We start from the raw sequence: 122353 nt of genomic DNA, 5'->3' as shown, positions 1-122353 counted from the left end.
GCAGTGAACTGTCAGTAAGCAAAGACCAGTACAGTAATTTGGTTTTGATGTTTTTTTTCCCCACTATATTTTCTAATTTCTGCTTTTTCTAATTCAAAAATATCAGTTAAATTTGGTCCTCCCTTTCTTTTAGTATTCAAAATCATATATCATTGTTGTTTACTCTGAGTGCAATTTTGAAATTGAAGACAGGGTTCAGGGATCACACATTTGTCAAATCATCTGTAATGGAATAATGAACACACCCCTATAATGTTTTCTTGTTACCACAAGATACAGCATCACCAAACATGCACAGCCAGCAGTCTGTGTAAGGAATACGTGTCATGGTCCATCTCAAGTTGTGTAGTGAGATCATGACATTAGCGGGAGACATTTATCTATCTTAAAAATAATGGACCTGTTTATTAGTCACAATGCCCACCATGCACACGGTTAGAGGCATTTCTCTCTTCAAGCATTAACTAGTGTTTTAATAAATTATCACAATGTGTGTAGGTCAAGTATATTAGTATATTAGTTCATAGGTCCATAAATCTTATTCTGCATGTGCTGAATCTCATCAGAGTGGCTCCCTAAGTCCCTGAATTGGAATAAACAGGCAAATATGATGAATGAATGAATGAGTGGATGAGTAAATGAATTATCAGTCAATGAACCAGTCAATGAACAGTTTACATTTCTATCTAAATCTACCAGGTTATTGGTGAAATGAGCTAATCACAGTCTAGGTAAAGAGCACTTTAAGGATCTTTCAAAATAGCTGCTGTTATTTCTTTTGTAAATTCTGTTTTCACTCGCCCCCTCCTGGCAGGTCAGAGGTCAGCTATAGAGCAGCATCCCTGCAGCAGCAAGGCGTTTGTTTGCCAACAGTGAAACCAGATACAATTGTTGGATTGTCTCTCTACTTACAGGCCATCCTACTGCCCCATTTTCATTGTACAGTTTGAGCATAAATTTCACTGTAGTGGGTCAGATAACATCAGGAGGTTGAAAAACAGAAGGTATAAAATAGTGATGCTTCCAGTCTGCAACAGCACCTCACTGAAAGTTGGGTGTTGGCCACTGTGGATCTGAACTGGAGGATTCAGAAAATTCAAAAGATGGGAGTAACCAAGTGACTTAATATTTCTGGAACATTTTGGAAGGAACCTGATCACTGTCAATGTAAGATTTTGGTAAGAAACTGTCATTTTTGGAAACACAGTGGAAGAGGAACCTGGCAACCTTGGATAATGGATAAAGCAATGTGGGACATCTGAATTTATTGTTGGAGAAATCTGGCTTTTCCCAGTGGAAAGAGGATGGAAAGTGATAAAAACCTGCTGCTCTCAATAAGAAAGTCTCTTTGACCTCAACCCCACTGTTGTTTGACATTTCTGAGCCCTGGCCTTGAAAATCAAGACTGAAGTATTACAGTTAGTGAATTAATCACCTCGGTTGTTCTTTGAAAGTGTGTTCATGTACAAATCTGATCCTCTTACTATTTTATTGTCTCTTAAATTTGTTAAAAGGGCAGTAGACCACAACTCAGTAGTTTTGGCCTGCAGTAGTCAGGCTCAGATTTACTCCTGTTACCTGACTACAGGCCTGACACCAGTGTTACATTACCTCAGACCTTCAGAACTGACTTTAGTATTAACTGTCATATATTTAAAGAAAAGAAAAAAAAAAGCATTTAAGTGACAAGAACAAGCCAAAATAAACTGGCTTATTGGTGAGCTGAACTGATGAGATGAGTTTGTGCTTACGGGTGTTTATCTCATCCAGAAAATTTTCAATGGTCTCAGCATGGGCATTCTTAGTTTTTACATATAAAAAGTAAAAGCATCCCGGTTATTTATGCCCCGAGAACTGGAGGGGCTATTGTTTTGAAATAAAAGCTCAGCTCCTCAAATGCGAGCAAGGGAACAGATGGGCAGGGCTTATGAGTGGTAGGAGGAGGAGTAGGACAGACTTCATTTCAGTTGGAAAGCTGATTACTGGAGTAGCGCACCAAGTCTGAGTTTATTGGTCACATTTAACTGTATGTTTGTCTGGTGGCAGGGTGTAGTTCTTCCTTACAATAATCATAGTAATCAGAGACAGAAGTATACCAAGCTTTATTGGTCATTGCACTCATTCATTTCACGTAACGCAGATTTTTTTGTTTGTTTTTTGTTTTTTTTGTACAACTCGGTCAGTAGTGCAACTCGTGCAATGATAAAAGTCCTTCAAGTGTTTCAATTTAAACAGCCCGCCTCTTATGACATTTTACAGCACTCAAAAAAAGCCTGTTACAAAGTCTGCAGCCCGTGAACATATGTTGAATGTCAAAATAAAAACATCAGACACCGGCGTATAATGGACATTCCAGTTAAGAAATTTGCCTTCCTATGAGACTGCCTTTTGCTTCTGTGAGAGAAAAGATTTATTTTCCAGAAATATGCTTGGTCTCTCCCATTACTGTCCAACAACTGGGATTTGCTGCACTGCAGAATTTTAATGTGTTTGTCCTTTTACAAAGCATACAAAATGCACATTGTCTAGTATGATACAAAGATCCTGCTTCCTATCTCAATTATTGTTTTTAAATGAATATCAACCAACAAAAGGAGAGGATACACACACTTAAATAACAGTAATGAATCCACAGGTTAAGGATGTGTCTGAGCATATTTCTGTGATATAAAATACTTCGTATCTTTTATTATCAACTATTAGGATAGCTTGTATTACCAGACTTTGGTCTGTCCCTTCCAGTGCAGATCTATAATGCAATATAGAACTGTAGAGGTAATGGCTTTCAGTAATGGTTGCTCAACAGAAGAGGTACTGAATGCAGTAGAGGCTATCCACTCTGATTACGTCCATCTTAATTTAAACTCGGCTCAAGAAAGCAGAGGAATTACAGAGAGATGTGTTCATAACATTTACTGTGAACATACAAGCTGTGAATACAGCCAAACAAAGTACACTGAAAAAAGGTCAGAGTATAAGTGGAAAGGAAGCATCTGAGTTATGGTCATGCATTTGTGTAAATGCCTTTTGCTTTTCTTTGTTGTTTTTCCAAAGAGGGCCTTTGTATAGTTTAACCCCTGAGCACGATCCTATGTCCATTACAAAACAAAACAAAACAAAACAAAAAACAAAACAAAGATATTCCAGCCTTCAGTGGAAAAGGGAGTCTTGGAGGTCACTAGACAAAGCCCAGCACAGTGCTGCTGACTAATCCTGGTCTGAAGACCAGTTTTAAAACCAAGAAGCTACAGGCTTGGACATGCGTATTAAATTTCTCAAAATGTAATTTTTTTTATTTTTTATTTTTTGCTGTTGACTAGTCAAGACTAACCAGTTAAAACCAAGACCACACCAAAACATGTCCTGACTGAGATTTAAGTCAAGATAAAGACTAGAGGTGGTTGACACACCTCTACAACCAAACTAAGAACAAGTGAACCCTTGTTGAAAACTGAGGAACAGAACACAAATCAGTTAACCTGGGTATATTAATGTTCAAATACAACACGTAAAAACTTACTTTGTATTTGTACAGTGTTGTCCATTTACTCCTTACGCACAACACCCAGTGACAGAAATAATTTTGTCGATAATGACAGACTCAATTCATCATTCCTCAAACATTTTACACCAACATTAATCCAGTCAAAGAATGACTTCATTTAATGGACTAATTTATGTACTAACAGACTAATATAACAGCTCATACTTAAACTCTGACTGCAAGATTTATACCAATATAAACCTGACACCAGGTTAAGTGCCATGTAAAGGTGCATGTAACACCAAGGGATAGCTGAGCAACTCCTGCCAGTTTGTTTTTGAACATGGTCAACCAGGCTGAAAATGTAACAGAGGCATTACTTTCTACAAAAAAGGGAGATGTGAGGAAAAATAAGGGAAAAAATAAACCTAGGAACTTTGGTCTCAAGTTCAACTAATAGTGTAACATTCAGAACAGGTGAAAGTTCACTTGTACATAGACTTATAACATTAGTGTTCCTATGTACAAAGCAGAGTAACGCCCTGCATTACCTTTGCAGTACACATCAAGGAAATCGTTCTTTCACTATAGTACTGAATACAAAGTTTGAGGAATGATAAAATGACTTCATATGATTACAACATTATCCTTGTGCCTTGTGGGTACATCTTGTTGAGTGATGACAACATGTATAAGCACACGATTGTAGTTTAGCACTATATATCAATTTTTACAGAACTGCAAAGCATTTCTCAGTTTTGGAACAATCTTGCTAATACTAATTTTAGTCTCAACCACCTTTGATCTTGACTGAACACAACATGTCTTGGTCTCAGTTTGGGGTGATCTTGACTCAAACACTGGCATAGGGTGCACTTAACAGCTCACAGCAGGGGTAAGAAAGTGGGTAACAGAACAGCCACAGGCCATCATACCTTCTTTCAACTTTGTGTCCACTCCATTTCAATCAATGCATCTCAAATCTTTCACTCTGAATGTCAGAGGACTATAAGTCATCCATCAAACTTCTCTAGGTGAAAACAGAGTCTCTGGAGATTAAAAAAACAAACAAAAAAAAAAACCCTGAAATCTTTTCTCTGTACTACCACTGCTTTACATCTGAGACTACCACAGCTTGATGTGATACCTCTGACCCTCAGACTCAATGGGGGATGTGAGGGTGCAGAGTGAGGGATAGTGGTACTGGAGCTTGCAGTGCAGAGATGGAGATTAATGGAGCCTAATCCCTCCAGGTCAGGATGTGAACTCAGGATGTGGAAATGGGGCTGAACCCCATAGAGCTGAGTGGTCCACCCATACTATGTGTTGGGAGCGTGACTGAGACTTTGGGGGTGAAGTTGTTGCCACTTCTGCTGCTCCTGTACGGCCAGCTGCTGGCACTGGTCCGATGTTGAAAGGATGTTGATTAAGGGTGAGACACAATTAGCTGGAATGATCAGCCCTGTGAAATTAAAAATAATCATCATCATCATCATCAAAATGAACCTAACATTTGTCAATTAAAGCTCAATATCATGTACTGAAGCACTGAAATATTTGAAATCATCAGTCCTACCACTTACCAACTATCCTCTGTCCATCTTCTGTTCTAAGGCGGACAATCTGCATCTTTACATTGGTTCCACTGACAGAAGCGAGGACGTTCTCCACCTTTGTCCACACACTAAGCACTGAGCCACACAGAACAAAGTACGTCCTACACCGCAGACCAATCTCACACTGCAGACCCACTGACGCTTTCTTACAGTTACCACGCCTGTGGGCAGAGTGACACAAACACATGAAGACATCTTGATTTAGGTTGCCTCACTGATATGACAGTTGCTTGACCTTCTGTGAAAGTCAGAAGTAAAATTTATCAACCTGCACTGCACTTACCAGTACGCATGAGAGCAGATTTTTGCTGAAGATTTATACTGGTCAATCCAGTGTTGCTTGGCGTCTTCTGACAAGACCTGTTTGAGCAAAAGCATTATGATACACCCCATCAAGCAAGCCCAACAGTCTGTACTTCTCACTTACTGCAATACCAATCAAACACGTTCCCTTACCTTTTTACACCTCTTCTTGATGTCGGTGTATGCTTCCAATTTGAGCTGTTTGCCTGTGTTGGGCCTGTACACCAGAAACAGCCTCTTTTTGGTATTTACCTCTTTCACCAGTATGGCTGTTTTCTTGTTGTTACGCACCTGAGAATGAAATGCAGATTGTACTTCAGAAGTCAAAAATCATGATTTTACACACTACTAAACTCAAGCTACATAGACGTGAGGAGTCAGAAATGAGGCCAGTATTGGAAAAGCTCCTTTTTGGAGTCATGTAATAATGCTTGTGCAGCACTTCATTTCTAGAAAATGAGTGGGTGTGTGGAGAAATGTGATAGGATCTACTCTCAAAGTGCTAAAAGCTCCTCATTTCCACCTTGGGAAATAGTAGGATTTGTATCATCATGTAGTTCCACTCACTCAATGTGATAGTATAGTGCAAAAATGTCTCAGTAACATGCTAAATAAACCTATTTCTGGATACATACAGAAGCATAGGTAATATTGTAGGCATGTCCAAAATTCAAACTATTTTTCCAAGTGTAATGGCTACTTTCTCTAGCAATACAAATAACACAAGCTCTTATTCATTATCTCATTATTACACTTGAAGCTGGGGCATAATAAGTAAGTGGTTAACAGATAACTTAAATGGTGTTATTTTCTTTTATTAACAGACGTCAAAAGGGCATTCCAAATTTAGGCTATAAGCCAGCATAAAGCTTTCCCTCATACCTGTACATAGAAGCCATCATCTGGTCCACTCTGTTCTGCCCAAGCATGTGTGGCCTCTTCCCATGACATTCCCCTCTCCACACTCACCTGGAAAAAGAGGTACAAAGGTACAGAGCTGAGTAATGCCCCTATTGCGCAATACTTATCTCATTGACTTATTAATTTGAAATGGGCGTCCTCAGCAAAAATACAGTCAAAATGACAGATTAATAGCTTTGCCAAGTGTATGACATTTCAACATACTGTGTAGAGCTCAACATGTCCTGATGTGGTATATCCTGGTGTTAGGAATTTCCTGCAGTCTACTTTCTTCACCTTCTCATCACCGGAGCCCAAATCTAGTAGAAGAGAAGAGGAAGGTCAGTAAATACATCAGATACAGTGTCTCAGCTCAAATTTGAGACTGATCCAACCTTACATGTCAGGGGAGAGAGATATGGTTTTGACTTGCAGCTAATCTCACAAAACAGGAGTAAATTCCTTTGATAACATGTGTCCTTAAATAGCAACTCTACCATGGGTCAAATAAGACCTTTTGTCCAACTACATATGCACATGAGCATTTGTAAAAATTGTTTAATTTGATCACAAGCAACAACAATGTATTATTACCCAGAATGCCCATGTCGTATCTGCCATTCCTCTTGGCTTCCTGAATAACAGCACCCAGTGTATCAGAGAAGTACTGGAACAAGGCATTCTGCTGCTGGACCTCCATGCCCAGAATACGGTTCAGGAACTTCCCAATGTTGTTGTAGTCTATAATATTAAAAAGTATCAAGATTATTTTTTACATCTACAGCTGTGCTCATGTGCTGCATGAACAGGTTTTTTTTTTCTGTGAAACATACAAAAGCTGTAACACACACAATGTCGTTACTACTAATTTTTCCAGTTTTAAAAGAATCATTACCTTTGTCCAGTGACAGTGCTCCAGATCTGTCCTCCACATTTATGAGACCTACACCTACTAATCCACTTTGGATTTCTATAGAAGAAAAAGACAAGTTATTAATCAGGGGCATAGATAACTGTGAAATAGCCAAAATTAGTTTTATACAGAAAACGCTGTGGTAAGCAATAATTTCATTAGCATCTTCAAGGTGAGCCACTGGTGTACCAAACAAAATGGACTGCTACAATCTGAGACTGAAAGGAAATGAATTCCATGCCCTTTTTGGAAAAACATGACTCATACCTCTGAAGAAATCCCCTTGAAAGTCTGAGGGTGGAGACACTAACGGAGCATCAAGTTTTACGATGGACTTCATCACAATTTCCAGAGCATTTCTGCCATACTGTAATAAAGGTAAAGAGTTAGCAACGGTAAACAGAGTTTGTCAATGGCAATGAAAAAACACAAACTATCTACTGAAACATATTCTTAATTTGCTTACTTTGTTATCAAAATTAAACCTGCTGAGATCTCTTGTTTCTGTTGCTCTTCTGTCTCCATGAGTGAGAGCCCCCTGTTGCAAACAGTAACACAAATATAGATGGCAATTAATGATTCATTAAATGCAAAGTTCCAGATATTCACTTTCAGTCTTTTCATCAGGATAAAAAATGCTTCTCTTAAATCATAAAATTGATGGGCCATTACCAAGCTTTCAAGCCTTTTGGCAACAATGGATGCAAATCTCTGCTCTCCTGCAAGCTCTGATATGAGGAAGACATATTCTGGAGCTGTGACCTGGTTTGACCTATGTGTTCTCCCTGAGTCATCAGTAACAAAAAGAGAAGAACAAGTTACATATACAACCATATTGCTGGTCTGTTTGTGCTATCAAATAGCAGGGCCAAGGGTGAGTGTCTACTGACCAAACTGCTGAATAGCTCTGTCTGCACTCCAAGGCAGCTCCAGAGTCATGTGAACTCTCCGCCGCTGGTTCTTCACTCGCCGATCAGCCTGCAAGGATATACCTGAGCTGGCAGCTTCCGAAATGATGGCTATGTTCTGGTTGGTCAAAAAAAGAACAAAAAAAGGCAAAGTTTCCATATTATTATGAAAAAATTCACTGGCTGTAAAACATGTTCTGTGTCTGAAAGCCAACACTCTGCCCACCTTTTCTCCATCCATAAACCTCTGTTTTTCTGTGAGATTAAGGATTTCCACAGGAACGTCCAGCTCAGAGCGAGATTCATAGGAAATGCTGCCATCATCGTTACTGACCACACGACCTTTACGACCAGTCATCTGAAACAAAGTTGAAGAAGTGATTAGATCAATGACAATGGTTCAAGATACCCCCTAACATTGTTCAAGCTCAATCTAAAATATGAAGAGATTTAATGCCACAACAGAGGTGACTACAAACATGAATACCTCTGCTACATTGTCTGGACCTCCCAATTCGTCTATTAGCTCATCCAGAGTGTTGGGCGGTAGCTCCTCAGCTAGCTTCTCAAGCCTTTCCAACAGATCTTTCTTCATTTGCTGGGCATCTTCCACGGCATCCTGACTCGTCAGGCAGCTATCATGACTCTCTGCTTTGACTAACAAACCAGCAAAAACAATGCATCCATTATAAGTCAGTGGCCAATCAATGGGGTAATACTTATGCAATTAATTCTGGCAACTTGCTCACCTATGGCAGGCGTGCTGGGGGGGTTGACAGAGGCAGTGAAAGCAGGTCTGGTGGAGCCAAGTCCAGAGGCTAGCAAGGCACTTTGAATGGAGTCTGGGTCAATACTCTTCCTTCTTTTCTTCTTCACTTTCCCTTTCTTTGGTTCTTTTCTGATGAGCCATGGATCTAAGCAAAGGAGGGCACACGTTTGTTGAGAGCACTGAAAAGTCAAGGATATGACCTCACAGAAAGAAGGCTTTCATTCTCTATCTTAAGTTCCCTAAATTCTCACCATCTTCACCATCGTCATCAGACTCATCTCTGAATGGGTTGAAGTCATCATCATCATCATCCGCTGAGCTGACAGATTTGAAGCTGTCATCACTCTCGCAGTCTTTATCGGACTCTTTGTCCGATTCCTCTGATTGGCTCTCCTCTGAACTGGTGCCTGACAGTCCTCCATGCTTGCGAGGCTTCTTTTTTGGCTGTTTTTTTACTTGTGAACCTGGAGTAATGACATGATATAGAATGAGAAAATATAATATTTTTTGTGAGCCATGTAATCCTGTGCATGAGAATATCAACCACTGACATCATACTTTAAATTATGAGATCATTTTGCCACTCTTTCCCCCACCTCTTAGCTCTTGTTCAACAATCTTAAACATAAATAGGGCTAAAACCGTATATTAATGTGCTGTGTGTCTTCATTATTAGTCAACAAGGAGTTAACTGTTGAATCTTCTGAGAAAACAATTATGATGACAGTTTTAAATCAGCTATAGTTATTTGCTGGTGTTTGACATTTGCTGATATTTCCCCCACCTTTCCTCTTTTTGCCCTTCTGTCCAGAAGGTTCAACTGCAGTGTCACTGGGAGACGGAGTCTTCTTAGCTGAGAGGTCGATGCCTAGCAAGCTAAAGAGCTTCTGTCTGTCAGGAGCTGGGAAGTGCTTCTCAATCAGGGACTGCAGTACACCTCTAAATAAAACATTTTGGGTTGAAAGCATTCAATATTCTTTGTCAAAAAGGGTGTAAGGATTATTTAGTTTTCAGTTCAGATTGAACGGAGTCCTTACTTTGCAGTTGACACAAAGTCATTGAGTTCTCCTCCTCCTTCCTCCAGGGCCTCTAGTGTTCGTGCCTCTCCCGTTGACTGAAGACCAATCACCACACACTGTTAAAAGAAATTTTAAAAACTTGTTGGCATAAGATGGAATCACATGGGAACACCTACAAGAATGGTAGCCCGCAAATTTCCTTCTGACAAATATATCCTGACAAATTCCCGACTGAATATCTATTATAATAATAGATACATCCCTGATTTTGCAGTATAAAGTGAATTTATGATAGTTAAGCATACTTGTGAATTAGATGAAAAAATACAACGGGCAGATTGGCTGCATCGAGGTCAAAGCCCTGAACAGCTAACCAAGGAATCAACTACGGAGGCATGGCAAGTAGGACAATGCTAAAGTTGGAGCAGCAACAATGGATTCACCACAGGTACACAGGTTAAAAAAAAAAAAGCAACATTCTTTAGAACTGCAAGAAGGGGCATCCCGGTAGCTCACCTAGTAGAGTGTGTACAATGCGTCAAAGCAAAGTGCTAATCGCAGAATCAAGGGTTTGATTGAGAGCGAGCCCTTTGCTGAATGTCATCCCTGTCTCTCTCCCCTGCCCTATTGTCATCATTGAATAAAGCAGAAATACCCCCACAACACTGCAAGATGTTTCCACTGTTAGAATATAACAAGCTAAATTTAGCACTGATATTGCTGCCATCCACGAGAGGCTGGATCACGCAGACTGTAGAATAATGGAGCTAGATACAAAAAAAATGCCCAGTTAGCTGCAGACCAGCAGAAAAGAGCCGAGCAGTGCAACAAGATAAAGAGCCATGGAAAATGCAGTAAACAGGACAGGTGCCTCAACCTACATGTAGCCGGTATCAATGAGACCATGAGAGCATGTCAAGCAGCTGCTTGCAGATGTATTCAGAGTGGACCTAGCTATGACTGAACTTCAGCATGAGCGCCACTCACTGGCACCCATGCCAGAGGAAGAGAAGCCTCTAAGACACATAATTATGAGATTAAAAACGTATTTGGTGCATGAACGAGTGCTAGCTGAAGTCTGGAGGAAACTACATGCAGGGCGGATTGCATACAATGTGGGATCACCCCATCATTTTCCAACTTTGAAGCAAATTAGTAGAACCCTTGGAGAACGGCTGGATGAACCAATTACTAGAATGTCCCCAGTTTTGGCTTTTGGGAGATGGTTTCTTTTGCCGCCAGAGATAACTCAGCTGGAGTCTGGACTAGCAGCTGCAATGATTATCTTCCAGCAATGGAAGAATCAGACAAAACCTAGCCTTGCTGACTGACTGAAGCTGATGTATGAATGAATATAGAGGACCAATACCAGTGACTGGAGAACCTAGTTAAACCTACATCAGACCTGCCAACCTTTAAGAAATTTTATGAGTACCACACCAAGAAACTGAAACCGGGGAAATTCGAGATGCAACAACATGCGTACCTGTAGAGCATCGAACTGTACCAGCGTACTTTGAGGTCAAAATGCGTGTCCGCTATGCAAAATGCATACAGGTTGGCAGGTCTGCTACATGCCATTACAACCACAGTCTTTGTCCAACTCCTTTTTTTTTTAAATACACAAGTTTTCCAAGTGAAATCTCACCTTTCCATTTTGGACCTCTTCTCTGGCCAGCTGGACCACTCTGCGAACCTTTGAAGCAATGCAGAGGTATTTGAAGAACCTCTGGTGAGCAGACCAGAACTGGCCCCACATGGACTTTTTCATGCGTTGCTCTGCATCCATTAGGTTAGCTGCTTGTTGGAACTTCTCACGTGCACTAACCCACTGAAACAAGCAGGACAGCAGAATAAATCAATTCATTATCTACAAGCAAAAATATGGGGAAAATGAACACAGTATATTTACAGTGTAACTCTTCAAGCTTATTTTCAGGTCCTTACCAGACGCACAGATTTGTTGTACATGTTGATGTATTGCTGAGTCAGAGGGACCTCCTCAATCTTGAAAGTCACACCTGTAAAACTCAACTGCCTCGCAATGTACATCCCCCTCAGCTTCATATCCATAGCAACTATTTCCATGGCACCGACACCTCTAAAGGACAGGGATGGAAAAAGAAAATTAACAAAAATTAGGAAAGAAAGAAAAACAGAAAAGAACGAATGAAGGAAGAAAAATTAACAAATAAAATAAATTGAGATTTTGATTAAACAGCAATTCAAACCCAGATTCCATGGACAGCATTTTGCTCCTTTCACTGAAAGTTCTACCATCATATTACAAATACAGAACTCACCTGCGCTCAACAGCTTGGATGAAGTTTCCAAACTCTCTGAAGGGAGTTCCTTCACCCCAGATGCCCAGCCGGTTCATGTAGGCCATGTTCCGTGGTTCAGAGGCACCTAGACAGAAAAAAAAATAATAAAATAAAATAAAATAAAATAAAATAAACACTGGCACACTGGGCACAATTTACATTGTTACTTTAGTTTGCCAGCCCTTTCAAGAAGTGGCAAGATTTTTATCCTCAAGGTTTGTGTCCACTCACCTGTGGCACTAGCATATACAACCCGAGCTTTGGGAAGTTTGTTCTGCAGTTCCAACACTGCAAGCCCAGTCTTAGTAGGTTTGGATGATCCGATTGGACACACATTTTTGGCTTTGTGACACTCATCATAGACAATCTTAACATATCAGGTTAAAGAAAGCCTTTAATATTTTTGGGGAACAAACCATCAAAAATAATATTGTTTGGATCAGCTTTGTGTGGTTAAGAACATATATTAAAAGAATTATTTTCTGATTAGAGATAGCTGTTAGGCTCTTCCCATGACAGTTCCCATAAAAAGGATACAACACCATCAAAGTCCTCCCCACACCAGTGAAGAAGCTGTTCAAATCTGGTCTTATACTTCCCACCGGATTGGCTTTCTCCTATCAAGGAAGAGTAGGTGGCGAAGATCACACCTTTCTTCACACTCCCATTGTGTTTAGATGAGATTTTTCCATATTTGAACTGAAAATTAGAAACTGGAAATCAGTGACTAACATTTAACACTTTGACGTCAGTAAAGCAGTAACATCTCCTTTGCTGAGGAATGCCAATTATGAGCATCTTACCTTGTTTAGTGAATGAACTTGAATGTTCTTTGCACCTATATCCCTTAGATCCCTTTCAGCATCGTACTTCAAGTCATTTGAGACACTAAACCTAAAAAAAGAATGCATACAGTGAGGGCAACCACAGTGGCATGAAGTTTTCAGGAGTTCATCTCAAACAGTTAATTTAGTTTTCTCCAATCAGAACGGATTTAGGATAATTACCAAAGTGATCTCTTCCGGCCTAAAAGGTAATTCTCATAGATGATGCCAGCAATGGTCCTGCCTTTACCCACACCAGCTCCATCACCTATCAAATAGGCAGCTCGATCACCATTTGGGAGGAATGTTTCATGTTGCTGTGGTACAGATACAAAGGAGTAAAAATGTTAGTATTGTAATAACACGACAAAAGGAACAAAGATTCTTGAGAACCTTCAAATGCAGACTTTTTTGGGTTCAAAAATTAATTTGAGTTTGGCATCAAGTATTGTGACTGCATGCAAGACTGGACTTATTATTTTGTATTCTAAATACTTGAAAAATGCTCTCACTGTTTGATACCATGCAGCTAGATATAGAGAACTGACGGGTAAACACATTTTGTTACAGCATAATCGGAGTAAAAACAAAACACAGTAGGTGAAATCGTCAAAGCAAAGTGTAATTACTATCTAATTTTTCCTTTTGAACTCCCTCAAACCGCCTGACTACCTTACTTGCTTCCATAATTAAAATAAATAAATACATGAATAAAAGCCTATTTAAAATGTGCACACAGAGTTGCCCCAGTAGCTCACTTAGTATAGTGTGTACCACTTGTTGAGGCTGAGTCCTGGGTTCGAATCCAAACATGTCCTCCTCTCTCTCTCCGCTAACTTTGCTGTCTATCTCTACTGTAACTATCAAATAAAGCAGACTTGCCAAAAAAAAAAAAAAAAAAAATCTTAAAATCTGTACGACAACAGAGCATTTCCTAGAGACCTCAGATTCTCTGGAACCATGTCCATGTTGTCATTAAAAATGCATATACTATATAAACCTTCAAATACACACTCAAAACCCTAGTACCATCTAGCTCAGGAATGACATAGGCTCGTCAACTACATTAGCTTTGACAGCATTAACATAACAACCTGCTGTTCTGAACCCTATACACAGCTGGATCTTATTTCCTGCATCTCTTCACTCACCGTCTGTGTTTTAAGTGCATTTGTGGCTGAATGTGTCCACTAAATGTGTCGACTATGCTTAGCATGGCTGTGTTTGAGCACCTGTCTATTTTTGCCCACTGGGAAGCATAGACCTATAGGTCACTGTGTTGGTTGGCCCACTGGCAATTAGGTCCAGAGGGATGCATCTCCAAATCTATTTGGTGGATCACCATGAATTTAGTGGCATTCGTGTTGCCGAGGATGAAACCTGTTAATTCTAGTGATCCTATGACTTTCCCTCTAGCACCACCAACAGACCAAACTGTCAGTATTGCAGTGGAATATGTCCAAATCTATGTGGTCAATCACCATTAAATTTGGAGACAATATTCATGCTGATAAATTGAGTGACTCCATGACCTTCACTCTAACACCAAGAGGAGGCCCAATAGAGCATTTGCATTAGAAACACACTTGTTCCTCTTTCAGCCACCTGTCCACACATGCTTGTTCCTCTTTCAGCCACCTGTCCAACAATGTTTCTACTTAGCAGTGGAGGCGAGTGCTACCCTAGCTTCTATGAAGTTGTTGGTGGCAAAAGTCCCATCTCACAGCTTTGTCATGTTTTTCTTTGTCTGTTGTGCTTTCTAATGCCACTATGATTTTCCATGTTACTGTGAACTTTATAGTTCTGTCTCAGCATTAAGGTTTTAAATATTAGGCCTCTCGGTCCCTTTCAGCTGTTCTAAAAATCACTGTAAAAGTACAGCCTCTCAGTTGGTTTTGATTAAAAAAAAAAAAAGTAATAACAAGTGATGCAAATGTTTAAGAACCCTTAATTTATCATTCTTAATAACTGATATCATTCAACCAAGCAATACAGTTATTTATTGCTTGTGTTTTTCAATGTACTGCACACTGTCAAGCAACAGAGTTAATGGCCTAGGTGCAGGTACCAGAATGTGTTTTAGGAAGCACCATGTTAACAGACCATGGATGAATCAACCAAAAGAACAAAAGGAGAGCTGGGGCACCCATCAACACTAATGCCTTTACTGGACCACCTTGAGGGCCAGGTGAAGGCAGCAAAGGGCATATATTGGTTGGAAAGACAAATGTCAACATGACACTTAAGGCTGAATTATGCTTCAGCGTTGGAAGAGCGTACGGGGGTTGTGCGAAGCACGCATTTCCTACACAGCGCGTGTGTGTCCAACATACCTCTGCAAACACACAGAGCAATTCTCCTCCCACCAACGTAGACCCTGTGACGTATGGTCGCTGCTCTTCTGTGGCGAGTGGACGAGTCGTATAGGTGCGGGCACTCTCCAAAGTTTTCAAACACAACCGACGAGTCGAGACACAACAGTTTAAAAAAAAAAAAAAAAAAAAAAAAAAAAAAACGGCGCTGACGGCACAACAACAGGAATATGATGCCGGTTGCAACGAAATGCCGGAAATAGTGTACTTCGGCGGACCAATCACAGCTCTTGTGGGGCTGCGGAGGGTCCGCGTAGTTACAATTTTTGGGAGGCGCGCGGCAAGGCCCTGCGGCGGTCGCACAACCCCCGTAAGCTTCGCACAACCTCCGTACGCTCTTCCTACGCGGAAGCATAATTCAGCCTTTAGTGACTATACAGACTTGCAGCACGTGTGATGCTAGAGCCAGCAGGTGGCTAAGCTACCTCAAGGTTTACTGGAGCAGAAGAGCTGCCAGAAAACCCAGAAGCAGCAGCAGAGGGGTAATGATCTAGTTGGGGTTAGTTCAGTGCTTTTTCTAGATGTGACTGAATCGCTATAGGAATATCATAGAAATATTACAGATGGCAGTGTGCATGCATGTGTCTAATCACTGTCATTGAGATTATGCACATTTAGTTTCATCAATTATAATATTGTCAAACCATTAGAAAAGCATTAATCAATAACACCTAACAGTTAGTGAAGTCAAGATTCTCCCTGTCATTGTATATTGTTTGTGTTTATTGTGTCAATTTTAATGCACTCTTGTAATCCACATGAATACATGTAAAAGCCCTTCAGAAACTGAACTGATGATTTACATGGCCACGTACAATATGGTTTCTCCAACATAATTTTCTGTATTAAATGGATTTCTCTGAATCCCTTACCCTGATAATGGAAACCGACTTCTTGTTTACATGGCAGTTCTGAATAAGACTGAATGTGTGCTTAGTTGGCCAGTGCTTATTTATTTGTCTGGACCTGCAAATTTCACAGGATCTTAGCTATATCATTCTCAACCCCCTGTGTGTTGTCTTCCATCTGGATGTGGAGGGGTCAGTCCCATACACTGTGCAGATGCTCCTGTACACAATTCCTGCATTTAGATTGTGCAACTCAGTGCATACTGTTCCTGCTTGCATCATACACCCTGCCACTATGTGCTGACAGTGTCAGAGACCTCATGGCACAGTCAGATAAAACCATACTGAGTTGTAACTACTCATTACCAGGCTATCATGCTGTAAACAGTAAGAGTAATTGTGATGTAATCTGTACGCAACATGATCAGTGCAGTCATGCAGGCAGTCAAATTATGTACCAAGAGCAGTTACCCTTCCCAAGCAGGTAGAGGAATAGTGTTTACCTGAGCTGCATATGTGATAGCTTCCAGCTGCAGAGCAGACAGCCAGCCATGGTCTATGGTTTCCTCTGTGATGGAGAGTCTGTACCACACGTTTGGAGGGTTGACACTCGACAGGGAGCTCGTCTCCACCACAGGATCAGGATGCCGCATGCCGATCTTTACTAGATGAACAGAACAATGAGTTGATCTATCAATCCCCAAACTATCGAAAGGCTGCATTTTCTGAAGAAAATGAGTATGATTACCAAGTTCGCAAAATGCTTGACTAAACAAGTATAGAGTCTGTACAGTCCCCTGTTTGTGGCAATGACATAAACCTAATCAATTGGGGGTTCCACACATGACTACCATGGCGGTCTGCCAAGTTTCCAAAGTATCTGAGAGCCTGTCCATTGAATTTTTTTCCCCCCAAAATCAGGAATGGAAACTGAACCTGCCAGTGGCAAGTATTCTTTTTCAAGATGATCCATTTAGTCAAGGTGAGCTTTTCCAGATATGTAAAACCATTATTCTAAAGGCATCCATTTGAGAAGCTGGTTTATTCTGTCGTGCTGTGTGTGAGATGCTTTGCCTGCAAGACAGGTATGGGTTTATCCTCCATTAACCTCCAGTTAAGCCCAAGTTAGCTTTTTCCTTTGCTGTGCAGGTAAATAAAGACTGCAATGGCATCCTTCAAATTCAGCTTTTGGGTAAATACAGATTTTGATAATATTATGAAAAATAAAGGGCACACATGAAGAAAAGACTAGGGGGACGTTCACATCTTCTATGGAGACCACAGTAACATTAGGCTACTTATCTTTTTAGTTAATGCTACCAAACAAAGCTTATTATACATAGTAGGGGTGGAAAAGTCAGTTTTCTTTGCTAACGTTTATTATTGTTATTCCTTTGTGACGCTGTGCTGTCTGCCTGTACCAACACCTTTTGATTATTCTGCTCAGGGTTTGTGTTGGTTCCATCAAATTAAATTGAAGACATTTCAGACTTTTTAAATGCTGCATGAAATGTGATTTAAGACTAAATTTGTTTAACAAAACTATAGTGCAAAAAACACTCTTCACAACATTAAGACTACAGTTTCTGAAATCATGAATGAAAAGCACAAATGAAAAGTCAAGCTGATTTTTAGTGGAGCACATGCATGCAGGGGTTTGGAATAATCTGTTTATTGTGATGTTTGTATATATTCACATAATGTTTGATGTTTGTAAAGTTTCCTGCCATGACCAGGTTCCTCTCAGTAATCTGATTTCTTGTGTGCATGTAAACATACTGACTATGTTCAAACACCAAAGTGACTTGTTTTTTGTTTTGGACCTGCATGGCTCAGGAGGTCGAGTGGTCGTCTTGTAATTAGAGGGTTCCTAGTTTGATCCCTAACTGATCCAGAGAGTGCATTCAAGTGTTTTTGGGCAAGACACTGAACCCCTAACAGCCCCTGAGCGGCAGTTTGGCAACTTGTTTAGTAGCTCTGCTAACAGTATAGCAAAACACTGTAAAGCGCTTTGAGTGGTCAGTAGACTAGAGAAGTGCTATAGAGGGCAAAAGTTTCATTAAACTAATTAGAGTTAATAATTTTTTTCCTGCTGAGGATTGCTGCCAACAAACAATTCTTGGCTGCTGTAGCTCTTCAATATGCGACAGGTTTAGCAAATATTTCTACACACTCAATGTAGGCCCAGCAGACTAGCCCAGAAGTTTTGTCTCTCCAAACTGTTATAATAACTGCTTTTGCCACCACTGGTATATAGTTTAACAACTATCTTATCAACTAAATTAAATTAGTGTTTCTACTACAGCCCTGCATGTTCTTAAATTTTGGCCCAGACAAAGGCTACAGACCTCTACTTCAGCACAATAAGCTAAAGTATAACAAAAACACTAGCCAGCCAACTGCACCCAATTCAGAGCGTTCTGCTGCAAAAATCTAAGCGAACTTATGATTCTGCACTTTGTTTCAAACTTGCATGTGTTTTTTTTTTAATCCAAGTTATGAAAAAATACAGTTCTACAAGAAGTGATGTTGAGATGTGCCCATCCCATGTCCCCGACAATTAAACTCTGAAAAGACATGTTAAGCTCACCACTGATGCACCCATGAGGCACGCCCTATTTTTCCCCTCATAATGCTAACACAGTGCCTTGATTCTCTCCTTCACTGAACAGGATTGGATGATTTAGTGAAGGAGGCTGATTCAAAAGAGAGCTAACTCAGCAAGTGAAGCTGCGGCTCCCATGGAACTAAAGACCTCATTATCCCCACAGCACACCAGGCCATTCTGGAGTTAAACAACAAGCGCACCGAAACATCTAGTTAAGTTTTGTTTTCAACCCAGTATCCAGGAGGATGCACAACTTGAGCTGGAAAGTAAAATGTTTTTTTTTTTTCATGCAGATGAGAGTGTATAAGAAGTCCGACAATTCACAAAATAGATTATCTCTACGTAAGTTCCAAGTTTGTGTGATTGGGAGGCTGCAATTTTCCACGTCTTTTCAACACAACTGAGATTGAACTGAAAGGTAAGCTAGATGAGTTGCTCTGTTTTGAATCAGTCTCCTTCACTGAATCAGTCCTGTTCAGGCTGAATGGCAGAATGAAGGCCTAAAACGCAGACTCAGGTGTATTTATGAACAAATAATTTTGGGGAAAGGACCAAAATTAACTGAATCTTTGAAATGGATTATTATTACCACTCTGGCAAAGCAGCCAAACTGTCAGTAGGGGAGTGGAGCATGTTCTGGAGCGCTGATTCCTTGAATTGAAATATTAACTCAAACTTGTAGAATTTAGTTTCTGGTGAGAAACATTTGAAGGAGAAATTTGTGGGAGTAGGTAGCTGTCAGTAACAGGGCGGGGGGAGGGGGGGGATCCAGTATCAGTATCAGCTACCCACCAAATTGTTTTTTTTGAATATGGGTATCAGCCCAGTATTTCACAACTGGTACATCCCTAAGGACAACAGTATTTCCTGTAAACTGTGATGAAATCTGATAGCACCAAGGTAAAGCATTCATTTCCCTGTGCGTCTTATTAAAAAAAAAGCCACAGCTCTGTGGCAACAACACGTTAGTGAATAATAACAACCCACTATAATAATATACTTACATTTCATAGGCATGTACTCTGCATATGTCTCTGCATGACCCAACTCTTCTTCCTCTTCCTCCTCAGGCTCATCATCCTCCTTCATCCCTGGGGGTTTCTGAATGCACAAATAAGAAGATAAAGAGAAAGAAGTGAGTAACAACTGTTCTATTATGCTTTCATCCTTATAGGGATCTCCCTAACCCACCAGAAAATGTTTTGCACTTGTATGAGCAAGGTGATAAACTGAGTCAACATTGGTGACTTTCGCAGGTTATCTTGTATCATCACACTGCCAGGCAACATCACATATCTCATCTGTGTATTTCACTAGTAAATACTCACCAGAGAATGTGAAAAGTTCTGTACTTTGATGTCATCGTTTACCCAGATCCGGGCTGCATCTTTGCCCAACCCCTCTTTCTTGATTCCATTGTTCAATTCAACTAAAAGAGCAAGTGAGAGCACAAATGTTACTGATGGCAGGGTAAAAGTAGCACAAGAGCTGAAAAATAAATTGTATTACATAATTGCACTATTAGAACATTTTTGAGAGGGGTTACCCAACCTCAGGTTGAAAATTCCACCATCTCAATCTTCTAAGTGAGGAAATAAAATCCATCCCATGATTCTGCAGGCTAATTATATGCCTGCTTCAGTGAAGCACCACCCTATAGACTATATTTTACTCATACACAACTTATTTATTATTCACCTAAAATGCCCTATAATTACGTCTACATTGTTTTAATTTAAATTATCACATATGCTGAGCTATTAAGCCTCCACAATTCAAATAAAACAGTTTTCTACTCAGAAGAGGCTGTTTGACGCAGTAGACTGAAACAACGTGACAATGCGCTGGCACTGCACATCTGAATAAAATTTAACTGTTTTCTGTTTAGACACCCAAAATTTCAAATATACACATATTTATTAGTAAAATGAGGGCATTCTTCTTCTCATGATATTTTTTTATGTAAATGACTGATTCTTAAGCACTGAACCTCTATTTGGTTTGACTTTAACTTCTTCTGTGTAAGCAGTCAGTGTGCGCTACTCCAGCCTTTTCAGACTTACTACTGCTTCCATTACTACTTCTACTATGGGTAATACTACTTCCAGTGCTTCAGCCCCTGCTGGTAGTACTGCTACATTTAGTACTATTTCAGGTACCTAAACCACTTTAACCGCTGGTATTTAGTATTATTTAAAGTACTTACTACAATTTAACTACAACTCTTCCAGTACTACCTCAAGTACTACCACCTCTGGTATTACTACTACTGCTGATACTACTACTTCTAGTACTGCTTTAGGTACTTTAGCCCCCTTCTACTAGTACTACTTACAGTACAACATCAAGTACTTCAACCACTGCTTTAGCAACTTTAACTGCTGCCTCAACTAGTTTAGGTACTGCTTTAATTATTGCTTCCACCACATCAAATACTGCTTAAAACACTTTGACTATCTACTTTTTCAAGCTGAAGGAAGCACAAAAACCTTCTTCAGAAAATTAACAAAAATTATCTCTGCTATAACATTAGCGTTCATTTATTTATTTGCAGTTTGTTATGTACTGATTTTTAAATTTAAATCTTTCCTTTTTATTTAGTTTCAGGTCTAATTTTCTTATTTGTAAGTGTGTAAAGATAAAAATTCAGAGATAATTGATATTGTTTGTCACAGGCATTGTACAATCCCAACAACACATCATAATAACAATCAAAAAATTCAATACATCTTAAATGAGCTTAAACTTGGAGCATTTGGTATCGTGTCATGAATTAAATGCTATAAGATTCAACACAGCTAGCCTAACTGAACAAATTCTACAGGGACATTTGGACATGTAATATGACTAAATGCAGTCCCTTCCAACTGCCTCTAAAATCAGGCTTGTTGCTATAGCTTACTTGGGCCTGTAGCTGTTGCTGTAGCCACTGGTTGAGCGATGTCAGGTGGGGGCTTCAGCTTCATGAGCTCCATCAGACTGTTGCTCTTCACACCAGTGCCCTTCACACTGCTGGTCCTAAGCAGGTCCTTCAGCTGAATCTGACATAGGAAAAGCAAATGCTGCATGACCAAAGCCACTCCCTACTCTTTGTGTATGTGATGATGACAAGAGACCTCCACATGGTCCACACACTTACCTGCTCTCTGTTAGAAGGCACAACTGTGGACGCTGACGGAGGAATACTTGTGGGGGGGGCGGTTGATGATGAACTCCGCAGGGCTGAAGCATTGACATGGACCACCTTGGTGACAGTTATGGTGTGTTTAATGGGGTTCGTGGCTGATTGTTTGGTCACAACAGTTCCTAGCGATGGCAACTGATTCAGTTGATTTAAGACAAACGTGGTGGTTGATGGCTGAGGTTTGTGCTGTTGGAAATATTGAGATACCATAGGTCAGGGAGAAAGCATATTTTAAACACGGGACAGAGAAAACATCAGCTACAGGAAAATGCTGTTAATAAATCAAGGGTAATCAATGTTTTTTTTTCTCACCCTGATAGTAACTATGGGGAGAGGAACTGCAGCCTCAGTTCGGACAGCTCCCACTGCCTCAGTGCCCAAACCAACATCCAGGGCACTGATGGAGATAGACTGGAAGAGGTCCATAAATAAGATGACGTGCAGCAATGAAAATAAAACGTTTGAGATTCTTACAGGACAAAGTGTTAAACTGGAAGTTAACAATATTTAGGCAGTCTTGCAAGAAAGAATCACATTTCTGACGTCAAAGGGGAATCGAGTTAAGAACATCTTACTTGCTGGGTTGTAGAGGGCTGTGCAACATCCTGAGAATCAACATCAAACACATCATTTGGGCAAATGCCACTCTCACTTAGGGCTGTCAGAAGCAAATCCTGTCCAGGATCCATCTGCAAAACATACAGAAAAAATGCAAAATTTAAAGTATTAACATGCGTAAATAATCAACTACCAAAGTTAAATAATAAAATGAAAACACAATCTAGCAATTAGCAAAGACTGGAAAAAGTCTGAATTAGCTGCCGTCATCATACATCGAGGGAAGAGCATGCAATGTTGCACAGAGTGGGTTGGCATACCAAACAATCTCTACCTCTTTAAATGTTTTGTTATTACACAGAAGGTGTGAAATGCTTGCTTCATTTGCATTTTGGTTAAAATATATTCAACAGTGTCTACCCTTTTCACAAAGTAGCCTAAGGCTCAGAGCTAGAGGTTTCTCTGTCGCACAGTGCGTTCCAAACCCAAGGTTGAGTCAGTCTGTCTGCCAAAGCTGTCATTTTCTACTTTTGCTGTTTAATGAGTGGAGGAAAATAATAAGACATACAGTGTTATTACTTATCACAAACACCCTTGACACAAAATAACCAAAAGTTACAATATGTTTAAACGAGAAAAGCAAGACAGTAATGAAGTGCTCAAGTAGTACATCAACACAAAATCACAAAAGCAATCCTATGGACCTACCACATGTTTAACACATGTGTAGCACATGTATACACGAATCAAGTCCACTTTTCACAGAACACATCAACCCAAGATGTGGTGCAACTTACATATTTACCCAGTACAAAAGTGGAAACTGTAGTAAGAAAAATGATGAGGCAGTAACAAATGTAACGCTGCACTGTTTTTCTTCTCACAATGCATGCCGATTAAACAAATGTAGAAACGAAGCACAGTATTTAATGTAACAATGGCTCAGGTTACCTTAAATAACATCAAAGTAAAGCAGCTAGTTTGAGTGTCACTCCATTTGACCTAGTAACGTTTTATAAGCGACGTTGGTCACCGACAGTTGCTCCAAAGTGACCCAAACCAAGACACGTGTTTGCGCTGCACTGCTTTGGTGTGTTCAACTTCCTGGTCCCTCTGACTCACGTAGTTTCCCCCGGTCTAGCCTAGCCAGCTAATGATTATTTCGATTACACCGTAACATGTGAGAAACCCCACTGCCTGCTGTGACATTGCAGCTTACAATCTAGATAGATTAACCAAACACGCAATTAAATCGTTGTACTGATCTGCTACCTCTCTTGCCCTGACACGTAGCTTAGCTGCGTTAGCATGCTAAGTTTCATAAAACTGAACGAGCTCAAACACGCTCACAGTAATGACAGTGACATAGCACTAAAAGTCACAGGTATAGCCAATCTTAGCGAAGTTAAAGCCAGCTGGCCATGGAATATGTAAGTTAGCTACACGTGTGGTTGAGTGATCATATGAATAATGTGAACCATGCTGACTTGTTTGCGTTGACTTAAGGAACTAAGAATGTCAGTCATCTGTCTCCCATTTGTGTTAACGCTACACACTTCGCAATATTATGTGGGTTTGCCCGTTGTCACAACTTCTAACTAACCCTAGGCGTTTGCTCATTTAGTGTTAACGTTTTAATGGCTCTGTGATTACGTTATAACCTTACTAATGCTGCTAACGTTAACGAACCGTACGGGCATCGTGAGGGTAACTTACACTACGAGCTAAAACACTACCGTCACTATCACTATGATCCAACAAATCAACAACAAACTTTGCGCATTATATCCCGAAATGTCTTTCCAAACTAGTCGCGGTTGCTGGGCAGGCTAGGTGGCTAACTGCCTCGTCGTATTGTTTTGACGTTGTTGACAATGCTCAGTCACACTCGCGGTGTCACTGCGCGGCTAGCATGCTAATGTTAACGGAGCTGAGTTGCAGTCGCGAGCACAACCGAACAACGAACTTAAAATTTCCAACGGCTATCGCGGCACAACCGTAAACTGACGATTTGTAAGACTTCGGGCAGCGAGTGAGTCTCAAAAGAACAACGCCATCGTGTAAATCAACTTACTTGACGGTTAACGACCGCTGCGAGTCGCGGTCGGCGGTGCTCCGGGTAACGCAGCAGTTCGGGGTTTGTTGTCCTCTTCGCTCCGCTGCTCTCCAACCGCCTTACGCCATCTTTTATCAAACGCTCAGCCGCATGCTGGTCACGTGACGTTCAGCCCGACAACGGCGATTTTCACAGCCGAATTTCTCACCTCGCCTCGGTGAAAACAGCTCTCCGGGCGGCCGCCGCACACCGCTCGACCGATATAAACTGCCGACGGCGCCGAACTTGACATTTCTGGGACGTTAATGCAAAGTGCAAAGATAGCAGAGACAGCGAGCTAATTCGGCGTCACGTGACCTCGCGAGGAGTCAGTAGGAAGTGACGACATGAAAACTCTTCTTCTGCTGCTCTGACTGCTTCTTCTATTATTATTATTGTTGTTATTATTATTAGTAGTAGTGGCATTAGTAGTAGTACATCATCATCATCATCATCATCATCATTATTATTATTATTATTATTATTGTCAGCCATAGAAAATTATCTCGTATCAGTGTTTCATCGTTCAGACATGAGAAGTTTGATAGAAATGATGATGGAGTACCTTCTCCTGATCTTCCAGGACAGCAGTGCATCAACGAATGGGTCCACTTGTTGCAAAAGTCCCTGCAGCGGTGATCATTTGTCACAAAAATGTCCACACCCATGAATTAAATCTCTTGAGACAAGTGGAACCAAGTGGCTGGTAAAATATTATTGTCTGGTCAAGGATATCAGATGTTACTCATGGGCCACCAAAGGATAGGCCCATTCTTGCCATTCTGACTATGAGATATTGTTATTTATGGATTTCCACTAGGTTTCTTTCTTTTCTTTTCTTTTCTTTTCTTTTTTTTTTTAAAAAAAACTTTTCCATTTTTTTCTTACCTTGAATCAAGTATCTTTGTGACCTTGAGTGAACTGACTCTTTCATGGTCGTATAGTTATCAAAAAAAAAAAAAAAAAAAAAGAAAAAAAAAAGAATGGAAATTACATTTTAAGGAAGTCAAAAAGTAGCCCTTTTTACTCAATAATAATTCAAAGATGGGTACTGACTTTTCTCCTGGCAAAGACAGCTTATGTTATGACATGTTCAAGCATTTAAGTGATGTTGCACTGGAGAAGATGCTGGCTCCACTCAGTACAGTGTGGCAAGTGGATGTACTACAAGTGCAGTGGACATGTGGTGAACCCAAAATTCAGGCCTGGTAGAGGAGCATTTTGTTCAGGTTCATACCAGCCTACAGCTCTAACAGCAGTGCTGTGTAAAGTAAAGGCCGGAATTGCAGCTTATTGACTTGTATCTTTAGCGTAGAGACGTTTTTTAGATTTTAAAATGTATTGAGAAAAAGAAGAGCTTCAGTGGATACTATATTAATTTTAGATTTATCAAAAACAAGACGATTATACAGGTTACATGACACAGGAGTGATATTTAACTGGATAAAAAAGACTCTTAGAGGAATAAGTATAAATTATATTTGTTTTGGTGAAAATGGAAACTATTCCAATTACTGCATTGCAAGTAGAGAGGAGAAAAGCATAATTTGTAAGACATACAGGTCATACAGTGTCTGTTTGAAATTAGAGGCTGTGGCCACAGGTTTCCAGCTGGATCAATCTTGGGAACGTACTGACAAAACAAAGAAAAGGATTTTCCTGTATATCGGTGACAAAAGTGAACTGGGAAGTTAAGAAATGGGGAATGTCAAGTCTTCCTTTTTGGATCTTTACAGAACCTGATCTAATTTTGTTTCAAAGATCACAATAATTAAAAAAAAAAAAAAAAAAGTCAAATCTAGAAGTGGAGTAGTGTGTGCAACGGCAGTGTGGGTCTCATTTACAACATTTTTGCATTTGAAGTAAGCAATAATTTTGGCCTTACAGTGGGTGGAGGAGGTTAAACCAGGTCATAACGTTTCTTGTTTAATTCAGCTGCTTGAAGGATGGTCTATCAAAAGCTTACCATTATCTTAATGAGACTGTGTTGTTTACTTGGAATAGAAAAAAAATGGCCCATTCATTGGCACGACTATGGGCTCCAGGTCATTCTGGGACTGAAGGTAATGAATGAAAAAGAAGATGAGGTTGTTGCAAGTGTAGCATTTAAGGTTGTGAAAGGTGAAGGGGAGTACCATAACACACTGAGAACGAGGATCAGGAAGCGGCACAAGAAGAGTGAAGCAAAACAAAAAAAAGGGAGGTATTATTTTAAAATACAGAGCTCTGTTAAAAACCAAAATATATGACAGATAAATGACAGAGCCAGAAGGAGGTGTTAAACTAACAACACTGAGTTTTGGGCACTAAAAGCTGCTGTTAAACATCCAGATGGTCTCTGTAAGGATGGCAGGTCAGCACGACACGCTTAAATATAGACACAAAGTAGACATGTTTATATAAGCAAGCAGCTCTGACAGATTTACAGGTTTCTTCCTTTTATTCTAAATAAATAAGGACCACCAGCTCAAGCAGTGGTTTTCAGTTTTTGCACTAGACAGGCCTATATTAAAAAATTTAATCCAGTTGTGTGGTGTGTGTGTGTGTGTGTGTGTGTGTGTGTGTGTGTGTGTGTGTGTGTGTGTGTGTGTGTGTGATGTGAGAGAGAGAGAGAGAGAGTGACTGGAGGGCAGTAACACACCATCGATCAGTCTAAACCACCGTGAATTTAGAGGACGAAGAAGAGAAGCGCCGTTGTCGTTCTATCTGTGCTTTTACCTCTAGGGGGCGCCAGGAGTCGACGACTCTTCCTCCCAATGGTGAAATATGGCGGAGGAGAGCTGTGGTGGCTGCATCGGCTGAGGACTTTTAAACCACCACAGACCCTGAAGGGCACATCCATGTAGACAGAGGGTCGCCGGGGCCAGCGCGTCGGACAGGGGCTTTTGGATGAAACGACCAAAACAGGCTGTGGACCGACGGCACCGCCTGATGTTCTCCCCCCTCGGAGCGAGAGAGCAGACATCATTCAGGAACCACAAAAACAAGTCGGACATGAACGGGGTAAGTTTGCTTGTTCGTGGCATTAGCACGCCAAATATAGAGAAGCAGATTATCCAGTTGCGTTGAGAGTGAGGTCGGCGAGTGTAAGCGTGTTTGGCAGAATTAGTGCAGTATGCGAGTGCGGTGTTTTTGGACGAAGTGTGTGTATGTGTGTGTGTGTTGGTTGATGAATGGTGAGTGTGGCTCCGCGCTGTGAGGCTGCCTGCGTCAGCGGAGGGCCAGCGCGCACTCAGCCGTACGGAGCTCCTGTTAGACGGGGCCAGCATGCTGCTCTCTGTGAGCCTGTTGTAGCCTAAAGCATTCAGCAGCTGAATGTGTGTTGGAAGGAAGACTGGTGGAGGTGAAGTTAGTTGGATACTGAAGCACACAATGATGAGCCAGGAGGCCTGTGCTGTCATTGGATTCAGGTACTGGAGGCAGTGATTGAGAGTCAAAGTGGGTGTGTTGCAGCAGGGACCCCACCCATACTGAATCCTGGAGTGGAAAGTGAAAAGTTTGATCAACACTGAAATGAGCTTAGCCACCTACATCAATCAACCCATCCATCATTTATTTTGACTGAAAGGTCTTTATCATCTGTTCACAACAAGGTGGCTGCCTGACAATTGGTCCTAAACAATGGTTAGTAACGTGGATATGATGACTAAGCAAGCAGAGGCAAATAATAATAATAAAAAAAACATTTCAGAAAATTGCATTTCTTTAGTGTAATACAGTCTTTAAAATAAGGAAAACACATCATTCATACCGTATCACAGTATTACAATATATGAAATCACAGACGATATCTAGTTTCACATCATGATGTCTATAAGATATCGAGGTGTGTGCATAATAGTCTTTGTTGAGTGTTCTAACTGGTAACTGGTATGACTGTAAACACCTTGATACAACTGGAAACAGGACATGCCCCAGGATCCTCATGTGTCTCACATTCTTCATTTGATAATCTTGGAGCTGCAAACACACTCCAGCACACTGTCTGACTTGCAATGATACATTTATTTGCAGTGTTTTGCCTGATGAAGGTCAAGCACCAAAACGTTGCAAATAAATGTATCATTGCAAGTCAGACAGTGTGCGGGAGTTTGCAACTCCAATCCATTCCTCCCTCTCCCTTGCACCTGTCTCATGAAACAGGTGTGTGAAGTATACATCTGAGTCACAGATAATCTCGGAGTTACCTTTTCTTCTCACCTCGGAGTGCTTGGGGCTGTTGGCGGCACAGTAACAAACTGTGGGCGAGTGTTTTTGCCACCACCACTTGCCATGCTGCCGTTTCTGTGAACAAACACTCTCCTGCATCCAAGACAAATTATGACCTTTCTGACATCATCACCATCATTTTATTTATTCAAAACCTTGTAAAACACTGATGGAGAACCCACATTTTACAAGGTATATACAAACATAGAGACACAACTAAAATCAAATAGCAATAAAAGAAGAATACTTTGCTTTATCAGATAAAAACAAGATAAGAGTAGTAATGCTAACAAGTAAAAGTATAGGAATTGACAGTGAGATAAACAAAAAAAATAAAATAAAATAAAATAAAACTAAAAATAAAAATCAGAAAAAGAAAATGTAAAGCTATGACAGTAATAATCGATAATATTAGCAGTTAGACCTTGGAATTGTCTCAATGGTATTAATGAGGTCATCATAAAATTCTGTTGATGCATAATTCAAGTGTTTGGAGCACAGATAACAAAAATCGGATTTTCCTAGCTCAGTATGAATTTTTGTGACCTACAGGGTAAGTCAAGACATGCACATTAAAAACAAAATATTGAAGAAAAAAAGAGCAAATACCCTGGTGTATTTACATCATTCATACTAGATATGACCCGACTCTGATTAAGATGATTGGTCTAAAGCCTTTAAATGCTCTAATCTGAGTATTGTCATAATCAGGTTGAAAGTAGGTTGTTGGTGTGCTTGCAAATGTACACAGTGTCCCCGACTAGCAGACACAATGACTAAGTTTTGGCAGAATCGAGTGTGGACTAAATCAGTTCTCGCCTCTGTGTTGACAGGAAGTTGTATGCAACAGCCATTCCCTCACAGTATTAAGCTGCAACAAGTCCAAATCACCTGTTCATGATGAGATGACGATCAAACTGACCCAGGAGGGAAGGTGCTCTCCGAGATGCTCCCTGCAAAATGACGCTCAGAGGCAAGATGATGGTATGTATTCTTGCTGCAGCTCGATAGAGAGACAGTGCACTGTCATTGTGTGCTAATGATTTAACTTACAAGTGTTCAAAACAGGGAGTCTGCACTCATCTCATCATAGTCTGAATAAAAAGCACGTCCTTCTTAAATGTATTTATATTGTTATTTAAATTGTGGCTGTGTCATGTCACTGTTAGGACACTAAAAATAAAATTGATCTTGCAGTGTGCATGGCTGAGTGCGTTCAGTTGCCTATGTACCAGACAGAAAGAGATACCAGACAGTACCAGACAGAAAGAGATTGAATGGCTATTGTTACTTGTTGCTGTCTCCTGTCATGTCCTCCCTGTGTACAGTCTACATGAAAAGAGCGGGATATCCTGCCCTCCACTTCTGTTACAGTAGTTTCTCTGGTTATATTTATATTTAGAGATCACTTAGAAGAATCAGACAGGAGAGGAGGGCTCTTTGTGTTTTAAGGATATCCACAGACAAAGAACACTTTCTTGCAATGTAAAAAGTTATCCATCCAGAATATATAGTGCTGAAAGCAAAAGGCTTTATATGATTAAATCAAAGGTCTTCAACGGTTTTCAGCTTCCTTCAGTATTCTGAATACTTGCACTGATATCACTTAAAGGCACACAATGCAGGACTTCCTCTCAGCCTGTTTTGCCTCTGCATGTATACAAATAGTCGCTGCCACCCTTGGTGCCAAGGACACACCTCTGCAGGCATCAGTTGGGAGAAACAGCAACAGAGACTTTCTCATGCCATATTGGATTGCAGAGGCACTACCCCCACATGATAATAATAAATGTAATATCAGCAGTGGATATCTTTTAAGTAGTAGTTACCAGCCTCACAGAAAACTGTCCAACGCTGCATCGCCTTTCATCCCCAACCATTTTTTCTATTCTTGCCAGTGGAGAAAAATCTTAGTTGGCTCTTGTTTTTGAACAGGCTGTGTGTGCAGCTCTCTTTGCTTCACTGTATTTTTTTGTTTTCGCTGACTGCACCAGTAACCAGAGAAGTGAGCTGCACAGAGAACACACCACACTGTTTTGAAGAAATTTGGTGTTGGGTAGCTACAACTACATGAGTTATGCTGTGTTCAAGACAACTGGGAACACATTGACTTTATTCTTCCATATAGGAATATTCCATTTTGACAGCCCTCTAATTTCTGATTCCTCGTCGGAAATTTGGCTCTGCTCTCTGAGCCATCCCATATGATCCAGCTTCCCGATTTGAAATGTTGTTCTTACTTAACTAACTGACCTTTCGGCTCTGTGAGAACTTAGTGAGTTATCTCACTATGGGAAGCACCCTCCAACATGACCAATCATGGGTAATGAAACCACGTCTGTCAACAATTAACAAATGAAATGGTTGGCAGGGCGAGTTATCGCATACTTATATAACCCTTTGGGATAATCATGCCCTGTTCACGCCTGGCATTAAAATACATCTTGGGTGATCTGATCACAAGTGGACAGCTCTTAGTACAGGTGTGAATGTACCCAAAATGCATTGAGATCCAATTGCTCAGACCACAGAGGCGGTCTGGGTAACAGGACACACAAACACAATCACACCTAGGGATGATTTAGTATCTCTAATTCACCTGGCTTGCATGTCTTTGGACTGAGCTCCCAGCAGACACGGGAAGAACATACAAACTCCACACAGAAAGGACCCTGGCTTGCCGGCTGGGAATCAAACTCAGGACTTTCTTGCTGTTAGGCGACAGTGAAATTGAAACCACAGACACTAATACTCCTCACTAGAAATTTTAGCAAATAAATCTGAACACTAGAAAGCCCACGCTGGGTGACCTTGACAGTTTGTCAGTGAACTGTTAAATGGAAAATCTAAAATGTCCAGATTACTGGGGAGCTTTGATGTCATCTCCACTATGAAGAATGTGAGAATATCGCACCTGAGGAGTGCGGCGGGTTGTACAAGGTTAGGGTCAAACCAGAAAGAGCTTCCCAGAGTGAAACACTGAATGAGGTTGAAAAGATCTTTTAGATCTTGAACATACCACAGCTTTCATGCATATTAGCGGAAAAGATTCCCTCTTAGAAATGACCTGAACACAATAAACAGAAGCAGAGGAAGCAGAGGGGGGTTTCTCAGCTGTCGTAGGTATTTGTACACATGAGTAGCAAAACGGTTACACACTGTGGTCATTTAAAAATATTTAAAAGGTAAAATCCTGCATATTATGCCTTTTTAAATGCCATGTTCTGTTGGTGAATGAGAAGGGAACCACACGCTTTGGTAATGTGATACAAGGAACACTAACAAATAGGCTTTAGATTAACCCTTAGTTGTAGCTGTTCACTGATGTTTTTTTTTTTTTTTAATCGTTTTTAAAGATGTAACATTGCAGCTCTTACGACCGGCACAAATGTTGGTTGGATATCTGCCTGGCAGCAGATACCAAAGTGTGGAAAGCACGTTATGTTCTGGAAAATTGCTACAGACATAAAACTGGATTACACGGCTGTCACATTATCCGTATAAGAAATTCACAATAGTGTTTTGATTCCAAGGTATTTGAGTCATCACCCAAAGTAATATTTCAATGAAAATGAATATTTGCACATTATTGTCATGATAATAAATAGTATATATTTGGAATCAGTTAATTGGAATAAATTAGTCAGTTTATCCTCAGCTACATTTTGTAGAGGAGCAAATACATCACCATCGTAATGTATTTTTTAACAGATATTGCAATATTTTGCATTGCCAGCGTACCATAATGATAAGCCAGAATTCATACCAATAGTATCCTGAGTTAAGTGGTATTTCTGACTCAGTGCACTGTAGGTGACTGAACCACCAGGGCGGCCTCCCTTTTTTGTTGTTTTTAAATTCAGTGTTCACTTGCTCATTGTTTTTCTCATTTCATCCAGGCAGGAGAACAAACACCATCAGCACAAAAGCCCAAGACTCTGAGTTACCAGAGAGGGAGAGTAGCTACAGCCAGTGTTCGCCCTGTTGGTCCGACGAGCAGCCGTCACCGCCACAGCATCACTATGCCCAGACCTGCCTTCGCTCCCCTGCCGAACGCTCCCTCGCCCTCAGTAACAGCTTATCTCACACTCCCCTCCTTCCCAACAACAGTGCCACTCACCTCAGCCACCAGAGGAGAGACATCCGGCACAAGGTCAAAGGGAAGAAGCCTACACTAAGAATGTAAGGGTGTCCTGATTCTGGATGCAGTCTATAATCAGGACTATAGCGGTGTTGTTAAGATAGAAACTTTGTCAAACAATAGAACAATGTGATAACTGGTCAAAGTTTTTAGGTGCATGCTCTTTTTTCCCTCTTTTTACAGTGCAAAAAGTAAAACTTCCACAAATCGAAAAGTTACCGACTACTATCCCATAAGACGAAGCCTAAGAAAAAGTAAAACAGAGCTTAAGGTAGGATGAAGCGAAATTACTTCTGTAATATATTGTGCTAATTTTCTCAGCTGTGCCATGTAGGTGGGTATGACCATTAAAAAATATACATATATACAGCTGAGTCAGTTGTTACTTTGATCCAGCATTTGCTTCTGTGAAGTTGACATTGAATTAATGCTATTTTAATTTCTGTTTTGCATGTTTTTGTGTGTGTGGTGCACGCATGCTAGAAATTACATCTGCTCTCCTGCAGTAATGCCATCTCATTTTCCATTTTATTACCAGTGTGAACAAAAGAAGCTCATTGATAATCTCATCGCAAATGGGATAGAGGAAGGAATGGAGGTACATTGGATTTTCTGCTTACATTTCTACCATTGGCTGACACATGAAAAACTAGCTTTTTATAAATACAAAGGGCAGGGCTGTGTTCCAACAGTAAGCCACAAGAGGCCATTTATACTGGGTTTAATGTGCATTATATCACAGCAGAGGGACATTATTACCCATAGCTTACAGCCTGTGTAGTTTGTCCTCTTTCTAACTATCCCCTGTAATGTGTAATGGTGAAATATCTCTCATACTCTTTTAAAGGTGCAGCATATAGAAGGAAAGGGGAGAGCAGTGTTTGCCACTAGGTGTTTCCAGAAAGGCGAGTACGTGGTGGAATACCACGGGGATCTTCTACAGATCACCGATGCCAAAAAGAGGGAGGCCGAGTACGCTCAAAACCCTGCCACTGGCTGCTACATGTACTACTTTCAGTACCTCTGCAAAACATACTGGTACGACACACCACTACATTTTTAGTTATACCGCTCGGTGGGGCCAACCCCACAGTTTTGCCTGTCACTGACTGAGAGATCAAAGTTACTCGGTGACATCTCTGATAAACATGGAAATGGTCAGGTTGTAATGGCTGCGGATACCATTGGTCGGCCACATGCTTCACTTTTCCTATTGGCTGTTGCTCCTTCAGAATCAGCGTAAGAGAGTGGCATGAGTACATAGATAAGAGAGAAACGGGTGCTGAGAAATAATCCTCTAATGTGAACAGCCAAGCTCATGCACGTGTGTACATTTACGTTATAGTAAAACATCTGTAATCTATAATAAAACATCACAGGTACAATGCTGGATTCTGCGCTGATGGTGAAACTCTTATCAGTGCTGTTTAGATGTATAAATAATCAGGATTTGAAATCTGTACAGTACAGCTGCTGCACTGAGGTCAAAAGAGCAGCTTTTTTAAGTGTAGTCATGGTCCAGCCATATACTGGGTTTAGACCTAGTCTTGTTCACTTTTATTCTCACTGTTTCAAGTTAGTTGCAAAGTAACCAAAGATTTATTCTTCAAGCATTTGTACATTCTTGACTCAGATGACTGAGTGTTAATGTCAGAGATCTTTAGTATGTAAATAAATATAAATAAGAAACTTTTTTAGTGACATAAATATATAAAACCGAATTTTGTAGTTAATCATCAGACTGAAAAAAAAAAACAACTGGAACTACAGTCGAGCAGCTTTTCAGGGCTCATAGCACTGCCTCTGGCAAGGTGGCTGTGGTGTGTGTGGTGTTTCTTTGGCACGCCTCTTGTCTGGAAAACACTGCAAATAAAAATGGAATCTGTGCTTTCAGTTTTCCTGCTGAAGTTGACAAAAGTGAAGCCAGAAAGCCATCAAGCAAAAAAATGACCTGACTTACAAAAGTGCCTTGAACCTTGAAAGGCTGATCCTCGACCTTTTATCTTTTTAATTATTTAAAAATATAAAAAACGCACACAAATGTAAAATGCTCCCAAGAATTTAATAAATCTGATCAATGTTTTGATCCCATACGGATCTTCATCAGGATAGTTGAACAGGAGAAGACTCTTAAATAACCGCTGTAGGCAGAGACAACAAGACAAGCAACTACAGCAGGCAAGTTCAATCATCATCATCATCACCATCGTCGTCGTAAGATATCGCCATATACCAACAATGTGAAGTCACTATTAACAACTTACAGAATACACAGTGTTGTCATTAGGATGAGAAGAAAAAAGAGAATCTCAAGAAAAATACTGAAACGTGAAAGCATTTTTAGCAGTATCACAAAAACGCACAGTGAATAAAAGTTAAACATCATAAGTTCTGTAAAGAGGCAATTATATAAAGAAATCAACAACCTAAATTAAACATTGCAACAGGATGAAAAAGAGTGCAAGGTAAGCCCAAGCCAATGGCCAGAAGACATAAAACACCTCGAAATTACAGTAAAACAAATATAAATTTATTGAGGTGCCACTTGTTTCTTTATGTATTCATTGATATATATGCTGATCAGATTTATGAAGTTCTTGGGAGCATGTTACAGTGCACTACTATGTTGAGAGCTCAGGTTTACAGCTTCTCTATCCCTAAATGGTGTGTGTTTGTTTTCTCACAGTGTGGATGCCACAAAAGAGACTGGTCGAATGGGCAGGCTGATCAATCACAGCAAAACCGGCAACTGCCAAACCAAACTGCATGACATCAACGGCGTCCCTCACCTCATCCTGGTGGCGTCTCGAGACATCGACGAGGGCGAGGAGCTGCTCTACGACTACGGAGACCGCAGCAAGGCTTCCATCGCAGCTCACCCGTGGCTCAAGTACTGACCGACGGATCGTCTCAAAGAAAAGGGAAACTTAACACTTGTGTTTCTCATCAGCTAGTGTAAAAAAATGGCCTTAGCAACAGAATGTGTACCCTCTTTTTCCAATTTTCAGGATGGATGGGGCTCTAGTATGTGTACATGGGGGAGGAACTGACGGGGTACAAGGGACTTAGAGGTAGACTGAGGTACATATGCTTTGTCAGACGACATCTGTACTTTTATTTATACTGTACGTCTATATGAAACCTTTGTTTTTTTGCAGCACATTTATTTTGTAAATTTTGTATTCCTGATAGACAAATGCTTCCACAGCATGCAGGTGGTAGTTAATGTTCTGCATTTTTATACAGCTTTTTCTTAATTGGTAGTTAGTTACTTAGCAATAATGATATTTACGGCCCTCCAGGTTGATACAGTCTCAGTGTAGAACTGTAAGATGCAAATATGAAGCCCTTTTTTTAAAACGCTCTGTTAAACTGGAATGTGATTCCACGTGATTGATACTCACACAAAGAAATGTTACCGTTGTTTTGTATAGTTGTACACTTGTTTTTTGGAAATCTGAACAAATCTGCACCTCGTTCTCAGAAAGCTGTCAAACGTACACGACCAAATGTTCATGTGAAAGTATGTAACAATAGAACCGTCAACAGGTCATTTTTAAACTTTTTTTTTGTTGTTGTTGCTTTTAATATGTATTTTCTGTGCAAAAAAGCTATATATTATTTATCACTACTTTTTCTGAATTTTTTGGCGTTTCAAATAGCAAATTCTTCACAATCATTTGAAATACAGTTTCTTAGCTACTCACCCCCAATAAATCTCTGGGATTTCAGGTTGTAGTGTGGATTTTCCATCAAAATGCTCAATTATATATGAAACATGAATAGACTCAATTCTGTTTTTTGTTGTTCTAGAGCAATTCAATATATTGCTTCCGTTGAATTTGTTATATTTCCGCTGATTTCTTGTTGCTTGAATTTAAGATTTTACCTTATTTTCATCACTGTTCAAAGTCATTTTAAGTATAAGTACAATTTCCGCAGATTTGCAGGAAATTTACATTTTAACATTCTCTTTCCTCTACATCTCCAGTCATCACCACCACCACTCCACCTACTGGTTTATGTTCAGTGTGTTGGGATTATTGAGATTTGTGTGAAAAATAATTGCAATAATATTTGAGGGGCATAAGTGACCTGTTGGTAGTTGTAGGAGGTAATACATCTTGGGTGTTGTAGCGTTAAATAAATCTTTATGCTGGGGTTGTTAAATAATTATGTTAAATAAAGATGAATTATGCAAGCAACAGGAATGTGCATTTGTTTCTTAGTTTTGAATATAAATCAAACAACTGCAAAGGAATTCCGTCATGAAAAGATGATTTGATGTGCGTGAGTACAGGCCTGTTTTGAGCAAAATAGGCTCAGTCACAGGGCTTAACAATTTTAAAGATGATTTTGTGGGTGTTTTACCTTCAGTAGCTATTTGCTAGTGAAGAGAGGCAGTAAGGGTGTGTGAAGGAAGACGGATGTCATGTGACAAGGTGGTGGTCTGCATTTAAACCACAATAGTCTGACGAAAACTCCAGGAGAAAAGTAATATTTGGTATATTATGAGATTTTAGACACCTCTGGAGTAAGGCTTAGCTGATTTCATTCTTCTGCTGCAAAACTTTGTTTCTTGGTAAGCAGCAAATGTATTAGGAGTGACTATTTCAAGAGAAAATGTTGTATTTTGAATTAGGTGATGTACAAGAAATTTTGTTTTGCTTTGTTAAAAAATGACAGAGATCATTGTGTGTCATTATTCCAGTGGACACTGCATGCCATAATATAAAGCCTTCACTCAGCTTTTCACTTTGCAGTGTTCTGGAAATTCATCTTTAGTGAATAATGTCAACACTTAAAAGGCACATCATTTGCTTTCTCCTCAAAAAAAAAAAAAAAAAAAAAAGGTGTGGATGTAGAATCTACCTGTCATACAGTGTGACCTGACTTACACTGAGCACATCTATCAGTTTAATGACAGGGATTGACCTTGTAAATTAAAAAAAAAAACAAAAACACAGCTGTACCTTTTTTCTTAATGTACCCGACCTCGCAGATAAAATGTTGCACACAAAGCAAACAAACACCTCAACCATTATTGCCATTTTTATTATTAAGGAGACACGTTTGAATAAAAGGCAAGTTATTTCATAAAACAATGATGCATTTCTTATATCTTTTTTCTTAATATCCATTTTAATTAGGTTCATAGAGGACTGCTGGAGAAAATACATGAGAGATGCTGATCGACATTCACTGAATGAATGGGCTGGGGGACTCAACTGAGCTTCTTTGACCCTTTTCTGTCCATTTTGTCCACATAAACAATGCCTCTGTGCTTGGACAGGCTGTAATGCTGGAGTGTATTTCCCTTTATATGTTTCAATGCTTAAATTTGTAACACACAAATTCTCCAGATTCATTTCACCACCGTAATTTAGAACTTAAGTCAGCTTCAAGTTTTGCGAGTAATTTCTCCAAAGCAGCGGTGGGACTGCCCTTTTGGAATAAGCATCACATAAACTTCAAATTATTTGTCAAGGGGTGACCACCTCTTTTAACACCATTACTTCACCCTTACTAAAATGTTGGGACACCCTTGTGTTTTTTTTTTAGCATTATCACGGTGTTCTTCTCATTTTACATTCATCTTTTCCACCTCACCCGGTCAGTATAAATGAAGATAAAGTGCCACTATTCTTACAAGACACCCAGTCACACCACAGTTGTTCCTCACTGGCCTGACTACTCTGCCTCACGAGAAGCCTTTTTGCGTGAACACATCAGCCGGCGGCACACGTGAAGACACAGCAGAAGCTGTAAAAGCATAGGCAGCGACCATTTGCAAGCGAGCATTTAAATAAATGTTGAAACACGCCAGCCCCTTAAGTTTGATCAACTCTGTTTAATTGACCAGTTATGAAACCAGACTCCTATTTTCTCTGATGCTGTTATAATAACGTCGCAACGGTCATCTCAGCACAATCTGAGGAATACCGCAGGTCTGCTTGTGATGTAACCACTTTGTTTAATATCATATGCAAATAATATGCTGCTTTTCTCTGCTGCGTAATTCAATAGCGTGTATGTAGCTTTCATCTGGGGGCCTGGGTAAATGATACGTAAAGGCACAAAGGCACACCTTTCCATGCAAAGTTTGGTATTTAGCAAAAGCAAAAACCCAATGTGAGAAAAGTGTGCATCACTTTACATTCCCTTCACATTGTGGACTAAAAGAAAGAAGATGTTTTGGATGGGGAACAGGGGAATGCCAAGTAGAAAATCTCTACTCCCTTATTGGTAAATTCACATACCTTGCAGAATACCTTTTCCAAATGATTCAGGTCTCTTGTGAGTTCGGCTATGATCTACCAAGCGGAGATGATTTGTGAAAACGTAAACTTTTAAATCTGGTTTGCCTTTTATTTCTTAGTCGTCTTCCAAACAAAAGACAGGTGTGGTAGCAAGCAAATAAATTTAAAAATCCAATTTACTGAAATAAGGTTTCTGTGGATCATCCAGTTTATGAGTGGACAAAAGCAATCTGGAGCAGATTTTAAGTTAAGTTCTATAAGGTATGTGTATTTACCAACAGGAGATATAAAGAACTGCCACATGGGCTTTCATGTGAACTCTTAAAGACAGAGAATGGCATGCATCTAGGTCAGGATCCGCCCAAATAGCCCCAGGATCACACTGCTTTTCCGGTTTAATTAAATCAGCATTTATTTTGTAATCCCATCAGCATTCACTGGCAAAAAGCTGCTGGTCAAAGATAGGCTTGACAACAATGAAGACGTTCCTCCTTGGGTATACTGAAAAAACATGAAAAAAAGTTACTGGAGCTATTTTTTCTCTCAAAATGAACTTACTAACTCTTACTAAACTAATTAAGTCCAATACTGGCAATGCATGATCTTGAACATTTCATCACATGCTGCAGTTCTTGAAGGCTACATGGCACTTGGAGAAAGGCGATTAGTGGACTTGAGTTTAACAGTCCTTGTCTAAAACTTAGCGTGTGCATTTTGAGAATGAAATCAAGCTCTTCAGTGTCTTGTATCTCCACACATCTGTTTGCTATAACAGCAAAGAGGAAGGCATCGTATTCAAGCCCGTTTTGGTCCAGCTGGTTTGTGCCTGTGCTGCATTTCCAATTATCATGGTACAGTGCGTTTGCATGTACGCATGGCGTGCAAATGCCTTTTTTGGCACCGTTGAAGGATCGCGGCTGACTGTGTGTATAGTGTGAAGCATTGTCATTTAATAGCTCCTGATGGAGAATATGGGGAGAATCCGTAACTTGTGTCTGCTCTGGCACATAAAGCTCATTTATGTGCACAGTTTCATGACGATTGTGATTTACAGAAAGAAAATGTGTACTCATGTTGTATTCAGCACTTTATAATTCTGAGAAAGTGTCTATTTTTTTCATCATTTTGTGTGCACAGCTTTTTAATTGTAAATCCATGAACAAAAAAATTATACATGTGCCCCTGTACTCTATAGATTTGTAGAGCTGCATAGTTTGAACTCGCACAATGCTGGTGACAAAGGGTCTGCACGCTGCTAGCTGCCTATTTCACTGGGGGACAGAAAATAAATAACAGGGCACAAAAGTGTTGCAGTTACAGTAAAAATGAAATCTCAGCATCAGAAAATGAAACTGGCATATTCCTTCATGGTTACTGAGGATTAGGTTTGGTTGTGTAAAAGAGGATGGGCTATTAGACAGATATTGCATGTTTTCTGTGCTGGTTTGCCTCTTGTTTGTTCATGTGCATAACAGGTGGGGATGGGACCATCTAGGATTTTATTGCAGATTGCGATAAAACACGTGAATTTGCATTATCAGGAAAATTGTAAATTGGGATAATCATGAATATTCTGACTTTTAAAAGCTGTCTAGCTTGTGAACATGCAGTCCTATACTGATTTCCTGATTTGTTTTGAATTGCCACAACAGGGAGCCTGCATCTTTCCAGTCATTCCAAAATCTTAAGGCTGTTTCCACAGCTGAAGGCTTGGCAATTCCCTAAAAAAAAAAAAAGAGTTAACTTAAAAAAAAAAAAAAAAAAAAAGATGTGTGTCCTATCTGTAATGCAATAAAAATACTTGTTTCTTAGCAAAATGTATGGTAAAGTGATTCCAGTACATTTTAGTGCCGTTTAGGAGTTTTATGCATATTTGGATGATTATCGGGATAATATCGTAAAGCCCAATTATAATCGAGACATGAAATCGCCCAATGCCTAATAACAGGTTGATAATACAATAATACCCTCACCCTTCATTGAAAAGGTTAAGTCGCTTCAAATGAAGCCTGTGACAAACACGTCTTAACCACAAATCCATTAAATGGAAAATCTTTAAAGTTTCCACTGAGCTTCTGGATACAAGTCAGTGGAGTTAGCATCTGTGTGCTTTTGGAGATCAAATTAACAACACACTTTTGTGCCCCATGCCTTCATCAGTGTAGCATACCAAGCTCATTTCACTCATGGTTAATGCTGGGCAGAACACATTATTGACCACTTTCCACTTTCCATCATGCAACCTGAGTTTACCCTCTCTCCTGTGCAGAATCAAGCCTGATTCTGTTTAACATACACACACCCACTATTCTCCGGCATTTTCTACAACGTAACAGAGTTTGTATGTGCTGCCACTCATCGGTCTATACTGCCTTCTCATGTGTTCATCTAAATAAACTTTCAGGAGGTGTAACTTCTAAACCGGAGCCTCCCCTCAAACTAGTCACCTTCCCCCCTCCTTCAGTCCTTTCACCTCAAGCAAATGATATTTCTGTTGCGCTTTGACTCATTAGGTGGATTGGGGTGCAGTTGATGCTCACAAGCTGACCACAAGAATGCCTCGAGTGATGGACATGAAGTGTTAAAAGTTTTGGCGCTGAGTAACCTTGTCAAGTGCGGTCCAGTGACTACATGTGCTGCAAAGCCTCCTGGGCCTGTTCTGTGTACACGTCATCTTTCCCCGCCCACGAGCCGAGGCCGTCGTCGAAATGTGCGCTACGCTGGGGGCCCCGCTGCTTGTCCCGTGAGAAGAAACTAAACCTGAGGGAAGAGATTAGAGAGAAGAGAGAGAGAGAGGACTTCTCAGGGCTTTCGTCTTAAATTTGTTACTTCAGTATAGGCTGCCTGTTAACAAAGTATCTACAGTGATTTACATATTAGATTTATTTAATTGATGTGACATTAGTGTATGCAGTGAATATCATATTTATAGAGGTGTTAGAATTATCATACTGTAAGTACACTGGAAAATTACCATTAATTAAAAAAAAATCACCTCATCATCAGTGCTTTTAAAGGAGTCACATGCAGCATTTTTAAGTATCAATACATCATTTCCTAATTGATTGTGATACCATGTTATACTTGACTATGTTAAATCTTTGGTGAAGATGACTGCGAGCATTTATCTCACACCAGTGGTGTTCACACTGTTTCTCACAGTTCCCATAAACCTTTTTGCTTCCTGTCACAAAGAGGATGTTAGTACTTGTCATCCTCCTGCTCTCCCTTTTATTTACTAAAGAGAATAAACATGTTGAAAGTGATTTTTCCATGTGCCTCTCAAAGCTTCAGCTCCATCTCTGCTGGAAAAAAAGGCACCCCCTTCCTGTACCATAAAAAAATCCATAAGATTTCCCAACAAGTGGAACACAATGTAAAATACAGTGTAGCAGCCAGTAGAGGCTGACAATTTGCTGATGATGGTCTTGTTTATTTATACTTGTTTGTCTTGTTTGTAGCCATATCCAAGTCTTGAAAATGCATCAAAATGAATATGGAGATGGTTTACTTGATTTTAAAAGGCTACATGTGGCACCTTTAACATTACCTAGATTTTAAAGCAAAAAAAAATGCATATGTTGTGATACCTTTTCGTTATTTCCTCATTAAAGTGTACAACGCAAAAATGCAAGGGATTAACTCTGGAATTAACTTCCACAGCTAACTATGTTAACAACTCAGTTCAGGTAATAGAAGAGAACAAGGTGAGTACGGTTCACTGAGCATTACATCTACTTCAATTACCAGCCACTGCAATGGAACTAAAAGCACTTTAGTTCATGAATCCCACAGAATTACTCTTGTAAACTTAGAGCACAGGTGCAGAGGTAAATATGTGGTTATTCCAGTCACTTAGGAAGAGGTCATGGCAAGAATGGGCTATATATATCTATTCTGACTGGCTGATTCTAATGATCTACAATCGTCCCATTGGACCAATGATTCAGAGAGCCCCACAATCAGCCAATCAGAATATTGCAAACGATGAAAAGGTCAAAGCAACCCCAACACATGCAAGGGATGGAGGTTGTTAGCTGAGAAAATGATAGACACTGAGGCCAACCAATGGATAGGGTCATACAAGTGATATGAGACGTCTGATTGGCTGTAAAGTGGGGTCATCTGGGATCAAACCAGCCGCCACCATCGGCATAATGGCTGTGAACATCCTGTTACACAGAGGTAAAGACACAAACACACACACACAAACAGGAAAAGACATGTAGAGAGAGGGGGGAGAGGGAGGAAAGAGGAAGACAGGGACTACATCAACCTTAGGCTTCTACTTTGACCCAAACCTCTCAGTAAGTTCTCTCTCTGAGTGCAAATAAAACTCCAACCACATACGGAAGAACCAAGCTCATGCCTTCGTTGCTTTTCATGCAAGTAAAATAATGAAATGGATGCAGGCACAAGAAAAAACAGCCCTTGTGAAATCTTTCCACTGAGAAAAGCATATCAACCATGTGCACCATTCCCAAATGACAATCCCATGCTGGTCATTAACCATGCATTAAAAGTGGAGAGCGTGCATAAGAGTGCTGAGAGAAGAAGTAAAGCCACATTGCACCTGTGCTGGTCATGCATGTTATATCATTTGCAATATTAATGCTCGTATATGTAAGATTTACCAAATAAGAGTTCACTAATGCAATTACAACGTAAGTGTGCCACAATATTGTAAAACAATAGTGACCTTTTGACAAGTAACAGTGCATTAAATGACAGCATGGAGTGATGAGTTTGGTTATTTAGAAATCATTCAGAGATCATCTTCTCCATCTGTGAGCCGTACACTTTGGTTAAACCATGTGCTTAATTATTCACGAATATGATGTGTTTTGCTTCTTCAGTGTTCTTATAACATCTTTATAAAACCTTTCAACATTGTCTTATTTGACCCGCTGGGAAGCAGGGGACATAAAGTAGTTACATCCTGATCTCCAGATCTACTAAGTAGATCACCATTAATTCACAGCGACCACATTCACGTTGCCTAGGTCATGAAACCTGTTGATTTCGATGACCCCATGACCTTTCCTCAGGCCACATTTATAATCTTGAATTCTAATGTCTCTAAAACTACTTTAGCGTTGCAATAAATTTGGCTACAACATTAATGTTGGCTAGAGGATGAAACCTGGCAATTTTGTTGACCTCTTAAACTTCCCTCCAGCGCCACCAGCAGGCCCTGAGGGGCATCTGTGTTGGCAATAACGCACATGTTTTCTCCTCTGTTAATACAGACAGCAATGTGTATTTACCGGTAGTTACTCAGTCTACAAATAATTTGGAAATGCACTTGATGCATGGGGTCAGAAAACACTCCTGTGATGGCATACCACTCCTCAGGCGCAGCCACCTCTAGCAGTGTGTTGGTGCAAAGTCTGATTTTCACACTGACGTCTCCGATCTGACCTTGCAGTCAGAGAGGAAGTATTTGACACATGTTGGGTAATTGTTTTATCATCTCCACTTTGCTTTTGTCTATGCAAGCAGAACACACAGAGGAGGTGGGTGTACAGGCTTCTTCCAGTATAATACAAATTATTTAATAATGGAAATCACTGATCCACAATATTCCTATTTTATATTATCAGTTTTGGTGCAAAGGTTTTGTTTTTCTATATGATGACACTATGACTATCTGCTTTTACTTAATTAATGTTCATGTAAATAAAACAATCTGGGATAGTATTCAGTGTGTAAATTATTCCAGCCATCTTTCTGAATATTGTCAGATGATATTTCACCCAAAACAGAGTTCAAGTTGCCAGCCTGTGGTAGTCCGGTAGATGCAGTGCGTAGTGTGCTTGCTACTTGTGATGCATGCGCAGTGTTCTTTGGAGAAAATTTAATTTCAATATATTTCCTAGTGAATGATATGTAAATACCTGTGCATGTGGGGAGCAACAACTGTGAACATAACCCATGCAGTGACATCTGAGTGAGCACTCTAGGCTGGAACTGGACAAACTTTCATCTTGACTTCACCTGGATTCAAAGTTTAACTGCACTTTGACTAAACTCGAAGATAAATCAGTGAGTCTGTTTATTTTACAGGCTTGATTCATGAGTAGATGTATTTGAATGAGCCAATGAGTGAGTGAATGTTTATGTGTGTGTGTGTGTGTGTGTGTGTGTGTTTGAGTGTAACATACAGGCGTTTGATTCCTGACTCTGGCTGAGCAGAAGTGCGGGGTCGAGCCCTAAGCTCAGGGGAGGGTGAAGGAGTGGTTGGAGCAATCTCATCTTCTGCCTCATCACTGCAAAGAAAGATAATCATCATCATCATCATCGTCATGTTAGAGACTGTCCTCCTGCAAAAAAACGACCCCATAGCTCATTTGTAGAGCAGCATATTACAACCTATGGTTATGTTTTTAAGTTAAGGACCTCTAGTCGTCCTGTAAATAATGACACTGTGTTGTGGTATTAAGGTGGCGACAAAATCCATATAAGGATGGTGCAGTAATGGATGGGTCAGATTAAAATAACATGTGTTGATGGTGAGCACCTTTTGTAGTAGGCAAGCTCCTCTTGCAGCAAGAAGACTTTGGCCTTGAGCTCATTCCTCTCATGAAGAACATCCCTCAGCTCCTGCAGGGTGAACCGGGGCCGGTCGGGGTCCTTCGGGTCCAGGCCTCCCATCTCCTCCTCGCACAGCGCCTCCTAGTGGGAAAGGAGCACATCACACCAAGGAAGAAAGAACACAGAAAAGGAAGGAAGGAGGGAAGGAAGTGAGGATACCTTTGTAAAATATTGGAACACAGCAGGCATGTCCTCATCGCACATCGCCTCCTGGTGGCAAAGGGTGAACCTTAAGTCAGACACTGGGCCTTATTCCAATACCTCTGAAATGTGATCCCTGTTCCCTCCTCCTTTGAGACTAAAGCCCTTCCTGTCTTCATTTTGTCTAAGCAGTGTGCAAACCTAAAGCATTCACAACAGAGAGACTTCAACAACACATGCAGACCGACATCACTCATGCATGCAGCGGCAAAGACAATGTTTGATATAAACAGACCAGACAATACGTCACTGCTTACTAGGACCATTACTGTGACCACTACATGTGCTATACATGAAACTACAGTTTCACTAGCAATGTCTCGGGATCAAGGTGAATGTGGGGACTATTCCATGTGCTGTTAGAGGTTGAGCAGTCTGACTGATCTATATTTAGAAGGGTCACCACTGCAGTGGCCTGGAGAGTCTCACCCAGTTGGCTGAGCAATGAGCAATCCCACTCTGTTAGTTCTCAACACACCCATGCCATGCCATCTCAGCACTTCTCATGGGTAATAAAACACAGGCAAATACAAAATAGCTGTTTTAGTAAGAAATGTGGGGGAGGTCAACATTTTTTTCAATCACACGTCTGAAAAAAATTCGATGTTACACATGTGCTTGCCTATGAACATTTCACGTAATTCGGACTTCCAGTGCATCACTACCTACGAGACTGGTCTTCTCGAAGGGGTCTAAGAGTTAGAGACGGAAAATACACACCACTCCAGTTTGCAAGCTAACTAGCACTTCCGCATTACCCAAAGCAACACTGCCTCTTCCTCAACCTCCTCATCCCCGTCCTCATGTCCGCCGGGGCTGAGGGAAACAGACAGGGGCCGTGGGGCACGATCATACCCTCCCACCATCAGCTTAGGGGCGTCATGTCTTTCTGACCAGGCCGAGCCCTCAGCCCCAACTTTTGCAGCAGCTTTATCAAGCTGGTGGAGTAAAAGATAGTTTATTTAACTGTTTACTGATCCGTGTGAGTTTTTAATAATGTCGTGTCAGACACTGGTAATGACTGTCCTTATATATGAAACAGGTAGGAGTGATTTGACATCTGCATTTCCAGGGAAAATTGGTAGATATAAACATATCAGTAGATATAAGAAATATGTATATTAAAGCTCCATGGCAGGTCATCTCTAGCTGTTCTCATTGCTTCCCTGTGCTGGGAAGAAAAAACAGTACAATGTTTAAGGAATACTCCAACCTTTTTGGGGAAAAATAGCCTTTTTCCATTACCCAGGCTGAGACAAGATGTACAATAACATTTTCTGCTCTGTGTGTCCACTGGTTTGGTTAAAGGCTTGAAGTCTATGGGAGCCATTAGTGTAGCTCCGTCAATGTGAAAAAATGTCTTATTTATAGTGTCATGTGTATTTGAAATATGAAAATTTTATGCCACACTAACACAAAATCCTACCCACTGGAACCAAACCAGTGGACGTACAGAGGTGAAAATGGCATTGAACATCATGTCTCAGTCTGGGTATGTTGGATAAGGGCTATTTTGCCCAAAACATTGGAGTATCTACTGACTATAATGTAACTATTTCAGGATTTTATGCACTGTATTACCTGTGCAGGTGAGGGGGGCTGAGGTGGCTGCTCCTCCTGGGCCGGCGGGTCTCCTTGTAGGCGCTCCTTTAAGCGTGCAATTTCCTGACGAAGGGCACCGACCTCCTGCCCCCGTGCCTGAGCACAGGCTTCCAGTTCCACCTTCTGTTCAATGAGGGCTTTCCCCTGGGCCTCCACCACAGAGATTTTATGGCGAAGGTCATGGTTGATTTTCATTAAACGAGTCTGCTGCTGCTGGAGCTACAGAGACAACAGGACAAGAGAAGGACAGACAGACAGAAACAGATGAGGACAAGACAGAAAAATAGTGTTCAAAACATCGATTTAGATTTAGATTTAGATTTAGATTTATTGTCCCTTAGGGGAAATTCCTTTTCACAACACTGTACATATATACACAACAGCAATACATCACACTTAGATCGAGCTGAAAAAGGTAATCTTCTACTCTGCTCCCACTTTGATTTCTTTGCAAAAAGAAGGCAATTTCAGGCAGAAAATGCTCCACAGTCTGAACAGCCCCTAATAATACACCCTTTTCATCAGGTTAAACCATATGGGGTGTCTGCAACACAGAAGAATATTCCCTCCACCCCAACTGAGGAACTGTAGATTCACCCTATCTGCCTTAAGTATTATTATTGTGCCTTTGATATGCCCACTAGTGGGAAATCTTCTCCACCTGCAGGACTTAATAAAACCAAACTAAGGAGGAGGATACAAAATTGTACCCAAAAAGCAACAAGCAAGCGCTCTGTTTGTTGGCTGAATCTCTTTACTACCCCCAAAGTGCATCTTTAAAGGACCACATCAGTGATTTTGAATGTCCGGCCGATTTACTACAATTTACTCACATTTTACACTGCAACAAACCATTTTGCAAATCAGAGCTATAAAATACAACTGCTTGCTTTGGGGAAAGATTAGCAGAAGCATCAAGTGTACATACTGTGTAGATAATAAATGAAACATGCAAAATGGTTCTTTATACACATGCCCTAGTCTAGTTGACACAGTGAGTGTATTGCCTTACTGCTTCTATGTCTTCATTTTTCAGTGCAAGTTCACGGTCCTTGGCTCGAATCTCGTCTCTCTGCTTGTCCACGACTTCTTTGAGCTTCTTCATCACCTGCCTCTCTCTCTCTGACATACCTGTTACCCCAGAGAGAAGACAGGAACATCGGGAAGGGAGGGCAGACAGAGGTATGAGCAAAAAAACAAGCTGAGAACAGATTCTGATTAGCACTCGGGTCTATCCAGGGATTTTATTTGACCATCAAGAACAGATTTAGATTAAATGCATTCTTTTAAAACGTCTTATTACTCACACACAGACTCACTCATGCACACATGCAATCATGTCATACAGGTATACAAAATTAACCCGTGATACACTCCCTTGCAGCGGCCAAGATAAGTCTCTTGAAACTCAGCCCATGTTATTCGGTGGGAACCTTGTTTTCTGTGTTTGTGTGAGTGTGTGTGTGTGTCCAGCAGGTGTGCATGTGCACTGAGGCTGGTCTGTCCACAGTGTGTCGGGGTGACTGTAGCCTCTCTGTGAAATCATGGCAGAGCTTCTGATGCGGGGACAAGACTGGCTCATCGTCAGACACAGAGAAGGCTTTTGTGTGTGTGAGGGTGTGTGCGTGTGCATCTGTGCGAGTGTGTGTGTGTGAGTGCGTGTGTGTGTGGAAGAGAAGGAAAGACAGAGAGAGATTTGCCCAGAGAGAGTGCAAACTGAGAGCTAGTGGCAAATCCTTCAAGTCCAGTTGTTGGAACACTTAACACTTGAAAGAAGATAAATGCCACTCAATGTAATTCATGTTGAAAGCACTTTAATCAAAAACCAAACTCCTCAGGGTTCCCATCGTGTTATTAAACTACATTGTTTTTCAAAGTAAAGGGCTTCCGTGAGCTAAAACAATTATTCTGCCTTGGTTAATAAAGGTTGTTCAACTGGTTTGTTCAATTCCATGATATTACCTGACTTGCCAAGGGAAATCGCCAAATTCCCCTATCTTCCTACCCTCCCTGACCTTGTGTGTTTGTGTGTGTGTGTGTGTGTGTGTGTGTGTGTGTGTGTGTGTGTGTGTGTGTGGGTGTGTGTGTGGGTGTGGGTGTGTGTGTGGGTGTTGTGCAGGTGTTCTCACCCTCGTGCCTCTGGAGGTCCTCCTCACTCATGGGGTCTTTAATTGAAAGGTTAGTGAGGAGGGTTTTGTTCTCTTCCTGTAGCTGGGCGATCTGGGACAGCAGGTCCTGAGCCTCTCCTCTCCATACATCCTCCACCAGTTCCAGCTCCTGTACACACACACACACACACACAAAACACACAGAGTTTATGATTTCCTTTTTGTTGAATCTTGCAGACTGGGTGTATTTACAAGACTAGGATGCTGCCTGTGCTAGGAAATGTACTGATATACATTTATATACATTGTGATAAATAATCTGGGATTTTGGATATCATAATGTCATAAAAAGTGATGTATTTTACTAGTTTTAAAGGCTGCATTACAGTAAAGGGATGCAATCCTCTGATCTTATTAGACTGTTGTAGCTGTTGTGTTGTTTGCCTCTACCTGCTTGGTCATCATATCCACACTGCTAATGAGTCTTTATCAAAAACCTCTTTCTTGTAAATATCTTATCAAGTCACAATAGCCATCCCTACAATATCAATATTGAGGTACGCAGCCAAAAATATCATGATGCTGGATTTTGTCCATATCGCCCAGCCCTACCTGACCCACTAGACCTTTTTCACAGCAGCCACTTTGACATGAAATAGCAGGTAATGACATTAATTAAGGTTCTGTTTCATTTACACCTAACAGAGCCAGGGTCCTGGTGTTGTCCATGCTGGCATGTTGTCCAAAGCTTCATTTTGGCTCATTGCTATTCAGTCTGTAACTCGGATCTCAAGCCAGAATGCAAATATTGTACAATACTGAATGCAATCTTGTCAACACACTGTGTGGCTACGAAGCTGTTAAAGAACAGATTCTTAAATTATGCCTCCTTCCCTGGGGAAACAGAGGATATAGGTAAACAAAAGCCCAACTGTATTCACAAATTTAATTTGGTCTTGAACACTGCATTAGATCTCCGAGTCCCATTTCTATTCAGTGCGTGTTCAGTGCAAAGACACGAGGGCCACATGGGACTGTTTGTAATGTTTAACATGCCCATGTCTATTATCTGCCATTAAATCAAAACACCAAAATGACCACCTATTTATATGCATCAGTCGAGAGAATCTAGTCCACAACTTGACCTGCCATACAGACAAACGCAGCACAAGCTTGCTTGACTGTGTAGTTACACAGATTCAGCCACTGTCAACTAGTGTGACTGTGACTTTCCTCCATGTCCCCATGCATTGGTTTCACTCAGCAGGCTCATATAGTTTCACTGCACGGTGTCAGTAAAAAGAACCTCCACTTTATCACAGTCATGGGACAAACTTAATCGGTCAGCCAGTGACAATACACTCACCCTGGCCCAGTCACCCTCACGAGAAACTGACATTCAGACTTTGTAGCAGTCTGAGGCTGCCAGGCCCTAAAAATAACACTATACTGCACCTATAACACTCTTATAGTCAAGTGTTTCTATGGTCTACAGTGGAAAAAAAAAAAAAAAAGATGTTTCTTACTGTTTATTAATCTCCTGTGATACTGTTATAACATTTCTGTACCAGGTCAGACATTATTCCTGTGGATATTTTAACCACTAAAACTTATTACTATTATTACTAGTAGCTGGGCTATTTTGGACAAGATATTTAATTCTGATTAGAGCACACAGACTTGACTGTGAAATCTTGAATCCATATGCCACTTGATAATTAATTTAGTTATGCATGACCGACATACCTAAAGATAGAGAGCGGGTTTTTCCCATGAACTCGGGCAACAATGTTTCCATCCACGCTCGTCATGCGTAACCAAACAAACGGGAACAATGCTGGGCGGACAACTTTGTGCTCATTTAATGTTACAACTTGCCTGTCTGTTAGTACAAGGCCCTAAAAACATCTCGTTATGTCAAACCGGACATTTGATCGTGAAATAAAGGCTGACTGTTGCCTGGTCAGATTTGAGACCTTTTTGTGCTTCTTCTCCTTCTCCAGGCGGTCCATCCTCTCCAGGCGCAGTTTGTCCAGCTCCAGCCGCAGCTCCTCGGTCTCCGGGCTGATGCTGCTGCGGCTCACCATCACCTCCAGGATCTCCAACACCCGCACCACTTTGGGCATCAGCCTGGACAGTGCCTCGCAGCCATACTGGTCTATGATCCTCTCAAACTCCTGGCCGACCACCGCCGCGATGTCATACACGTCCATCACTGTAAGGTCAGCCACATTTTTCTCCAGGGCCGACCCGAAGTCCTCCATGTCTGCTGGGGTATTTTGTTCCTCCCCGGTTTCCTATTATATTTCCTTCGCCACAGCAAACTTCCTTCCCCTGGAAAAAAAAACTACAGAGTCGAAGTCGTTCGGCTATTCTTTCTATCTACAAGTCAATTGTAAAGCAGCGCAAACACCCGCAACTATCGCATATCCATCTCGGCCCTGTGTTTCCAGGCTGCAGTTTGATTTATTTGGGATAAATATCGACTGTGTCCCATCGCTGTCCTGCCAGCGCTCTGTCCCTCCTGTGCCAGTGTCAAGCCGGCCACTGTGACACACACACAAAACACCCCGGTCACACCTTTCACAATAATAATACAAACAAGATCATGTGTTCTGCAACATCTCTCTGATAACACAACTCATCAAGTCCATAATCCATACAGTGTTTAAAAGGGAAATCTCAAGTTAATAAAATGCAGTTGTGGTCATTTATTTGTTTGAAAATGTGGGTCAGTGCAAAATGTCTCACCACACAAACCATACATTAATAGCTGGGCCATATGGGCTCAAGAATGATGTTGTGGGCTGTCAAAAATATAGAAAGAAATCCTGAAACGTATTAATACCAGACAGTTTAGAAACTAGGCTATCTCAAGAGTCAGTAACATTTATTTTAATATGTCTCAGTTGTTTATGAAGCCATCGTTTCAATCCTATACCATATAGGAATAATACAGGACTTCGGAAGAGCCTGATTAAATTGCCCCATGTTTGTCATATATCAGGCTGTAAATGTTTAGGAATCCTCAAACTTCAATCCGGTAGGTGACAGACAATTTGGGAAATACAAACTCAACCACAAGGACATTCACTGAGTATGGCGAGGTGGTGCATGGACACTTTTAGCAAAAGATGTGAAACTATAGACTGGAATAATGCTGCCCGGTAGTGACTTTATAACCTTAATATCAACATTTTGATTCCACTGTGGTTCAAAGACCCCTCAAAGTCCCCTGTGCAACAAAATCCCACTGGGACCCAGGAGGGCAAAAAGCTGATATAAAGTAAAAATTATTAATAATAAACAAATAAATCCTATAGGGGGGCAAAACTCCAGTGTGCAGGTTCATGCATTTTACTTAAGTTGGTATTTTTTAGCATTTCTAATTTTTTATGATTATGAGCACAAAGGCCAGACAACACTGGACTAATATCTACTGCAGCCCATTTTTGATAAATAAATAAATAAAAACAGGACTACACCACTGTAATTGGGCGCACCTGCACCAGAAAACTGCACATTTACATTCCAATCATAAAGACAGCAGCTAATTTCTAATTTCACAAACTCTTTGCCCATTGCTACATAGTGAGAGACCACTTCCAGGTTTGGTGAACCACATAAATTACAATTTGGACGTCTGTTTGATGCTTTTACTCTGAAGGCCGTGTCATCTGATTTCCGGTGTTGTCCTCTCTCTGTGTCTGTGGCTTGACGCAGGCAGCTCCTCTGTGCGGTGAGATTGCAGTTTGTATTGCGCATGTCAGGAATAACAGACAGATGAGGTCGCTGTCAGAGTGCATATGGGCTGATAACGTTAGAGCTATTTATTTTCATATGACCCATCAGTCCCACGCAGCTAACCAATGTTTAGTAAAACTGGACAACTAAAGGCTCAACTTTCATTGTGTGACTGAGCGGCTGAAAATTCAATCTGTAAAGACTAGGCATGAATTTAAAATCCTCGTTGCAAAGAATAATTTCTTTTTATGATGAAAAGTTTACCTCCAACAACTTCAAAGACAACAGTTTGATTCTCTCTGTTATATTTTATACACAACCTCAGTGTAGGCTATACAGTACATTCACAGTACATGCTTCAGACTTAACTTTTTCATGTTATAAACATGGTGAATATGGAAATAATTCACTTTTCCCTTTCATAATATTACATATTTTGGTCCTCACATTTTTCCTGCTCTGTGACCCTTTTCTGTGGATTTATGATTTCATGTGTACTTGATGTACCCTTATTTTATCATTCTTTCAAAACTGCACTGCTCTTTATGCTTGCCTGAAATGTGAATTGCTTGTATTGGGTGTAATGGTGGAAAACTAAATGTTGATGCAGGTGTGATTTGAGTGATTTTGACAATTTTAATATGCACACTCTATGGTCATGGAAATAAAACATTACTTTCAGAGCAGAAATCAGACCAACCATAATGACTGCAAATAACTCAGATGACGGTGGACAGGTGCCATAATGTGCTTTAATAAATCAGATTTACAGCAATAATTAGGAACAGAATAAAGTTTGGGAAAGCATGATCACAAAAATTACAATGAACAACCTTTACTGCATTCCATGACTATTACACAACAAAAGATCAAATGTAGCTGGAATCAACATTTTTATAAAAATGGATATTTATGTTTTTAATATTTGCAACAGCACAGTGGAAGCTATTAGATGAGATTCTTCTCTCCCAGTGAGAATTCAAGATTCTCCTGTTCCCGCATCACTTCGTTTGAACTGCAGTCGAACAAAACACAAAACAGGACAGTCACATACATGTACCACCTGCATGAATCTCTTGTCAGATCATGGGATGAATTCCCTAATGTAGCAGATAGGGGTCAGCACTCACCGCGTTCTTCAGCAGGTTTCCAGATTTGACAAAGATGTTGGATTTCCTTGTAGAGGCTGGTTTGCTGGGCTCTGGGCTGCTCTGAGGGGCTGCCTGAGGCTGAGCGGTCGGCTGAGACTGGGAGAAGTTTGGTGTGTGTGACACAGGTGGCAGCTGTGAATACGACTGAGGTTTTAAGTAGTTTTGGGATTGGTTTGCTGTGTAGGGCTGAGTTGCTGTGAAAGGCTGAGTTGGGAGGTAGTGCTGGGAGGGTGTGTATGATTGGGAAGGTGTGTAAGACTGGGCCTGGGAGTAGGACTGTGTGGGTGTGTAAGACTGGGCCTGGGAGTAGGACTGTGTGGGTGTGTATGACTGGGCTGGTGAGTAGGACTGTGTGGGTGTGTACGACTGGGGCAGAGAGAAACTCTGAGTTTGAGGTTGTAAGAACGGATTGGATGGTGTGAAGCTCTGGGTGTTTGTGTTTGGCTGTGTTTGTGAATAAGACTGGGGCACGACGGGGGAGTCCAGCAGAGTGGGCGGCGGCGGTGGCGGGAAGCTATCAGCGTCATCGTTCTGGTCCGCCGCAGCGAGAGACTCAGAGGTATCAAGCACATAATGCCTCTTCCTCAGCTCCCCCAGACGGACACGCTCCTGCTCCAGCTTGGTCTCCAGCTCCAGCACTCTCACCTGAGTATAGGAGAACAAAACACCATGTATTTGAAGGAAATAATAGACCACATACATTGCAATTACCTACTTACATTTGTGCATAACTGCACACCATTCAATTGTTTATTAACCATTTAACTGTGCAATATTGTAGAATTAATGCACATATTTCAACATAATGCACACTTTTTTTTTTTTTTTTTTTTTTTACAATTTTATAAGTAACATATGCTTAAATTTCTTACTTCTTATTCTATTTCTTATCATTTAATTCTTCTGAGAATTTGAGCAACTGCAACTGACTCAGTTTCCCCTTGATGATTCTGATTTGATTCTGATTTACTTTCGACATGCAGAAAAAAATGACATCTTTGATGAATGGTGACATCAAAGATGACATAAGACCTGGTGAGTTCCAAGCAGCTTTACCTGAGCCTCCATCTCCTCTTTTTTCAGCTTAATCACAGACATACTGGAGAAGTCCATGACACCTGTGAAGCCAGCAAGAAAGCAAACAACCCCACAGAGAATCAGTAACTGGTATATGCATTAAGACCCTTGATAGGAACTGGCATGCTTCTTAACTTCCTATCACCTTGGTCAGTGATCTGCTGCTGCCCGTGTTTGGTGGAGGTGACAACCACAGCAGCCATGTCGTTGACGTGTCGTGAGGCCTGCTGCAGTGTGGACAGCTTCTTGTTGTTACGGTCAGCCTTCACCTGGACACAGTCAAACACAGCAGGTCTGGTCACAATACTTAATGAGGCATAGCTATAGAGATTACATTGTTTAACAGCCAGACAAGAGGATGTTTTGGCTTGAGTTTATACCTTGGAGGCAGCGACTAGCTGGGCAGTGCTGGCGGCGATCTCATGTGAACAGGCGATGAGCTCCTCGTATTTACCCTGGTCAGTCACGACCCGGTCAGCTGACTCACTGACAGCAGAGAGACAAACACACAGTCCCACAATAACGTCCTTAAACTTGCAGCACATGCATTACATAGTAATCACAACGAGTACAGTGGGTAATAAATGGATAATGATGTTCTGGCTTAAACTGTCAATGTCACTTACAGCATCTCTGTGGCCCCCCAGCCCACAGCCTTAGAGGCTGAGATTAGTCCCTCTGTCCATCTTGAGTTTTTGGCATAAAATTCTTGCACAGAGGCCGCCCCCTATGGAGAGAAAGAGCACATCCTTTAAAGCAGTGCTGTCAGAGACAAATTAGGTAGTTGGCCGTATTTGTTCAAATGAGACCTCATTATTTTTTGCTAATGTCAAGTCGACATGGATATTTTAGGCTACTTCCTGATTCATTATCTTTAATCAGCAATTTTGTAGCCTATAACAATCAAGAAATTGCATGTTGGCTCATGAAAATAACACATAATGTACAATTAAATAAAGCAGGAGAGAGAAATGCAACAAATATATAGCATACAGGTTTGCCCTTTACCTCCCAGAAGAAAATACTGCTTTCCATCTGTCTTGAAAAAAATCTACATTTATGGCCCCCAGGTTCATATCTTTTACATCCATGCTTTAAAGCATCTTCCTGTGATTGTTGCCCATTCAGATCATAAACAGCAATGCATGTGTAACATCTTCAGTAGACCAGATCAAACTGAAGTGATCAAGGCCACACTGACACGCCATATTAGTAATGAGGACGGTGATTTTGACATGACTTGTTTGTCAAATAACATGTTTACCGACATGTACAAAAATGTACAAACACTTTTGGCCTGCTGATCACAGCAGTGCTGAAGGACCTGAGCAGATCAGCTCAAGAAGTCCATGCTGTATATGCGCAATATATTTATTTGGATATGTTTGGATGTGTGCCACCTGGACGTGTCAGCCTTACATCACAGATCAACAATGGGCGGCCATCTCTTGGAGGGATGGATGTTCAGTATTTCTATTGCTTTGAGATGTTGGGGCTGTTAGTCTAGGACATTACTTGCACTGATAATAATTCTGAGTCGCTGCCTCAGAGCTGAAAAAGCAGCTCTTGTGGGCATATACAAGCAAAGCATCTGCCCCTTTTTAAAGCTTTAAGTCTCTTCTGAAGTTTGAGTGAGAGCTTTAAATGGCATTGTATCAAACCAACTCACCCTGCCTCCTTCCACAATGTCTTTTTGCAAGTCAGTAGCAGCTGTCACCAGCATATGAATGGCCTGGAGAGGAAAAATACCAACAAAATGCATAACGGGTGATTCTGAATGTTAAGAAAAATTAAAATTAAATAAAAACAAACAATAAAATTATGTAAAAATGAAGACTTCTTACCTTCATCAGGTCCGAACAGGATCCAAGGATACTGTGATAAAAAAAAAACAAAGATCCCAATGAGAGGAGGTGAGAAAATGGAGTAAAGAAGAAAATAAGACATCTATTAGACAATATATTTTACTCACCTCTGGTTGACCTCTAGTTTAATGCCAGATGTGTCTTTCCTTGCCTGATTTAGCATCTCCTGAGAAAAAAAGAGTTTGAGCAAGAGCAATCAGACATGTTGGTTTCATCATGTAGTGTATGTGTCTTTGTGTTTGTGTGTGTGTGTGTTTCTCTGTCATAATGTGTGATCATGTGTCCTCACATCCATGCGCAGCACAGCCTCCTCAATAGCAGTCGATGTAGCAATCATCTCTTTATCCACCATGCTTCCCAGCTCCTCCTTTAGCACATCCTGCCCTTTTGGACGCAACTCCTGACCAAGAAAAGAGACGACTCCATTTAAAATATTCATCATACTTTGTCTCAAAGCAAGAACTGGTAAACTGTTGCTATCTTTTTGGCATGGCTTAACACAGACCATTATTCAGTAAATTACCATTTGGGGTTTTCTAGTTGCTTCAACTTGCTTAATGATGATTTATAAAGTGTGTACAACCTCATTAACAACTGAATTATAAACCATTCATACACCCTTTATAAGGGTAGTCTTGTGTTTGTGCAGTTTGCTATTCTGCCTCAGGTTCAATTTTATATTACATCCATACTAAACTACAAGTAAGTTAACAAACTCATACAGTTACCTCACCACCACCACCACCACAAAAAAAAAAAAAAAATCAGTTTGCCCCCAAACCTGTCCCATGGTGAGGATGCGCTGAACAGTGTAGCGTATTGCAGAGGGGTCCGCTCTTGGTAAGGTGGCTTGGAGCTTCAGCTCCCTCAGGAACTGCAGAGTGTGGGTGGCACAATCCCGACAGCTGTCAGTCAAACCTTGACCAGACAAAAAAGCAGAAAGGAGTGCTTATTGTGTGTTTGTTGTGGATATAGTGCAAAGATTTAATCATGACATAATGTGTGTGTGGGTGTGTGTGTGTGTGTGTGTGTGAGTGAGTCTTACGATCAGCCTGGTCAGTGGGAGCAGCGTGGGAGGTTGCTGCTCCGTTGACAATAGTGTCAGCAGTGAGGTGGGAGAACTGCGTTACTGTTCTCAACAAACCACTGGCATCTAGAGAGAAGATCATATGAAATGATCTCAGTTTAAAGCTCTGTTTGCATGTAAACATACCTAAAATGTTTAGCATTTTAAAGGTACAATTCACCAAACATACAAAAAAAAAAAAAAAAAAAAAAAAAAAATCCCACTTATATCTAGTCCATCCAGATATTTTCTGTGTGATTTGGTGAAGTTTCCACTCTGTAATGATCTTCCCTGTCTGGCTGGTTGAATAACCATTCGCAGAGCTCAAACCAGCATAAATTTACTATGTGGAAAAACTCAGCAGCAACTGCTCTTTCCAAAAACAATGACATGGAGATCTAAGATACATGCCTCAGAGATAAAAAGCTCCACTGCAAAATATTTCTTGCCAAACAACACTGATAAACTGTATTTATCAACGCCAAAGAATGACCACTTAGAGGTGAACGGATACAGTTTGCTGTGCTCTTGAGCAGGAAATAGTTCTCAGCAAAACTCTTCACCCCTGGGGGCTGTGGATTATACTGGGTATCCATGTCACTGCCATTTTATTGGATTGCTAGGAGACAGGGAAGGTCACTGTAGACTGGAAACATCACCAAATCACACATAACAACTGCATAGGGTTCACTTAACTTGTGTATCCCAGTAGAAGTTTAAATCCACCACTAGCAAACAGTCAGCAACAACATCATTTCAATAAGCAAACAGAGAGAGGGAAAAGGATTGAGAGAGACAGAAAAAGAGAGGAAGAGCACACATGACTGTTTACACACCATTCATGTTTCCCAAATAGGCCAAATGGCTCTGCTGCATTTTGTCTATGGAGCCCAGAGTGATCTCAGCACGGTTCATGAGGTAATCTGAAAGACAGCGGGAGAAATGGTGCCAAAATTGAAGGGAAAAGCTAAATGGTAAGTGGAAGGAATGACTGTGTGAATATACATCAGCTTATCTATGAACTACAGCAACTGTGACTTTGAGACTGCCTGGTGCTGAGACAACCAGACAGCTTACTGGAATGAATGAGTGAAAGAAAGAAAGAGATTAACCTGGTGAGCTGGTGCAGCGGACATGTATGGGGTCATCCAGTTTGGCCACAGCATCCAGTATGATGCCCTCAGCCTCCACCACTGCACACTGCAGCAGACAGAACTGCTCCTCCTGCAGCTTCTGGGTCAGCTCACCTTCACGACAAGCCTGGGACAACACACGCAAACTCATCAGCTTGGTAACTAAAGATGACCAAATTCATAGCAGCTTCACCTCACAGCCACACACACCTGAGACTGCAGTTGAGCCTGCAGGCTTCCCAGTTCTCTGCTGCTCCTCTGTCTCTCCTGGTCCAGGGAGCTCTGCTGGAGCTGTGCTTGCTGTCTGAGGGAGTTCAGCTCGGCCTCGTGATCCCTCACAGAGCGCAGCAGCACGTCCCTCTCTGCCTGCAGCCCCGCTATCGTACTGTTCAGGTGGGATCCAGCCTGGCAAACACACACATATCAAGAATTATAGCCCATAGTTTTCCTCAAAACGCCTCACGGACAGTGTAAGAAGTCAGATGTCTGCATTAGTGTGCAGTATTGACAATATGACCTGTTTGTGTTGCTAGAGGAAAGGTCACAGGTTCACCAAAATGGACAGATGCCATGCTCTAGGCAACATGAATGCTGTCACCAAAGTTCACCGCAATTCACCAAATACATTTTAAGATATTCTGCTACTTATTTTGACAAGTTGGCCTGCTGGTGGCACTAAATTAAAAGTCACAGGGTCACCAAAATTGACAGGTTTCATCATCAAGGATTCCACATGAATTCTGTCACCAAAATTTACCACTAAATGGATTTGATGTCCATCTGGACCTGACTGCTGACCGACCGACCAGCACAGTGACTGTAGACCCTGCTTCCCAACAAGGGCAACAAGGATTAGAAACAAACATTCCTACCATGTCTTTGCTTTGCAGGGCACTATTTGCACGTGCCAGGTCCGCCTGCGTCTTGTCCAGCTCTCTTCTCAGTCTGTCAATTTCTAACTTCTGCTCTGCATTGATGGCAAGCTGAAAAACACAGGTATCGTGCACAAGCACAACTGAATGAGAGTCCAGAGAAATCCAAACCTGACCTGAGGTTCATTTGAAACAGAATTTGTGAGTGTTTGATGTCTGAAGACCTTCACATCACTTTGTAAGCGCTATTTTGTAAAGTGCTATGTAAATAAAGTTTAAGTAGTTGCTCAGATTGTTTTTTGTGCATATGGTTTGACTCTCTGTGGTCAGTCCATACCTGCTGCTGTAGCTGAGCCCTGAGGGCCTCCAGCTCTCGGTTGTACCTGTCCTTCTCCATGTCCAGGGCGCTCTGCTGGTGTTGTGCTTGTTGTCTCAGGGAGGAAAGCTCTGCGTCTTTCTCCCTGGCGGAGCGCAGCAACATGTCCCGCTCTGCCTGCAGCCCTGCTATGGTGCTGCTCAGCTGGGAACCCTCCTGAGGACAATGAAGAAAAGATAGATATTGTGGCAACCTCACAGTTGAATATAAAAAGTCACTCATTAATAAGTGTGCACATTTATTTAGTTTTGCATCCCTTTTTCATCGGTCTTACCATTTCTCTATTTCCCAGAGCACTGTGAACGTGACTCAGCTCTGCTCTTTGCTCCAGTAACTCTTTGTTTAGCCGGTCAATCTCCTGCTGCTGGTGGTCAATCTAATCAGGAGAGGAGACAATATTAAGAATACTTTTATTTAGTTAAAAGAGGGATATAATAGTCTATGTACTGCAGTGTATGCCTCAAAGGTTAAAGGGACACTTCACCCATAAGTTCATGACGTGTGTCAACAAGCACTTTCGTCCAAGCGGCTCAAGCTGGTCAACTAATTTTGCTAGCATTTTGCTGTTGTAAAAGTGTAAAATTACAGACCCAGTTTTTTCCCACTGGATCAGAGGTGGGTGACATTTTTGGAATTTGAGTTTACTATGAAGGCCTGCAAGTAAAACTTTCTTTGTTGAGGACTGAAGCAGCACACTGTGAGTATTTGATATAAAAATTAGGCAGTATGGGTGAAGTATCCCTTTAACGAGTGCCCACCTTGGTTTTGTTCTCCTGTCTCAAAGATTCCAGCTCGCCAGCCAGCTGCTGTTTGGCCCTCAGCAGGTTCTCTTGGTCTTGTTTCGTACCGGTCAGCAGCTTCACTGTGTCAGCATTCTGCACACACACCAACAAATACACAGGTCACAGTAACAAATGCCTCATTAGACACCGAGCAAGAGTAAACATATCGATTAATGTGTGGGGAGTCAAACTTGTAGTTATAATAAGGACAACTGTACCTTCTTCATTAGGTCAGCATGACTGGTAACCAGCTCTGCGTGCCTCTCTTTGAGCTGAGAAAAGCGAAGCTCTGCAGCCTGAGCCCTAGCTGTGTTCAGGAGAGAGGATCAATAGGAAACACTGACATAATGTGGCTCAGCTACTTTTCTACTCCTGTTTCAAATGTAAGGAAAAAGCATGAACTCACTGTCTGCCTCCTTGAATCCAATCTGCGCTCCTGCGTTGGCAACACTGGCACACCGCAAAGCCTCTACTTCCATCCGCAGGTGTTCATTGTCCACCAAAGCCATCTGTTTATGGGTGCGCTGCTCCTCCAGCTCAGCCTCCAGGCGGTTCACTTGAGACTTCAACTCAACTACACACTTCTGAGCCTGAAAATAAAAAGGAGGAACACAGGGGTTATCCGTGTTTAAAATGATGGTATGCAGTACACATGTAAACACACACAAAAACACAGCCTTGCCTCGCTCTTGATGAGCTGCAGCTCTGGTTTGAGCACCTCCAGCTCCTTCCTCAGAGCCTCAGTCTCTGTCTCCCTCTGCTCCATCACAGCATCTGGTACTCCCATTTGACTGAGCATGTAGTACTGCCACAAAAAATAAAGAAAAAATTGCCATAATAACAGACAAATAAGTGGAAAGCATTAACAGTGTATAGCATCTTTTTACTCCCGTATGTCTAACTGCACCTGTGGTATCTGTGGCATTTCCTTGTACTCTGGCTGTGGCTCCACCTCTTCTTCCTCATGATGTTCCTCATTAGGTATAACTACCACCGGCCTCTTATATTCACCCAAAGCAGCAGCCCGGAGGAAGTTTGGAGGAGCCTGTGGGTATTCCACAAACAAAATGCATGTCACCAGGTGGAAATGCGAGTACATACACAGGAATGTACAAGCAGGAGCATGCAACACAAACTCATGTTGTGGAAACACACAACCGATCACTTACATCTGGTAGATCAGGTATCTGGATGATGGTTTTAAAGAACTCAGTTTCTCTGGCTCTGTTAAAGAACTGTGTGAGACTGAAAGACAGACAGTTGTCGCCAATAAATCTCTGGTGCACAGGGTAATAAATGTGTTTATTTATCTTTGTTCAATAAATGATAATGTACCTGGTAAATAGATCACGGAACCGCTCCCGGTGTCCAAGAAGAGCATCTGGTGAGATCCCTGTAAGGCAGAGAATATGACTGATGCAGAGTTTAAATATGAAACAAACTGATGTATGTGTACATGTGTATTAGGGCTGGGACGATATGCAATATACTTGGGTGCCGATTCAATATGTATTGGGATTCTGAAGTAACACATTTGTACAACATGTAAAAACCTGACTCGTGGGTGCCCCGTGGAACCCATTTTCATCATGAGGTCAGAGGTCATGGGGCCTCTTTGAAAATGACCATGCCAGTTTTTCCCTCGCCAAAATGCAGCCGAACATAGGAGTAATATTTTGCCCCCTTGGCCCCTAGCATGACATGTTTGGGGTTAACGAATTCCTTAGGTTGTCAGATTTTATACGATACCAACATCTTTACTTTAAATCGATTCAGCTATCGTAGAAAGAAAAATAATAATAATAAAAAGAATCACAATACTTAAATGAATCGTCTTTTTTCCCCACCCCCAATGTGTCTGTGTGTCTGTGTGTCTGTCACTCACGGCTGTGAAGCTTGAACATCAGTCTGACAGAGAAGTGATAGAGAAAGCTGCAGTCCAGTATGAGGGGGATCAAAGGTGCCAATCTGCACTGCCCAGCTGGAGTTGTAGATTTGGCCCCGTTGGTATCCAGCTGACGCAGCACTGTGAACAAAAATAGACACAGCAATGAAGGCAAATTAAAAGAGGTAGATCAGCATTATAATAACGTTATAATGTAATGTGATAATGTTTTGAGGGTTTTAACCTGTCTCAGCCATCTTCAAGCCAGCATCCATGTAATTTAAGAGTTCATCCGTCATATCTAACCTGCAAAGAAATGAAAGACGCTTCATGCATTTAGCCACAAATGTAATGCTAAACAGTATCAAAGGTAGTAGTTGTTCAACAGCAACAGTGCACAGCTGTGGGTAAAGAGGGGAAACTTACACTCTGTTCATGTCAACTCCCGCCTCCCTCTCCACCGTCTCATCGCTGGCCTCCAGGTTAGCTGGGATTGTCTTGTGCTGTGGAAGAGAACTTGTGTTTGTTTTTTGCGCTAAAACTGTGTTTTTCCATTGCTTCATAATGTTTTCCTAACAACACTAACACTGAAGAGATTGTGATATCTCATCATATGTAAATAATATACTAAAGAAAACCTTATTCAGTCTCACCTTTGTGTGAAATTCCATTTTAAGGCAAAGGTATTTGGCAGATAGTGCAACAATGTGACCATATCGATCGTGCAAGTTTCCCTGTGGGGCAAAAAACCAACTCACAAACACATATCTTTCCATATTTAGATGCTACAAAAAGTAGGTAGAATGGTGGGAAATTGATGTACCTCTGTCTAACGTATTGAGAATTTTGTCTGCATTTCTCACATTTAACAAGTTGTGGTTTCAGTGTATCACTCACCCAGAGAACGCCCATGTCTTTGATATTGCGGCAGTATCTGTGGGAATCTCTGACAGCCTGCAGGTCAGACACGAGACAGGGATTATTAATGATGCCGGGACATCACCGTCACAAGTGGAAAGGGTGTGAAAGAGCAAGGAACAGGAAGCTGGAGGACATCAGTATATAATGTGAGCTTACATTGGGGTGTCCATCCCTCAGCACTTTGTGCAGCAGGCTGCAGACCTTCCAGCTGATAATGGAGTTGCTGGACAGAGGCAGGTTCAGGATGTAGGACCAAAAGGTGGTGGCTCCACCCTCCTTATGTGACCCCATGATGATATCATCACAGTTGTCAAGGAAACTCAAGAGACAAAAATAGTAGTGTGCAATACAGAGGGGTGGAAATACTCCTATGTAGATGTGAAAAATACTGTAACAGCCTATAGCACAAGGCCTATGTAGCAGCAGTAACAGCCTATATGGTTGGAGCCAATTTTCCATTCAACATCCCGGTAATTCTTTAGTAAGCTTTTTACCTTAGGCTATGAATGATGGAAGCTTTTAAGTAAAATCTTTGCAGTTTAAAAACTAATTTCACACAAAACCAAACTTATTTCAGGTTTGATTATCCAGAGGTTGATATGAAAATTGAACTAGGCCTGTAATATTGACTTATAAGGATACTGCGTACATATTTCTCTTTCAGCGGTGTTTCGCTCGAGGTGATAGTTTTGCTTATGCTGTGGAGCTGAAAGAAACAAGAGGGACATCAGGATTATCTTTTATCACATGATCACATGGACCGTTTCCATACAACTTAGTATCTAATAGCCTAATCTGCTGCTAAACCATAAAAACTTAAAAAACTGCCGCAAATATTTAAATATTTAAAAGGTTTATCGTAGTTAATTATTAAACATTTACAATTACGCATTATCCAACACAAATGTCTCTGCTCCGATTTGTTATCTCTGGGTACGCAGATAGAATGTATTAGTCCGGTGTTTTCGAGAATATTGTACCCTATGTAAAGATTAACAAAATTTCTTTAACCCTCCCAAAAAAAAAAAAAAAACTTACCTGCTGTTTACCAAACTGCTCTTTTTCCGCAGCCAAAGCTTTTTCAGTCTTATTTTCACTTTTGTTCTTCGATTTACTCATGTTGCTGTTGTAATCCACAAAGTAAATGTCACAAGTATCAGTCCGTTGTGGTTTCAACCTGGTTCTCCGGCCGAGTTCACCTGCGTGCGCTGTCGCCTCTCACAAACCTGACGCGTCAGGTGTGCCGCACGTCTCCAAATCCTATTCCTCTTAAGTTCGCCCTTCCCTCGTTGTAAGGGGCCAATAATCGCGCTCTTACCTATATCTAAGAGTTGGAAAACAACGGACACGAGACTACAGCACCGTTTCTCTTGTGCTTAAAACAGCACCAGCTTCTAGCCAACCTGTAAAAACTGCGCACTGGTAATTCGCAAATCATTTAAAAATATACACTATTAAAATGCATTGTGTAAGAATAAAACTGCATCACGCAAATAAAACGTGGTATTTTAATTTTTTTTTTTTTTTTTTAAATCAAAAATACTCAGAGGATCACCATGTCATGGTAAGTCAAAACTCTTAAAATCAAAGCTGTTTGTCCCTGAGTCATCAGGCAAGTTGTAAGCAGTGAAACTGGAATGACAATCACAGGACGCACCACTCAACAGCCTGTAGGACTGGTTTCACATCCCAGCCACGCTTGATAAGCATGGCTCTTTAAAAAGTCTGGAGCAGGATAAAAAATAAAATATATATCTATATGTTCAATTGTTGTGCATATACAAACACCTATTTACAACATGTACATTCAGTAATCAACATGCAGCAATGTAAATGAGCTTCAGAGTATAAATATATTCAAGACCTCATGATCATTGTTACAAGTCAAATGCAGAAAACAGTCACTGACTACACAGGGTTCAGTCTTTGGTAAAACAGGAAGTTCATTTTTGTATTTTAGTGTACTATTGCCAACTCAAAACACAGACCCCAGAGCTCAAAAGTATAGCACATGGTGTCACTTTGGTCAGTGTGGAAGTTAGGAAGTCCCTCTTGAAAAATGTGTGTCCAAGTCATCGTCAAGCTGTCCACGTGGTTCACTGAGGCTGCCTTTGGGTGGAGTCTGACTGAGCTGTTGGAAAAAACATACAGCACAGTTACGTCTTTGTGGGTTACACCTAAACCTGTCACGCCCTTGTTGTCACACCCCACAAATGGAAACAGACAAAGAAGAAAGGGTCGTGAGACACAGCATGATGGTAACCACCCACCTTGTGTGTTTGAGGGGTTTGGGGGGTGGGGAGGTGTCTGGCATGTACAGCGGTGATGGGGCTGAATGGTCCCACTGTCCTGACTTTTGTTGAGGCTGGTGTCACTGTTCTGCAAGGATCTGGGGGGTTTCAGCGAGGTGCGCTCCAAACTGGCCTGCACCTGCCCAGACTCATCTAACAACCGCTGTAAAGAACAGAAGGAAAAGGCAAGGTCACCCAGATATTGCATATGCTTGACACATTCAAGACTGCAACACAAAAAGAATATAAATAAGGATGAAAATATTAACTGATCTTGACATATACAGAGACAAGGCGGTTGACAGTCTATGAGCGGTCAGCAATCTATTTTTGACATATTGCAATTAGTTTTGCGTTGTTCTCTTACATCCTTCAAGTCGGCAGAGAAGAATCCCAGGTCAGCACTGACTGTGCTTTGCAAACTGGCCGCTGGTGGAGTAGGAATGTTGTTGACAGGCACAGAATTCCTCTCAATGAGGCAAGAAGGCAAAAAGCTGTCCAGATCCTGGCTAGGAAGCAAACAGAGACAACATCTCACATTTTTTTCTGCACCTGTAGATGTTAACTATATTCAAATCTTGGTGATTCGTACTAGTTTCACTCAGCCCTTTTACAATATGCACTAAGGTGTACCAAGTTAAACAATCATTTGTTAATGTATAAGATTATTATGGGTCTTCTATAAGGTGTAACAGTATGGGAGACTGTGTGTGTGGATGAGACTGGTTCAATGTCCCTTTGGTTTTCAGTCCCAGTGTCACTGATACAGTTAAACCCACAACTATTACCTGTCTGCTCACTTCGGTATGTTGGCAAACTGTCTCAAAAGAGTTCACAAAGACTTCAGAATCTACAAATAGTCCAGTTGACCTCGATTCAACTCTATGTGAATAGCCATGACCTGGATGTCTAAGAACCTACACAGATGTCTCTAAAGAGGAGTTTGTCTTTTTATGTGTCCACACTAACTTTCTCAAATCTAGTCATGCAAGCTGCACAACTATGCTGATCATTAAATATCTTGTATTACTGGCACCATCAATAAACTCTCAGCAAGGAAAGATCTGGACACAACTGCTCCTGCTATGCTTGTGCAACTGGCTGAATCACATCCATAACTTACTGTCCAAAAGGAATTAGGCTCTTCTTGCTCTCCATCATAACTAGTGTAACCAAAGTTAGCCATCCTGTGGGAAGGCCATCCTGTCTGCCCAACAAACACATTACTACTTCCAATTACTGTCAGCGCCTCTGTCTCTACAACTGGCTGTTTTCAAAAAGCTGAGGAATGGGTATCTCGGTCATTATATCCTCCAACACAATTTCTGTACTCTGTAACGTAATTATTTATTTACCCTGTTCTTTCCTGGCGAATGGAGGGATGGTCAACACCAACAATTTGGCTTGAGCTACAACTCAAAGAGCCCTCTGGGACACTCTCTTTCTCTGTCTCCTGCTGTTCTTGTCTCTCTGCCTGACCCTGACAGTTTGTGGACAACACAGCAATTGGTGACATCACAGCCAAAGTTCCAGTGGTGTCTGTTCCTGATCTTCCTGCATCCTGGTTACTGTCAGGGAATGTATAAAGATACAAAGAATGTAGAGAGACTTTTCATACATTCCTTGGTTACTGTGTTTTGTCTGATACTGACTTGCGTGGTGACTGTAATTACATCTAGACTTTGCATTGAGTGAGAGTGTACAACTCAAGTGAGTGAGTTCAGAAGTTTCCCTGTAACCCTCTGGTTACATCAATGGTTTCAGAGGATAATACACTTTTAATTCCTCTCTCTCCCTTGGTCCATGTTTCTGTTGTTAGCATGGGGATCAGGGGGTTAGGGGGGTTAGTTGATACTCTGAACTCTTTCTTATAACCTGGCCGCATACAGACTGCTCATCCCGATTATCAAGGGGATGCATGCACCAAATCATCCACACACTCTTCCTCATCATGCCCTCTCTACACACTGTTCACCTGCAAAGGGGTTCCTGAACGCTCTTCTCCCTCAGGGATTCCCGGGCACTTTCCAGGTTCAGCTGCAACAGCTGAAGGTCATTCTGTTGATTCTCACACACCTGAAATTCACACATACAGTGTTGTCTTTATTACTTTAATTATTCATTATTTCAATTATTCAACATCTGTAACAAAAAACCCACACTGTCATTTCCAAAATATCACAAAAATGTGGTGCTGAACAAGACGATTTCTTGTCTTTATTGTGCAGTCTTAAGATATAATGGACAGTAGTGAGGCAGAAGCACACAGCCAAGGTGAGGACGTTGCTGGAACACCCTAAGGTATGTGGTGAAACCAGAAAAACACCTCTGACATCACTGTGAGGACGAGGAACGAGGAAAGAATTATTCCCTAGATTGTGATACAAAAACTGGAAAGTTGCTTTGCTATTATATAGTGTTAATTTATCATTGCTCATTGTTGTTCTTTGTTTTATAGCCATTCCATAGTAGTAAAGGTGGAGAAAAAGTATTGGGTAAAAGCTGCTTTTTACTGAGAAAGGTATCAAAAAATGATGATGTACCTGTCGCAGACAGCGCAGCTCAGACTCTGCACGCTGCTGTCTGGAGCTAGCCAGTGTGAGCAGTTCATCTTTCCAGCTGTCTCCCTCCCCTGGTAGGAAAGATCAAATGTGACGATTACTCATTATTGTCCGAAGTGGAGTAGAGCTAGCTTTTCTGGTTAACAGGAACAAGCTGACAGGTATCTAAAACAAGCCATTGCTGTATGAAGCAAAATCAACAGAGGAAACCTTAAAGGATGAGATAGGAAATTACTGTACACACAGAATATTCAGACTATCACAGTATTGCTGCAAAATTAATCAAAACTGGATTAGTGCAATATCTAAATCACAGCAGCTACAGTTTTTTGATAAAGGTTTAGTTCAAGAGTGCACTGTTATAAATGAAGTATATGGAGCTACAGAGATTCTCCAAATGTAACCAAAAAAAAAAAAAAAAAAAAGCTTGATGGTTTAGTGCAGACCATGGCAAAAATCACATCAAATTCATTTAGCTTTTTTCACTGAAAATGAAAATTATGATGCAAAAATGATCAATCCCACTAAAATCATAAATATTATCACAATATCTGTGAATAATTTAAATTTAATTTTTTTTTTTTTTACCATATCATGCAGCCCTACACCACAGTCATGGCCTCCATGTGTTTCTCCAAATGAACCAAGCTTTGGCTAATTTTCACATTAGCTGTGTTCCCTAACAATGGTGGTTTGATTTGCGTGGATAAATGAAATTATACATTTGCAGTCTCTTCAAATATAATGTGCTGATTTGCAGCAGTGTACCTGACAGGAGCAGATCCCTGTGAAGCAGCTCGTGACTCTGTTTGAGGCGGATGATCTCTTCTCTCTGGGCGCTGCTTTGTGCTATTTGCTGCTGTAGGTCCTCTACAGCCAGGACAGGATACAGAACAGAATAAGAAGGGTCAGCCGCCTACATTTGTGCTTCTCGCATGGTGTAGGCCAATTTATTGCTGGACCCCAACTGGGGGCGAAGGCCAAGAAACTGGCATGCCACTCACAGTTGGTTAGTACACTTAGTAAATGTTTTTTTTTTTTTTTTTTTTTTTCCCCCCAGAAATTAGATAGTGAAGCCTCCTAGTGGCAACATTAAACACTGCTAGGAATGAGGTTTGGCAATCACAGCCCCGGCTGTTAAAGCTCTACATTAATAATAATTACTAAGAAAAGATGTGTAAGGATACTGTGACATGACTGAATAAAACAGATACTCTGGAGTTTTTATAGTTTGTATTGTGAATGGAGTCCTTATTTGAAGGCTTTTAACTCTTTTTCAATGAAGCATACTATCTAATCATGTCTTCTTCTGCAAGCATTTTGGTCCTTGTAACTATAAAATTAAGTTTTAAGCCTGGAATGTACCTTTAAGTAGTGTGTTTTCATGCTTGGCCTCCCTGTAACGTTGTTTTTTTTCCTTCAGCTCTTTCAGGAGTCTGCTTTCCTCTGAGCGACTCTCCTTCAGTGATGTCTCCATGTCCTGCAGGCGTGCTGTGAGCTCCACAATACGAATGTTCGCCTCAGTCATATCTTTGTCCTAATGGGTGAAACAATGACATTTGCCATTGTTATAACTAGGAGACAGATATAAGGCTATCCTATAAATATATAATAATTACCATGTCACATAACCTGTTCAATAATGTACCTTGAATTTGAGCATGGCACTCAGTTCTTCCTCCCTGACCTGCAGAGAGCCAACTTGAGAGGACAGAGCCATGACTGTAGAGTTGAGGCTTTGATTTTTCTCCTAAGGAAATAAAAGCAACTGAAACACTTAACATCAAAAGTAAGATGCTAGGCGCTGCTTCATCAGATGTTTTGTTGCATTTGCTTCATAATAACAACACTGGTTACCATAAAATAAAATATATTTTTCAGTTACTGTTGGGTCAGAAACTATATCCATGAACTTGTCACTGAAACCATAAAAATCAAGCATTAAAGATATTGAAGAACAGAGCTGATTTCTCTGCTAAGATTAAAATAAGCATTACTGAACAACTGACATCATTTTCAATTTCAGGCTAATGCTGATCAAAATGTCACTGTGTCAGTGCTGAATACAATTCTGAGCAGTGTTGGAACTACAGTTTTCATTTGACTGCTGCAAGGTAATCAGGGTATTTATTTGATAAAGCAAGACTGCACGACTGTGCACTCATGTTCAACCAATACCTCAAAATCTTGACATTTTTGGCTGGTGTGCTGTTGTTTCTCTTCAAGCTTGTGAAGCTGCTCCTGGGTAACAATGAGCTCTTTCTGGACCCCCCTCTCCCTGGTTTCCACAAAGCAGACACGTTTAGACAAGACCCTGATCACCTCATTACGCTTCTGCAGCTCATCTATGCAAAAACAAAAAAACAGCACACATCAATGAATATCAAGTAAGACGGTACAATCTGACAGAACACATCAGTTGAACGTGTACAGCTGTCAACATGGCAAGGTGAACCACCTGGAAATACACTGATTTGCTGTAAGCCAAATGTCCACAAAGGCCCACACTGGTTCTACCCATAAAATTTCTATGTTTATGATTCATCATTTACCATGACCTGTGGCTTTGAAAACAGATGGAAGTCAAAAGGATGACAATACATCAGTAGCAGAATAAAGTCTTCCGATCTCAGTGTCCTCACCATCCAAACGGGCACACCTCTGCTCCAAGGTAAGCACCCTCTGGCGATCCTGTTCCCAGGCCAGAAGCTGCTTCTGGTGGAAAGCAGCCATGCTGTTGAGCTCTCTGTCCCTGTCTCTCATCTCCACAATCAGCAGCTGCAGCTCCCTCCTCTGCCTCTGGATCATGGCACTGTCCATACCACTCACTGAAACCTTCAACAAACACAATCAGAGTCCAAACACAGTTAAAACCACAAAAATCATTTCGATAATGAAGACAGAAAATAATATTGGCAATTTATAGTGGAGGCATATTCTCCGGTTTTAAATAACTATTTACATTACCTATCTAACATGCAAATGCCTTTTCTGTATAACAAACAAGTGAGAGTGATGGTGTGAAAAATATCTAGTTTGCATTCGAAAGGGTCAACAGTAGATGCCACATAGAAGAGGTATTCATCATCTGAAAACTGGGAGGCTGAAGATTGATTTGAGATGCACCTCAACACTGGGTGTCAAGTTTTTTTTTATTCATAAATCTGTCATAAACATTGTGTTTTTAAGATGTCTACTTATTTATGTATTTAGAATGTATAAGGGTTAAAACATTATGATCCAATGATATGATGGTGACTCCTATGCCTATTTATGTCTCATAAGTTGTGGCAGCAATTGTTGACTTGATATCATTTGTCACACAGATTTGGTGCAAAATTTGACCATTTTTAACCACTTGAGAACTGGTCAAAAATACCTCTAAAATGCCACATCAGGATACCAGGACCTTGAAGAACACCACTGAAAATTTTCTTGTTTTGATTTGATGTTAAAAAAAAAAAAAAAAAAAAAAAAAAAAAACTTTGGATACTTGGAGCTTTCTGCAGGCACTGCATTTTTCAGCAAATGGGTGGCAAGAATTGTGTTCTGGAAATTGCTTAGAAACTCCCCTTTAGTGTCAATATCCTTAAAAAACCAAACATAGTGTATCTGAAAAGCTTCATGAGGCTGTGATTATCCAAGAGGTCACAAAAGGTCATTTTACACAGTGATTTAAAAAATGGTCTCACTGCAATGAAATGAGTACTATGGAGGCTAATTTCATCACACAATAACATTGGGATCACTAAATGCATAGGAGTCTCAAGTTTCCAGTCAATCCCAGTTGATGCAACTCCAAGACTTTCTAGGCACTATCTAGGCCTGTATGCAGATATACACCATTTTAGATCAAAATAACACATCTGTACTACATGCAAAAAAACAGCATGGTTTTTGCAACAAACTGCATGGGATTAGCTCGTGGTGGGCATGTCTGCAAAGGGGAGACTCGTGGGTGCCCATAGGACCCATTTACATTCACATATCTTGAGGTCAGAGATCAAGGGACTCCTTTAAAATGGCTTTGCCATTTTCCCCTCAACCTTTTTCCTAACTTTGGAGCGATATTTAGCCCCCTTACCCCCATCTAATGTGAGTGTGTCCTATGAGGCTATGGTTATGTATGGGAGAGCCAAAGACAATATTTAGCTCACCTGAGTGTCTTGTAAGATGGGATGGCAAAAGGAGTCTGTGGGGAGGGGCTCAGTACTTTTAGTCAACCCTCTTGTCATCCTGTGTACCTCACTGTTGGATGGCATGAAAACATGGCTTGCCTCCCGAGGAGATCCACCATTTTCCTGGAAAGTAGCATTATCATTTCCATAAGACATAATGCATGCGTGACTATGAGGAATCAAAACAACTTCACTTATGGACAAAGATAACATTACTGTTGTTACCAACCTTAGTCACTGGAGTACTGTGGCGGGGATGAAATGAAGTGTCTGAAAACAGTTAGAGGGGAATTGTTTACCATGAGGCTCTGGTGTAACCTTGGCCAGTGGTTCTCAACCTTTTCTATACTGCAGACTGGCAGATTAACCGTGAAAAGTGTAAAACCCATGAACCTATCACTGTTATACACTCTCACTGGGTTAACTTCTAGTCAGTTAAATAACAGAGAAATTCAAAATCCCTGGAACCTCCTCAAGGACCCTAGGTTGAGAACCGCTGACTAAAGTCACCACAGAACATGTTACTTTATGCCTGTTTCTAGGTCCAAATTATAGTTACTTGTTGCTTGCTTTATTTACACTAACGATTCATCCACCTAGGTAGGCCTATCTAAACATCATGAAGGGACTGCTGTGATTAAACTGTACTCAATGATAGCTTTGTGTTTACCAGATGAACACGGTAAACAGGTTGATGTCTTTCCATGTCTTCCACTAGAATGGCATGGTCTTCGCCTTTCGTCCATCATAAGTCACACATACCAACTATTTTTTTCTCAAGTCAATATCAAGTCCTCCAATTTTCTTAAATTTGTCGCTACCAAACACCCGGCGAGATAACTTTAAGCTAGTTTGTCAGGTTATCCTACTTTCTCCACTGTCGGGCTCATGGATATCTTTGGTTAGCGCTAAACAAGGGGCATGCAAGATAGTTAGCGAGCACGGCTAACGTCCAGAATGTCTCTCCGACTTAAAGTTAGATAAAAGTTTTCTAATTAGCTGGAGTCACTAATAATGGCGAACTTGAGTCGATAACTTCCCAGAGACAGTATATTTAACACTGGTGATGTTACGTTAGCCTATCCCGAAGTCAGGCAGAGCCTCTCATACCGCCCCCGACATTTTGAAAGTAAACCGTCGAACGAGGAACAGCGCATGCTGCGTGAGGACCATGACGTCACCGCGTCGAGGACAGTTGACCAGATATCTACACTACTCACAAAAAGTTAGGGATATTTGGCTTTTGGGTGAAATTTATGGAAAATGTAAAATGTTCACGCTACAGTGATATTATATCATGAAAGTAGGGCATTCAAGTAGAAGCATACACTGGTGATTTCCTCATCTCAAACTATTTCTTAAAACAAAAGCCAACAACAGTGGTGGATATACCACAACAAAAAATGTCAGTGTCAATAACTTGTCATGTGCCCTTGAGCATCAATTACAGCTTGACAACGACGTCTCATGCTGTTCACAAGTCGACTTATTGTCTGCTGAGGCATGGCATCCCACTCTTCTTGAAGGGCGGCCCTCAGGACATTGAGGTTCTGGGGTACAGAGCTCCGAGCCTCTACACGGCGACTCAGCTGATCCCATAGGTTTTCTATGGGATGCAGGTCTGGAGAAAGTGCAGGCCACTCCATCTGAGGTACCCCAGTCTCCAGCAGCCGTTCCCTAATGATACGACCTCGATGAGCTGGAGCATCAAACACCTGATGTGAATTTTGCCGTTAACTCCTTGTTAGAGAACAGCAACTTGTGCAAAAAGTACTGAAACATTGAACAGTTGGACATGTGCATTCAAAAGTTTACAGAAGGTCACATTAAGTTCACCTGTAAAGGTTATAATGCATCTTAGGTTCATCCTGAAATTTCACCCGAAAGCTGAATATCCCTAACTTTTTGTGAGTAGTGTATGCAGTTGACCAGATTTCACTCTCCTGTAGAACAATGCATGTTTTCTTATTTTCTAATTGATTTACTTCTTGCCTAATTCCACATTCACAAATGCAAATTTACAAACGAAAGTCCACAGTGCTTTGAGTTCATGAAGGAAATGGAACAATAACTGTAAACAATTTCCTCTTCCCAAAAACAAAAAAGCTATCAATACCATTACTGTGCACAGCATTTTCAAATGTCTTTACGTGATTTTGTTGTGATACACTTCTGTTTTTTCATTTTTGTTTTATCTAATTTTTATTTATTTATTTTATTATTTTGTAAGGTGTATTTTCTTTTTCATCTCTTGCATTACACAAAAACAAAACAAAAATGTTGGTTGAAAAAAATGCTCTCCTTTTACATTTTTAAAGATCACATTTTAAAACATATTTGACCACTAATGAAAACGTAAAACTCTGTAATCACAAATTGCTAAAACAAACAAACAAACAAACTGTTAGCTAAGAATTTCAGATGAACTCCAAATAGTTTGCAGACCCTGATTTTTTCCCCTTTCTTTTCCTTCATTATTTGTTGGTCATTTAAAGTAATTTTTACATTTTTTTATACTGAAAGATATTTACAGCAACTTTTCAAATGAAAAATGTATGTAACATGTATACTTCATGTGCTTGACTTTTAATTTAATAAAATAAAGTGAAAAAAGTTAAAAAATGAACTGAACAAAAAAAGATGTTGACTTCAGTAATGCTCAGAAATATATATGCTGATTCAGCTGCACAACAAAGTCAATAAGAATAAATAATTAAATTAATAAATGAACTTAAACAATTTGCATATCACTGCTTCAACAGCCAAGCATTTTCTCATGATTTGGAATTGCATTTACAATAGTAACATACATTCTGGCACCTAAAATCAGTTTACCCAGTATACATCATGTATATGTTATTACCACAATGATGTAAGTTTTACTAAGAGTTTTTCAAGGCGTATGATATGATGGATTTTTGTTTTTATATTTATTGTGTTTATATTGATGGCTATTTGCCTCGTGATGATCATTAACTATATATTTAAAAAACAAAAAAACAAAAAACTTTTATTGCTATAAATGTGGATTCATTCACCACTTTATTTTCCATACAGTTGATGCCACTTGGTGGATGACAGAGATTTGTGCAATTAAAAGGTACAATACATCATTTAAGCAGATTAAAAATCCTGAGAAATTTTAACTCACAATGTACTTTTCAAATAAGTAGTCAAACATATCACTGACAAGTTTTATTTCCTGAAGTCTCCATATGAAGTTAATATGTGGAAGAGCTGCAGGTTGAGGTTATGTTGCTGTGTTGCTAACAGTACAGTGAGAACAATAACGGACGACTACGCCTCAGTTTATTTGATGAGCCAACCCAAAAAACTGTAATCGCTCAGTTAAATCTGGACGGATGGATAATGCAGAACTGTGTGCGTCCCAGTGCTGGTTATTTCACTTGCTCTTACTCCACGTTCTCAGGATGTCCTCTGCTGCACTCAGAGTTGAGTCCTCCTGTTAGAAAAACACAAATGTGAGAGAGACAGGCTTGAACTGACAAAGAGCAGAGGACCTCAATCAACTGCAGTTAACCATAAGGAGTCAATCATTAAGTCATGCTTCGGTTTAGTTTACCTTGACAAAACAAAAGCGTATGTAGTTTTCAAAGTCCTTTCTGTGCTCTGGACTGTAAAACGCTGAGACTGGAATTGTTGCCAAACCCTGCAGAAAACAGCAAAAATACAACATTGTGTCATTTTTGCAAAAGGCAATAAAACACTGTAGTAACTGCACTAGGAATATTTTCTCTTTTTAAGATTATTTTTTGACATTTCTGCTTTATTTGACAGTGATAGTAGAGAGACAGGAAGAGGAGGGGAGAGAGGGGGGACGACATGCAGTGAAAGGCCTGAGGTTGGATCAAGGACGCTGTGGCCAGGACTCAGCCATGGTACATGGTCTGCACTCTTATCTGGTGAGCCACCGGGGCGCCCTACTGGGAATACTTAATTTCCATCTTTAAATAAATGCCATTGAAGTATAAACTGCATCTGTAGAGGTTTACCTTCTCTTTGATTAGCCACTTCACAAATCTGAAGTCATGGGGTTCATCCTTAGTACTTGGGTCATTGAAGTCAACCTCTGTTGAAAAAGAAAACCATGTTAAATACAATTTACAGCTAGTTTCAGATATAAACAATTGAAAGACACCCTTTCACAGCTGAAGAACTGAATCATAATCATACTGAAAATAAAAACAACAAAAACAAAGAGGTGTTCACATGGGGGTTTACTGCAGCTGCATGTCTACAAATTGTTGGTTATAATGCTCCATTTGACACTTTTTAGCAGGGCTCCCACACTTACTTTGCTGGTTGCTCATTTTGTTTCTTCAGCTTAAATGTGCATTAAATGGTGCAATGCCCATATCCAGGACCATCTGTGTTTATAAATTTAAAATTAACCATAAACACACTACAAGATAGATATTTGATTTGATTGCATTAGTGTTAACAGAACTGACTGTTGTTATTGTTGTTTCATGGACTGCCAACTTCAGAGGATTTTCTGCTATGTTTACTGCACAGTGTCAGCATTTTAAATCACAATTAATTATTTCCTTGACTTGAGGTTGAGGTGTTTGGATATCACTGGTATGGCCTGCATGCCTCCCTTGTGTTACTTTTCTTTATTGTTCTGTGCTCTGTCATGTGAAATTGTTTTTATATGAAACTGATTGTGCTGCCGTCATGACCAGGACTCCCTATAAGAGGAGCAGTTATTCAGGAAAATAACTGCAATATATTGTTTGTCAAGAGAACTTTTGCCCACCCATTGTTGCATTGTCAACAGTCAGATATTCAGACTAGTGATACTCACTGACGGAAGAAGTGTCTGCTATCATAAAATATCCTCCCTCTGGCATGATGGGCTGCAAACCTACACTCTCAAGACACGAGGCCAGCTTGTTGCGTTTGTGGTGCAGCTGCTCGGGCAGCTGCTGGAAGTAGCTCTCTGGTGTCCCAAAGTGCTCATATTCTTTTTGGAAACCATGGGCCACTGCCTCCTGTTGCACACAGAAAAGGTCAAAAGACATCAGGTGATTTTTTTAACTGCAGCTGAATTAATATATGTAATCTTGGACCTGTTATAAAAACCATGAAATAAAAAATAGGGGGAAAAAAATCAATGCTTGCTTTTGTTCCCATATGGAAGGAGCATTGCATGCAGATAGCTGGCATTCATAGACACCAATATAATCTTTTGGTCTTATAATACAACTCATGAGTGATAAGAACATCAAATTTCACTTAATTTGGAGTGAATGACAAACATTGACAAAGCAAATGGTCTATGGTGACGTGCTCTAGTCTAATGATTTTAAGATTCAGCGGCACGGCACTCGGTCAAGTGCATATCTCAACAATACGCCGTTTCAAGATGTGCCAGGTCCAAATGCTGGAATGTCATCAAAAGTTAATAGTGTACTCCACGTCTCGCAACTGCATAATTTCATTATGTCACTAAAAATGTTAAGTGGAATTCTTTTTTTCTCATTTTGAAGGAATACTTGCGAACCTGAGCAGCTGTTGCAGTGTGGTAAACAGAGTTCTGATGGATGATTTTCAGGTGTTTCATGACACGCCCAGAACCAATAGCCCAGCCAACCTACCAAAAAAAAAAAAAAAAAAAAAAAAAAATAGAAGTCATTTGTAACATTAGATAGTTTATCAGGTTGCTTGAATCGTTTGCTTGAAGTCTCTATAAATCACCTTCAACCCTGTGGCGCTAAAGGTCTTTCCAGCACTTCCGATAGTGATGGTCCGTTCCCACATGCCAGGAAGGCTGGCTGCGAAAGACACAATCACACCAAATGATGTTAATAACAGCACTCCATACTCCACTCCATACATGTGTTTGTGTGCCTTCATCAGCTGTAACTCACCTATCTTCACATGCTTGGCTCCATCATAAGTCAGCCACTCATACACCTCATCAGTGATGCACACCATGTCATGCTTGATGCACAGGTCAGCAATCATTTGCAGCTCCTCTGTCTTGTACACCTGGACGGGACATGGGTTGGACAAGAAAAGACGTGTTGATGTGCAGGAAAACATCACAGCAATTCAAGCAACATAATTCCATGACACACAAAATTACCTATCAGCTGAACCAATCAGAACTTTTTTCTCAAGTTTTTTAAGCCGTCATCTCGGCACATCACTGCTTTACCCAGCTAGTTGAAAATCGTACTGGTAAATGTCTCACCTTGCCTAGTGGGTTGTTGGGAGTGTTGATAACTACGGCTTTTGTGTGCGGTGTGATTTTGCTGGACAGCTCTTCAGCAGAAAGTGTCCAGTCCCCACTTGACACAGTCTTGCCGCCCTCAGCTCGCTGAAATTATTGAAGTTTTATTGAAGAAATGAAAAAAAAAACTGCATCAGAGGATGTTCTATAACTTCAGATCCATGCAACCTATGACAATGGTCATATTGTTTATGGAAGTTACATCTGCATGTGCAAAAAAAACAAAAAAAACAATAAAACTGAAAGCACTCACTGGTCTCAAAGGTACATAAACAGCCTTTCCTCCAGCCATCTTCACCATCGGCTGGTAACAGTCAAAGAACGGTTCCACAATTATGACCTGAAAGCCAAATCTCTGTGAGCACGTTTTCTTTTTTAATCATAATGTGCACAGCCCGCTGAACTCAATAGTGGAAGAAACATGGAAGAAATATTGGTGTAACCGTATAAGTTTAAATTCAGTTTCTGTGTACGTAAGGGACGGCAACTACAGAAACACAAAAAAACCCAATTGTATTATATTGTTATGGGAGCTAACCTATCAGCTTTCTATTATAAAGCAAAAAGAACACATAATTTCATTATTTCTTCCAGTTTTGGTGGGTTTTCTCCCTCTGATTTTCATGTTTCACTTGATAAAAAGTTTGCTAAAAGTATTGAACAAATGCATAAATTTGACGAGAACGGACTTGGGCTGCGATTCTTACCTCATCCCCTTCATCAACCAGTGCCTGAAATGTACAGTAGAGAGCCTGGTAAGCTCCAACGGTGACCAGGATGTCATCGAAAGGATCAATCTCACGTCCCACAATCCTACTGAAGAACTTAGCCAGGATTTTCACTAGAGGGGGGTGGCCCTGTGGGAAAAATAGTGAGTAGAGCGTGACTGATGTATCAGTCGGACAATATTATCAGCCAATATCAGCCTAACACAGATATCCGTATCAGCGTATGTGCTCCAATATACCCCAATCCTTTTTTTTTCCAGAACATAATGCAGAAAGATGCTTTGAGTAATTTAGAAATTAATATACATATATAGACATTTAAATATCAATTTCTCTCTCTATATAGAGAGAAAGATACAGATAGATACATATAGATACAGATATACTACATATATAGTTCTATGTGTTTTTTATTTAGAGTTATTTTCTCTCAAGCATCTCAAGTCTCCGGTTTCTCCATTTTTCTGCATTTTTCCTCAATCTTTTCAGGTCTCAATGGCTTCTTCCTGGACCTCATCAACATCCTCCAAGTCTGATTCCTCAACATCTGACTCGTCTTCATCTTCGGTGTCACTGTCCAGCCTTGTTGAGGATGGCTCTGTGTCAGGCTCAAAGGGCCTTAGGTTTGTCTGGATGGCCACCAGTTTTTCAACCATTACATTCATGAGCCTGTTGCGAACCTTTGTGTGCTTGTTCCCAAACAGTGATATATATAAATATATATTCCCACTAATTCCGATGGAAAGTTTCACAGAATTTTGCAACCCTAATTTAAGATAACTTTTCCCTTTGAACATAACTCTTCCCTTGGGTCCGTTTGAAGATTTTACTAGCAAACTAAAACATTTGTGAATATAATTTGCAGGCAGAAGCAGCAGGCATTCTCACACACATCAATAAAAAGCATGTGTAAATGTTCATTCCCACTTACAAACCCACGCGTGTACTGGTACATCGGGCATCCGCTGCTCACTGCTTTACAGAAAGCATCCTGAATGTACTTGGGTGGGGAGAAGTCAGGAAATCCCTGCCCAAGGTTCACTACTTTGTAGTCCGCAGCCAACTGTGTGAATTCAACCCTGTGGATACAAAACAACTGGTCAAACTCCGCAAGATGTTTGTTCTCTCAGGAAGAACAAACTATAACGAGCAATGTCCATTTCCTCAACAAAAACAAGAATTTAGTGAAGAAATCATGGCTACAGATAATGAGGTTGTCTCATCCTTTGAAATTACCTGTCAGTAAACAGAAATGAGGTGGGTCAGTCGGTGTCCTCTGGTGCCGTCTCTCTCACACACAAGAAACACGCATACCATACACATACCACAAAAATACACCTTTGGAAGCACAGAAATGATGTTTTTGTGCCTAAAAAGGCTGTTTCTTTTGGCCATTTTTGAGCCAAAACTGCATCTTTGGAATGCCAGTATAATGTTATGACACACTGTAACAACTGAAAAAGAAATCATTTTAGCTTCAGGAAGCAGAAAATTTGTTTTTAATTGCAATAAGAGAAGTTTCTGTAGTTAGTCAACCAAATGAAAAGATTTGCATGACTCCCCAAGGATGAAGCAACAGTGTGCTGTGAGGACAGTGCAGTTAGGGCTGCTGGAAATGGGGCCTTGTGATTATATGTAACTTCTGAATTAAAAAAAAAAAAGAAAAAAAAAAAAAACAGTAACTACAAGGTGTTGGCTCTATTTGGATCAATTTGATGCTTAGTATTATTGTTCTGTGGTTTCTGGACTTTTGCTTCTGGACTCTTGTGTTTTCTTTTGATTGATGTTTTTTGGTCTTTATGCGTTTTGTCTCATGTTTTATGTTTTCTCAGTGTTTCAGGTGTCTAGTCTTCTGTACTCAATTACTGTGTCTCTACTGTTTCCTCCACAGTCTTGTCAGCTCGTTCACCCCCACATCCGCCCTGCGTTGTTTCATTAGTCCTGCCCTTGTGTTTTCCTTACTTTAGTTTATCTTGCCTTCCAATTTACTCACATTTTTTTAGCAGTTGGGATCAATTTGACCCTCGTAATTTAAAACTCCAGAAAATGATTGAAATAAAAACTTGCCATACCTTCTTGTAACAGCTTTGTGAATAAAAATATCAGTTTCCTTCAATAACAAAACATCCTCTGTGACTCCAAACGTTTGAACAGCAGTGATATCTGTTCAAACTCACTGCATTAACTGATAATTTTATTCACACAGCATTAAATTGATCCAAAAAGAAAGAAATTGCTGTTACTGTTTGAAATAGATTTTTTTTTTTAACCTTTTCAACATCTTAATTTTCTACCACACTGCCGGTAGGTACTGTTTACTACTGGTATGTTGGTATATGCTTTTGAGACGTCATCATTACGTCATTACGACAATGTTATAGTAACTACTCCTTGCAAATAAAAAATAAAAACAACACTGCACTGATAACTGAAACCAACACTGTCTTTTCTCCACTATATATGCAGTATGTAATACAATGCCATTTCTAACTTTGAGTTTCGGTTTAAAAATGTCCAAAATCAAAGTTTTCTCTGGACACAAAACATAAAAAGCTGTCGCTCCAAAACTCTGAACGGAGATGTATCAGTGTAAGAATGATTTAACAGCTTTGTTTGAGTCCTATCAGGTCAGCCAGATCAATCACTCACCAAATGTTTTTATCGACTCCCTCGACTCTGCGTGCATGAAGTCGTCGCGACATGATCACCTGCAAGGCAAGCAGATTTCCAAGCCCGCTGTCTGTCAGAGCCGCTAGGTTTCCTCTGCAAGGCGCACTCACCTTCTGATCAAGGCTTTTGATTAAACTCTGACCAATTACAGCCAAATCCGACGACAACACCCGTATCATTCCTGTCAGCTCTGATAACGGTGGGCCGGCATTACCACAGAGACATTTCTATATCTCTGGGCATTATCTTAGACACAGACGCGACACTGACAGATACAAGTCCGCCTGACCCTTTTCCCAAAGGCGAATACCCGGGGCTCAGCTATGTTGCTTTCCTTGATTTGCTACAGAGGAAAATGACAAAACACGTCCCTTTAAAGTTTATTGTAACTGGATGTGTTTCTTACGACCCTTGAACCTCCTTGTGTTTTTATTTCAACTTCCTGTGTAGGCGGGGCAAGATTTAAAAAAAAAAAAAAAAAAAAAAAAAGGTGCTGCCCCACACTGAGCACTTACTGCACTGATCCTGAGTGACATGTAAAAACTAAAATAGTCTTTTTTTTTCTCCCCCCAACAAATTTCTCTTGGTCATATCTTTGACAGTTAAAAAAAAAGGTTTAAGTATGATATGTGGTGGGGATGAAATTCCTGCATCTGACATTAGAGGTTTCCATTCAGTGTGTCATTATCAAGGGTCACGTTTTATTGGCCTGAATAGAACACACTGTTAACTTTGTCCCACACAGGACTAGGGCAGAATACATGCAAGACTGAAATTTTTTTTTGAATCATGTACATAATCTACAATAACTGCAAAAAAAAAAAAAAAAAAAGCAATGAGGGCAGAGATCAAACAGGGCCATTCATTCATTCAGACCTTTGTTATTTTACAGTGGGAACACCTCAATATTGATATTGTGGCAATATTGTGGGGATGACTACTGATGCTTTCATGAAATACTTACACAAGAGATTTTTAGTAATCATCATCATCAGTAATGTGGATTTGATAGCCAATCAGGGAGAGGCAAATAATAGAACAGCTACAACAGTCTAATAAGTTCAGAAAACTGCATTTACTGTAATGAGGCCTTGTAAAAAACAGGAAAAGACAACAGATATGCCATATCCTGATATCCAAAATCCCAGATGACATCTAGCCTTATAATCACAATACTGATATAATATTGATGTTGCCCAGGCCTCCTGTCCTTCCTGCTCTACACTGCAGCCTTCTTCAAGTCCTCAGGCATCACTCTGCCCTTCTTCCTCGCCCGCTCCTTCTTCTTCTCTATTTTGCCCTTCTTGCGCTTCTGTAAATTCCTGCGTCGTTTGTCCTGCCGTTTCTGCATCTTCTCGACGACGCCCTCGCACCGCTTGTCCCAGCGCTTCTTTATCTGCTCGCGCCGCTTCTCCTTCTTCTTCAGAGACTCTCGCAGCATGTCCTCGTTGTCTTTTATCTTGAGGCCCTCAGCCTTGTACAGCACGTTGGTCCACTTCATCCTCTCCTCCAACTCGTGGGCCTTGCCCTCGTCTTTCTCCCTCAGCTGCTCCAGCTTCGCTTTGCGCGCCTGCACACGGCTCAGGAGCTGCTTGTAGTTCTTCCCCGTCAGCGGTGTCAGGTTGCCCTTCACGCTCTTTTTCTTGTTCTTCTTTTTCTCCATTTTGTCCACATAGCCCTCCTCCACTGTCTCCACCTTGTTGAAGACGATGGCTGTCTCATCTCTCCTGCTGGCGGGGGCAGCAGGTGCAGGCTCTTCTTGTTTAATCTCGGGCTGCAGTTCTTCACCATTTTTTTCCGCCCGCTTTCTCATCAGGAATTCTTTCCTCTTCCGCTTCTTGCGCTCCCGTTCCAGCTTTCGTTTCGCTCGCTTTGCCTGGACTGCGTCTGAGGACGGATCCTTTGGGGGTCCCTGTTGGAGGTCATGCCACATGTTAATACAGCACAACATGCATTATACGGATACTTATTATACGGATACCCATAAAAGCAAACACTTTGAGTAAAATGTGTACTTCACCCATAATTTTACTGATCACTTTTACGACTCGTACAAGGTTAGTTTCAGAATATACAGCTGACCTCCTGACCTTCTGAATGCGCCTGAATGCCACCTGAGATGCTCTGGCAGGTCATTCCTGGCCGTTTCTTGGTCAAACCTCAAAACTAAAAGGCCTTTTCTGCTGGAGCTGCTCACGTGTGGAATAATGTGCTGGAGGGGATCCAGGAAGCTACCATGTTCAGTGCAAAATTCACTGTAACTACACTACCTCCACTTTTGTTGTTATTTAGTTGTTCATTTTGCTGCTATAAAATCCATGGCTGCACTTGTGAAGTCAATGCAGCCCGGTCACTCTAAGGTCAAAATAGTATTTTCAAACAAATGCTTAGCATTTACTTTAATCTGCATTGGCTATTGGGTGGGTGGAGTTTACTTTGTCATGACAATTCAGATATTTCCAGCTAAAGTGTTTGTGACAGAGAGAATAAAGTATCATGCATATTATTTCCAGTGATTGTCTAGATCACGTTTAAATGTTACATACCTGCCCCCTGGACTCTTCAATCTTCTCATGTAATCTCTTGCGTAAAACATCTACTGTGGAGAATTTGGAGTCAGCATTTCCCCCTAGGAAATCGAAAAAAATAAAAGGTGAATGGAGAACACTGTGAGTGACTTTTTTTTTTTATTCAAGAACAGAATAAAAAAAAAAGAAATGCAATAGTGAAAGACAAAAAAAGAGTGAGTCCTTTTCTCTACTGGGTGACTGCTGCACACACAACATTACAGCATTGCCTTACCTTTGGGTGTGTGTGTGTTTTCTGCTGTAGCTGTTTTAGCTGTGGAGCCGTTCAGTTTGCCTGCAGTCGGACCTTTCTGTGCTGCCGGGCTAGAGGAAGGTTTCTGCTGTTGTTTAGGAGCAGGTGTCTTCTCACTGGCGCCCTTTTCTTTAAGCGCTTTCTGTTTCCGTTTGTGCTTCTTCTTGGGAGGACCAGCATCACCTTTACCCTTAAAAGGAACTACACACAGACACAAATCACACATGGATTTGTTACCAACCTCCAAAATGTCAGAGAAAATAAAATTAATGAACCTATTCCTCAGGGTGCTGAGTAAAAAGGCTGCCATTTGTCAATTTTTACAGACAAAACTGCAATTTAATATTTAATAACAATAACAATTTTAATTTCACTATTATTTCACGGACTAGAAGTTAGTATACAGAGTTATGATAAAACTAAATCATATCAGATGGAGATCCCTGAGATTACATATTATAAAATATAAGTCTGCAGCCTGATGTGCATCAAAGTAAATGCACCAAGTGGGGATTTTTTTTTTTTTTTCAAGATCCTCCTTGTTGGTCTCTTCACCCCAGATCCAAAGAAGCCAACATTTACCGACAAAGCTGTAGCTGTAGCTGCCAGTTTACACTACGGATGGTTTTGGAATAAGTAAATCTGATAAAATGGAGATCACTCAGACTACATCCTGTTCAGTATGGGTGCAGAGCCTGAGGTGCATCCATTTGGTGGGTCCTTAACACCAGAGCTCTAAGTAATGACTATATCATTAACATTTATTTATTTATTTATCCATCCTTTATTTACCAACAAGACAATACAGCCTAAACCAGGGCTAGGATCACCAGCACTAAGCACAAAAACCAACAGGATGTTGTAAGTGGGCTATATCAGGCAGTGACATTGCTCTGTAAGGACAGTATGCATGGTCAACAACAACACTGCTTTAAATGTATCATTAAATTGTTCATTAAAGTCTAGGTACACACAGATGATGGGGTGGTGTGGAAACGGGAATGTGAAAAAGTTTTGGCCAAGATTTTTGTGCATTTTCCTTGTTGGTGTCCTCAATAGACTAATATTCCCAGATCAGAGATACCAAGAGTTACCAACACGGATTATGTAAACTACACAGCCTGGCGTTTCCTTTGGCCGCGTATCGCGTAAAAATGAACGCATCAGGCACTTTTTTGCTACATTTTTCTGCCAAAATCACAGTATGAAAATCATCATCAACTTGTTTCCATTTAGAGAACAGAAAAACACGCACGTTCCCCACAACAGGAGTTGAAACAAACTTGAACAACATTTACCGTATGGCCTCTTCTTTGCTTCTTGACTTCGCTGAGCACAGACTTTACTGACGAGGCTTTGGATATAAGAGTCCTTCGACGCGAGAGTAGCCATTTAAAAAAATATATATCTACCCTTCAACAAAGTGCAGCGAAGCAGACATATCAGGATATCATGCAGTTTTGTACACACGTGGGTAGAAAATAACGGGGCGTGGCTTGTGAGTAAACCGGAACTGGTAACACCCAAAACAGTCCCCCTTTCAGGAGGAACATGTTAGTTATGTAGCTGTTATGTAGTCGGCTGTGTCGTCCATTCACCACGCTTGATACCATTTTTAATCAAAATGACTTCTCTGAAATCGATGCTGGCTTTCTCCACCAAAACGCTGGCGATAATAAAGAAACACGTAAGTTGTCGCAGCCCTCACAACATTTTATTTTGTAAAAAAAACTTTCCACTACAGTCACTACACCTTGTGAATGTCACTTTCTTCTAATGGCCGAACCACCCGCACATTTTGAATTGGGCTTATTTTATTTTATAAATGCACGTTCGCTTTCTCCGCTCTGCTGCAATTTATACTTTTGCCATTTACAACTTTTCTTAATGAAGTCTGGTTTGGTCTGCAGTCACACGTCGTTTACATCAAGAGGACTCTGCTGCTGTCCAGGCTGCCTCCTCTCAGATCAACACAAGGTAAACACATCTTTATACCAAATATATCGACCGCGATGCGATATACGATATGAATATGGTTTTGCACTTTTTAAGTGCAACAACAGTGACCTTAATAATAACAACAGGATGAAGAAAATGCAGTTACTTAAAGTGTTTTATTGATCAGAACAGACCAACCACGGTCTTAGGCTGCATTAAAATAAATAAATAAAAAATTGAAATCATTTTTTTTTTTGCTGCAACCTCTGCTTGGACACAATACTTCAACAATATTGTATGTGTAACAACAATGCAAATTGAATAGTCTCGAGTAAAACAGCAAAATAATACCTACTGGATGTAGAAAATGCAGTATCATCATCATTGCATTTTGAGATATTAATATTGTCCAGCCCAATTATGTTCACTGTAATCTACGTAATAATGATACACCAGAGTCCTGATTTACACTCCACAGATGATGATTGAGCTGCCTTGACGTGTATTTTCTGACTTTGCAGGCAGGTTGGTTAACTTTGGCCGACAGTGCAGCTCCACAGCCGCCACAGCAGAAAAAGGAGAGGACTCTTTTCTCAAATGGTTCCTGCTGCTGATTCCTGCCACCACTTTTGGTCTTGGAACATGGCAGGTGAAATGTCTTAAGTGTGATGTTGCTATTTTATAGTGTGGGATTTCTATCAGGATCACCAAAACCTAGAGAAATAGAAAAAAAAAAAAGTGCAGTGTAGTGTTTGGATCAGGGGGCAGTGCTGAGACTGCAGTAGAATACACCAGATGTTCCTCGTTGATCTCTAACATTCAGAAATATCTGGACTGTTCCTGTCTTTGTTATTGACCCAGTGTTTATTAATAAAAAATATTAATCTAAGCCTCTTTAGACGTTTTAGATCTCTGGTACGACTTCACTCATGATAGCTGATGCTTCTGTTAAGGTGAAGCGACGCCAGTGGAAAATGCAACTGATTGCTGAGCTGCAGAGTCTTACCGCTGCTGAGCCTATTCCTCTTCCTATTGAGTAAGTGCATGTAAATATATCTACACAGATAACTTATGACAGTGAAGCCCTTACACCTTTGTGCATCCATTTGTTTTAGTCAAAATGAGTAGCTATTCTGCATCAGTCTACTTGTTGGGTAAATGCATATTCTAGATGAATCCAACCCACTTTATACTCACCTATACAAACTTTAAAATATTCTATATTTATGCAAAGTATAAAATGTATATGTTTACATTTAGTGATGTACCCATTCAGTGTATAAACATGCTCACCATCATGTCTCCTAGCCCACTTGAGCTGAACAACCTGGAGTACAGAAGGGTGAGGGTGCGTGGACGCTACGACCACTCGCAGGAGCTTTACATCCTGCCCCGCTCCCCAGTCGACCCGGAGAAGGAGGCCAGGGAGGCGGGCAGGTTATCCTCCAGCGGAGAGACGGGGGCAAATGTCATCACCCCTTTCCACTGCACCGACCTTGGGTGAGCCGCAAAATGTAAACTGCATGGTTTGGTTGTGATAGTGATCTGGGCAGCCTAAAGTGAGACCTCTCACTGATCCTCACTGCTCCTAACTGCAGCATCACAATCCTGGTGAACAGAGGATACGTCCCCAAGCAGAAGATCAAACCAGAGACCAGGATGAAGGGACAGGTAAACACATCGTGTCTTTGGGGAACTGAATACACATAAATGAACAACATCCTTCAGTATTTGTAGAGCTAATATCTTATTTACAGACAACTGAAAGCACATTTTTATAAAACTGGTATTCATTTTTGCTGGGAATCTACTGTCATGTGTGAATTTCACAGAGTGCTGCAGGAATTTGTTCATCCCACTTCACTCCACCTTCACTTCACTCTCTTGGTAACTGTCAAACAAAAGTTAACTGTATTAATGCCTTGCAGGTGGAAAGTGAGATGGAGGTGGTTGGGGTAGTTCGGCTGACAGAGACTCGCAAACCCTTTGTGCCCAACAATGATGTGGATAGAAACCGCTGGCATTTCCGTGACCTGGAGGCCATGTCCCGTGTAACCGGAACTGAACCCATCTTCATCGATGCCGACTTTGGTAAGAGCTCAAAAACAATGACGTTGGTGCAGGTCCTTGAGAAGCCTGGATTTCAATTTAACACATTTTAGGCATTACAAGTCCTTAAATTGTCCTGAATCTGACATGAGTGTGAGGTCATAATTCCAGTATAAACATTTGATCTGATTTAGTCAAGTTCTCCTGCATCATAGTCAACATTGTTGATGTTATAAAACCCTAAGCCTACACTCAATCTGTTGCTTGGGAAAATGCTTTTTCCAGATTAACTGAGCTCACTTCATACTTAAATCTAAAGATGAATTCAATAAAATCCTATTATTTAGGTGGTTGTTCTGTGGAAAATGTACTGGGATCATTAATGTGGGATGGGAGAATCATTACATTTCCCTATCACTTACCTTGCTGATTCATTTGAACAAAATGTTAATAAAATCTGCCTGAGGTATATTTATCTTATATCTGCAGATATCTTGTCCAGTATATTTTCACTTGACTACATTGTCATTGTTAATGTGTTTATTATGCAACTGACTCGGTAGAGTTTTGCAGAGAAGTCACAGAAATCTGCACCAACCACTTTGATGAAGCAACAGATTACACGGTACATTAATAATGTACATAATGTTTACGACTGCACATTGTCTCATGCAGCCAGCACCATCCCTGGTGGACCAATCGGAGGACAGACCAGAGTCACGCTGAGGAATGAACACATGCAGTACATAATGACATGGTAGGTGGGAGGTTTCAGTTTTCCCTCTCTGAGATTGTAAAAATACCTTCAACCCCACATTTTCTCCTGTTAATAATCTCGATATTTACACAGTGGCTGATTAAGTGTGTCGCCTCATTGCTGTAAACTGTCTGTTTCTCCAGGTATGGTCTGTGCGTTGCAACGTCGTACATGTGGTATGCCAAGTTCATCAAAAAGATTAAATTGTGAAATGCTCAGCGAGATGATTGTGTGAAACCTTGGATGCATAATAATATCAGAATAATTTAATCTGAAATGTTGAAGATGGAAGCCTCCAGATGGGCTTGGTTATCATTTTATGCTTAGAGCATTCATTCACTGACAAACATGTAAATAGTTTTGGATTATGTTCTTTAAATGAGTATTAAAATAATATAAGAACTCATTTTGGTGTTATTCCTCTATGTGACATGCAGAACGTTCTCAACTTGTATGTTATATTCTGATGTGAGCACTTATTATAGAAAACAGATTTTAAAGGAGATGGTAACTACTTGTTTCATTTAACTTTGCATCTCTCATCTCTTTATCAACCCATTATTTCCAAGTTTACCACAAATGTTTTGACACATTTTCAACAATTCAAGGAGCAATTCAATGTGCAGGATCTCTTTTCAACAAATGTCTCCTCATTATGCCAACACATATGGCCCCTACTGAATGTTTATACACAGAGCTTCCAAGTATTCAGAGTGCATCTCATGTTTTGTTTTCTAAATTACCAATATCTAATTGGCAGGGTTCATAAAAACCCTAGGAAAGATGATTTGTAGGACTTAGAAAAGTAATTTAGCACCAACTTTTAAAGACTGACCAGCTTTAAAATGTAACAAGATCAATAAAATCACAGTGGAAGCTTGGGATTTAAGTTATGCTCATTTTACCTCCAAATACCATCCATATTTCTGGTCAAACCAACTGCATATCATTTCAGCTTGGACTGGAATTAAGTGTCTGAAATCCAGACAGTGACATTGAGAACACACCTAAGTGGCAACTGCAAAAAGTTCCTTCTGGTCATGGAAATTAAGCTAAAATTCCCAGAAGTCACTGAAAACCACCCTGAATCTGCCAGCTTTTATAAATCACAACTCCACGTCACTTTAAATTCACTCAGTCCTGAAAAACGGTCACAGATCATCCTTAAGGCATTGCAATGGTCAATGCTACTTTTCAACTACACCCTTCCTTCAGAATGAATTGTATCCCCTGCCCAAACATGTTCATTGTTTTGCTATATTGCCATTTTCCTAAATATATTTTTTAAAATGATTGCAACAATTTATTTAGTTACAACATTAAACAAGGCAACAACTGTAGTTTTCAACTCACTTTTATTTTAAAATGAACAGTTTAACCAAGCTTGGTGGCCAGTTCCTTGGCCTTTGCCTTCTCCAGCTTAGTGATGCGGGCTGTGGATTTGGGGCCCATGATGCCACCACCCCAGTGACGACGGATCTGGAAAACAAGTTTGGATCAAGTTAATAGTGCACTTCTGTCTTCGTCATGACCATGCAATTGTGACATTTTACGAGCTCCACAACAGAATCAAATGAATGCTCACCTCCTCGTATCTGTCATTGTAGTTGGTCTTGATGGCTTCCACAAGCTTGGCAAGTGCACCTTTGTCCTCCCTGGGAAAGACAACAATTTCAATAACACTGTTCACACACTCACTTTGATATCTAATTGAAGGACTCAAGTGATTTTCAAGTCCTGCTCGGTAAATTTTAATCACTTGAATTTAGCACGTTTGAGGTGAGACATGATACTGGTCAAAATTGTTTACTGTTTTATAACTGCTGGTATCAAACAAATTGGGATTTTCCCTCAGGATGTGAAGTTCTATTAGAACTGATGAATTTGAAACAAAAAATAAATAAAGGAGTTTTCAGTCACAGTCAGGCAGTCCTACATGTACGACAAGTATAAACACTGATGCAGTGGCAAAATCTGAAGCAACTTTAACACAAACGCTATCACTGTACACAATGTTGTGCGTTAACACTGGTCTGTTTGCTGAGTGCGTACTTACGGGTTTATCTGTGTGAAGGCGACTGAAGTGCATGTCTTCCTGTGCACCAGTCTGCCCAACCTGGCCTTGCCCTTGACGATGCAGTAGGGGACACCCATCTTGCGGCAAAGGGCTGGCAGGAAGACAACCAGCTAGAAAAGCAGAAAAACCTTTAAGTCCAGGTATGTATGTTTATAAAAACATCTTTAAATCTTGATGAAGAAAGTCTTTATAGTTTGGGTGTGGTCTCTGCTCAGGGTTAAAAAGCTCGTATGTTTTGATCCACACAGAGGATTCAGGTGAAGAAATTCAGACATCATTGCAAGCGACCACTTCTGCACACTGGACCATAACAAGAACAAGGGGCTCCATGCAGCCGTGTTCTGCTGAACTGAACACATTAACTGGTTTTTACCTCAATTGGGTCCACATCGTGAGCAATCACCACCAGCTGGGCCTTCTTGCTCTCTACCAGGGTGGTGACAGTGTTCACACCTGCAGGCAAAGAAAAAAATTAGTCCCTATTCCCTTTCAGTAAACAGTGTGCCTGGAAAAAAAAAAAGATTTTGGCCAGTGCTCAGGGTTAAAAAGCTCTGAAGAATCACGGCTATATCAAGTGAAGAAATTCAGGTCATCACTGCACCCAGGCCAAGTCACTTTGATTGAGATCAGACTTTAATTTAGGCTGAGATTTATGAATCTTGTGTACTGCAATCTTGAAACCCATCGGCTATCACCTGATGTAAATTTAGCCACAGCCAATTCTTCAGGTGTGCCAGTGTAGCAAGAAACAAGATGGAAACATTTTTATTTCTTTTATTACATGAGCTGAAAGTGTCTCTACACAGTGTACACTGATACTTTTTGTATCAACGCCTCAGGTCCAGGTACATTTCTGCCTTTGTGTTTTGCCTCTTTAGCTCCCCACACTGACTGTTTACCTCAGGGGTGTCAAACTCGTGCCATGGAGGGCCAAGAGGCTGCAGGTTTTCATTCCAAACAACAACTCCACCAGGTGATTTCACTGATTAGTCCCGCCTCTCTGTTTCGAGGTAGGGTGATCAGTGAAATCACCTGGTGGAGTTGTTGGTTGGAATGAAAACCTGCAGCCTCTTGGCCCTCCATGGCACGAGTTTGACACCCCTGGTTTACCTCCATAAAAATGGTCAGTTTTCAGACTACAATGGAAACAAAACCAGAACACTTATGATATCAAAATCTTGTCCCTTGCCAGCCAATTCTATACATGTGTATTTATATATATTTTTTGGAGTTTGTGTGCTGATAAAAATAAATGTCCAAGTTTCTCTCAATCAGCTAATCTAGCGCACTTCACAGGTGAAAGCTTCTGGTTATGTGTGCCTCACCTGCACGCAGGACGGGGGGTCTCTTGGTGGGGGTGTCTCCCTTCCCGGCGGCCTTCTGCTCAGCTCGGGCCAGCAGCCTCTGCTTCTTCTCCTGCTTGGTCTCCGGCCTGTACTTGTGGGCCAGCTTGAACAGCTGTGTGGCTGAGGAGAGAAATTATGTTGTCACTTTGCAATCTGTCTACTCGGTGTGGTGTCAAAGGAGAGAACCTTTATGTGTTTCATAAAACCGCATCAGTGATCTTGGTGGAAATGTCAGCACTGCTGTTAAGATAGCAAATATTCTTTCACATCATTTGCAAGGCAACACATCAGCTAATCTTCAAAAATGACAATGAAAAAAACTAAACTAACCCAGATCCCCTCTTAGAGACGACTGTAAACAACGTGTAGGCACAGCTTACCAGTCTGACGGTCCAGAGCCTGGGTGAACTGGTTGATTGCAGGGGGAACCTTCAGGCGCTTGTACAGGATGGAGCGCTGCCTCTGCAGGCGGATGTAGCGAGGCCATTTCACAAAGCGTGTCAGATCACGCTTGGGCTGGATGTCCTGGCCTGAGAGAACGGACAAGGCAGTGTTTACCATATGTGATCACAGTAGGGTTAAAATGTTTGTTTTTATTATTATTAATGAGTGCATCAGCGATCTTGGTGGAAGTTGTCTACATTGCTGTTAAGATAGCAAATATTCGTTTACATCATCTGCACTGCACTGGAGACGGTGTGATCCTGACTCCTGGCTCTGCAGTTACTTACCAATGCCAAAGTTCTTTGGCCTCTTCTCAAACAGGGGGTTGACCACCTTCTTGGCCTCGTGCTTCTTGGCCACAGAAGGGGCAGGTGCCACCTTCTTCCCCTTAGCCTTCTTTCCCTTAGGCTGTCAAAACAAACACATATTACAAGTACATCATTAGAGTATTCTCTAAAAACCAAACCCTAGTTGACCTGATTGTCGTTGGCTTTAGCTCAGGGTTAAAAAGCTCGTATGTTTGAATCCACACATGTGATTCAGGTGAAGAAATTCAAAACATCATTGCAAAAGCCATTGTGTTTTCCAGTTCCAGGCAGACTCAGCCTTCCATTGCAAATAAAAGCACATTTTGAGTTACTTCTTGTTTGACTGCACACGCATTTCTGTAGTCAAGTTATACTGGATGATTAAATCTCCAACAATAACTGTGTGGATGAAACAATTTATCCCTTCTTTACTTGAGTTTTAACTAGCCTAGGGGGACAGTTTTCCAGCCCTGCTCTGTCCAGATTAGTGTGTCTGGTTGCATGTGAAGACCCATGTGGCATCAGTCCTACAAAAACAGGTGAATGCTAGCGCTTCCCCAACCTTTCCACTATTCATTGCTGACTTGGTTTATTAACCACAGGCAACACCATGCGTCTCCATTAAAGTTAGCCTATTTTGAGAGCCATGCATAACAAAAATCAAGGGAGAGCTAGCCTGGTTAGCTACCGCCTAGAACTGATTACAGCCATTAGGAGCATGTCTTCACTGATGACAAACACCTTGCTGCATTAGCTTGCTGCATTGCTAATGTATTAGCGAGAAAAGAGACGAGATTAACCAAAAATATAATTTTAAAAAAGTCACCTTTAAATACAATTAGCATTTTATCAACGTCACCAGGCAGAAGTAGCGTCCGTTCCTGTTACACTACCGGGTGAACACCCGGATAAACATGTTTCAAGACTGGTGCGACCTTTTTCAACTCATTCTGACATTAAACAAGAACTAATTTCACTTTACGAATAGCTACAATTAATATTCACGAAGAATACTTGAGGAGAAACTGGCGAAAAAGTCCACTAAGACGTGTTCACAGACGTTAGCATTGAGTTAGCCAGCTAGCTGAGTGAGAGGCGTCGCAGGGATCCTCGTACCGGCAACACCGGAGACAAATCAAGAGATTATATCAAAAATAACGACACATCGACACACAATACAACGCTGAAATGGACGGGCTGACTCTACACTATTGATTAATGCGACCGATGGCGTGGAAAGTGTATGTACAGATAGATGCAAGTGGATGGAAACAACAAAATTTCTCCCCTGTGAGGACTTGGTTGTGCACTCACCATGTTGGTTCAGACAGAAAGGAAGAACGAAGCCGTGCGGGGTGGTACAAGTATCGCGAGACTTGCAGCCCCGTCGGCCCACCACTGATCTGAGTTCAGATTTAACCACTACACATGTGACTGACAGACGTGTACAGACACAGCACTGACCGACCCAGAGTCTGTGAGCCATAACGGGGGCTCTCCGGACGTCATAACCAATGGACGGTGATAGATTTTTAAAATTTGCTTTATTGATAACCAAGACACAAACAGGACAATTAACTTTTTTTTTTTTTTTTTTTTTTTTAAAATTAATTCCTTTATTAGAATAAATTTCAGTCAGCTAGTGTAGATGTACATGTACAACAAAAAACGCTGTGAATATACTTTAGTAGAAAATAATATAAAAATAAAATATCAACCAATTACAATTAACAAAATCTATCTATCTATCTATATCTATATAGATAGATAGATAGATAGATAAAACCTTTGAGGTCTGCTGTATATATATATATATATATATATATAGGTAGGTAGGTAGGTAGATACTTTATTCATCCCGCAGGAAATTCACATTTTCTTCAGCAGTATCCACAGATTACAAATTAAGTGAATAAAAAAAAATAGAAATAAAGAATAAGATCTAAGTATAACAGAATAAGATCTGAGTACAACAGAATAATCTAAGTACAACCCAGTGTGCAAAAAGCAATGTGCAAAAAAAAAAAAAAAAAAAAAAAACGTGTGCATGGGTGTATAAAATGTGCATAGAGGTAGGTCAATGTGCAAATTTAGAAGAAATATACAGTATACACATGATAAATAGCCGAATATACAGTATACACATGATAAATAGCAGAATCTACACTATACACATGATAAATAGCAGTAAGCAATATAGACACTATGAACCGGGATTATAAAAAGATAGGAATATGAACAATTTCAACAGAAGTATTAACAGTTAAACAGAAGTAATAACATTTAAACAGCAGTGGAATATATATATATAATCAAATGAACCATATAAGTGTCATCTGCTGAAAACTTGCAGTTAATAAACAGAAATACTACACCAGTCTTTCTGAGTAAGAAATCTTTGTCTATTTTTTTTTTTTTTTGAGAAAGTTGAGAATTTGAATTAATTAACATAATCAGTTAAGAGTTACTTTAAGAAATCATCGATAAATTAATTAAAATAGCAATTAATAACAACAATAAGAATAATACCCAGAATAATAATACAGACATCTAGTCATTAACGTGACCCTGTGCTCTTATGTTACTGTTCATGCGAGGTGCTAAGGTAAAGAATACATGTTCATATAAATTAATTACTGAAAATAGATAATGGTGTAAAACACTAAATAAATAAATAAATAAATAAAAAATAAAACAGCCAAAGGGATGAAATAACAGTGAAAATAAATTTTACAATCCCATCTTGGAATTCAAAGGTACTAAAGAGGTGAACTTCAAGATGCTGGTATTATTATTGATCATATGATCTCTACGCCAAATATTTTTGACTTGTAGATATTACAGATGTTGTATAGATATTATATGATTGTGATGAATATATGAATATAGATATAGAAATTATATGCAGTCCAAGGATAAAATGTGGATTGTCTTTGTCCCTATCCGTTTTTTTTAAAAAAAAAACCAAAAACTACATTTTTTTTTTTTTTATTGCAAAATGAATTGGACATAATAACATCAGGTCAGAAGAAGAAGAGGAAGAAGAAGAAGAAGTAGTAGAAGAAGAAGAAGAAGAAGAAGAAGAAGAAGAAGAAGAAGAAGAAGAAGAAGGAGGAGGAGGAGGAGGAGGAGGAGGAGGAGGAGGAGATAACCCAGAGACCCTTATGAGGATAAGTGGCTTGGAGAATGAATGAATGAATGAAGAATGAATGAATGAATGAATGAACATAAGGACAAAAAAATTTTCCACATTTTTTTTTTTTTAAAACCTCAGCCCAAAAATAATTTCCTGATTACAGAAATCTGGCAACTTGCCTGCAGGCAGGCTTTGTAAATCAGTGCTCAAACTGAGCTCAACGCCTGCAGGGACCAAATCTGAACTAATTCCCTACAAAGTTCCTCTGTGATAAACTTTTGCCCTGCACTCAAAACAGCCAGTGAGGAGACACAGCCTGTAAACACAAGAGCAGAATAAAGCACACAGAAATGAGTTAGAGATCATTTTCTGTTATCCACATGGTAAAGATGTTACTTTTACTCCTGTCACATCAAATCCACATATGGTCTGTATTGTAATGTTAAAATTCTGCTTTATGACCTAGACCTAACATAAGCACACCTGCAGCAGAGCCAGAACCACTGACCCCTGAAAAACATGATTCCCCCATGAACTTTGATGTATAAAGGTGGGTGAGTGGGGGAGATTATAATTTATTCAAAGACTTACGTAGGCAGTCAACAACACACATAAAGCACCTGACTCAGGAATTTGAATAACAATTTTTATTATATTCATCTTCTGGTGGTTTAAATTCCTGGAGTCAAACTGACACCAACGGACAAAAAAAAAAAAAATTAAATTTGAAGGTAACGGGGGTTAAACATAGATTTACAGACTGAATATAAAAATAAATAAGTAAACTTTTTTTTTTTTTTTTTTACCTTGTTAGGGGGACGCTTTTAACTGGCGTACTAGTTAACGTCACTTCCGTAAACAAGGACTCAAGACTTCCGTTCTTTAAAGGCTGCCTAGACAAGACAGTCTATCTATCTATCTATCTATCTATCTATCTATCTATCTATCTATCTATCTATCCCTATGTTAGTCGTTGGCATAAACAGAGACAGCGGGATTACCTCCTGACCTGCCACCTGGCTCGACCAGCGTGTGAAGGTGCGGATTAACCGGATGATGCCTTTAAAAAAAAAAAAAAAAAAAAAAAAAAAAAAACAAGCAGCGTTGGACGGGCCCTCGCCCCCCCCGTGCACGTCGGGGACGGCGCGCGTGTCGAAGCGCAGACAATTCGTCCGTGTGTTCCAGTTTTAAGGGTATTTTTCGGTGCTTTTATTGTGAAAGAGTTTTGGGCTTTTATTTTGAAAGGCCGCGGAAGTCCTAGTGTGTGACCGACAGGACTACTGGCAGCTGCTGCATGATCACACCAAAATGCAGGCACACACACTCACTTACTCACTCAGTCACTCACACAAACACACACACACACACACACACACACACACACACACACACACGCACGTGCGCACACACACACACACACACACACACACACACACACACACGCACGTGCACACACACACACACACACACACACACACACACACACACACACACACACACACACACACACGACGCCAACAAAAACCCACTGGTAGTACATTCGCTGCTGGTGCCCCTCTGGCCACTAGCAGTGCCCCTCCAGCAGATGGCGCCCTTAGCATGTCCTAGTGTGTGACTGACTTGAGTAGTGGCAGCTGCTGCATGATAACACCAAAATGCAGGCAGACAGAGAAATCCTCATTCAATCCAGTGGAGAAATCCAGAAAACCCACCCCTGTTTGAGGCGTCACAGCTCGGTCACCGTTTGAGTTACAGACTTGTTTCAAAGTTTAAACGAGTCATGAGACTCAGATCTATAAATCTCCCATTTACATGATTTTGCTATCTTTTACCGTTTTTGAATTATGGCAGTTTTAGTTTAAGAGTGTTTTCTGCTCCCTCTGAGCTCTTACAAAGGGTGTGTATTGCGCATTCCTGAGGCAGCTAGAGTGAGTCACATGTCCAGGCAGCGTGCAGAGCAGAGCACACCAGAGTCAAAAACGTTTGAAAACTCTTCACAGCTCCCACAAACTTGGTCCAATCCACATCAAAACTACATATTTTTGTAGGAATTTTTGTCCTCTTTCCATCTGCATAGTTTTCAAAGCCGTCAGACTTTTACTTTAGACTCCAGGGGCTTAATTAGTGCCAAAAGTCAGTCTCTTCCCACCAAAGTCCATGGAAAAAACCGAAGTGTTGGTTTTGGCCACTCCGACTTTGAGGGCTTATAAAATCCAAACGAATCGAGTAATGACGGAGTTTTTAGCAACTTTTGTTCAGCACTGTGTCCTCTGTCATCTGTTAAATTTTCAAGCCGCTGACACTTACGGCCTGGGAGGAGATAGATTTTGTTCAAAGCGGAATTTTGGGCGAGAACGTGATGTTCAAACGCAAATTGCGGACTTCCTGTTGATTTTAGGTGGGGGGTGTCAGCGCGTGAATTGTAGGGCTTGATGAGACCTACATTTTGGCAGTGGTTTGGTCTTTCTAGCGCATTCCTGTGGGCCACAGCGGCTGTCTTTGTGTGCCTAGGTGGCGCTACGGAGTCCATTTCTGCACTTAGGGGGTCCGTTTGTCCATTTTATCAAATTTTTCGCCAGACCTGGCCTGCATGCCGAATTTGGTGAGTTTTGGAGCATGTTTAGGGGGTCAAATTAAGGCCGAATGACACGTAAGAATAATAATAAAAAACGAAGCAATTACAATAGGGCTTCGCGCTGTTCCAGCGCTCGGGCCCTAAAAAACAGACAACAAATGGTGTAAAAACAAAGGAAGCAAAAAACAAACAAACAGCAGAACACGGTAAAACAAAACACAAGCGGGATGCGCTGGAGAGGAGAACATTGGGGTTGCCATGGTTACCCGGTGGAGGAGTCCGTGACGTCGCAAGTTGCCACCTCCTCCGGCTCTGCCCGGCCGTGCGGTGCAGCTGGGAGGGGGAGGCAGGAGGGAGGGAGGCAGGCAGGCTGGGGGGAGGCGGGATGGGGCATCGCGTCCGTCGGCTTGTCGGTATGTCAGCGTCGGTCGCTTATCTTCCTCCAGCACGGTTTGTTTACCACGAGGATGAACATCACTGACCGCCGTCGTGACAGCTCCTTTTGTCGGTAAACACGGAGCGTTGACGGTTAGAAATCGCCATTGCTGCAGCTAGCAAGTAATTTCTGTGCTTCTCGTTGGCTTAGCAGCAGGCCTTTAATGTGCAGAGCTGTCAAATTTAGTGGGTGGACAGTTAGCCGAAGCTAGCTCGCAAATATTAGTGTATTTCTAATGGGAAACGTGGCGTAAACAGTATTGTTTGTAAGTTAAAGTGAGATATCTGTTGGAGACGCGCTGGCTGCCGTGTGGTCGTGTTTTTGTTAACCAGGCTGCCCATGGAAACTGCTACATTCTTGTAATTGCTGCCGTTTTACATTAGCAGACCTCCGCCTGAGGAGACTGAGTAAACATGGCTGAACAAGACATTTGCCCCCACCTGGATTCAATAGGAGAGGTGACCAAAGAGGAGCTCCTCCAGAAATCCAAGGTGGGTTTTTGTTTTGTTTGTTTAGCCTCTTCTCATGCTCTGCAGTGGAGAGGGAGAGGATGTCCAGTCCTCTGCTAGCTCGTTGGTTCACTGTGTCATAGCAGTGTGTGTGAATGTCAGATGAACACATTGATCAAGGTTAGTGTGTGTTTTGATGGAGTAGCCTAATGCACATCAGCCCTCAACAAAATCATAATGATGTGAAATGTGATATGGACCAGAAGCTCTCTTATTTTGTTCTTGCCGCTTGTGGTGTTTTGATGTTAAGCATCCTGTCTGCTTTTCACTCTAACATACTGAAGCTGAAATTAAAACTCCATGTGCAGACGTTTAAGATTCTATTCTACTTTATTCTATGATTCTAGTCTGTTCTACTCTACTCTATTCATGTTATCTGGCTCACTCTGCAGGGAACTTGCCAGTCATGTGGAGCAGGGGGCCCAAACCTGTGGGCCTGTCTGCAGGTAGGGTGTTTCTTTTTATAGTTGTGTTTTTTATTGTTATACACATTGGTGCATAAACTATGGTTACAGTTTGTCAAGTAAGCTTTACTCTCCCTCCAATAAAAAAGGGGTGCAATGAGACCCTTTGCAATTGTTCCAATATATTGCTCACAGCATGAGCATTAGCATAGTATTGAAAGTAAAAACGAGGGAGGGAAGAAAGTTAAGTTTTCCTGCTGCACTAATTGTAAATCACTCTGGATATGAGAGTCAAGTTAATGTCTAAACAGGTCAGAATCAGAATCAGAAATACTTTCGGTCAGTTGCAGTCAAATTCTCTAGAGAAGAATTAAATGATTGGAAATAGAAAAAGAAATATGAAATATACAAATATGTGCCTTAGAAAAAAAAACAAAAAAACAAAACAAAAAAAACGTGCATTATGTATAAATATGTGGATTAATCCTACAAAATATTACAGCAATAAATACAGGCATAAGAAATTGAGCCTATGTTAAAAAAAAATTACCTATACACACAAGCATATTGCACTGTTGAATAACAGGATATAGGAAGAGGATATTGTAGGTGATAATTTTAAATATTTTGAATAGTACACTATCTAATAGCTATTAAATTGAGCAAATATATATCCAGTTCCATGAGTGTTTTATACAGTGATATATAACGATATTATGAAATCCATGACACATATTCAATAACTCATTAATTATCATGTTTTTCATATTTCTTGATATCTTCAGCCCACTCTAGCTCACCTGAACACTTATCACAAAATAGTCCCTCAGCAAATTTATTCAACTGTTCCCTCACAGCATACAAGCTGTGCTGTCTAAAGGAAGAATATCAGGAATTGCTCACAGTGAATCAACACCTGGAGAGGTGCCATGAAAGGGAAACATATTCAGTTCACTTTGAGGGGATGAATGACTCATTTTGTCAACAGTATTCTAGTTTATCCAATGTAAGATGAGTCGATTGGTCAGTGGCCTGTGAAGTCAAAGGACAGTGCCAGTATTTTTAGTTTATGCTCACTATTTAGGTTGCATTTGCATTTTTTTTAGAGGTGTCTACATACTGTCCTCTTTAGTTATACATGTGAGACTGTTTTCCTACCTTCTGTGAAAGCCAGTCACTGCCCTTTATTTATGTCTGATATGAAAACCGCCTTCAACAGACTTGCAAAATGTCTGAGTGAGATAATCCATCACAATAAACATGCTGCCTTAATTATTTTGCCTAAAAAACACCACTCTTAGTTTCTTCATTATGGTATTGTACTCAGATGTGACCAAAATATCTGTGTCCTCCAGAAAATAGCTCCTCTTTATTTTTTATTTACAGCAAAATTTGTAGTGTGATGAGCACTTTTTGGCATTTAAATGTTTCTAAATGAAAAGGTATGAATAATGAATAAATATTTAAAATGTAATCAGATATGGCATGGATATAAAAATGATCAAAGGTATTGCAAACTTGCAGACACTAATAAAGCAGCTGCAGCTCAAAATTTGAATGGCATCGTCCTTGAATATTCTGACAAATTCTTGATACCTGGTTCAGTCCATTCAGTCAGGCCCACTTTATACAAATCCAAACTAATTTTTAAATAGTTCACTGACCTTCCTTATCATCTCAGTTGTCATATTTGCCCAGCTGATAAATGTGGTTATATTGGGTATTTCTCATTTTTAAATATTAAATATTTGTAAATATTAGTAAATATATGCATACATACATGCACAACAGAAGAAATAGCTGAGACTGTATTTGTATACATAATTTTAAATTAATAGTCCTTATGATGCATCTAAATTGGCTGAAACATTGTTTAAAATATTGTTTAACTAATTTCAGTGTATCAGGAATTTAATACAAAAATTTGAAATGCTATGAGTGCATACACATATGTGTATATAAAGTAGAGCTGCACAGTGACAAAAGACGTGTTTGTGTGTTTTAGGAGTGCTTTTATTTTATTTGGGGAGGGGGATTGCAACATTTTATAATGCACATTACATCCTTTCTTGGATTTTTGATAGATAAATTGAAAATATTTGGAGTAACACTTGTAGTGTACTGTTTTGCAAGCACACTCTTGTGACTGTTTATTGAATTTGTAAAGGTCTTGTTTTCTGATTGAGCCACGCTGTTTCTGTTGTGCAGAGCGACTGCCCGTATGTTGGCTGTGGAGAGTCCTACTCTGATCACAGCACCCTGCATGCACAGGTAACGTTTTCTGCTAGATTCTTTCATGATTCATGATTTTGCTTCCCTTCCACAAGACAAAATGTAACATTAATGCAAAAGGTGTTGAAAAGGTGGCAATCTCTAAAACATTTCTTCATTGTTTGATTCTTATTCCATGTTTAAAGAGAAGCTTCTGGCCACATGAGAGACAAGCTGATGTGTTTGGCTATGTTAAACCTTCATCTATGCTTGAGCCATAATTTCATTTCTGACAGAAGATCTAGAAGGGATCCCACATCAGTTAATTAAATGATTGCTTGTGTGCTTCCCCAGGCTAAGAAGCACAACCTGACTGTGAACCTGACCACATTCAGGATCTGGTGTTATGTGTGTGAGAGGGAAGTGTTCCTGGAGCAGAGGCCTACACTGGTGCCCGTGGCTGCTGCACCCCACCACTGTAAAGCCGCGGAGCAGGTACGGCTTCGCTCCTACAAGGTCAGCTCTGCTCACTACTCTCTGCTTTTCTGTCTGGTTCTCTCGCTCTGTTTGTGTTGCCTGCTTGATGTCTTTGAACAGAAAAGTGACAAATGCAGATGCTATTTTCGATTTCAGCCAAGCTCTTCCTCATGTATCTTTCTATTTATAGTTTTTAAAACTCATTTTCCCAGGATGCAGTGCCTCAGCCAGTAGGTCACCCACTTAAAGCAGTACCCATTGCTGTGGCAGAAGAGGAAGGCTCAGAGTCAGACGAGGACGAGCTTAAACCCAGAGGTACACAAACTCCTCTTTGATGGTTCCTGCTGCCAAACAGCGGTGTGCTTGAAGCATCACAATTTATACAAGTCATTTGTGATTAAGTGCTGGTGGAGTCTGTGGGAACAGCATCAACCCCAGTGAGACTTTAGATGGCATTTAGACCATTAAGACTTGCAAGCGTAGGTGCTTTTAGTCTTGCTCTTTGCTGCTCCAGAAATACAGCCCCGTTGCACAAATGCTTTTATATTGTTAATTTTTCCCCCCAAATTGATATGATGTGGTTTAAGGCTTTTAATGTGTTGAGTAAATATCTAACATGAGAAATAGTAACAGTGAGCTTTTCAAATCATGTCTGAAGTTATTAAAATCTGGCCATTCAAGACACATTTCCATTACATAGTATCTGCTCTTCTTGCCTCAGCTCTACTTGCTTTTGCTACCAGTTACTTTTCTGGACTTCAGTTCCACTGCAGATAGTACCCGCTTATGTCGAAGCCCGTCAGCTGTGTGTGGGCTTGTGGACTAGTTTTTCCTCCCTTCTCTACCAGAGCCCCACACAAATGTTTTATTTTATTATTGTTATTTATTTATTTTTTGAAATCAGCAAGACCAACATGAAATGGGTCCGTCACATAATCAATTTTAGTGTTACTGGGAGATTCTCTGAAAAAAATGTATCACTTTGCAAGACTAGATTATCCAATATTTGCACATGTTTTGTGAGGCTTGCTTTTTGTATTTCCTGGTTGTAAGCGACGACCTTTGAGGCTTCGCTGTACCAGTTTCTCTCTGACCAATCAATGGTCTTACCACCTCAGTGGAGGTGGTTCCAAAGGTAGTATCTTGTACCAGATACTATCCCAAACTTTGCCTAATGGAGAACCAAAAAACGGGTAGAGCTGAGGCAAGTAGAATAATAGAATGGAAAAGTTCTCTCTGAGGGGTTTCCAAGTGTTCATATTAACAGATCATAGCTGTCATATTTCAGAGCTATAACTGCCTTGAGGCCTAAGAATAGTTATCAGCCCTATTTCATTAAATTGACACTAACAGCAATAATGAACCCTCTCTGCAGTTCTCTCATTGTGACGTATCCTAAAAATGTGAGGTTTATATTGTATTAATCCCAAGCCATTTACACAGTTTATCACCTTATCACCCATTGCTGCCAGGACAAAACAGTTGTTATGTGTTTACTGTTGTTTGTAGGACTGACAGGAATGAAAAATATTGGAAACTCCTGCTATATGAATGCAGCTCTTCAAGCCCTGTCCAACTGGTGAGATCACTTCCTCTCTCATCGCCTCTTTACATTTGTCCACAAATGGAAGTGTGTGTATGTTCCTCTCAGCCGTGTCTGTTTATACATGCTTTCTCTCTTAGCACACAAAGTGTTGTTGATGTAATTGTTTTCCTTGTCTTTCTCTTCCAGTCCTCCTCTCACTCAGTTCTTCCTAGATTGCAGCGGACTTGTCCGAACTGATAAAAAGCCTGCTCTGTGTAAGAGCTACCAGAAACTCATCTCTGAACTCTGGCACAAAAAACGGTAAAGCACATGTAATAATGACATGAAATTAAGAGACCACAGTTTGTATGATAGCAAGTCTCTTATACATTATTATCTTTATACTGACCTGCCTGTCATGGCTGTTTCCATCTTAGGCCCAGCTATGTGGTTCCTACCAGTTTGTCCCATGGCATCAAATTAGTAAACCCCATGTTTCGTGGTTATGCACAACAGGTAAGGTCCTCACTACACCACACATCACCCCACTGCAACCCCATTCACATTTGGTTTCACGAATGTCTCAGGTGATCCAATCAGAAGTGGACAGGTCTAAGTGCAGATGTGAACAGGCTTCAATGCGTCCTGGAGACGCACTGTGATCCGATCACTTGCACCTTCAGACCTTCCTCAAGTCTGAAGAAGAAATCACACCTGAAAAAATTATGACACCTTATGGGTGATATTGGGAGCATACACATAGTGTCCAGACTTTTCTTGTTATTTTGAAATCATTCACCTAATCAATCATTCACCTCACCCACTTGGACAACTCTTCTCCCACCAAAGAGAGAAGCAAAAATAAGAAAACATTGGTGAATCCCAGAGATCTATGGGTGCTAACAAAATTAGATCAAATCAGTGGATACCATCAAAAAATAAGAGCAAATTTGTTTGTACATTGCTTCTGGCATCTGGCCCAATGATTGCTTGTTTTTCAGAGGGGCAAACACCCTTCTACACACATTTTGAGAGAGATGGTCAGGTATATACACTTATTCTTCTATCCATTAACACATTTATACTTTTCTGCCAAAAAAGACTATCTCTCTGTACATGACAGTGTTCATTATGCTCCTTTTGACTTTGATTCATGTTGCTTTATTGATATGAAGAGACAGTCTCCCTCTGTTTGTACTTGGCAACAGGACACTCAGGAGTTCCTCCGCTGTCTCATGGACCAGCTGCACGAGGAGCTGAAGGAGCCTCTGGCAGAGTGCAGCATGTGTGCTGATGGAAGTGATGTTGACGAGAGAAGAGATGGAGACCGCTCCCCATCTGAGGATGAGTTCCTGTCCTGTGACTCTGGGTCCAGCAGTGACCGTGGGGAGGGAGGAGGCACAGGAGAGGCTGAGCTGCTCATGCAAGATGAGTGTGATGCGGTCAGGACACCAGCAGGGAGTGTAACGGGCATGGGACCTGCTGGGGTGATCTCGGAGAAGGAGAGGCTGAAGGAAAAAAGGGTGTCTGGCTCACCCCTCCGTGGAGGCTCACAGGAGATGGATGAGGATGCTGATGTGGACACAGCAGCTGAGGAGGGGGCTCCTGAGAGGGGAGCAGAGGAGGAACCGACATCAACCCCAAACACTGAGGCCCAGAACCAAGAAAATAACCAGGCGCCTAGTGCAGGGCAAGGCCAGAGCAACAACACTTCAGGTATGAACAGGATCATAAAATTGCTCTATTAAAAAATGTAAACCCTGGCATATCACTCAACTTGGACAGCGCCTCTAAGTTTTGATGATCTGATTTTTGCCACCGAATATTTAGCACATTTCGAGCTGTTGTGGAGATCGGTCGTCCTATATTTCAGGTATCAGGAGTAGAGTAGATTAAAACTATGGTTTATTCAACAGACATTTTGCCTGTAAGTAAGTAAGTAAGTAAGTAAGTAAGTAAGTAATTTATTTATATAGCACTTTTCACAGATAAGTGCTTTACCATGCATACCAGGAATAAAAAGCAAAAGCAGAGCATCAGGTATGATGGGAAAAAAATGGTAGTGTCAAAAATTCAATAAGTAGATAAATATAAGCTAAAAACCACAAGCTTACATTTACCTGTGACAACTTCATCAGCCCCAGCCTGAAGAAACAACAACTCGGTGAAATACTGTAGTCTCACCTTTGATGGGTGGCATTATGATTGGTCACTTGGGAAATATATTTAGTTAATATTTTATACATAACTGATTCACTGTTTTGTTTTCTATCCCTTTACATTTCGACTTTCACACATGGACATTGTTTGGTGCGACCTCCGTCAAGTGGCCAGTCACCCTCCAGAGATTGGAAGAAATAAATGGGCTACTATTTACTGTTTCTTCAGACTATGATCAAAACCTGATGGATGAAACATCTGTTCAGAATTTTTGTCTGAATTTGAGGGTGTGGGCTTCCTCTTCTCTTGGTGGTTACACTAGGTCAGTGCGGCACCAATAAGACAAACGACAAGTGCAGAGGATTTACTCTCAGTTCTATTGATTTTGTATTTTAGAGCCAGATAACGAGGCGTCAATGACCCAGTCCCAGTCCAATCCCTGTAGTCCTGTGCGCACTCTTCAGGAGCTGCACCCCAAACTGTCCTCCAGTCCTCCTCGTTCCAGCCCTCTCCGCTCTGCAGGCCCTGCATACTCCTTCAAAAAAGGTGAGGAAATGTCTTGTGTTAGATAGATAGCACCTCAATTTCAATGTCACAGCAATTCTACTACTCAAGTTACTTCAGTCATATAGAGTTTCTCCTCTGTAATATTCCTCTCTGCCATGTGTCTCCTCCAGCTCAGCTACTGCTCAGTACCAGGAAGAAGAAACAGTCTCATTATCGCAGTGTGATCTCTGACATCTTCGACGGCTCCATTCTCAGCCTGGTCCAGTGTCTGACCTGTGACAGGGTGAGCTTCAGGTGTTCAAACACCAGAGGGAGCTGCTTTCTTGTTTAGTATGAAACCACAACAGTCACTTGAATAAGAATGGTTCGACATAATTCAACAGTTTCCTACATATTAAAATATGTTCTGTCGCTATTATCCTATTTTATTAATCTTGCATTATTAAAGAAGTAATTTGTATATGTAAATGACCTAATCCAACCTAATCCAGCATTTTTTTTTGTAGTTATGGCACAACATACCAACCTATTGAGTTGTTAAAGTTAAGATATATCTTTTTTCACTTAAAACTATATGCTGAAATCCAGCATGCACACCTCTTCAGTGTTTGCGCTGAGGGATAACAACTGAAATACCTTGGCATCATTACAGCTGCTTCATATAAAAGGAGGGAAATGATTTACATCCCCTGTAGCCTATGGGAGAGGAGGAGGGTCATAGATTCAAAGAATTGCTGTAGGGATGTTTATGAATAATCCTTGCTCTCACAGCACCACATCAAACAGCCCATCTTCAGTAAAAAGTAATGTATTTGACTGTCTGTAAAAGGAGCCATATTGATTAACGAACATTTTCTCACAGCCCTGGAGCATTCCATAATAATCATCATCAAAATAAAAAAGAAAGATAGAGACCCACAAAATTCCAATATTGATAAAACAGGATATACAAATGGAAGTGATCAAACTTAGCCAAGTGCCATTTAATGCTAATTCTAGTACCTTGACATGGGAAATTTTGAAACACTGTATTAAAATTTGCTGTATGTTATATTGCCACATGTAGAAATGTTCATGTGTGAGCTACAGGGGTGAAGTCTTAACAGTCCTCTGGGGCTAGCAGAACAGAGTATGGTTACAGTAATTTTTTCACATGATCATAGTGTGCAGAAGAATAACCTGTCTTTCTGTCCTATAATATCAATAATATATACTATCTAAGTACATATTATAATATCAAGTACAGTAATAATATCCAGTACTGACACTCTTAACTGAGATGAAATGCTTTCTGAAAACATTGAGACTGAAACTACTGGGTAGCCACTGATTTCTCTGAGTACTGGTCACATCAAGGGAAAAAAAATCTAAATTTTCCATTTTCGTTCTGGCTGTTAGTACAACTGATGGCGCAGCATCTGATAGTCAAGTTACCGGACTGAACGTCTTGAATATAGGCTCAAAACATGAACAGCCTGAAAGCTTTCGTTTTCTCTTTAGTTTGTTTTATTTTTCATTTTTGGGGGGAATTTCGGGGTGTTTTTCTTTTTAATATTGTTTTTTGTATTTATGTATTTGTGTGCTAAATTTCAAAGTTATTTCTTTGTCATTTGCTCCTATCATGTTTTTGAAAACAAACAAATAAATAAATAAATAAAATACTCAGCTTTCACAAACATGTAAACAAGGTCTGTCTTCTGTTCATCCGGCAGGTCTCTACCACAGTGGAAACGTTCCAAGACCTGTCCCTGCCTATTCCTGGTAAAGAGGACTTGGCCAAGCTGCACTCCTCCATCCATCAGAACCTGCCGGCTAAGACCGGTGTGTGTCCTGACACTTACGGCTCCCAGGGCTGGATCTCCTACATCATGGACTCTATACGCCGGTCAGTGGGCCAGGTGTCAGTGTCAGAAAAGTGATTGCAATCGTGCAACATTTCTGGAGGTTGGAGGTGCACTATGCAAAATTGCTGAGGGTTGATTAAAGTGGGGACTAACTCAATAGATAGATAGATAATAGATAATGTGCTTATTCTATGTTTTTTGTCAGTTTAGTCAAAAGGTTCCTCATTTAAGTTGATCCTCTGCAATTTTACATTGTGCAGCTTTAAATCAACAACATTTTATCAAAGGATTCTTTTACTTAAAGTTTCTGTTTAGACTTAGGTTGTGTAATCAGATTGCGTAAACCAGAGATATTAATGTTTTGACTGCTGCTAACTATGACAACGATGGCAGTCAGGATACTGATTAAGGCCTTATCTTTGCAGCAGTTTGTGGTTGCACTGATTGCATCTCTTTGCTGTGAGCAGGTTTGTAGTTTCGTGTATCCCCAGTTGGTTTTGGGGGCCCATGGTAACCCTAGAAGATTGCCTTGCTGCCTTTTTTGCTGCTGATGAGCTGAAAGGTAAATTGCAGTATGTAATCATCCTATGCTATGCTGCACTACCAAAATATTATGTAATCGCTAAGGAGTTCTGTGTCAGAATTTTGCTTTCTATTCTTTGTCTTTCAGGAGACAACATGTACAGTTGTGAAAGATGTAAAAAGTGAGTATATAGGGAAAATGAATCACTTCATTTTTTATAAAACAACAACAACAACAACAACAAACAAACAGCAAAAACGCAATCTTTTGTAGAAAAAATATTAACAAAAGTCATTCAAGAGTCATTCATCAGCTGGGGACATTCAGCATTTCATTAGCAGTTTAGTCTTATGCTGAAATTTTGTTTCTTAATAAATGTGATTAGAACAACATGAAATATTTGGATTTTGTTTGCACTTGTACAGAGATAAACACATCATTGCTCTTTTTCCTTGCAGGCTGAGGAATGGTGTGAAATATTGCAAAGTACTTCGACTTCCTGAGGTAGGAGTTTTTTTTCCCCCTTATCTTTTGTTTGTGGGTAACAAGTTGCCTCTGGTAAATCAAACCGTTTCCTTACAAATTTGTTGTACAGATTCTGTGTATTCACCTGAAGCGTTTTCGGCATGAGGTCATGTACTCCTTCAAGATTAGCAGCCATGTATCTTTCCCATTGGAGGGCCTTGACATGCGACCTTTCCTGGCTAAAGAGAGTCCCTCCCAAATTACAACTTACGACCTCTTATCAGTCATCTGTCACCATGGCACCGCAGGAAGTATGAGTTCACTTGATTTCTTCGTTTGTGCCTAACTTATCTTTGAGATTGTGCAATGATCAGCGTGTTTTCTGATGCAGTCATTTATCTTGCAGTTCGATCATTCAGCTGAATTTTGTACCTTGTCAACATGTGTGTCTGACATAGTTTTCATATACTTTGCATTTCACATACATACTTTTTATATTGCTCTTCTCATCTGTTCAACTCCCTTTGCTGTTCCAGGTGGACACTACATAGCATACTGTCAGAATGTGATTAATGGCCAGTGGTATGAGTTTGATGACCAGTATGTAACAGAAGTCCATGAAACAGTGGTGCAGAACGCAGAGGCCTATGTGTTGTTCTATAGGTGAGCTCTGGATGACTCTGAATGTTTGAACATTTATATCAAATGTGACATTTGATTAGCATTTTAACATTGACTATTTGTGTATGTTTCCTGGCTGTGTGCAGGAAGAACAGTGAGGAGTCAGTGAGGGAGAGGCAGAAGGTCGTGGCTCTAGCCAATATGAAGGAGCCCAGCCTGCTGCAGTTTTACATCTCCCGAGAATGGCTTAACAAGTTCAACACCTTCACTGAGCCAGGCCCCATCAGCAACCATACATTTCTCTGTCAGCATGGAGGTGTGTGGTATATAATATGTATCTAACATATTTTATTGTAAATAAAAAAGGCCTTAGATCCAAATCCACTCTCCTCTCATCATGAAAATGTATGTTTCTTTATATCCAGACACACATTTACACATGCCAGTTAATAATAAACTATGTAGCTCCAAATGACTATTTATACTTGTAGAAGATTGACAGGGTTGACATTTACTTTGCCAGATGCAGTTGTGCACATTATTTCTCTAGCTTTCTAATCTCACCATCAACTGTGTCTGTATTCTATCAGAAACATCAGGACATTCCTAACTATCCTCCTAACAACATAAATTTGGCGTTTATGTCAATGATGAGAGATTGGGACATTTAACCCCTAAAGTATATTTTTTCTCTGCCCAGGGATCCCGCCTAACAAATACCACTACATAGATGACCTGGTTGTCATACTTCCCCAGAATGTGTGGGAGTACCTTTACAACAGGTAAATATGTCACAAACAGCCCTATCAGTAAGTGAGATAGTCAAAGAGGCATCCAGTTTGCAGGGAACACAACAAAATGTGATTATCAAATAAACGACATGCAATAATTATGCATGTCATGCAACCACAGCTGTTCAAAGATGTTCAGATGCCTTCCCTGCAAACTGAGGGCTACATACCTCTACAGTGAAGTAATTGATGACATTTTGAGACTGACTTATCTTTTAACATATCTGTCTGTCTGTCTTCCTATCTGTTTATTTTCTGTCTGCATTTCTGTCCCAAGTTTTGGAGGCGGCCCTGCAGTCAACCATCTGTACATGTGTGCTATCTGCCAGGTGGAGATTGAAGCTCTCGCCAAACGCAGAAAAGTGGAAATAGACACCTTCATCAAGGTATGGGGGCTCTAGGGGTGTAACGATTAAGTATCAAAATGGAAAGCTGTGATTCATTAATCCTTGGTTCACCACGGTGTACATGTGTTGAACTATGATTTATTTATTTTTTTCACCACATTTCTGGTATGTGATTCAAAAATATCATATCATGTTAATTTACAGCAATCACTTTAGCAATGGAACGACAGTCAACACTTCTTTTGACTTGTAAGAAAGTTAGGTCTAATTTCCGCAAGCCACATACAAAGCCGTCGTTTTTCTACATTTTGCAGCATTTCCAGCATTTGCAGACTGCCGTGCATTCTGGCAAAACCTCCATTTAACTTTTTATACTGAGTTCTTGGTAAATGTTTTAAATTCAAAAGAAAGTTGAATTCTGTTCATTTTTTTCAAGCTAGACAGTGACACAAACTAAACCATGGTCTAAAAATCACAGCACAAATCAAACTGTGAAAAAATGAGCTGTTACATCCTTAATATGCTGTAAGGGATTGTGTGTGTGTATTGTTCCCTTGTGATGTATGTTGAATGAGCAGTTTTCTCTTGTCTGCAGCTGAATAAAGAGTTCCAGGCGGAGGAGGCGCCTACAGTCATCCTGTGTATCAGCATGCAGTGGTTCAGAGAGTGGGAGAGCTTTGTTAAGGGCAAAGACAATGGTACAATACCACAGCTATGTAAATGCAGCAGTGCATAAATGGCCCTGTGCTTCCTGTCTGTATAGATATTTGCAAAATATTTTCATGGTGTTTTTTTCAGAGCCCCCTGGTCCCATTGACAACAGTAAAATTTGCGTTATGAAAGGAGGACACATACAACTCAAGCAAGGTGAGCCTCAGTGGTGGTATCACTGTTGAAAAAAACGTAAAAGGTGCAGTGGAGACAAAAACCCCAGCATGTTAGTTCAGAGGTTTTTAGTCTTTTTCATGTTCTGTACCCCCAAGTTGACTTTGACTAGGCTGACAACCCAATTTGAGCTGATTCTGCCCTTGGTGCAGTATTATGAAAAGATAGTTTGGTTTGCATTAAGTATCAAATTATTCACGTCATACCTGAGAACTGACAGATAGGTTAAGAGTGGTGGGATATTTTTGTATTTGTTTCAATACCAAAACTGTATGAAATAATTGTTCATATTTTTTTTTGTATTGAAACAATTTCTATTGAACTGAGTTATTATAGTGAAATTAAACTATTCTTCATCTTGTTGAGGAGCACCTGGAACTGATATAAAACCAGTTTAAAATGGGTGTCTGCAAGTCCTTAAAAAGTTTTAAAATGTGTTGAATTTTATAAATATTAAATTTTAATTCATGGGGACTTAATTAAAGCATAAACACTTTATGTAATGTCAATCTTCCATCTCTTTCTCTTTTTTAAGTTTATGTATTTATTCTTTTTTTTTTTTTTTTTTGTCACAATCTCCTGACTCAGAGTCAACATTTCTGATATAAAATGAAAGCTAATGCTGCCTTTATACTGACCTGCTACACTTACTGCTGGGAAAACTTCCATAGTAAATGAAACCAACACATATTTTACTTACTAATCTTATTTGTAGAGAGAAAATCAAGAAAATCCTAGTACTTAATCTGTCCCATGTTCTACAGAAAAATGTCCTGGTTAGACTTATTATAGTAGCTTCTTGTTGTCTAAGTTTTGCTAAAATCTGTTGTGAAAAGGTCATACATGGCATTAAATTTAACTTTCTGATACATGTAGACATCCTGTAAAAAGTGGTAATGTGCATGTCTGACCTCAGGTGCTGACTATGGTCAGATCTCCGAGGAGACGTGGCAGTATCTGTTGGGCATCTACGGCGGAGGCCCTGAGATTGCAGTGAGGCAGACGGTGGTTCCAGCCGATCCCGACAGTCTTCATGGAGAAAGGAAGATTGAGGCAGAAACCAGAGCACTTTGAGATACAGAGAGAGGTGGGAGTCTTTGTGTTGTTAAGAAACATTACTCACAGTCAGAAACAGTTAACTTGAGGACTCACAAACCCGCACAAACTAATACATAATCACAGAAATCATTCCTTTTAAATAGCTTTACAGGTAGCATGTGGGATTTTTTTATGGGCTCTGATATTTCTTGCTCAATATCAGAGGTCTAATTTTTTCCATTGTAAACAATACATTTACTGGAAGTGCCCTGGCTCCTGTAACTGGTCTTGGAACGTGCATCTCCCCACATTGCTCACATCAGCCCCATGAGCTCACACATTCCTGCCGGGCAGCAGAGAAGCAAGATTAGCTACGCATGTGGATGAGAGTAATGATACACCATATCTACTTTTAATAAACAAGTGTAAATCTGATCTAGGCTGTTCAGGTATGGGATCCTTCAAGGATCCATTTTTTCTCAGCCTATTTCTCAACTTAGTTTTTCTTTCTCATTATCTGCAGGCCATCTGACTTCCTTTCTACTCCTGCCCTCACAGGAAAAAGAGGAATTTGCACCTTGGTGAAGAAGCCTTGTCATGAGCACTTTGTAAATGTAGCAACGCATTATTCTGATGCCCTGTCGCAAGAAGACAAAATGGTACTTAAATGTCATGTATTGTAGTTTATTTATTGAATAATTCTGATCCTCAGTGTTGCAATGTAAAATAAGATTGAGCTGTTTTCAGTAGCTATGGTGTTTCAGTGGCTGCTGTAGTAACTAGGTGTCATAATGCAAACTCTGGCTGAGGCAGGCAGACAACTGGGGTCACAGGCCGTGTTGCCGAGCGGGATGGTGGTGTAAATGCTTTGCTCGATGACTGTCACTTGTACATTTATCTTCATTTGGAGGCACCAACCAAAAGACATTTGAAGACATGCTTGCCATTGTTTGCCTATTTGTAATATAGATGTACCCACAATTTGCTGCTTCTTTAGCAACAAGTTGCCTGCACTCACTGTGGTGGGTCTCAGCTCAGTGAGGGAATCAACAATCTATACTCTGCACCTCCCACCTTAAATAAACAGTATAACTATATTACACTGAGCTCCTCAGGAATGGAAGTTGCTTGAATCGGTGAAATGATGATTGAATAGATGACAGAACTGTATCAAAAGCAATTTATTTTCAGACTGTGACACATGCATGAACATGTTTAAAAATTCCCCTCTCAGAGTAATTTATGTTGGGAGTTTCACATTGCATGTAAATTTAACTCCTTATTTCTGATATATGACAATTCATTGACAGGAGCCTGTGTTCTGGCAGGTACCCAGTTATTGTCGGGCAAAGATAATAACAATGCTAGGTGGTTAAAATTACAGATGTCTTGGCAGACTCTTTCTCTGCCAAGACTGTCCAGAATTGGACAGTCTTGGCATTAGAATACATACATACAAAGGCATATACACATGTAGATATATAGAGTAAATAGGCACTTTTTACAAGAATCCATTTCCTTAAGAAACACAAAAGACTAGAGGGATAGCAATTCAATGCAAGAAGAAGCTGATAAAAAAGAATATAATCCTGTTACAAAACAGCTTACAGTGGTAACTCTGTAGAGGGATTGTGGAAGAATATTGCCCAAAAAATGTTGCCATCTTAGCACGATATTTTAATATTACTTTACAAATATTACGTTTATACTGAGGTTGATATTCTCATGCAGCATTGCCAGTATATTTGTAAGTCATCTTGTACATATAGATCATTATTTCGAACAGATGAATTCACAAAGACAAAGGAGAGGAAGGGAAAACTCTACAAACCACCAATGCTGAGGCAGAAAAGGGAGGCAAACTTAGCATCTGTCCTAAAAATCACCACTAACGCACTAACACCTCAAGCCAGGAGAGGGCAATGTTATTATGAAAATAAATTACTCTATCACTTTCGTAACAATGTGGCAAAGAGAAAAATATTCTGCCAAATTTCCCATTGAACTTTCATATCACCACTTAATTAAGCTTTACTGCACCTTGTAAGGGATAATACACTATGAGATGTGTGCTTATAAAGCAATAATTAAAGCACAGCATGGGGTCTATGAGGATTGCTCGTGCAAATTGTATTACTGTCAAATCTGCACTAGGCAAGATCTATGAGTAACAATACCAACCAAAATCACAATGTGGGGCTACAACAAAGAAGAGCATCCTAACCCCTTTAATTGAGACAGTGCATTTGCCCAAATATAATTCTGTTGTTGGGTTTGTAAAATCAAAACTACAGTGCAAAATACAAATTGCTAAATGCTGTAGATTCTCTAGTGTTACATCCACAGAACTTGCATGAAGTAGAACAAACTCTTAGATTCAAATCAGCATACCAGGATGGTTGGAGTGGTGGCCATTTCTATATGTATCGTCACGATGGCACCAGGTGCAAATTTGCGTTTCCTAATGCAGTGAAGGATTTTTTTTTACATTTTGGGTTGCCAGTTTGGCTCAGTGGTTAGGGTTAAGGTCAGGTATAAGTTGGTTATGGGATAGGCTGTAGAGAATGAATGTTAATCAATTAGAAATTCCAGCGCTGCAGTAGGAAATGCAAACTCACATACCGGGCTAGCTTCCGTATAATATAATTATGTATAATCCAACTTGCAATAAGTCATTTGCAGCAACGATCGAAGCAGTGGAAAGACAGCTTGTGTTTCCGCTGGCGTAGCACTGTAGCATTTAAAGAGTTGTATTAACTAAAGGCTTGCTAGTTCGCAGATGTTGATTGAAAGACAAGTCTTCACAGTTCGCAAGCATCCATGACACACTTTACAGCCCCAATGCCTCGTCACCAACCATCCATCAAAACCAAGGCCTATATGCTGTATATTCTACTGTGTACAATATGACCACAGCATCAGTGCAATGACTGTTCTACTACATTCAAGTTCTGTGATCACAGCCTTCTTTCATCCCTTTGGTATTCTTTGGTAAAAGCCCGTCTCAGACTTGGGTTGGGTTGGTAAACATGAGGGTGTGATGTGCAATTAATGATATCACTAAACGACTTCTGAGAATTATTGAATTTTAAAATAGTTACCTCTCACTGCCTGTTTGAGGCGCCAACTTACAGTGTTGCCCAATGCACCTTTAATTAAATAACATCATGGAGTGTATCACCCTGCTTATAGCATGGTCATGTTTTTCCATTTTTATCTTTCATAATTTGTGCTCTGCTCACTTTTGACTTTCAGGAAGACAGTTCCAACTGTATGTAGCAAGCAAATTTCTTGGCAACCACTTGTCAATTACCTGTCATTTGATTAGTGCCAGCTGCTGCTAGCATGTCTGCTACTGTCAATAATTTAGGGGTGAATGCTGATTAAATACTGTACACTTAAAAACCAAACTCCTTTAATAGCTCCATCTCACTGTAATTAAGATCTCATCTAATGGCACACCAGAATTCATATAGACTTTAGTGTATTTTAGTGTATTTTCTGAATCTTTGTAATTCATTTGAACCACAAAACACCTATACATAACACTTCACACTAAAGAGTATTGGGCCAGCTTTATTTCTAAAATGAGATAAAATTTGGGTCAGTCCGTTTGTTTTTATGAATGTGGAATTTTCCCACAGCTGAGTTAAAAACCTATATCCTTCTGTATGTCTGTTTTTTTTTTTTTTTTTTTTTTTTTTTTTTTTTTTTTTTTTTAAATAAATGATATCATCGCCTACTTTATTATACCGATTTTTATAGGCATCCTTGGCTACCAGGTTTTGACACATTATTGGAACAGGAGTGGTGGCTGAGTGCTCAGCTAACCATCCATGGCAAAATGCAAATAATTGTTTTTCTGTGACTTTTTGCCTAGTTCAGTGATTGATTATTATTGATTGGAAAATAGATATTAAAAGAAACAATTTATAAAGATATTAGGCCCATAAAAACTCCAGCAGGTCTCTACTACTCTGTCCCCATCCTTACAAAGGCAATCAATTTTTAATTTTTATCATTCAGTTTACTAATGTGTCATACTGTTCATTTACTATCTCTGCTTTACTCTTAACTTTCTGCTTTGGCCATATTTTAGTCCTAGATTGCTCTTTTTTATTAGTTTAACTGACACACAGAGACAGTTTTGTAAGCTAGTAAAATGAGTACAACCCTTAGAGAAGGAAACGGAGACTTGCCAGTTCTCCCTGACATTGTGCTAACTCGCTCGTGTTTGCAACATGCTGCAACACACTGACGATGAGGGAGAATCCACAGGCAAACAGCTGGCCTCTGTTAATCCTCTGGATCTTGCATTGTAATGTTATTACACTGACAGGACAGGACATGATCTAATAAAAAAGAGCAGTAAAATAAAGAGCGGCCCTGACAGTGAGAGCAAACAGTAAAGCAGCTGACACAGGAGTTGTGAAAAGGAAAAGGAAAACACTTAGTAAGTTGAATGGGGGAAAAAATGCCTTTGTAAAAATTCTTTTTCATTGATGATTTTTTTTTTCAGTGTCAATTAATGTCTTTATAAATTGTTTTATACCGATCGAACAATCTGTAATGATCACTGGACTAGTTCATCGTCATTTAGCTCACACCATGAAGTCTCCACGTAGGTAAGAGTGGAGTTTGCTTGAATGACTGCAGGGGGTTTTGATTAACAAAAATGAGCACACAACGTCCCTCAGGTGAACATTGCTTGCAAATATGAATAATTATAACAAGTACTTTAATATTTAACCTGTGGCCATGGTATATTCAAATTTTTGCAATTAACTCAGTCTCAAATACCAACTGGAAGTATGATTTAAAACCCACACTAGTGGTAACCATGCGGCAGTCATCCTAACTGCCAATCGCAATTATACTAATATTGTACTACACTATATGCATTATACAAATATTCAACCCTCTTGACTTCTTTTCCCATTTTGTGGTCAATTCATCTTTGTGCCGTTGAATCTCCCAGCTGTTTTATTCAAAGATCAGTTAGAAATAAGTAATGTGGATCAGGAAAATGGGATTAGATTATGCCTCTCTTACCAAACATTACATTGCTGATGAAACAGTCGTATCATTATGATCGCTCCCATAAGAATTGTTAAAACCTGGCAGAATTGGTTGTGGGTTTTCCCAAATGCAACAAACAAAATTATCCTTTCCACAGCATGTTCCTGTGGTAGGGAAGCACATTAAGTATGGTAAATTATTTAAAGATGAGGATGGTACTCGAACGGGCTTCCATTTAATTCAAAGTGGCCATGAATTAGAGGACATGAAAATGTCTTTGAGGTTGTTTGCACACTTGTGAACATTTCAGAAGAGTGTGGCTAAACAAGACAGGCTTGTTGACAATCCACTTGTCCAACAGAAAGTTTGCGATTTTGGTTACAGTTATCAAATCTGCTGAGATATTCAAAGGTGCAATAGTCTAAAGAGGGGGCAAAACATTCCCCTTGTAATGCACAGTATGTTAAAATACGAGATGACCAAACTATAATCCAAAATACATAATCCAAAATGTTTTTGTTAATATGTCCAAAGAGTTATTTATTAGTTTAAACAAGAGAAAATACTTATTTCTTTTTGAGGTCTTTGTTGTTTTTTTGTCCAGATTGTGTCTATAAGTGAAAATATTACCTCTGTGGGAATGTTTGTTGTTTTATTTTGTGTGAGGGCAATGAAAAAAAAAAAGATTTATCTGCACGTCTTCAACTGCATCATCAGAGAGGTTTGGATGCTGCCATGCTAAAGACTTTTGACAGCTTACAACAGAAACTGGTGCAGCGATTGTGATGTTTAGAAAAGTTCAGTGATAGCATCTGAATCATCCCCACCTCTGAATTTATGTTTGCTTGTATTGCAGCACATCGCTATGAACGTCACATTTCCATCTAACTTTCCGCTGATTGAAAATAAAAGCTTGCTGTGGTTGGGCAGACTTCATCAACTGTATCATGCCACTCCTTGTTCATCAGAAAGCATAACAGAACTTAACAGACTGTTTTCCTTGCATTTACTGTGTGTGGTTGTTGTGGTCATGATGACGACGCTCTGAAAACATGAAACCTAAATTGGTTCATCTGAATCCAGTGGGATGTCTGAATGTCTGTGTAACTGATATAATTACTGATGACTGGATACCTGATTAAAAAAATGCCTGGTCTTTCATTCGCACACCTTTTGATGGGTTTTATTTTCCAGAGTTGTTTAAATAGAACTGAAGAGCTGTGTTTGAATCCCAATGAAAACAAAGTGGCAAGTAAAAAAGACAAACACATTACCCAGTTCATAATGACCTTATTCTGAACTAAGGCTGACACAAAATGTTTCAACACCAAGTAAAATAATTATTTTAGACCATATTTCATATTTGAAGGAGTGCTCCAACCTTTTTGGGCGCAATACCCTCCTTACCCAGACTTAGACAAAATGTTCGATACCATTTTCACCTCTGTATGTCCGGTGATTTGGTTCCTATTGGTAGCATTTTTTATGTTAGCTTAGCATAAAGACTTGCAGTCTATAGGAGTCATTAGCTTGGCTCCATCAAAGTGAAAAAAATAAATGTTACAGCAACTCCTAAGCTGGCTTATTTACACAGCGTATAGTGCATTTTAGATATATGTCTTGGAAATTAAAAAAAAAAAAAAAAAAAAAGAGAGAGAGAGAGGGAGAGAGACCGCTGCACTAAATACGTGTTTGGCAGTTTTAGTTCCACCATCTTTTTTTTTTTTTCCCCAAGACATGTA

General features: G+C 40.4%; 10 protein-coding genes and 5 non-coding genes across 26 annotated transcripts; 3 read left to right on the top strand and 12 right to left on the bottom strand.

Annotated features, from left to right (window-relative positions):
- Window positions 1–2085: 2085 nt before the first annotated feature.
- sbno1 (strawberry notch homolog 1 (Drosophila)) lies at window positions 2086–25140 on the bottom strand. Its single transcript, XM_030066192.1, has 33 exons — window positions 24705–25140; window positions 22648–22761; window positions 22385–22483; window positions 22028–22258; window positions 21791–21929; window positions 20217–20317; window positions 19893–19989; window positions 16784–16944; window positions 13244–13377; window positions 13040–13130; window positions 12774–12935; window positions 12468–12603; window positions 12216–12321; window positions 11860–12013; window positions 11561–11743; window positions 9931–10028; window positions 9678–9832; window positions 9145–9357; window positions 8874–9038; window positions 8612–8781; window positions 8351–8482; window positions 8107–8242; window positions 7889–8001; window positions 7683–7754; window positions 7484–7583; window positions 7199–7273; window positions 6898–7044; window positions 6529–6623; window positions 6286–6372; window positions 5557–5694; window positions 5384–5460; window positions 5068–5261; window positions 2086–4946 (listed from the first exon to the last, which is right to left on the bottom strand). Exons 2-33 carry the CDS (start codon window positions 22759–22761, stop codon window positions 4804–4806), a joined length of 4218 nt encoding a protein of 1405 aa, XP_029922052.1. The 5' UTR covers window positions 24705–25140; the 3' UTR covers window positions 2086–4803.
- Window positions 23966–37280, top strand: kmt5aa (lysine methyltransferase 5Aa). Its single transcript, XM_030066193.1, has 8 exons — window positions 23966–24060; window positions 27450–27728; window positions 29768–29918; window positions 32834–33116; window positions 33259–33346; window positions 33614–33673; window positions 33923–34113; window positions 35762–37280. Exons 2-8 carry the CDS (start codon window positions 27615–27617, stop codon window positions 35970–35972), a joined length of 1098 nt encoding a protein of 365 aa, XP_029922053.1. The 5' UTR covers window positions 23966–24060; window positions 27450–27614; the 3' UTR covers window positions 35973–37280.
- An 831-nt stretch (window positions 37281–38111) lies between these two features.
- rilpl1 (Rab interacting lysosomal protein-like 1) lies at window positions 38112–52357 on the bottom strand. Of its 2 annotated transcripts, XM_030065033.1 has the most exons (8): window positions 51817–52357; window positions 49862–50009; window positions 48745–48863; window positions 47712–47951; window positions 45856–46010; window positions 45500–45604; window positions 43420–43507; window positions 41989–42095 (listed from the first exon to the last, which is right to left on the bottom strand). In XM_030065033.1, the coding sequence occupies exons 1-8, from the start codon at window positions 52102–52104 to the stop codon at window positions 42090–42092; spliced, it is 1149 nt and encodes a 382-aa protein (XP_029920893.1). In that variant the 5' UTR covers window positions 52105–52357; the 3' UTR covers window positions 41989–42089. The 2 variants fall into 2 exon arrangements, with proteins under 2 accessions (XP_029920892.1, XP_029920893.1); XM_030065032.1 differs by lacking the exon at window positions 43420–43507 and having other exon boundaries at window positions 38112–42095.
- A 1963-nt stretch (window positions 52358–54320) lies between these two features.
- On the bottom strand, window positions 54321–65831 carry hip1r (huntingtin interacting protein 1 related). Its single transcript, XM_030065028.1, has 33 exons — window positions 65751–65831; window positions 65355–65418; window positions 64869–65011; window positions 64689–64745; window positions 64445–64525; window positions 64218–64294; window positions 64036–64097; window positions 63792–63932; window positions 63242–63299; window positions 63076–63151; window positions 62814–62951; window positions 62589–62711; window positions 62313–62496; window positions 62125–62213; window positions 61883–61999; window positions 61399–61500; window positions 61086–61280; window positions 60749–60859; window positions 60087–60281; window positions 59856–60003; window positions 59580–59666; window positions 58723–58830; window positions 58459–58595; window positions 57967–58077; window positions 57785–57843; window positions 57657–57687; window positions 57482–57544; window positions 56439–56539; window positions 56193–56298; window positions 55958–56081; window positions 55792–55853; window positions 54715–55380; window positions 54321–54599 (listed from the first exon to the last, which is right to left on the bottom strand). The coding sequence occupies exons 1-33, from the start codon at window positions 65829–65831 to the stop codon at window positions 54564–54566; spliced, it is 3933 nt and encodes a 1310-aa protein (XP_029920888.1). The 3' UTR covers window positions 54321–54563.
- Window positions 65832–66224: 393 nt separating this feature from the next.
- ccdc62 (coiled-coil domain containing 62) lies at window positions 66225–74897 on the bottom strand. Of its 2 annotated transcripts, XM_030065029.1 has the most exons (13): window positions 74413–74895; window positions 73972–74012; window positions 73722–73865; window positions 72207–72399; window positions 71743–71909; window positions 71213–71314; window positions 70930–71101; window positions 70333–70434; window positions 69547–69635; window positions 68979–69079; window positions 67371–67512; window positions 66983–67166; window positions 66225–66843 (listed from the first exon to the last, which is right to left on the bottom strand). In XM_030065029.1, the coding sequence occupies exons 1-13, from the start codon at window positions 74489–74491 to the stop codon at window positions 66809–66811; spliced, it is 1551 nt and encodes a 516-aa protein (XP_029920889.1). In that variant the 5' UTR covers window positions 74492–74895; the 3' UTR covers window positions 66225–66808. The 2 variants fall into 2 exon arrangements, with proteins under 2 accessions (XP_029920889.1, XP_029920890.1); XM_030065030.1 differs by lacking the exon at window positions 66225–66843 and having other exon boundaries at window positions 67025–67166; window positions 67371–67508; window positions 74413–74897.
- Window positions 74898–76750: 1853 nt separating this feature from the next.
- On the bottom strand, window positions 76751–83835 carry kyat1 (kynurenine aminotransferase 1). 2 transcript variants are annotated; one of them, XM_030065364.1, is made up of 13 exons: window positions 83510–83835; window positions 83379–83437; window positions 81661–81808; window positions 80709–80858; window positions 80255–80341; window positions 79963–80088; window positions 79637–79757; window positions 79464–79540; window positions 79270–79359; window positions 78571–78757; window positions 77756–77832; window positions 77326–77412; window positions 76751–77205 (listed from the first exon to the last, which is right to left on the bottom strand). In XM_030065364.1, the coding sequence occupies exons 1-13, from the start codon at window positions 83576–83578 to the stop codon at window positions 77146–77148; spliced, it is 1338 nt and encodes a 445-aa protein (XP_029921224.1). In that variant the 5' UTR covers window positions 83579–83835; the 3' UTR covers window positions 76751–77145. The 2 variants fall into 2 exon arrangements, with proteins under 2 accessions (XP_029921224.1, XP_029921223.1); XM_030065363.1 differs by having other exon boundaries at window positions 83379–83835.
- A 243-nt stretch (window positions 83836–84078) lies between these two features.
- Window positions 84079–87731, bottom strand: surf6 (surfeit 6). The gene is made up of 4 exons (XM_030065365.1): window positions 87518–87731; window positions 86202–86420; window positions 85946–86028; window positions 84079–85311 (listed from the first exon to the last, which is right to left on the bottom strand). Exons 1-4 carry the CDS (start codon window positions 87609–87611, stop codon window positions 84619–84621), a joined length of 1089 nt encoding a protein of 362 aa, XP_029921225.1. The 5' UTR covers window positions 87612–87731; the 3' UTR covers window positions 84079–84618.
- A 16-nt stretch (window positions 87732–87747) lies between these two features.
- Window positions 87748–91369, top strand: surf1 (SURF1 cytochrome c oxidase assembly factor). The gene is made up of 9 exons (XM_030065366.1): window positions 87748–87906; window positions 88130–88196; window positions 88679–88806; window positions 89111–89193; window positions 89466–89657; window positions 89756–89828; window positions 90086–90248; window positions 90882–90963; window positions 91107–91369. Exons 1-9 carry the CDS (start codon window positions 87844–87846, stop codon window positions 91171–91173), a joined length of 918 nt encoding a protein of 305 aa, XP_029921226.1. The 5' UTR covers window positions 87748–87843; the 3' UTR covers window positions 91174–91369.
- A 930-nt stretch (window positions 91370–92299) lies between these two features.
- On the bottom strand, window positions 92300–96647 carry rpl7a (ribosomal protein L7a). The gene is made up of 8 exons (XM_030065837.1): window positions 96588–96647; window positions 95118–95238; window positions 94767–94916; window positions 94366–94506; window positions 93414–93493; window positions 93020–93150; window positions 92549–92618; window positions 92300–92442 (listed from the first exon to the last, which is right to left on the bottom strand). The coding sequence occupies exons 1-8, from the start codon at window positions 96645–96647 to the stop codon at window positions 92338–92340; spliced, it is 858 nt and encodes a 285-aa protein (XP_029921697.1). The 3' UTR covers window positions 92300–92337.
- Window positions 93247–93323, bottom strand: LOC115369564 (small nucleolar RNA SNORD36). Its single transcript, XR_003929172.1, has one exon. It is a non-coding gene; the product is annotated as a small nucleolar RNA SNORD36 (small nucleolar RNA).
- Window positions 93571–93641, bottom strand: LOC115369571 (small nucleolar RNA SNORD36). Its single transcript, XR_003929179.1, has one exon. It is a non-coding gene; the product is annotated as a small nucleolar RNA SNORD36 (small nucleolar RNA).
- On the bottom strand, window positions 94593–94663 carry LOC115369574 (small nucleolar RNA SNORD24). The gene has a single exon (XR_003929181.1). It is a non-coding gene; the product is annotated as a small nucleolar RNA SNORD24 (small nucleolar RNA).
- On the bottom strand, window positions 94997–95068 carry LOC115369572 (small nucleolar RNA SNORD24). Its single transcript, XR_003929180.1, has one exon. It is a non-coding gene; the product is annotated as a small nucleolar RNA SNORD24 (small nucleolar RNA).
- Window positions 95323–95400, bottom strand: LOC115369570 (small nucleolar RNA SNORD36). Its single transcript, XR_003929178.1, has one exon. It is a non-coding gene; the product is annotated as a small nucleolar RNA SNORD36 (small nucleolar RNA).
- A 2498-nt stretch (window positions 96648–99145) lies between the features above and the next one.
- On the top strand, window positions 99146–121772 carry usp20 (ubiquitin specific peptidase 20). Of its 9 annotated transcripts, XR_003929089.1 has the most exons (26): window positions 101242–101357; window positions 101669–101776; window positions 102187–102240; window positions 104407–104469; window positions 104764–104925; window positions 105099–105201; window positions 106396–106465; window positions 106619–106732; window positions 106849–106927; window positions 107620–108127; window positions 108968–109117; window positions 109249–109361; window positions 110791–110963; window positions 111390–111484; window positions 111593–111626; window positions 111904–111949; window positions 112041–112221; window positions 112447–112573; window positions 112678–112847; window positions 113232–113313; window positions 113600–113708; window positions 114265–114367; window positions 114468–114536; window positions 115471–115641; window positions 116116–116251; window positions 121468–121772. XR_003929089.1 is itself a non-coding variant. In XM_030065358.1 (25 exons), the coding sequence occupies exons 2-24, from the start codon at window positions 101699–101701 to the stop codon at window positions 115626–115628; spliced, it is 2841 nt and encodes a 946-aa protein (XP_029921218.1). In that variant the 5' UTR covers window positions 99146–99312; window positions 101672–101698; the 3' UTR covers window positions 115629–115641; window positions 116116–119291. The 9 variants fall into 9 exon arrangements, 8 of the variants coding, with proteins under 8 accessions (XP_029921218.1, XP_029921215.1, XP_029921222.1 ...); XM_030065358.1 differs by lacking the exons at window positions 101242–101357; window positions 121468–121772 and adding an exon at window positions 99146–99312 and having other exon boundaries at window positions 101672–101776; window positions 116116–119291; XM_030065355.1 differs by lacking the exon at window positions 121468–121772 and having other exon boundaries at window positions 101236–101357; window positions 101672–101776; window positions 116116–119291.
- Window positions 121773–122353: the final 581 nt, after the last annotated feature.

Source organism: Myripristis murdjan, chromosome 12 (genome assembly GCF_902150065.1).
Source record: "Myripristis murdjan chromosome 12, fMyrMur1.1, whole genome shotgun sequence".
NCBI lineage: Eukaryota > Metazoa > Chordata > Actinopteri > Holocentriformes > Holocentridae > Myripristis > Myripristis murdjan.
The sequence above is the reverse complement of the archived record's forward strand: the minus strand, read 5'-3'. Positions and strand labels throughout refer to the sequence as shown.

Excerpts from the sequence above, each read along its gene's own strand:
- sbno1 (XM_030066192.1), bottom strand. The coding sequence starts at position 22,761 with ATGGATCCTGGACAGGATTTGCTTCTGACAGCCCTAAGTGAGAGTGGC. Across the intron at positions 12,322-12,467 it reads TGTATATGCTAGTGCCACAG|GTGCCTCTGAACCACGGAAC; the intron begins GTGAGTGGACAC and ends TTTTCTGTCTAG. Across the intron at positions 8,782-8,873 it reads CCCCAGCACGCCTGCCATAG|TCAAAGCAGAGAGTCATGAT; the intron begins GTGAGCAAGTTG and ends CTGGTTTGTTAG.
- kmt5aa (XM_030066193.1), top strand. The coding sequence starts at position 27,615 with ATGAAACGACCAAAACAGGCTGTGGACCGACGGCACCGCCTGATGTTC. Across the intron at positions 27,729-29,767 it reads ACAAGTCGGACATGAACGGG|GAAGTTGTATGCAACAGCCA; the intron begins GTAAGTTTGCTT and ends CTGTGTTGACAG. Across the intron at positions 29,919-32,833 it reads CGCTCAGAGGCAAGATGATG|GCAGGAGAACAAACACCATC; the intron begins GTATGTATTCTT and ends CATTTCATCCAG.
- rilpl1 (XM_030065032.1), bottom strand. The coding sequence starts at position 52,104 with ATGGAGGACTTCGGGTCGGCCCTGGAGAAAAATGTGGCTGACCTTACA. Across the intron at positions 48,864-49,861 it reads GGACCTCCAGAGGCACGAGG|GTATGTCAGAGAGAGAGAGG; the intron begins GTGAGAACACCT and ends CTGGGGTAACAG. Across the intron at positions 45,605-45,855 it reads GAGCTTGCCTACTACAAAAG|TGATGAGGCAGAAGATGAGA; the intron begins GTGCTCACCATC and ends CTTTCTTTGCAG.
- hip1r (XM_030065028.1), bottom strand. The coding sequence starts at position 65,831 with ATGAGTAAATCGAAGAACAAAAGTGAAAATAAGACTGAAAAAGCTTTG. Across the intron at positions 63,300-63,791 it reads GATGTTCAAGCTTCACAGCC|GGATCTCACCAGATGCTCTT; the intron begins GTGAGTGACAGA and ends TCTGCCTTACAG. Across the intron at positions 55,854-55,957 it reads GCAGCAGATCACTGACCAAG|GTGTCATGGACTTCTCCAGT; the intron begins GTGATAGGAAGT and ends CTGGCTTCACAG.
- ccdc62 (XM_030065029.1), bottom strand. The coding sequence starts at position 74,491 with ATGATGGACGAAAGGCGAAGACCATGCCATTCTAGTGGAAGACATGGA. Across the intron at positions 69,636-70,332 it reads CAGGGATCTGCTCCTGTCAG|GGGAGGGAGACAGCTGGAAA; the intron begins GTACACTGCTGC and ends CTTTCCTACCAG. Across the intron at positions 69,080-69,546 it reads AGCTGCGCTGTCTGCGACAG|GTGTGTGAGAATCAACAGAA; the intron begins GTACATCATCAT and ends TGTGAATTTCAG.
- kyat1 (XM_030065363.1), bottom strand. The coding sequence starts at position 83,578 with ATGATACGGGTGTTGTCGTCGGATTTGGCTGTAATTGGTCAGAGTTTA. Across the intron at positions 80,089-80,254 it reads TTTATGTACCTTTGAGACCA|CGAGCTGAGGGCGGCAAGAC; the intron begins GTGAGTGCTTTC and ends CAATAATTTCAG. Across the intron at positions 77,206-77,325 it reads TACGCTTTTGTTTTGTCAAG|GAGGACTCAACTCTGAGTGC; the intron begins GTAAACTAAACC and ends TTTTTCTAACAG.
- surf6 (XM_030065365.1), bottom strand. The coding sequence starts at position 87,611 with ATGGCTACTCTCGCGTCGAAGGACTCTTATATCCAAAGCCTCGTCAGT. Across the intron at positions 86,029-86,201 it reads AAACACACACACACCCAAAG|GGGGAAATGCTGACTCCAAA; the intron begins GTAAGGCAATGC and ends TCGATTTCCTAG. Across the intron at positions 85,312-85,945 it reads TTGAAGAGTCCAGGGGGCAG|GGACCCCCAAAGGATCCGTC; the intron begins GTATGTAACATT and ends GACCTCCAACAG.
- surf1 (XM_030065366.1), top strand. The coding sequence starts at position 87,844 with ATGACTTCTCTGAAATCGATGCTGGCTTTCTCCACCAAAACGCTGGCG. Across the intron at positions 88,197-88,678 it reads TCCTCTCAGATCAACACAAG|GCAGGTTGGTTAACTTTGGC; the intron begins GTAAACACATCT and ends CTGACTTTGCAG. Across the intron at positions 88,807-89,110 it reads TTGGTCTTGGAACATGGCAG|GTGAAGCGACGCCAGTGGAA; the intron begins GTGAAATGTCTT and ends GCTTCTGTTAAG.
- rpl7a (XM_030065837.1), bottom strand. The coding sequence starts at position 96,647 with ATGACGTCCGGAGAGCCCCCGTTATGGCTCACAGACTCTGGGTCGGTC. Across the intron at positions 95,239-96,587 it reads GGTCGGTCAGTGCTGTGTCT|CCTAAGGGAAAGAAGGCTAA; the intron begins GTACACGTCTGT and ends TTGTTTTGACAG. Across the intron at positions 94,917-95,117 it reads GCCAAAGAACTTTGGCATTG|GCCAGGACATCCAGCCCAAG; the intron begins GTAAGTAACTGC and ends CCGTTCTCTCAG.
- usp20 (XM_030065358.1), top strand. The coding sequence starts at position 101,699 with ATGGCTGAACAAGACATTTGCCCCCACCTGGATTCAATAGGAGAGGTG. Across the intron at positions 106,733-106,848 it reads GAACTCTGGCACAAAAAACG|GCCCAGCTATGTGGTTCCTA; the intron begins GTAAAGCACATG and ends TTTCCATCTTAG. Across the intron at positions 108,128-108,967 it reads CCAGAGCAACAACACTTCAG|AGCCAGATAACGAGGCGTCA; the intron begins GTATGAACAGGA and ends TTTGTATTTTAG.